This window comes from Tyto alba, unplaced genomic scaffold, assembly GCF_018691265.1.
Source record: "Tyto alba isolate M040663 unplaced genomic scaffold, T.alba_DEE_v4.0 Super-Scaffold_100000100078, whole genome shotgun sequence".
Taxonomy (NCBI): domain Eukaryota; kingdom Metazoa; phylum Chordata; class Aves; order Strigiformes; family Tytonidae; genus Tyto; species Tyto alba.
In genome coordinates this window covers 1-101,048 of record NW_024881268.1, presented here as the reverse complement: position 1 = coordinate 101,048, position 101,048 = coordinate 1, and the positions used below count along the sequence as shown (strand labels likewise).

At 44.6% G+C, this 101,048-nt stretch overlaps 3 protein-coding genes across 4 annotated transcripts; all 3 read right to left on the bottom strand.

The window, feature by feature from the left end:
* Positions 1-22,888: 22,888 nt before the first annotated feature.
* On the bottom strand, positions 22,889-27,884 carry LOC116964898. Of its 2 annotated transcripts, none has more exons than XM_033005928.1 (6): positions 27,795-27,884; positions 25,251-25,328; positions 24,798-25,094; positions 23,880-24,179; positions 23,448-23,549; positions 22,889-23,214 (listed from the first exon to the last, which is right to left on the bottom strand). In XM_033005928.1, the coding sequence occupies exons 1-6, from the start codon at positions 27,823-27,825 to the stop codon at positions 23,201-23,203; spliced, it is 822 nt and encodes a 273-aa protein (XP_032861819.1). In that variant the 5' UTR covers positions 27,826-27,884; the 3' UTR covers positions 22,889-23,200. The 2 variants fall into 2 exon arrangements, with proteins under 2 accessions (XP_032861819.1, XP_032861818.1); XM_033005927.1 differs by having other exon boundaries at positions 22,889-23,158.
* Positions 27,885-31,282: 3,398 nt separating this feature from the next.
* On the bottom strand, positions 31,283-78,318 carry LOC104357119 (maltase-glucoamylase, intestinal-like). Its single transcript, XM_033005925.2, has 47 exons — positions 78,195-78,318; positions 77,116-77,189; positions 73,552-73,672; positions 72,631-72,740; positions 71,437-71,588; positions 69,889-70,060; positions 68,223-68,322; positions 67,358-67,470; positions 66,099-66,224; positions 65,522-65,653; positions 64,967-65,086; positions 64,219-64,332; positions 63,392-63,476; positions 62,402-62,519; positions 61,686-61,857; positions 60,565-60,681; positions 60,017-60,171; positions 59,355-59,439; positions 57,872-57,928; positions 57,163-57,287; positions 56,458-56,546; positions 53,872-53,921; positions 52,962-53,132; positions 52,189-52,338; positions 50,347-50,559; positions 49,561-49,715; positions 48,396-48,564; positions 46,894-46,990; positions 46,673-46,785; positions 46,356-46,481; positions 45,576-45,704; positions 45,345-45,452; positions 45,037-45,099; positions 44,577-44,711; positions 43,509-43,593; positions 42,485-42,623; positions 39,792-39,925; positions 39,334-39,368; positions 39,115-39,231; positions 38,156-38,304; positions 36,970-37,054; positions 36,796-36,852; positions 36,123-36,247; positions 35,643-35,731; positions 34,885-34,934; positions 32,080-32,250; positions 31,283-31,345 (listed from the first exon to the last, which is right to left on the bottom strand). The coding sequence occupies exons 1-47, from the start codon at positions 78,316-78,318 to the stop codon at positions 31,283-31,285; spliced, it is 5,439 nt and encodes a 1,812-aa protein (XP_032861816.1).
* A 16,532-nt stretch (positions 78,319-94,850) lies between these two features.
* On the bottom strand, positions 94,851-100,844 carry LOC116964899 (transcription factor HES-7). The gene is made up of 4 exons (XM_042802781.1): positions 100,781-100,844; positions 98,702-98,797; positions 96,731-96,809; positions 94,851-95,527 (listed from the first exon to the last, which is right to left on the bottom strand). The coding sequence occupies exons 1-4, from the start codon at positions 100,814-100,816 to the stop codon at positions 94,851-94,853; spliced, it is 888 nt and encodes a 295-aa protein (XP_042658715.1). The 5' UTR covers positions 100,817-100,844.
* Positions 100,845-101,048: the final 204 nt, after the last annotated feature.

Genomic DNA, 101,048 nt, shown 5'->3' with positions numbered 1-101,048 from the left:
CCCCCGCACCACAACAAGCAACCCTGAGCCCTGCCTGGGATCTCTGCATCCTAACAAGAAACGCTGTGCATTCCCTAGAGGACCTCCACCCCAAACACACCCTTGCATCCTGAAGAGTGTCTGAACACCCAGCATGCCAACAAGACCACCTGCACCCCAACCAGAACCCCCTGCACATTGCCTGGACCCTGTGAACCCTGTGTGGGCACCCTGATCCCCAACAAGAACCCCTGCAGCATGTCTGTGTCCCCTGCTTCCCAAACAGACCCCCTGCACCACAAGCAGAACTCCCTGAAATGAGTCTGAACACCCTCCACCCCCTCAATATCCCCCGCACCCTGTCTACAATCCCTGCAGCCCAACCGGAACACCCTGCACCTCGCCTGCACACCTTGAACTCTGTTTTGGTGCCCTGAACCCCAATCAGACCCTCTGCATCTCACCTGGACGCCTTGCATGCCAAACAGAACCCCTGCACACTGTCTGGGCCACCTGCACCTCGCCTGGACCCTCTGAACCCTGTCTGAATCCCCAGAACACCATTGAGACGCCCTGCACCCTGTCTGGGACCCTTGCATCCCAACGACACCCCCTACATTCCAACCAGCCCCCATGCACCTTGCCTGGACTCCCTGAACCCTGTCTGAACCCCCTGCAGAGCGAACAGAGGCCCTGCAACTTGTCTGGGTCCCGTGTTTCCCAAACAGAGCTCCTGCACCTCAACCAGAACCCCCTGAAACCTCTCTGAGCCCCCTGCACCCCAACAAGATGCCCTGCACCCTGTCTGAGACCCCTGGGTCCCAACCAGAACCCCTGTACCCCAAACAGTCCCTCTATACCTTGACTAGATCCCATGCACCCTGCCTGGGGCCCCTGCACCCCAAGAAGACACCCTGCAACCTCTCTGGCATCCCTACAGCCTGTCACGTGCCCCTTCACACCGTCTAGGTCTCCTGAACCCCAAGCAGCCCTGCTACACCTTGTCTGGTCTCCCTGCACCTTGCCTGACCCCCCTGCAACCCAACCAGACCCCCTGCACTTGAGTCGTCCCCACATGCCCTGCTTCCCCTCTCTTCATCATGGCTGTGCCCCCTGCACACCAAGCAGACCCCCTGAACCCCAAACACACCCCTGTAACCTGCCTGGTCCCCCTGCACCTTGTTTGGGTCTCCTGCACCCCAACAAGACCCCCTGCACCCCAAACAGGCCCTCTGTACCTTGACTGGCCCCATGGAACATCTCTGGCCCCCCTGCACCCTGATTGGCAGCTGTGTATACTGCAAGGGCTCCCTGCACCCCAAAGAGACTCCACTTCACTTGACCAGCCCCCATATGCACCCTTCTTTCTGCCTCTGCACTCCAAGCAGACCCCCTGCACCCTCTCTGGGCCCCCCTGCACCTTGTTTGTGTCTCCTGCACCCCAGCCAGACCTGCTGCAACCTGCCTGGCCCTCCCGCATGCTGCCTGGGCCCCCTACACCCCAGCCGGATGCCCTGCACCTTAACCAGATCACCCGCAACCTGCCTGGCCCCCCTGAACCCCAACCAGACACCCAGCATCCTGTCTGGACCCCTTCCACACCAAACACAAACCCTGCACCGCAACAAGATCCCCTGCACCCCCAGCAGATGCCCTGCAACCTGCCTGCATCCTGTCTGAACCCTCTTCCCCCCAGAAAGACCCCCTACACCCTGTCTGTGCCCCCTGCACCCTGTCTGGGCTCCCTGTTCCCCAACCAGACCCCTTGCAACCTCTCTGGCTCCCTTGCACCCTGTCTTGGCCCCCTGAACCCTAACCAGACCCCCCACACACACCCCAGCAAGAACCCCCACGACCCAATCAGCCCTGCTACACCTTGACTAGTCCCCCTGTGTTGGAGAATGGCTCAGAGACAAGGGTCCTGAGCCCACCGAGCAATTGTATGATCAGAGCCTGCTCTAGCTGCTGATGCTGGGCCTCACTAGGGTTTGCCTGCAGCTGCTCGCAGCTGCTGATACATGAAGAATGTCAAGGACGCTTCGGCCCTGTGTACCGTGGTGTGTCGAAAACAGGTTAAGGAGAATTAGGAATAGTGGTCTGAGAAACCTAGTGTTATGGTAACGGTGGTCTGAGAAACACTGTGTTACGGTACTGTCGTGTACCAAAAACAAGTCAACAGGAATAAGAAATAGTAGCATGAGAAACTTAGTGTTATGAGAAGCTTGTGCTGTAAGCTAACTGCAAGTAGGTGGACCGTGCAAATACGACCTTTAGAGCTTAAGCCAATCAGCTAGTGACTAGTAGGCATAATAATTATCATTGTCTGTATAAATATATGTACCCTGGACCAATAAACACACATTGATTGATGCTCTATCACCCACACTGAACCCATCTCAGCGTGTTGTTCATCCGCAGCTCCGCACCCCTGCACCCCGTTTAAGACCCGTGCACCCCAACAAGACTTACTTCGCACTGTGTGGTCCCCCTGCACACCAATTAGACTCCCTGCACCTTCAACCCCTACTCAGTGGCCTCCACTCCCTCCCAGTGTCTCCCAGTGCACCCACAGTGCCTCCCAACCTGTTCAACATCTCCCCGTACCCTCTGGTCCCTCTCAGGGTCCCACAGTGCCCACCAGCATCTCCCAGTCCTTCTGGTGTCCTCCCAGTCCTGTCACAGACCCCCTAGTATGCCCCCCGTGCCCTCCAGTCTCTCCCAGTATCTCCCAGTGCCCCCAACTGTGTCCCAGCCCGCCCGGTGTCCTCCCAGTCCTACTCAGACCCCCTAGGATCCTTACAGTACCCTCCAGTCCTCCCAGCATCCCCCCCACAGTCCTCAGCAGTGTGTCTCCTGCTCTGTTCCGTGTCCCCTCAGACCATTCAGTGTCCCCCAGCACCCTCCAGTCCCTCTCAGCGTCCCTCCAGTATATCCCCAGAGTCCCTCAGTGTCTCCCAGTCCTGCCACAGTCTACCTGGTAACTCCCAGTGCCCTCCAGTCCCTTTCAGTGTGACCCAGTGCCCCCCCCCCCCCCCCCCGCAGCATCTCCCAGTGTGTCCCAGTCCATCCAGAGTCTGCAGAGTCCTGCCAGAGACCCCCTAGTATCGCTCCAGTCCCCACCAGTCCTCATCGTGTCTCCCAGTTTGTGTCTACGGTCTCCCATTGTGTTCTGTGTCCCCGCAGACATCCCAATGTCCCCCAGCGTCCTCCAGTCCTTCCCCATGTCCTCCCAGTGCCCTCTTGTTGGAAAATGGTGAAGGAAAAAACATTGTTTAGGGTAGTGTAAAAACTTAAGCAATTGGTCAAATGCCTGCAGCACGTTGTCCATCGTGCAGAGGTCCTCGAGCTACCCGTACGTGATAAACACCTCCTGGGAAACGCAGACGTGGAGAGGCTCTGTGAGATTTCTAATCGCAAGCCCTTGTCCTTGAAGATTAAGGCCCTCTAAAAAAAGGACAAACTAGCTGAAGCTAGGCGGGAGATAAGAAAGTGCAAACGTAAACCAAAGAAAGGCTGATTCCAAAGTGTAGACAAAGTTTAAGAAAGGCTGCTCTCCAAAGATCACCAGAGGTGGCTAGAGACCACTGACGACCCCTGCCGAAGTCCCTCAGAGACCTAAACTGCACACATAATAATTATGTGATTACGGTAATGACTTTTTTGAAACTGGACGAATATACACATAACAGAGCGATATAAGCTTTGGCTATCATAACGTACAGCAAGCACGTTAGGCAGAACGATTCCCTTGCGTCCCCGGCCAAATAAAGCAATGCCCGCTCGTTAACGCTAAACGCGATTTCAGTGAGGGAGGGAGAGAGACAGGGAGATGCTGAGAACAGATCCGAGTCGCCGGGTAGAGGGAGACCTTCCGATGCGATTTTCACAAGCGACAGGGAAGGCGGCAGCGTGGAAGGAATGAAATGCTTCAGGCGGCTGGGGAGCCAGCAAGGGAGCGGCGTGGAAAGGACGTGGAGAAGGCGACGGGGGACGGGGCGGTGTCGGCAGAACAGCAGAAAGCTGCGGGGACCCGGCCAGCCCGAAAGGCAGCCGGAGGCGGGAGCAGGCGGGCAGCTGGAGAAGCGCGGCCGGGACCGGCCCGGGGGGACGCGCGACCCGCCGCAGCTCCCGGTACCGGCCCCGGCCCGAGGCTTTCGCAGCCCCGGGGCTCGTCTCTCCGCCTCCGCCCCTTCCCACCTCCGCAGCGCCGGCTGCCCGACCCTCACCCACGCGGGGGCGGGCGGCACGCGCCTCCGAGCGCCTCCCCCGCGAGGCTTCCCGGCCACCCGGCGGCTCGGGGGCGCCGAGCTCCCGGCGCCGGTGCTGCGCCCCGTCGGGGCCGGCCGGGAGGAATCCTTCCTCGCCGCACGGACCGGCCGCTCCTGGCCGCGGGCAGACGCGGCTGAGACTCTCTCTTTTGCTCCTCAGCCAGCTCCCGCGGGCAGGAAGCCCACCCCCCCGACCCTCGACTCCAAAGTCCCTTGGCACGGCAGGGCCGGCCCCATCCTCAGCCTCACCGGCTGCCCCAGTCCATCCCCATCTCCCCAGCTGCAGCCTATTTAAAACCTTGGCCCGGTCCCATCCTCACCTCACCGGTCCCACCTGGGCTGCCCCGGCCCCAGCCCACAGCTGGAGCCCGTGGGGAGCAGGGGGCCATCTGTACCCGGCGTGTAATAAGCCCAGCTGAACAGGCTCAGGAGTAATACTGTCTTTTATTCGGGCCTAGGTGCTCGGGGGATTTTCCTCAAATCGAGCACACCTAACGGCAGATGCATGTGCTTCTTTTATACACTAGAATCACAGGTTGGTGCTTTTCCAGACACTCCTATTAGACACCGGTCAGTCAGCAACTCTAATACAATTATAATACAGATTACACACCAACGAGACACCCTGTACCCTGTCTGGCCATCCTGCACCCCAACCAGACCCTCTGCACCTTGCCTGGATCCCCTTTCATCCCAAACAGCCCCCCTGCAAACTTGCAAACTCTCTGGCATACTATGCTAGAATCTATGTCATTTTGTCGGAGGGAAGGGAAAGGGGAGGAAGTGCCTTATGTTGATTTTTCTTTTTGTGGCTAAATCATCCAGAATGGCAAAAGGATGGTGGTATGATTCCAAGCGACCCTACAGTTTTCACTTTAGAGAAGGATCAGGGAAAGGAGTCAAAGACGTGATGTTTGCCACATAGATGTCTGGGCCCCCTGCACGCCAACCAGACCCTGTGCACCTTGCTGGGCTGCGACGCACACTGACAAGGCCCTCTAGAGCACAACCACACCTCCTAGACTGCCTGGTGACCCCGCACCCCACCAGACCCCGTGCTCACTACTTGGCCCCCCTGGACCATCTCTGGGTCGCCAGACGGCCAACTACACCCCCCGAACCTCACCAAGAACCCCTGCACCTTGCCTGGACCCCGTGCATGTCAACCAGCCCCCCTGCAGCCCAACAAGATGCCCGGCACACCAAACTTACCCTCTATACACCGAGACCTCTGTAGTCCGCTTGGCCCTAGTGTGCTAACTGAGCGCCTCACACGCCAACCGTACCCCCTGACAGCAACCGGACGCCCTGCACCCTGTCGGTGCCACCTGAACCCCAGCCAGCTCCCCTACAACTCGCCCGGCCCCCTGCACGATGCCTGTGTTGCAATTACCTTAATAAAATAGCTTGAATCTCAGAATATTATTTCGATTTTAGTTTAAAATATTGCTTTGATTTAAAATGGAGTTATAGCAGCTCTGAGAATATAAAGCCCACTAAGGCCCTTAGGAGTAGGTGCTTAGTATGGTGTGTGCCTTGAACACTGTCCGAATTGTTATGGAGTCTGAATTAAAACAATGGGTACTGGTTATGGATCTTGAGTCAATACAATAGGTACCAGAAGGTGCTGGGTTTGGTAGATCAGCCAAAGAAGAAATGAGCATCAGCCAAAGATGAATGGAGCATGCACAGGGATGGAGTTCAATCAGCGGACACAGTGAGGAAGACTATTGACAACCACCAGAAGACCTCTGTCTAACATAACCACGCATGCATTAGAGACATTTGCATATGATAATGATTTCCAGGAAATAACATGAATATGCTGATCACTACCCTCCCCTCATTCTATTCCAGTCCATCAGTAAAGATGACCAATGATTTCTGTAGAATAGAAATATAGGTAAGGTGAGGTAACTGAAAGCCAATCCTTATTAAGGTCAAGCTAAACCTTGTGAATTTTGTTGATCTTATGTAACCATGACTCTGCTGAAAAAGTGTATAAATATGCTGTGCTTTGTACCTCTCAGGGAACACGTTTTTTGGTGGAGCTATCCCCATGTTCCCCAGTGCTGGAATAAAGAAGTACCTGCTTATCTGCTTTGCGGAGATAAGTTCTATTCGTGATTGCGACCACAAACACCGTGTTAGTTTGGAGGGGAGACTGCTGTACAGCAATGATCATACGTGCTAACGCTTTCTGTGAGATGTTCTTGCCATGAACCTAAAAGTTCTTGTTCTGGCTCTGATTAGTGTTTGTGTGTTCCAAGGCAAAGCAAGCACAGAGAGCTGGATTAATTAGTGTACCATGGTAGTTTGGAGGGGAGACTGCTGTACAGCAACAATTGTACGTGCTAGCGCTTTCTGTGAGAAGTTCTCACCGTGACCCTAAAAGAGCTTGTACAGTCTCTGCGTAGTGTTTGTGTATTCCCAGGCAAAGCAAGGAGAGAGCCTCTGCTTAGTGCACTGTAGTAATTTAAAGGGGAGAACGCTGCACAGCAACCAGCGTACGTGCTAGCCCTACAAGTGCAAGGTTCTCACCATGAGTCTAACCACGCTTGTACTGCCTCTGGCAAGTGTGTGTATTCCCAGGGAAAGGAAGCAACAGCACCCGCTTCGAGCAACTCAGAGAAAAGAGAAAGAGGGATATAACAGTAGACAAGGATTGCCAGGATGACATTAGATTGTGGAACAGGGCTGAATGTTTCTTTTCTTCTCCTTCCACATGTAGCAGCTGCTAAAGCACTGACAGCAATAAATCATATTGCTTGCTGGATAGCAAAGTCAGCTAATACAACCTCTGAAATTTTATCAGCATTAACCACAGGCGTAGATAGCATTTGACATGCTACGTTACAAAACCTGCTTCTATTGACTTTTTGTTACTAGCACATGGGTCTGAAGATTTGATGGCATGTGTTGTCTCAACCTAGAGGACCACTCAGAATCCCTATACAAGAAGATTCAGGATCTACAGCAACTGACCAAGAAGATCACAGAGGATACCGGGTTTTTTGGCATTGAGAACTGGCTAAATGGACTGTCAATGAGTGACCTATTTACTTGTTTACTATACATTCCCCCTGTTATCTTAAAGGATTTTTTTTTTTTTTTTTTTTTTTTACACCTCTACTACCCCAGACAGAGGTTTCCAAGGGGCTTCTGCAGGGTTCCATGGCTGCTTTGGAAGATCCTTGAAAAATTCACTCAAAAGTCCTGCCACACATTTAAATTATGCTAAGATACTGCTGTTGAAGTACACAACCATGATTCGGTGACACTCTTCTCATTAATGTAAAGTGAAAGTTACTGCATTTTGAGTACCTTAAATAGGGCTTCAACAGTCCCTTGAGTGTCCTTGTGTCTAGTGAATGTGCCATGTAGAATTGTACTTGCAGGGGAGTGCCAGACATCATGGAGCTGCTCACTGCAGAACATTCCTGTCCAGCTGCTTCGTCATTCAATCTTTTATTTCTTTTGGCACGCCGGGGCTTTTTTGCTTGGACACCTGATGTCTTGTGGGTTGTTCTATGTAGTGTTCTGGTTCCGTGGGCACGGCCAGCCCGAGTGGGAGCCGCTCTCCTTGCTGCGCCACTGCTTTGGCAGCCCTGGGGTAAGAGGGGACAAATGCTCTGACTCCCTGGCTGGAGGCTGGCAAGTTCCCAGGGTGAGGTAGGTACCCCGACGTGTCATGTGAACCCGGCCTCCTTCAGGAGTGGAAAACGAGGTGTAGTGTTTTCTGGGGATACTGTTGTGGGTTTGGGTTTTTTTTCTTTTTATTAGATCTCTGGGGTTCATGTGACCTTTAATAGCTTCAGTGGGCTTTAAACATACATTTAAAGTTAAGCATGTGCTAACTGCTACCCTGAGGTGTAGCTGGAATCCACTTGTGAGCTCCTGTTCCCACCACCCTGGAGAAAGCAAATCTGTTTTATTTGGTGATGAAGGCAACTCAGGGAGTTACACTGATGTGCAGCACGTTTTTGAACCTCAGGTCTAAAGTGGCACCGGTCCTACCACATAACTCGTGCTTCCCCAGGCTTCTGGAAAACAGAAAAGATATATGTCAAACAGACCCCACAAACACATCCAGCACTTTCTTTATCTGACCTGGAATGTCGGGACATGACCCTGCTGGGCCATCTCTGCCACTCTGCATGAGATCCAAGGTGCTGCCTTTACATTCCAGGATAAGGACTGACTTTTTTTTTTTTTTTTTTTTTTTTTTTAAAGCAACTTCAGTGACATTTGTAGACTGGCTCTGTTAAGTTGGTTCACTGCACAGTTGGTCCAGTGGAGGAAACCAGTAAACTCTGCTATTGCCTTTAGCATTTTCTCGTTATTGTTTAGCCCTTTTAAGTTATCTTCTCATGACCTGGCAAGCAGAAGCAATCACTTAATTTTCAGTCTTGCTCTAATAGTCACATAAATCAATCTTGAAAGTCTTTCTGAGATTTGGATCAGGTGATTTTATAATCTGCCTCTTGGCCACTGTTAACTTCCTACAAGTTTATTTTTTCTGTTTATTTCAAGTGTTGAAACTCTGACAGGGGCCGATGAGTTGCCCTCCCTCAGTTTGCTCCTCCCCTTTTGGGAGTGCAGTTCATGTTCTCTTCTTGGCTTTGCCTTTCTTGGCATTTGGATAGAGTTGACATGTTCTTGCTATTGGCATTGCCCAGGAAACCCCACCAAGAAATCCCAGCACGTTGGAATAAATGCCATGTCCTAGAATGGGTACGTGTCATTATCCTGTAGTCTTTCAATACCCAAGGACCTTCCTTCAAATTTACAGCACCAACTTCACAATCTGTAGAATACTCAGTACACTTCAGCCTCCAAGTCAGTTATTTTTGCAGTGCAATGAGACCAAAATTGTTGGTCCTTAACAGTGATGAGAAGAAGAATCATGACCATACCACCTCCCAAAATACTGCTACTCTGAAATTTGCCTACACTGCTACAGCTACTGCTTCACTCCAACTTCCCTTACGAAAAATTCTACCATTCTTCTAGCACTTGCTCTAGCCACATGCACAAACAATATTTCCTTATTCCTTACGTATCAAGCTTTTATACTTAACTTGGCTTTTTTATCATCTCTAGTCAGGTTCCTGATAAGCAATGCAGCACCTTGTATTTTAGACACTCCCTTCTTCACCCCACTCTCCCCCCCATTAAAAAACACACCGAATCCACCCCATGGACAGACCGTGAATCTAAACTAAAGAACAGGTTCTAGTTTAAAACCCGTCATTTAAACAGCTATCCAAAGGTGAAGTACTTCTAATGGTCTTATTTTTTCAGCATGAGGTGCCTCTGAAAAGTTTACAGTTCACGAACAATCCCCTTTTACTCACATTTTGCCCACAGTTTAACTGCATGGAGTGTGAGCCCAAAGTTCTCTTCATTTGGCTCTAGATGCAGTATTTCATCAGTAGCTCTGTAGCCTCTAAGAAAAAAGTTGCTAGTAACAGGTACAGGTCAGTTTTATGCTATCCTGGATCAATAGCTCACAGTTCATCGTTCTAGTCTATGAAAACAAGTTTGGATTACTTGCTTTGTACTACCTTAAAAATTACAGGTTACACACAACATTCAGTATCATTCCAGATAACTGGTGCCCTCAGCAGCTTTTTCATAGTTTACAGACTACAATTTCTAATAAGGCCTTTCTAGAGGATTCTGAAAGATAAGTTTCTTTAAAAAAAAACAAAAAAACAAAAAAACAAAAAAACAAAAAAACAAAAAAACAAAAAAACAAAAAAACAAAAAAACAAAAAAACAAAAAAACAAAAAAACAAAAAAACAAAAAAACAAAAAAACAAAAAAACAAAAAAACAAAAAAACAAAAAAACAAAAAAACAAAAAAACAAAAAAACAAAAAAACAAAAAAACAAAAAAACAAAAAAACAAAAAAACAAAAAAACAAAAAAACAAAAAACTAACTTAAGTGTTAAGAAGATGATTCATGAACAAGTTCTGCTTAACAGTACCCACTGCTTTCCAGGATCATTGCAACAAATCGTTTTCATCCAGACTGCAGAGCATATTCAGTGCTATTATCCAGATACATTCCGCATCAGTGCCCAGAAACCTTAAGAACCTGGTGGTCCTCCATCAACGGAAGGAACCAGCAGTTTAACAAAAAGGATACTTGCACATATGTGGACTACTTGGCAAATTTACAGGCGCATGAACACCACAGTTGCTCCAGGCATATACAAGCAAATACCCCCGATGAAATACAGGGGCAGCAGCTCAGTATGCCCAAGTGGAAAAGGGGTAAGAAACAACAACAGCAGGATCTATTGCGAGGCCGTAGGCAACTTCTTTCAGCCAGGAATAAGCATTTAGATTGTCAAATTTTAGACGTTTATCAACCACATGGTCTCACACAAGCGGTTTCTAAAACACATCACACCACCACTAACTCTACAGATAAGATTAAAATACAAGACATACAGGTTATAACATATGAAAATGCACAGCCTATGTATTTATAGAGCATATCTCCATAAAATCAGTAATACCCTCTCACAGGCTAAAAGTACTCAGATATCACCTCATTTATACTACAGAGAATATTTATTCCTTATTCCTTTAGACATACCAGCAATTTATAAAACTAAACAGACCAACCCAAAACACACCCTCCACACCCTATATCACTCTAAGAAAATAGATCTTCCTTTTTCAACATGCTATCTGGATAACACATACACACACATAAAAAGAGCCCCAATTAACAATATTGGTTATCAGGCGCCTCTATAACCCAGGCAGTACACAAAAGTGTTTTCAAGTTAATATCATACATACACCAGAGGAAAGTACTACTGAAATGCAGAAATTCACTCAACAGTTTGAATCCAATATAACTGTTAAGCAGGTATTCTTTATTTGCAGTGCTGGGCAGCACTGGTGAGCGCTCCACCACGAGTGCTCTAACAGACAGGTAAAATCACAGAGAATATATGCTGCGAGGTTATACATATTCAGTGGATTTCTGAGAAATAATCCACATATGCATACAATTTCCTAGAACTTATCTACATAGTCCGAGCACGCGTGATAAAATTAGGGTTAGGGTCTTTTCCCCCTCTGGTTGTCACTCATAGACTTCCTCACAGTGTCCAGTGATTGAACTTTGGGTTTCCTTTGCCCATACATGGTCATGGAGTGAGCTCATGCATTCTTCGGCCCTGGGATGCTCCAAGAAGGTCAGTTTTTAATTAATTTGCAGGTGCTTATCTTGACACTGGCATCTTGGGCCCCTGTTATCAGGGTTACTCAGGAAACTTAATGAACCATCTCAAGGTCTACTTAAATTTTCTCAGGGAGAAACTGCATATTTCAAGACTTCTTGTTATTAATTCTGCCAAGCAGTTGACTAAACTTTGTGAGTGAAAGGAGGAAAAGAATACAAGTAGAACATGCTGACCAACTAGGATTCTACTATGAACAGGTTCTTTGCTCTACACAAGAGAAATGGTTTAGGCCTTCTCCCACTACCTTCAAACAAACTCTCCCCAAATTCTACGCTTTCTCAAACAGAGTATGTTTTAACCACTACTACACCTAATATTGAGGAAACTGTGGATGTAGAACGCAACAGTTACATATTAGAAATAATTTACATAAATAGCTGGCAAACAACAAAAGAACCTTGTTTTCTATGAAAAAAAATGTTACTCACAGAACAGCCAACCCAATCAGTCTCCTCAGTTCTGTCGTTCAAAGAACACTCTCCAGTATCTTCAAAAGAGAATACTGGAAACTAGAATCCATAAACTTGAGCAAAGTAACAGGAGTGCTACTAAACTACTGCTCTCAGAGCACTTCATAACTGTCCCTTCTCCAGAAAAAGAAGTATTTTTTTTGATTTATTTAAGCTCTAGCCACTGTAAGAAATCACGGCCTGACCATCTCACTTCAGCCGTCCTTAACACCCTTTGTTTCTCAGGCACCCACTGCAGGTGATTGAAGTAATCAAGTTAAGTTTGATTACTCTTCACTTACATCTAACATTAGAATTGCACCTGAGAAAAAACTTCTGTGCTTGAGGACCTGTCATTTTTTTTCCTAAATGTTGCAAGTGATTTAAAGAAACGTATCACCTCTCCATTAGAAACCTTCCATCACATTGCAGGCATATGCAGCTACCATTGCCATACTAAAGCACCCTGCAGAAGCAGGTTGTGAAAAAAAAGAAAAAAAATGACTAATTTGCCAGCTAAATGCAGAAAAAAAAATAAAGACAGGTGTTTTCCTCACACAAAATAGATGGTATCAACCTGAGAGGAAAGAACAGGCAGCAATAAACAACAGTATTTTCTGATTCTAAGACCACAGTAGTTGTGAAGATCATAAGATGTTAAAGAAAACCATAGTGAACTTCTGAGAATAAAGGACATGACTAGAGGTTTTAAATAACCTCCCAGGAAACTTGCTTGAAAGCCTTTTTTTTTATTTTTAGCTTTACCAGTGCAACTTCTTGAAAAAGCACCTGCTTTGCAAACACTTTGAAATGTTAGCACAAATACAGCCATGCAAATATTCAGTACATAAATAATTTTTAACTTTCCATAGCAGGAAGTTATTGGAGTAGGGTAGCTGAGGCTATCCTACCAAAACTACCTTTTTGTCTGAACACTTAAACAGATGGCTGATGGATTAATAGGTAGTATGCCTGCTTAAACTACTTTATCTCTTAAAATACCTTCTTCGCATAGGTAAATGCTGTTTTGTGAGGCACTGCTGCTTGGCTCTGTGTTTCTTGTCCCTGTCACCCATCATCAGGAGGTTGTACTGGCTCATGTGAGCCAGTACAAACTACATATTTGTTTTCTTGTTTGGGCTACTGGCTGTTTTGTGTCTCTAACCTGCTGTCACTATGGAAAAGATTAAGTATGTCACTAAAGTATATTAAAAACCATTTAAAAAATCCTTCTCGTGTTTTAACAATAATTTTTTCCTAGTTATCTTCTGTGGCTTGTATTTTGCATAATGGGACAGATGTATTTAGATATATATTTATATGCTATTATTCCAAATTATGTTCTATAACAAACATCGACAATTTTCACACTGTGAATTTTTCCAGGTAAAGTTTCCCAGTGAACCATCCAGCCATTTGTATACAGAACCATGTTCGAGCTTTAATGGGTTTCAATTTATCCTGCTTAAAAACAAACAACTCCAGACAGAAGAGACTGACAGGCACGTGAAAGACCACTTTAATGTCCTTCCCCAACCACTGCAGATATATGAAGCATGCTATGAACTGGAGCATGCCTAACTTACACTGTGGGAAGCCTTGGAAAGGTGCTTTCCCAAATACTGTTGTGTGTGTAAATACTCCTTAGAAGTTACTTGATAAGAAAAGGATGATAAAAAATAATGTTAATCTCTGTAGCTGGTATTGGGAGCAATTGATAGTTGATCTCGGTGGAAGCTGGTGGCTGATGATACACCTACAAGCCCTGGTAGGTACGGCAAAACCAAGTAAACCACACCGGCCTATTAAGTTGCTACGAAATGTGTATACTATCGATGGTGTGAAGTTACACACATCTGTCTGCTGTTTGGAAAGCGGGTCACTGATAAAAGACAGGAGCCAGGACATGCAGGGATGCAGATCCATGACTGGAGCAAGTGGAAACCACAAATAATTCAGAATTTTTATGAGCATGTTATGATCATCACTATGCACACCCACATACGCACACACTGACTTACATTTTTTTTTTTTCCGTAAGTAATTGGAAATCAAGTAAAATCTTTTAAAAGAAAAAAAACCTCTTTCTGAAAGCTGTTATCTTTTCCATCTTGAAAATATTCTCCTCTTTTTTTTTCTTCTTCGTCATACCTTCTCCTTCCTCAGGCGTCTTAGCCACTCACTCTCACTTTCTTTCTCTCTTGGTGATTGATGGGGTTTGGGAATGAACTTCAGAGGAGTCTGAAAGAAAAAAATCTCTTCCAGACTGACTATTTTTTTATGAACTCCAACAAATCCATATTGCCAGAAGTTCAGAAGACTGGTCATAAAGTACACTGTCCTTCATCTCCATGTTCCCCTTTCAGCTGCAGTTCCAGAGAGTAATAATCAGGAGCTGTCAGTGAACTTCAGTCAGCATCGCTTTCTTGAGGATCCAGACTCGGGACTGATTTTTTGCAGCACAAGTTCACCCTGGCCAAAAGAAGTTTTTAACAAACACGCCACTTTCTTCCATTCTTCCATCACTTGGTTTCTGTGGGTTTGTTGTTTGTTTGCATGTTTTTCCTTAAAAGCACATTATTTTCCCTCTTGATTAAAATCCTCTCAAGCTGACCTGAGTCACCCACCTCTGTTTTCACAGTCAATGGTGGAATTACAGCATCTCTTCTCTCTGCATCATCCACATAAGAATTCTTTTTGTCTCCCATAGCATGTTCCTCTTAAAGACCCAACCCAGTCTGTAGCAATACTTTATCTTAAAAAATTCCTCTTTCTCTCCTCTAACCATTCTCCACCCCTTCCTCGCCTCTGTCCAATAAGCAGAGTAACTCCAGTACTAAAGATAAGCCTTTTTTTTTGAAACTCACACAGCATTTCTGCCCAAGTTGGATAAAGAATATAGGCTTTCTGTTCCCATGTTTAAGTTTTACCTTTAAACTACTGTTTCAGCACCTTTTTACTTTACTTGTTCTGAGGATCTGATTTCTCTTATGTTTCATCTTCCTCTGTCCAGTAGAAGATCAAATATTCAAGGGTAACTAATAGCTCCCAATTTTTCAAGATTTACATCGCACTCATGGAGAAAAATCTGAACTCAAAGCATCACAGAATGACATCTGTGCCACTGCTACTCTTGTTATTTGCATGTACTAGAGTGTCCCCTATAAAAAACTCATGTCTCCAATTTACACAATGGCCTCTAACCTCAGAGTTACCTTTTTCTTCCACTGACCCCTAAAATGTGCACAGGGATAGAACACGGGCCGTGGCTGACATACAAGTGAGCCAAACTGCAGCATACCCCCGCCGGCCCTGTGCTCCTTGATTAAGGCACAGAAATACCCCTTTACTTTGATATGTTGCTGATGCTCCATGATTAAGGCACCAGGTGCAGCTCTTGCCAGCAGCCCTTGCAGAGAGCGACCCTCTATCTCGGTTCAGGTCCTCGGAACGACCCGTCGGAGATCCACTGTTCGATCGTTCTTGATCCCCTAGGCGCTGCTGTATCTGATGTTTCCCCGCATTCGTTTCTGACGCTGCTGTATGCGGCGCCTCTCCGCGTCCGCTCCTGGCTCTGCCGCCGCCAGCGCCTGTCCGCGTCAGCTTCCGGCGCCTCTCGCATCAGTTCCGGCGCCTCCCCGCATCCGCTTCCGGCGCCTCTCCGTGTCCGCTTCTGGCGTCCCTTCGCGTCCGCTCCCGGGGCTGCCGCAGCCGGCTCCTCTCCGCGTGCTCTCCCGGGGCCGCCTCAGCCAGCTCCTCTCCGCATCCTCTCCTGGCGCTGCCGGGGCCGGCGCCTCTCCGTCTCAGCTCGTGGACCCCGGACGCTGCTGTATTTAGTGTTTCTCTGGGTCTGTTCTCGAATCCCCCAGTCGTTGCTGTTTCTCCGGGTCCGCCGCTCCTTCTGTGTTATTCTTCTATGCAGGTCCCTGTTCGGGCGCCATCTTGCGGAGCCGCGGAAGAACGACACACCGAGACGGGTTCAGTGTGGGTGATAGAGCATCAATCTACTTTATTGGTCCGGGTACATATATTTATACTGACAACGCTAATTATTATGCCTACTAGTCACTAGCTGATTGGCTTAAGCTCTAAAGGTCGTATTTGCACGGTCCACCTACTTGCAGTTAGCTAACAGCACAAGCTTCTCATAACACTAAGTTTCTCATGCCACTGTTTCTAATTCCTCTTGACTTGTTTTCGATACACAACAGTACCGTAACACAGTGTTTCTCAGACCACCGTTACCATAACACTAGGTTTCTCAGACCATCGTTACCATAACACTAGGTTTCTCAGACTACTATTCCCAATTCCTCTCAACCTGTTTTCGACACACCACGGTACACAGGGCCGAAGCGTCCTTGACATTCTTCATGTATCAGCAGCTGCGAGCAGCTGCAGGCAAACCCTAGTGAGGCCCAACATCAGCGGCTAGAACAGACTCTGATCCTACAATTGCTCGGTGGGCCCATGACCCTTGTCTCTGAGCCATTCTCCAACAGGAACAAGAAGGTCACTGTTCAGAGGCCCGTGTTTCACCTGGACAGGAACCTTGCAGTCCACAACCTGATGGATGACAAGGCCTACCTGCCTGGTAAGACTGCACATTCAAACCCTGTCTGGCTGCACAGTCAGGGTGAAGGCAAGTATCGCACCCCTTCCCTTGCTCTGAGACACTTCCCTGCAGCAAACTGTTGCCCCCTCTGTGGGGCAGCAGGTCCAAAACTGGGGCTTTTCTGGGCAATGAGTGCAATAAGCAGCAGATCCTGGGAAACACCTGCAGAAAGGGTCACTGGGTGAGCGCCTCTTTCCCCCTTCTGTGGTTTTTCAGGCAATAAGGAGCTGGAGCCCCTCAAGTACGCTGAGGTGGCTGCAGCCGCCTCTGTGTCCCGGCGGAAAGTGGAGATCTTCATCCAAGGCACCATGTCCCTCCTCTCTGAGTGCCTGGGGAAGGGGGAGAACGTCGCCCTTGTCCTGAAAGGCATGGGGGTGCTCCTCATCGAAGACAGGAGGGTGCAAAAGAATTTCTACTCTGATTTCCTGGAGATTACTGCGAGGACGATCCAGGAAGTGGCTGCACTCAAGGTGAACCTTTTTGGTTTCCCCACAGCTTGGGCACATCAGCAGCAGTTCCCCAGCACTGCTTGTGCGAGGCCTGCCAGAACACGCTCAGCTGCTCAGGCCAGGCGAGAGCATGGTCCTGCCACCTCTTGCTGCCCGGAACTGCAAGAGTGGGCAACTGGACACTGGGAACAATGTGGGTTAAGACCTGAATGTCCTTGGAGGGGAAAGCAGAGGATTCAAGTGCATCCGGGGGAGACATGGAGGGCACCTGCATGCCAGGGCAGTGCAGGCCATCTGAGCTGTCACCCAGGGCCATGAGGGGAACGGGGGAAAGAGCGAAAGCAAGGCTGAGCCCAGCTCTGTGGGGCTGGACTTTCTTCTTCCATTTGGGGTAAAGCCAGGTCTCTTTACTGTCCTATTTTTTTCCCATTTTAACCAATTTATATCTCTACTTATGAAATCCTCCAAGCAGGTGCTCTGTTTGGCCATCCCGTGTGCCACCCGCAGCGACAGAAGGTCAATCTCCAGTGCCAGCACTAATCCACTCATGTCCTCTCCTGCTCTCTGGCATTTTCCTCCTTGCCCAAATCCATCTTAATCACCTTAGGAACCCAACCGTCCTTATGGAAAGATTTTGCTTAGGGCCCCTTCCAGCACCTGGGGGCAGGGGACACACTGATGCCACCCTAAAAATTCAATCCCTGACTTTGAGCAAAGGTTGTTCCTGAGAACACAGTCGCGAGCGAGTGATCAACATCTGCAAAGCCAAAGGTCACTTTGCAGTGGCAGATCTTTCTGCACCAGTCTGCAAGAGATCCAAGGGTGTAATTTCAACACCTTGTTGACGTGCCAAAATGGAGAGATCTACCCAGAACAAGGAGCTCAGTGTTAGGATGAGCTGTGTCTCACCACGGAGCCTCTAGTGTCACCCTGTCCAGCTGAGCTTATGAAATCAGGTCTTTCTACCAAGGGAAATCATTAAGTCATGTGATAAATCAGATCAGGGGGGACATTGAGGAGTCTCCAGCCCAACTCTGGGCCTAGAGCAGGTCCCATCAGGCCACACGGGTTTGTGCTCAGTGGAAGCTCGAATGCCTCAACATTAGAAGGGCAAAGCACCACCTGGATAGATGTTTCTTTTCACACCCACCCACAAAGTAAGTTTGCCACCAAGACAGAAACTTGGTTTAATTCCTGGACAGCAAACAGGGAGCATAGCTGCATGACTGGCAGTCACTGACACCTCTTTTCCAGGAGGTGAAACATTGTCCCAGTGCTGAGGAGTAAACCTGAAATTAGCTCAGTTTAGGCACGAGGAAATCCCATCAGCCTCCTCCAGGACATTGGTGATGGGATTTGCTGGATGTGCAGTTTGGGGATCTCTTGGTTTCAGGACATGCCCAGGGTCTTGTGGCCACTTGGCTGTCCCTGTCCCATGACTTCCTTCTCTCAGTATGGACATTTTTTTTCCCTCCACATCTCTGGCTTTTCCTTCTTTCTCCTTGTGCAGAGAATGGGGAGTGCCAGGCTTGGGATCACCCAAACACTTCCCAGGCACAGAGACCAGCCTCAGACAAGATGGACGACACAGGCGTGGCTTCCTGGGCCTTTTGGAGGTTTTCCTCTTTCTGCGCTCCCTTTCTGTCCAAAGATTGGTGATTTGAGGGGAAAGGTCTTGCTCCAGAAGACCCGGGTGGTCCCTGGGTGCTGAGGAGAAATCGGCATGGACGTGCAGGTGCCTGAGGAGGCCCTTCCCAGAACCACCACCACACAGGGCAAGGGATGGGCTGGACGGAGCAAGTGCCTCTGCCCACGGGGTCACTGAAATGGCCACTGAGGGCCAGGCCCGGCCCTTCCCTCCTTTCTGGGCCTCGGAAGCCATGGAAGGTCCCACCAGTGCTCTGACAGGGAGGAGACAGGGCCGATGCAGAGCTGCTGCCCTCTTTCCCCCCTGGGACGAGGGGTCCTGTGCATTCCCACCAGTGCTGTGGATCCAGCATGGCTGCCACGATGTGGGACTACATATCCTAGCATGCCGTGGGGGTCCCAGGCCCATGCACTTCTTCTGCCAGCTCCTGGACACATGCAGTGTGAAAACCTGCATCCCCCCCAGCCATATTTCCTCCTCCTTGCTGCTGTTTTTGTTTAATCCAACATAGAATGATGAGCTCACCAGTTTCTATTTCTGTTTCAGACCACAACATTTCCTGCTAGTTTTCATACAGGAAGGGCTTGTGCATTTGCAGCCTTGAGTAAGTGGGGAAATTCTCAATGTCTGTTGCACAAATAACCAGAAAATTCTGGGGAAAAAAAAAAAAAAAAAAAAGTTTCTTTTTTCACGGACACAACAGGTTGCAGAGGCACTTTGACAGTGGAGCAAAAGAGGAGGTAGATGGAAGATTACTCAGCCTGAGGTAGAGACCAAGAGCATCCAGAGCCCCAGGATCACTGGGAGGTGTTGGGCACGTTTCCAAGCTACCAACACAGGGAAGGGTCTGATTTCTCCAGTGACAATTGCCCAGGTAGGGATAGGGACACCTAATAGGGTCTAATGGTTCATTTTAGAAGTAGCAGAGCCCAAGCTGACCCAGTCCACCCCTCCTTAAATCCCCAAGTGCTGTCTCAGGTCCTTTAACCCTTGCCTGGTTCCTCTCTGTGCTGCGGTTAAGGGTTTCCTGTTGAGTTGTGCTGAAGGGAAGTCACACCCTGTGGTCTGAGTAATTGCCAGAGTGAGAGGGACTGGAGGACAACCTATGGAGTAGACAGGCACAGGCCCATTCAGAGACCCTATGACAGAAGACATGAGTCCTAGGAGAGCAGGGTACATGGGACCTGAGGAAAGTAGGGTCCTTGTGAGGACCTGGGGTGCAATGGAAGGGCATGCAGGGCAACTGGAAGGGTTTGGAGGGCACTGGGAGAGGGTGGAAGAAAGTAGGGGATGTGAGAAGGGCCCACATTCTGCAAACAACCCCCTAACAGTGCTCTGGCATGCCATGGGGTTAAGGGGAAGGCTGCTCACTCCAAATTTGTAGATAGCACTGGGTAATTAGAGGACAGACTATGGCTGGCGAGCAAGAGGGGTCTGCGTGTACTTGGGTATGTGGGGTGGAGCAGGAACATCTGGACAGCTGTGCCTGGGTGCATAGGAATGAGGGGACAGAGAGCAGTGAAGGAGGTTGGGGTACCCCGTTACCCGGATCCCCTGGAGGGCAGGCCTGCATGTGGGGTTGAACAGGGGGAGATGACATGCCTGGGTCCCGAGTGGTTAGAGTGGGGGGAGCGGAGCAGAGGGAACTGGGACATCTGGGTCTCTCCTGGAGAGTGGTTGAGTGCAGCAGGGGCACCCAAATACCACAGTCCCATGGGGAGCTGTGGTTGCCCATACAATGGGGTTGCCCTTTTAGTTCCCTTCCCAGGTCACCATGGCCGTGAAGTCTCCATGGTTGATCTTGCAAGCCTGCTCCTGCCCTGTGGACAGCCCAGAGACCTGCTACCAGACGTTCTTGTGACATCATGTGACTACCTCATGGCACCAATCCATATGGGGTCCTGTTATGTGACATGGTGTCCACTGCAACCCCATAGCCTCGTGCCCCACTCCTACTTCATCCTGTAGTCCCACCCCAAAGCCCATGCCTGTGCCCCCCTCCCAGCTCCTGGCCAAATACCCATCCCATCATGCCATTCCTTCATGCCACTCCCACTCCATACCCTAAACCCACCCCAACTTCCAATGCTGACCACACAGGTCCGCTCCCACTGGCACAATACCACCAACACACTCCCTAGTGAGCCACAGCCCCCTCTCACCCTGTGGCCCCCTCCAACCCATATCTGCAGTGTCTCCTCAGAAACAGAACCCTATGCCCGAGTGCTGTTTCCACCATGTAGCTTCCCAGTTTTTGGCCCACTCTTTCTCCATAGCATAAAATCATACCTAGAGTGCCACTCCAGCCCTGCAGCCTCACTTCTACCCCAGAGCATAATGCCAACACCATAACACAAATCTTACCCCATAGACCCACTCAGACCATGTAGCCCATTTCTACACCATCGGCAAGTAATCACCCTTTAGCCTCCCTCCCACACCTACATCAAAGCCCCATTCTCACCCCATAGTCCAAAGAATGCCCCATAGAGGACTCACTGCATTATTCTACTTCTATCCTATAATCCATTGTCCACTCCATCCCCACTCCCACATTATAGCTTGACAGCCACCCTACACCCCACATCCCACTCCAACTTGCTAATCTAGCATGAAGCCTGTTTCCTTTCTTCCATCTCATTTCCCTTCTCCCATTCCACAAGTCAAGGACAATTCCATAGAACAACACAGACTGCAAACATCTATTCATCCATCCATCTACCCCTACAAATCCCATATCCCATCCTCATAGTCCTTATAGCCCATCTCCACAGCCTCCAGCAATCCCAGAGCCTACCCTGATCTCACCCCCACAGACACCGTATACCCACAGTGCACCTTATACTTCTATTGCCTCAGTATTTCATCCCTACAATTCCAGCACCCCCACAGCCTCTCAATTTTCCAAGGTCATAGAATCATAGAACCATAGTATCATGGAATGGTTTGGGTTGGAAGGGACATTTAAAGATCATCTAGGTCCAACTCCCCTGCCACAGGCGGGGAATCTTCCACTACACCAGGTTGCTCAAAACCCCATCCAACCTGACCTTGAATGTTTCCAAGGAGGGGGCAGCCACCACTTCTCTGGGCAACCTGTTCCAGTGTCTTACCACCCTCATCGTAAAAAATATCTTCCTCATGTCCAACCTAAATCTCCCCTCATATTATAGCCCCGCAACTCCCGTATCTCACACATACAGTCCTCAAGAATGCTATATCCCTTCTTCACAAACCCCTTAATGGCACTGTGCCCCCATCAGCCATCCCCACCAATACAATATCCTTACAAAGGCCCATGTGGTCCTCCCACAGACCTTGATATACCTGCACTGGGCAGCCTGCCATATAAGGTAAGGCTGAGAGAACAGGATTTGTTCAGCCTTGAGAAGAGAAGGCTTAGGGGAGAACCTACCACCATGTTCCAGTATTTAAAAGGTGGCTACAGAGAACCTGGAGATGCCTTTTTTACAAGGAGTTACATGGAAAAGACAAGGGCTAGCGGGTACAAGTTACTCCTGGGGATATTCTGACTGGACACAAGAGGAAAATTTTTCACAATGAAAACAATCAGCCACTGGAATAATCTCCCCAGGGAAGTGGTGGATTTCCCAACACTGGACACTTATAAGATCCAGCTGGACACAGTGGTGAGCCATCTTGTTTAAGCCAGGCTTTTGCCAAGAAAAGTTGAACCATCTGATCCTTCAGGTCCCTTCCAGGCTGGGATTCTACAATTCTATGATTCACGGTCCTCCATATTCCTGCAGTTCCTGTAAAATCCCTATTTTCCCCCATTTTCTCAGCGCCTCCACCTCATGCCCTTTCACTGCTGTCCCAGAGATCCCAGGCACCCGAGCTTCCCCCCACAATTCCCTGCCCACTCTGTGGTGGCTCTCTGGGTATCCACTGTACCCTCTGCGTGCCACCGCCTTAACACAGAGACAACCCCAGGTGAGGAGACAGAATAAGAGCAGTGGCTGTTAGTAGATGACTCGCCAAAGTACCTGTTCTGCTTTAGAGACTCTCTGCCTTCTTTCTTCTCATTCTTCCTCTGTCTGCCTCCATTGCTTCTCCAACTTCTTTCAGATGCAAATAAGAACCAGGTGTAATGGGAATATGGTGGGATTACGAGTGAAATGAAGCAGCAGCATGCACACACAAACACAAGCACACACTTTAGGAAAGAGCACGGAAACAGGAGTCTTTCCATTAAACTCACAAGACCAAAACACAATGCCCAGCTTTATTCAGGTGGACCGGGACAGGTTGGAAGGCCCAGGGGTCTGCACAGAGGAAAGGAGCAGCCAAAACAATGCCAATTAAACATGCACCACTTCTGCCTTGTGAGGACTCTGAGGCAGACAATGAGGAGTCAGCAGGGCCCGAAGGAACAGACTGTCTTAGCTAATAGAGCAAAACTTTTAGGGGATTCTTGTTCTCATTCCTCTCATTAGTCCATCTGGAGTCCTTCTTCCAGATCTGCAATTGAGTGGAAGAAGCAGCATCGGAAAAGGTTTTTCTTCAGTCTTGAGCCACTACAGGAGATAAATTTGGGGATCAAAGGAGAGACGAGGGTGAGGAGAAATGCTGTTCAAATTCCCTGCCCAGAACAAACTCCCAAAATATCTTTGAACAAAATGTTTGTTTCCTTTTTTTCATTTTGGAAAGGATGGTGGAATAACAGCAAAACAGGGTGATTTTCTGACAAAGAAAATGAAATATTAGGATTGTAAGAATTAATGAGGCCTAATGAAAATAAAATATTTACCTCTTCTCTTCATCAGGCGGTGGGAGAAGAAAAAGATGAAGCCATTGATGGTAAAGAACGAACCCCCAACAATGATGTCCCGAATCCAGCTGATTTTATGGCCTGGGAAGGAATCAGTGATGACTTTACTGTGATGCAACCTTCAGCCCCCACCCAAAAAAAGCCAGACAAGGTGATGAGACAGTCCTTTCATTGAGATCTTTTTCTCCAGTATGTCTCCTTGTTTTTATCCATAAGAAGATGGGCAGGTATGACAATGAGCTCACTTAGTGACAGATAGACAGACTGAGGCAGAGATGTATGGTCATAGAACAGGAAGGGATGGAGCTGAGACTCATGCATAAGTTCATAAGCAAGGACACAGGGAATTAATTAACTAATCACGTGTCAGTAGTTATTGATGCTTTAATGAAGAAGGGTTTGAAAACTCACTTTTCACATTGACATTGATCCAGCGGCTCCTTTCTGAGCGAATGGGACGTTCAGACTTAATAACAAAGTAAGCACAACTGTAAGACCCAGAAGGCTCCTCTCCTGTGAAGCTGAGTTCGTAGCTGTAGTTTCTCACATTCGATACTGGAATGGAGACTGCAAATCCAAAATCCGCATAGTACTGCACTTCTCTAACATAATCTGGAAATGTAGGGATGGAACAGAGTAGCTTGACGTAGTTCCCGGGTCTATAGACCTGCTGCTGAGGATCCAGGGATAAAGCTGGTGCCATGGGAGCAGCTGGAGAAAAGCAAGCAACACATAACCCAAGCAATCCACTATCTAATGGCATCAGGGCCTGCACACAAACCCCATTATTTTTCCCAGTGTCATGGCTCAGCCTCAACAAAGGGACTAACAAAGGAGTGAATTATTCTTCAGACTATTATTGGGGCAAAGACAGAGCCTGGAACTACAGAACAGCTTCTGGGGGTCACTCATGGCTCTCTTTTCTATGTCCTTCTTGAACCATGGGCAGAGGAAGAAAGACACACCATTATCAGAGATAAGAAATCAAAGCAGCTTAAACAGTTTCTTTCTGTTCACTGATGTGTAGAAAAATAAGTGTTTTAACACGCCCAAACTATGAAGGCATGTAACACACCCCAAACCCCAAGGAAAGGCTGGGGAGGCTCACTGCTGTAAGACCTCTTGGAGGTGACACCGCTCTTAGGCCAATTTATTCCTGCTTTCCCAGAGAAATCCAGGAGCACAAAAGGAGCTTGTGAGAAGCCAGAGCTACTTCATCTGTACATTGGCAACCAAATGATACGGTCATTGGACAAGATGATGCTCTAAAGGGAGGTGGGCAGTGTCTGGGCTGATGGTACCCAAGCCATAAAGATGTGACCGACCTACCGTGAACCTTAACCGAAACAGGAACGCTCCTGTTGGACGGAATTTCTTGGCCAGAGTCCTCCACAAAGTACATGCACGTGTAATCCCCAGCAGAGGCTTTTGTAGCTGTGATGTAGAGCCAGGCAGATGGGAAGGAGTAAGGTGCTCTTAGGTAGATTTGCTCCCCGCTTTCGTTGAAGAACCGAAATCCACCTATTTTCCTCATTGTTGCAGCCAAGCACATGATAGCGAATCGTTCCCCTTCATAATAGAAATGATAACTGGGGTCTGTGGAGAGTGTAGGAGCTGGCAGAGGGTCTGGGGATGAAAGAAAGGATTTGGAGGATGGAGGGAGGAAAAGGGAATGGGGCACCCCTTTTCCCTCCATTTTATAAAACACAACTCAACCTCGCCTCGTGGTCAGAGGCTCAGTTCAGCTGGAGAGCATCTTCTGAGAAGTCAAGCTGCACTTACCCACAGAGGACAGAGCCAACGGTAGCAACTGGAGGAAAGCTGTGAGAGAGGGGCATTGAGATGACAAGAGAGATGAGGCTGCAAAAAAGAGAGAAAAGAAGTCACTTAGGCAGCAACTGCCCTATGACGTCCTGCCCCTTCTGGCCATCAGTCAAGAGGGCAGCTCCTCCACAGCACCATGCACTCATGCAGGTCATGGTTACTTTTTGTGCCACCGTAGCATGGAAAGTCTAAACCGCTCACAGAGAAAACCTGTGAAAACATTTTCACGTGCCAATGAGGCCGCCCCTGGGAGAAAAATTTCCAAAATTCAGCATGTCCCTGAACTTATCTTTTAGCTACATGCAACGTGCGTTAGATGAGATAATTTCTTCTGTTAGAAGCGATTTGGTGATTGCCAAGCAATTGATTGAGATCAGCACTGGGAAATGATATCTTGAAACTTAAAGAAATGGGGCTGCTGGAGGCCTTACAGGGTTAGGAAGGACAAGAGATCTCATGGGTCCTGTCAGGGGAGAAGGGAGGGGTTGAGCCAGGGTGCAGGACAGGAGGAGCTCAAGGTCTACTTGCGTCAAACACCAGGCTGCAGAAAGGCATCTTTGGGGTTTCTGGCCAATGACGAGGTGGGGGTTGTTGCCTAGATTAGAGATGAGGAGGGCCTGCGGAGCTGTGGTGGGCTGGCCCTGGCCGTCAGACCAGCCCCCCACAGCCACGGGCTTCCCCCTGCCCCAAGCAGGAGAGGAATAAAGAGTAGGAAGGGTAAAAGTAAGAAAAATCACAGGTTGAGGTAAAGAAAGTGAAGTAATGGGAAGAGAAAGAGAGGAACAAACCTAACCAAGTGATGCAAAAGTAATCACTCACGACCTGCCTTATGGGTACAGGGAAGTCCAGACAGAGCCCGAGGAATGGCTGCCTGTCCCAAACCCCCTTTTCCCTCAGTTTTTATTGATGAGCATGATGTTATAGGGCTTGGAAAAATCTCTTTGGTCATTTGGGGTGAGATTTTCTGGCTGTGTCCCCTCCCAACTTCTTGTGCACCCCCAAGCTTCTCCTCCCAGGGCAGAATGGGAAACAGAAGGCCCTGACCCTGTGCAAACACTGTGATCGATAGCCAAAGCTCTGTTGTGCCATCATCACGCTTTTAGTCATAAATCCAAGATGACACCGTTATGGGCTGTTATGAAGGAAACTTCGTAACTCCAGCCATCCAGGCGCAAGACAGAAGCGAGGATCCTGGCCTGGGAGCAGTAACTCATCACACAAACCCTGCACAGGACATCGGTGCACGAGTGTCCCAAGTCATCCCAATGCAAATTCTCGTTTTCAGCAGAAAATAAGAGGATGAGTGCAGATGCATATCTCTTCTTTCAGCCCCCACTGATGTGGCTGAAAAATTAGTGCTGAACAGAGGTTGGATGGAGGCAGGCCTGAACATTTAAAGCCCTGGAGCACAGTTCTGACCTGAGATCGATCTGTCTTAGATATATCATAACTTTTTTTCACCCCCTGCCAGGGATTTACCAGTCCTGGTCTAATTCTCAAGCTAGAGACCACACCGAAAAAGGAAGCAGAACAGCTGATCAGATCTGGTTTCATAAGAATCTACAACGGAAAGAAAATGGTGGAACTGATATTTAACAGCCAGAACCATTTGTCACAAAGAAGATCATGTGTTGGGGACTTCTCCAGAACCACCACAGCCCTGAGTTTTCAGACAACAATGCTTCATCTGATAATATTGATAGCCAGCTGACAGAACAGACCTAACTGCATTAACCCACTGAAGAAATGTATTATTGGAATGGAATAGAATAGAATAGAATAGAATAGAATAGAATAGAATAGAATAGAATAGAATAGAATAGAATAGAATAGATTTCAATTGTAAGGGACCTTTAATGACAATCTATTCAAGTGTCTGAATACTTCAGGGCTGACCAAAAGTTAAAACATGTTATTAAGGCTACTGTCCAAATGTGTCTTAAACAGTGCCAGGCTTGGGGCATTGACCACCTCTCTAGGAAACCTGTACTACTGTTTGATTATCGAGAATCTAATCTGTTTGATTATTGAGAGGAGAGGAGGGGAGAGGAGGGGAGAGGAGGGGAGAGGAGGGGAGAGGAGGGGAGAGGAGGGGAGAGGAGGGGAGAGGAGGGGAGAGGAGGGGAGAGGAGGGGAGAGGAGGGGAGAGGAGGGGAGAGGAGGGGAGAGGAGGGGAGAGGAGGGGAGAGTCAGTGTTATAGAAAGAATAATAAAAGACATGAGGGAAGATTGGATTGGAAGTCAGAAAGAAGAGAGGGATAAAGAAGAGCTGATGACAGGAAGAGAGAGAACTTGAGGGGGATCTAAGGCAGAAGAAGGTCTAGAGATGAAAGAAATGAAAAGAATGGAGAAGGAAGAGGGGAAGAAACAAAAGAGGAAAAAAAGGAGAGATAAACATGGGGGAGGGAGAAGGGAAGGGAAGAGGAAAGAGGGGAAGGGAAGGCAAGGCAAGGCAAGGCAAGGCAAGGCAAGTTAGGGCAAATTGGGGGATGAGAGACTCACTGAGAAATATCATGAAGTGGTTGACAATCATGGCACCACGATCCAGAGGGTGCTCAGGGCTCTGTGCTGTCCTGTCCAGGAGAGGAGCTTGCTGCCTGGTGGCTCTATCCTGCCCTCTCCATCTGTCTGACTTGAGTTGAGTTGTCAGAGGAGCAGGGAGAGGAAGTGCTGCATAATGAAGTAGAAGCCACTAACCACAGATGGGAGCTCAGGGGAAGATACACCCTGGATATTGTGTCTCTTGGGGTCATCACTGCGTTTTCAGAGATCTTTTCCTCTCCACATGCTCTAGATCACCTTTGGGCTGTCTCTTTGCCCCATGAACCATAGTCCACCTCATACATCCCTTGAGCTGTGGAACAGAAGGTGGTCATTAAATACAGTCTCTTGCCTTAGGCATCTTCCTTCATGACAAGTGACAAAGAGGATCAGCGGTAGGAAGGTCCTTTATTCTTCTTCTCAGTTCCCAGACCACCCTTCTCTTCTTCCTTAGCTCTCATCATGTCTGTGACAAACCCAAGTGTGCCAAGACTAGAGATGTCTAATAATTCAGTGACCTCCAGCAAAATGGCTGGGAAGGGACATCTGCCAACAGGTAGCACAAAGATGGCTTCACAAGTTTGTCTTGCATTGCATCAGAACATGGATGGCATCAGCAGTTGTATAGGGGCACTTCCAGATGATTTGGAAGCTGCAGATGACTCAAGAACCCATCTTAAGATACATAAATATCCAATTAAAACTCTGGTTTGGATGTTTAATGTAAAGGAAAATAGAAACAATCCTTTCCTTCTTTCTTCTTTCCTCCTCCACTGAGACAGAGAAGAGGCCACAAGGCACCTTTTGAGCAACAACATGATGCAAGTAATTGTGAGATCAAATACCACTTCAACTAATCAGGGCCATAGGATAAGCACTTGTGTCATCTTTGTTGTTCAGTTTCTTGGTAAACCAACCTGATTTGCAACAGGTGTGTTGTTGGTAGCTGAAAAGGCTCATAGGAGTCTCTATAGATGTCCTACACCTTGGCAGTCAATGTGGTGTTAGCTCTCATCTTGCATTCAGAGAATCAGGTGTAGGGATAAGGAGGTATCTGTGATCTGAGCTGGCACCTTCTCACATAGATGGCTTGGTTTGGGGGGAGGATGCTCTGCATTTTGGGGTGTCAGGTGTGGTCCAGGTGTTGAAGGAATCCCCAGTACAAGGTCATCCTGGTGTTGGAAAATGGGTGGGGGGAAAAAAAAAAAAAGTTGTTTAGGGTAGCATAAGAACTTAACCAATCGGTCAAACACCTGCAACAATTGTCTGTCGTAGAAAGGTCCTTGAGCTAGACAAGCGTGATAAACACCTCCTGGGGAATGTGTAAATGGAGAATCTCCATGCATAAATTGAGAGACTCCTAATCAGAAACCCCTGTCCTTGAAGATTAAGACCCTCTGAAAAATAATGAACTAGCTGAAGCTAGGCAGGAGATAAGAAAGTGCAGTCATAAACCAAAAAAAGGCCAAGGATTTACCATATAAAGAAGAAAAATTCAAAAGTGCAGAAAAAGTTCAAGAAAGGTTCCTCTCCAAAAAACTGCTAGAGACAACCAACCACCCCCATGGAAGCCTCCCAGAGACCTAAACTGTGTGCATAATAACTATGTAAATATGATAATGAGTTCTACGAAATTTGATGAATATGTATGTAACAGAGTGTTATGAGCTTTGACTAATGTAACATATGGTAGACATGTTAGGTGGAATAATTCCCTCAAGTCCCCAGCCAACTAAAATAATGCCTGCTAAATGCCAGCTGACTAAAGTAATGCTAAATGGGGCCTTAAGGAGTTTTCATTCCTGATTTCGGTGACACTGGGAGCAGAAGCACTCCTTCCCGAACTAGATGTGTTCAGCTCATTGGTGTGGCGCTGCCTTTCCCCCCTCACTTTGTATCTTCTGATCCGATCTGCCTTTGCTTGCCTCTCCTCCTCCTCTAACAGACAGACAGACAGACACAGGCTGCCAGCAGCAGCAACGGGCTGGGTACAACAGTCACAGCTGTGGGCGGCAGCAGGATGGATGGAGACAAGGGTTGTTACAGGCACAAGGGAAGACTTGCAACCATCAGCCCCACCAGCTTCTCCATCAGCGTTAGTTGTGTCTCTCAGCTAAAAATAGCCATGCTCAAGGGGTGCTGAGCCTTACAGAAATCAAAGGGCAGGCACCTTGTGAATGCCAGCAGACACAACTGTAGACACCAGAGGAGATCTCCAAGAAAACTAGTTTAGGAATGTGCTCAGCATTTCTTGTCTGAACATGTTGTCTGGGTCTTCAACACCCTTTGTGAGTAACTCTGCTTGTGACCCAGTTGGAAGCAGGTTTTTGATGTTGTGTGTGGGTTTTTTTGTTTGTTTGTTTGTTTTTTGTGTTTTTTTTTTCTTTTAACTTTTTTTTCTCATTCTTTTCATATGTGAATGTAGTACTATGAAAGGCAGAATAACCACAACACCACAACACACAGCTGACAACCCTGTTCCTCAGTCACTTCTTCCACGGCTCCTCAGCAGAAGGTTCATGGCTTGGAGGGACATTGCCAAGTCTCTTTGTGGCCCACGGTGTGTCTCACCCTCCTACCATGTACCAGGGCAAAGAGCTGAGTGAAGGTCCTGGTGGGCTGCTTTGAGCTCTAGACCCTTCTCCTGCCCTCAGGCTCTCCCCTGCTGCCGAGTGCTCCTATGTCCTCCCCTCCCAGCCATGTCCTTTATCAATTTGTTTAGATCACATGCCGCACTTAGATACAAAAAGTCTTCACCATGAACCACTATCCCAGTAAGCTTACAACATTTCCTTCCATGAAATAAAAACCCAAGACCAATTTTTTTTTTTTTTTTTTTTTTTTTTTTTTTACTTAGGATTGAAACATTCATTTTAATTTTACACAACTTCAGATCAAAACTTTGGAGAACTCAAGTGCCTGTTCAAGGTCATACAGAAAACTCCCAAGGATTTTTGCAAGTGCCTTAGCATTTTATAGATTAACAACCACCGAAGCATCTTTTAATTTTAAATCAATCCACTATCACCCTTAAATAGTTCTTCACACTTATGACTCATAAATAAAGATATAAGATAAATGTGGGCAGATTTATTGCCCCATATACTTGCAGTTCATACCAATATTTTTATAAAATGCAGTGAGCAGGACATCAGCCAGAACGTTGGGATATCACTTCATCTCACATTCATATTTTCATATTGAAAGACCAAGTCATATTGAAGTACCAAAACATTCAAAAAAACAACAAACTCCACTTTAAAGTGACAGTGTGTAGTTATCCAGGATCAACGCTAAACCACAACTGCTTTCTGCACATGATAACACAAACTGACTGTACACATTTATAGTGCAAAGTATTTTAAGAAGTCAAAGAGGCAGAAGAAGGGAAAATCAATTTGTGAAGATGAGATAGTTCAGCTCTGCAGCCGGTGTTGCTTGTGGGCATTTTAGCTCCATCGTAACGTGTAGTCTTTGCCTAATTCAAGTTCAAGGTGGGTGATTTCCAGGACCTTTGAAAAACAAACAAACAAAAAGCAATGAATAATTCTGCTCTGAAGGTGTCTTGGTTTTCTGCAGCGCATAGAAGACAGGATGTTCTTATTTCAGATTACTTCTCTTTACCTTCTCAATTCATCTTTTTGGTTCATTATATTATATTGTATTATATTGATTATTATATTATTATATTATCTTATATTATATCACCTTTATTACATTATGTTATATTACTTTATTACATTATGTTACATTATATTACATTACTTTATTACATTATGTTATGTTATATTATGTTACTTTATATTATGTTATGCTATTATAGACTTTACATAATATATTTCTATTATATATTCCTTCTATATTAAATTTACAATATCATCTCAATATATTAATACAATAACGTATTAATACATTTCTGCTGAAAGGCAGAAAGAAATAAGAATCAACAGAACACCGAGTTCTGTAGAAAGGGTGATAAATTAAATTAAACATCAACTGATTTTAGCTTTTACGTCTCACTGAACAGTGCAACTACGACTTGTGGTGAGACTTCATTAATTCTGTAGGAAAAAAAAAAATTGTTACAAAACTACCCTGAGTTCTTACTTCTTAGATGTCAGTGATTTCACTGCAGTGACTAAATATATCTTAGAAATTATATTACAGTAAAGAGGTGAATCCCCAAGTGTTTAAGAGCATATAACTAGTTGCAAAGATAGGATTTCCCCATAAACTCTCGATTTACCTGTTTTTGGCTGTCATAGGACACAACATGAGGAGATTGGATTACTTCACCATTCTGCAATACTGTCACCTCCCGAACATTTGAGGTCATCCCCAAAAATTTAATTTGATTAAACTTCAAATTATTTGGATCAGCATAACCATGGTGCAAAACTTTTATCTCTAAAATGTTCTGAAGTAAGAAGAAAAAGAAAATCAGTGATTTGTACTTGTGTGGCTACTTGTCAGAATAGACTTTTTTCAGCCTACTTGAGGCTTACATTTTTTTCCTCTTCTTCAATTAAAAAGAAATAATAAAATCTATGGTAGTGTTTATTTTTCAAATGTTGGCAGCTTTGGTCTTCCCAGTTCCTCCACCTTGGCAGATCTCTTGCAGACTTCTCTGCTACCAATGAGGTGCTGAATAGTAAATAAATAAATTTGACCTGATGTGAAATTTGCAGCATAAGAAACTATTGAAACAATGAGTTTTCATAATTCAGACCTTTTTTTTCTCATTACCCTGTAATTCTCTGAAGTTTCCAAAACTACTGAATTCAGTGGAAAGATATCTGTGCATCCACTGGTTATTGCTTAAATCCTGCAGGTATTTTGATAAGTTTGATTTTTTGTTTTTTAATTGCCTTTTACAAGTGCAAAAATGTCTAAGACAGATTGCAAAACTCTTCATTCCAGACCTAACAAAATCAGAGTATGAACCGGGAAGGAGGGAGCATTTCTTGGACCAGCTGACAATTTTAGTTAGATAATGGGTTCATGATTTCTTTAGTTTGTACCCAGTTCTACCAGGTCTCCAGGCAGAGAATATTGTTTAAATTGCCCAGAGACGGTGCTTGCTGGGTCAGATCCTGGCTCCTCTTCCATGAAAATCTGCCATGATGTAATTATACACAGATAATGTAATTACATAGTTATTTTATTGCAGCCTTCATTATTGGTCAATTAAGACTGCTTTGACTAACCTTTTCCTTGCCAGCTTTCTGTAAGAGCAGGAAAATGTGCGTTTACTATGTAATCTTACAAATACAAATAGCAAAAAAACCCTCTATCCTCCCTTAGTTAACATCCGATCACTTGACAAATTCAAAACGAATAAGAAATAAGACCAGTGAAGATAAAATAATAACCCATTTTGGCCACCTGGCAAATGAATGAAACAACACACTTTTTTCTTACAATAAAAAAAGCTTTTTTTTTTTTTTAATTAATAGTCTATATAATTACCATCTAATTCCAGCTATTCAATTGCTTCAAAAGAAAAATTTAAAACTGACATGCTGAAAACATCAATAATTATAATAAGCACTACTGACTGCTGACTTTCCTACACAGTAACTGCTCCATGGTCAACTTTCTGTATTGTAGAAAAATGATAAAAATTAAGAATAAAGATAAAAAGTAGTCACAAACTGGGTCAGTGACTCCACACCAGCCTCTGTTCAAAGGACCTTTAAGCAATTAACAATTAGTAACAATGATTAAACAAAATTAAACAGCTTTAGCCCAACTAGCTTTACTATCAGGGTCCTAATGTGGATATTTGATAGCGGTAGCAAAATATTATGTCATCTATTGCAGTCTGTGCAAGAAAATCCACTGGGATGTGGGAATAAAATATTTCTGTACTATTATTAAATAAAATTTAAAATATTTTTATAATAGCATCTATTTCATCTTTATCTGCCTTTTTCAATTTATATTTTTGTGTATGCTTTATAATGTACATAATAGTAGAGTAGAACATGTATATAATTTATAAATAAATATGTATATGTTGCAGGAGGTGCTCAAAAAACTTTTTACTGCTAGGGACGCATGGTCAAAAAATTTTGGAGATCACAGCTCTACTGGGTGCTTATACACTTACAAACCATTTGAAAACACTTTTCCTGGATCTGTGACTATATTCCAGACTGGAAATATTGATTGTGTATATAGTCATTTCTTAGTAGTCTGGTGAACTAAATTTGTGTCATATATAGATACATTTGCTTAGCTGCAAGGCTATAAAATATGCATGATCTGATAAGCTAAAATATATTAATTTACATAAACTCTAATAAACGATCTGCAAAACTGATGCGGAACACACACCTGATAAAATATTGACCTTACTGGATTTCTACATTGATACACACTTTCATTTTATACAAATCCTTTTTGAAATAAATTGGCATTTTCAGAATTATAAGAAATTATAACATCATGAATATACAATAAACACAGCAGTAAACTAAAATAATCACCTTCTGAATCCAGCTTAAATTTGTTCTTAATACAATTTAATCATATTAATTGTATTATATTGCAGCCTGGACACAAAACACTCCTAAATTCCTTCATGTATAGAAGAAGAAATTATGAATGGGCACGTCTGGGATTTTTACTGTTAAGTTAAAACTTCCTCACTTATTGAAAATCAACATGCAGATAAAAAAACCTGAACCGACCTCTGTCTTGGAAGTCTCAGGCTGGGCCAGCTGCTTAATATATATATACACGTATGTGGAACAACCCCACTGAAGTAAATTAAGTTGCCCCAATTTATTGTAAAATTTGTTTATCCACCTAGCATATACTATTATTCCTATTGCTTTCTTTTTTTAAAAAAAATCAACAATTAAAAACCTGCAAGGGTTTTAACGAAATTGGGTAAGAGCTAGTCTATCACAGAGGATTACTGACATGTTGGGATATCAAAACATTTTTTTAAATGCCAAATTAAAGTACAACATACAACATAAACATTCAACATACAACAATAATCACCCTGGGTACTCAAAATGAGTTAGGTAACATGACAAACCTGATTAGCAGTAAATGACATCAGCAGATATACACCATCTTCATATGCATCTGTTAAAAAGGAAGAATAAAGTAAAATGTACTTGCTATTCACCTTTATTTTTTTGGCTTAAATAGAAGAATTGTGCTGCATATGCTATATGCATGTATACACACTGTGCAGACTTCCTGCAAGATTTTAGTATGTTAAAAAAAAATCATAATTTTGTGCACTACTTGTGATAATCTCAGAGAAGAGCTTATAGTTATTTACAAGGATAATACACTGTAGGATGTAAAGGGCAAGACTTCTAGATATGTCTTACCTGAAGATAAATTGAATTTATTAATAATCAAGGAAATTAATTAAAGCTTCCTACATCATATATTGTTATATTCCCCATAGGTTTGAGAACAAATCTTTATTACATACATTATCCTAGGTCCAGGGCACAATTTAATTTATGCAAACTGTATATTCTATAAGTTATAATACTATGTTATTAATGTACAATTATCTGACTCATTTCACACTTTATAATTTTATTGCTTTACATTTTGATCTCATTTTAGTGTAATTAATTTTAATCATTTTACTGTACATTTTTATCTGGTTTGTGCTCATGCTTCCTATGCCGTGTTGCACAATTATACAGTAAACCCCAAATAAAAATTAACTGTTCATGTTAGCAATCCACTGAGCTAAAGAAAGGTAATATTTATGTTTTGCAGACTCTGAATTAGTTAATTTATCATGTAAACAAGAAGCTTAGTACTTACCAATGCGTACTCCATCATCCCAATAAAGCTGACCTTCTGCACGTTGACTATCATTCAAAGCAACAGTAAGTGCCAATGGGTTTTTTCGGCTATGAACAAAAGAATATTTTTCTTGGCCAATCATATTTTATGTTTCTCAATTGCTATAATTTATTTTCTAGACACTGGACGCTTCTCACTTTACCTCTGTTACCAGTCTTCCCCAATCCAGAGCATTACATTTATAAAAGGCCGTAGGGAGAAAATCAATAAGAGAAGAAAACTGCCTTAAAGTTAAGGTGCTACCATACGTCCAAGCACAGTGTACATTAAACCAGAAAAATCTTGCTTTTCATAGGTTTAAAATAAGGAGTCCAGAAAAATGTTCTCACTCTATTAATACAGAATTTATTTGCTAGGTCACTAACTGAGTATCTACCCTAAAAAGCAAAAAAACTAAAACTGAATTAATTTTTAATTGCTCAGTTCTTCTCAGTGTACCTGTAAAATGTAGTATTAGCAGGGCTTTGTTGAGTGAGGATGTAACCACCTCGGATATGGAGGTTGATATGTCCCAAAGGAGATGGTAAATTTCTGAATTGTCCCCTAAAGCCAGTATCTTCATCCTATTTATGATTAAAACAAAACAAACCACAAAAGATAGTCTCTTTGTTGAATTACCCATTTAAAATTTTTATTTAGAATGAAAGTTTTAAAATACATAGGTAAATACTAGGACAGTTGCAGTGCAAATCCTTTTTAAATGGACAACTACGTATTTTTGAGATAAAATCTGAAATTCTTCATATATAAAACAATTACACAACACTTGATAAATGGAGTGACTTTGAAAGCTGGAGGCAGTAAAAATTGCTTAAAACTTTTGTGTTCCTCCACTCCATTCTTAGAAAAGTTATTGTTTTCTTGAAGGGTTAAAAAAAAGCAAACATGGAAGCACTTCATATTATATGTATTATTCCACCTTTTTACTTGTCACGTAGAACAAGATTACATTAAAACAAACTGATTAATTTAACAAAAAAATTAGCCAAGATGCACTTTTTTTTCATCACTAAAAATAGAGGTGGTGGATTCACGCTCCACCCCAGCATACTGTACTCCTGTTTAAACATATAAGAAAAAATAATATAAAACAGTTTTTAAAACTACTTACTGTGTGATAATCATACCAGCGGGCATTCGGTAGGTAAGCATTCACCACTACAGCACCCTGGAATTAAACATTTTTTATTTAGGTCTATTGAAGCCAAAAGCTCAAGTCACTCCTAATATTTTCATAAATTTCTAATATTTTCTAATTTTTTTCCCAACTTTTTTGATATTTCACCTGTTCCAATACAGGGCTGATGAGCAGCGCAGGTCCCCACAGAAATTGTCTATATATTTCCCATGTCATTTTGTCTTCCACAAACCTGCAAAGTAACAAAAGAGTGACTGTATCTTCGGTGTCAACCTTGCCCAAAATGTTTCCTTGTTGAAGCCTTTTTTCTCAGTAAAAATACCATTTCTTCAACTGTAAGCATGCTACCGGTAATAGTAGGTAATATTTATTACCTATTTATTAATAATAGATACTTATTAGAAGTGAATTCCATTTTATTTCCAAATGTATCGGTTAGTGCTTGTCAAGAATGTATTAAGTTCCTAATGTGAAAATCACTAGGGAAATACAAGCTGTTACTTAATTTTCACTTCTGCTATTTCTTCATGTTTGGTGGCCTATATCAACATAAGTATTAAAATTTTTATTTAGTACATTTAGATCACAAAACTTTAAAAAATTACTTTTGCTTGGTATTAGCAAAACCAAAATCAAGTAGTGGCCCAATTACTTTCTGATTGTGCCATTTAGTTTTTTGATAGGTACTTTGTCAGAATCAAGTCTGAGATTAGTCAAAATTAGGACAGGATTACACACTGACAACTCAGTGTTTTTTAGTGGAAGACAAGGATTTTTAAATATTAGGCGTTATTTTTAATGTTAAGGCATTAACCAGGCCTTGGTACATATTGACCCTTCTGAACAGGTACAAATAAAGTCTTATACCTCTAAAAACATGTATTTAAAAAAAAAAAAAAATCTTTTTTGTAAAAATTGCTATAATAGTTTAGCCAAAATTAGTTACCTTGGTCTGCAAATATCTTGACTTGTTTTAAAAACCCTATTTTCTCCCTCTTTTCCTATTTCTTGGAACATGTGTTCTCTGATTCTATATATATCCAGCACCAGACAGAATATATTTGCTGAATACCACTAAGGATGATGAGAATGAGCTTTAAAATGTATACATTCACTGTATTTATAGATGAAAAAAAGCTTTTCACATTGTGGGAAGCGGAGAACTTGTGCTGTCACAGGGAGCTGACACTGAACATGCATTTCCTTGATCCCTTGCCAGTTTTAAAAGAAAAAATTTCTGTAACAGAGGGAAAACCTTTTTATGAGGATTACAGAAATCCTATGGACCTCGGTGAGAATTCATGACTAATGGAGAAGGAGAGACCACGCTTACTCGTGGAGCAGAGGGCGGACCACAGTGCTGCCGTGAACGTTGGCTTCATACATTAACGTGTACAAATAGGGTAAGAGGGTATATCTTATATTTAGCACTTTCCTGGAAAACTCTTCAAATGTTGAATTCCAGGCAACAGGATCTTGCCTCTAAACAAGAAAAAAGAGCCTCTTGTTACTGAAACAGGATTATTTTGTTGGGAAGAGATGGGGCGGGAAAATCCCTCATGTTCACATCTTTTTTTTATCTTATACATCACCCATAAATTCATAAAATTTAGAAGCAGTAACTGAAAAACTTGCCTCGAAGTTCAGCTATGCTTTGCTATGTCAATCGTTCTTCTCTAATTTAGAGTACATTTATTTATTTCTCTGTTCTTTAATGAAGGAAAAATAGCTCTGCTCTGCTGGTCTAAAGCTCTAATGAGGATAAAAATACCACTTCCTTTATTGCCATTTTTCCAAATACCTTGGCTTTTTTTTTTTATAATATAGTCCTTAAACAGCACAGTCCTGCATTTAGACAGCTCTTTTCATTTCTTCGTAAAAGAAATAAAATACTTTATGGCAGGAAGTGGGCAAAGTACAGGAATTTTAGATACTCAGGAATTTCATTCCACTTTTTCTGATTTGGTGGAAAATTAAGAGTTATGAAGGATGACAACACTAAAGTCAGTTTTGCTCTTTTAAATGTGTGTAGCCATAAAAGTAAGTATTTTAGTCTCGGAAGTGTGGTATGTTGAAATAAAAATGGTCTACATGAAAGAAAATAACTATTTTATTCCTGTAGAGGTGGTATGTTTAAGTAAAATTGGAACACATGAAAAATAATTATTTTGTTCTTGTAGATGTGGTGTGTTTACCTAAAAATGGCATTTATGGGGAATAAAAAAGTGTAAAAAATGGGGAAAATGGGGGAAATTTTAAAACTCAGTCAAAACAAATGTGAAAGGTACCCACCCTGACTCCTTTCCCATTGTGATTCCTGGAATACGGATAAAAGGCTCCCAGCTCCATCCATCGAGCACACAGCTCGTACTCGGAGTCTCCAAAGAAGCCACAGATATCCGCTCCTGTCTGAAAATTAAAAAAAAAAAAAAAAAAAAATTCCAATGGCAATACTATATGTTTTTGTTAATAAAGATAACTGAAATATAAGGCAATAAATCAGGAACTTACATAAGATATTCCAAAGAGACTAAATTCCATCATACCTGCAAGAAAAAAAAAAAAAAATCAATAACAGTGCTTTTTTATTTAGCATGGTGAGGGTTGCGTAGATCATACAACTTGGAATGAGAAAAAGAAAAGAATTTCCAGAATACCCTCAGGAAAGCAGATTCTCAAGAAGCAAAGCAGCAGATTTCTGGCAAGAGAGGACGACAGAAAGGTGACAGGGGATGAATTTGAGGACAATGTGGTGCTCAGACACATGCAATCAAACACAATTCCTATAGAAGCCATGAAGACTTTCTCAACAAGCAAGAACAAGAAAAAAAAAAAAAGAACAAGAAGAAATTTGCCATAAGTTCCAATTGTTCAACCAAGTATCCCATTTTGTCTCAAAAAATGTGATTATTAAGAAGGAAACCAAGAAGAAACATGGAATAAATTGGTTATAGAATGTGTTGACGTACCGATGATGGATTTGTCAAGCTGATGCCAAGCTGCAGTGTTGTCACCCAGCCAATGTCCCGACCACTTTCCACTGCTGGTGTAAGTTGAACGGGTGACAACGATTCCTCGCTCCTTTGTGATATTCCGCAAGGCACTGGGATTGCACATGGGAGAAGAACCCGTGAAAAACGAAGGTAATCGCGAAAGGTCTTATGCACAACTCTGAAAATAAAACTGGCGGCTTATCCTTCTGTAGGAAAGCACTAGTGTGCTGTCCTTGTGAATGTGAGCATCCATAAACCCAATCAAAATGTGGTTTTTATTGAAATTCACTATGATCCACATATCTGCAGAAACTAAGAATTAACTGTCAACCAATCCATCACCAGAAAATGAATTGGAAAAGTGAGAAGTCCCTAAATTAAGGATTTCCAGTTAAGGCTAATGACTTTATAGGAAAACCGTAAATTGGGCTATAGTGTAGCCCAACTTATGCATTTTTTTAAGTGTTACATGATCTGGTCCAGGCTACGTTGTTATTACAAAAATTATTACAGTTTGCAGCAACAGTAAAAAATTATCTGGACAAAATTCACACCAAGGCAATTATAAGGGAGAAAACAAAAGTACTGGGAATAGTAGACCTGTCAGCACAGAGTTAGTTGCAAAAAGGGTATTGGAACAAATTAAGCCTTTGATCTGTAATCATTACAAATGAAATAAGATTATTTGAAAAAGCCAGCAAAGACTTGTCTATAAATGATCATATTAAAGTTGACATTTTTGTCTCTGAGCGGGAATGGGCCTCACAGAAAAGAAGAACCACTTGATGGGACATATTTTGGAATGAGCAAACCTTTTGTTTCGATTTTATTTAGCTTTTCCATAAGCAAGAGAGTTGTACAGTTTAGGCCAGGGGTTAATATACATTCAAGGATAGTGTTGAAGGAAATTTAATTTTCATTGTTTTTTTTTTTTTTTCTCCCCCATTCCTCAAATATTAAATAACGTATTTAATTTCCTTAAAGAAATCTCAGACCACCACAGCAAGATACCTGTAAAGGTAACCAAGTAAAAACAAAGTTTAAAGTCAAAAAGAAAACTAAAGAAAATTTAAAAAAAAAAAAAAAAGGTGAAAAAAACCCAAAACACTAAAACAGTTAGGCAGAATTTATGTTTCTTAATTTCTCTGATGATGATTCCAGTACTTTTTGCTAAAACATACATTGTTGATCTATGTTGTATAACTACTGTGTATGCATTAGCTGTCAAATTTCTTAAGAGAATTCCTCTTTCCTCTGCAATCTGTGAAGATTTGCAAAAATATACTAGTTAAAGCCCTTCACTGATGAAATCACTTTGCTCTCTTAGTACCTTCACTGTACTGGCCTAAAAAGCTGCTTCAGGTAAGGCACTATCTACTTTTCTACAGGATTTGCAGCTTTTGTAATGCTAGAATTCCTGCAAAAACATGCTATTCACTTAAATTCCCTTAATAATGGAAGTAGACTAATGGTATTGTAATTATTTCTTCCAAGATAGGCAGTAACTCTTCTGGTCTCTTTTATTTCTTTGCAATATATATATATATTTTTAATATGATATATATTTTTATATATTATATGTATGTACACATTTTTATATGTATATATATGTGTGTATATATATAAAATACATTATTAAATACAATATATAACTTCATATATAACAATATAAATTATTATTATTATATGTTGTTATATATGATAATAATTTTATACTTCTAATGTGATAAATAATATTATATAATATATTGTAGTGTCTCTTAAGAAAGAATAAAATATTTCTTAACAGACTTCATATCCAGAAACAGTGATAATATTCCCCCTTCATGTTCAATTGTTGTTTAATTGCAATATCCAAATTCCTTTAGATCTGGCTGATAATAAAAGTATTATTATGTCCTTTCTGACTGTCATCTGCTAAATGTAACATCTCCCTCAGTCAAAAATTCAGGAAGATTTTTTTCTTTAGTTATGCTAATATAAACATTACCAGAGGGGTTAAGGTTGTGGAGACCTATAAAGAAACACTGTTCCTTGCTTGCTCATTAAACGGGAAATGAAACATTGGTATATTATCATTAAATCAAAAGTTATCAAGATAGGCTACAATATGATTCAGTATGAAATACATCATAAAATTTGTCTTGAAAATGAGAAAACAATTTTTTAGAAGGAAAACCTAGGCACACAATTTACATTTTGGAAGTCAATTTTCCCTTTTTAGCACCATTTCATTTATTTTAATGATATTCACTGAGGAATTACTGTATTGTAGCCTATAATTTAAAACCTTCATTCATTTTCCCTCCCTTGATGTAAGGCCAAAAGAAGATCAACACTATAAATATTATCATAGAAATAGGTGGAAACAAAAATTTTTGTATAGTTGAATTACTCTAAGCACTTGAGACTATCATTGACTAACTGCTTCTGATTGATTAATCAAAGTGTTCAGAACTGGTCTCAGTTCTGCCTTGTAAGTGTTTTGGGGTGAAATGATTCACATTTAACTGAAGAACTGAAGATATTCAGTTGAAAAGAAAAATTATGAGGGAAAAAAAGAATTCTGGTAAGTAAAATGGTGAAACTTTTCATCATGAGAATATAGACACTGAATATTAATTTGCAACATATTTTTTAGAAAGAAAGAAAGAAAAAGTACAACTTACTCAAGGGTGGGCTTTGTTTGTGACCATCCATAAAGGTTGTGAACATTGTAGTGATCGACTGGGGAACCATCTGGCAGATGCTGCTGACCTTCCATGCAGAGTGTTTTGAAATTCAATCCCTCTGATCTGGATCCTAAATCTATTGGAAAGGGGATGAAAACACGTGTATTTTAACAACTTGCATGCAGTAAGAAATTTAATGTGGTTTTGGGGTTTTTTTAGCTCACATCATCTTGATTGATGGCCACTTCCTTTCAAGTATTTCTGTGGTCATTTATTTTATTTTACTGAAAACAACATTTTAGGTTTTCTGAAACTGGATTTCAGAAATTTAAGAAATGTTGAAATTCAATATCAGAAATTTAGGAAACTGAAATTCCTGATACTCCTGTGTAAGAATCTGGATCTGCAAGAGAAATAGTAACTCTATTGTAGATGCTCTTAGTGGAGAGGGTCAAAGAGTAACCAGAATATATCCTAACTCAGAAAATATTGCAAATCTTTGTAAATACTACCATATCAGCCATATTCCCAGAAAATTTGGGCGGGAAGTCTATTTCTGAATACTCATTTCCTGAGAAATTATATTTAAACGCATCTGGAGGCAACAGAAGTATTCTAATCAAGCATTAGTGAGTTATTGACAAGTAATACTACTCTACACCAGTACTCAGGTAGAGTCCTGCTAAGAAGAGCAAGTATTTCAAGACTATTCCTTAGATTAGGTTTTATAATTTTGTATGTAAATAATGAGTAATCAGAGGAGACACAATGATATTTTTGAAAGTTTTAGTCACTGATTGCATTTTTCATCTGGGAAAACTATGCAAAACCTTGAAAGCCATAGCCTTGACCACACCCAAAGCAAAGTCCCTAGATAGAAAATGGATACCAAAATCTAGGAAAAAAAAAAAACAAACAAACAAAAAAACACACCCTTAATCTTCAGAAGTGCCATACAAAGGTATGTACAAATCAGAGTGACCCAAAACATTTAAATTGTTACAGCAGTGATCAGACTTACGGGGTACATATGGTGGAAAGTTGAGCTCATGATTTCTACAGCCATCAACGGCACCATTAACGAAGCTCGCAGGTTCGTTCATGTCCTGAAAAAAGAAAGCAAAAAGCCAAATAAACAGAATTCTCTTACTATTTGAGTTTGTGCCCATAATATTTAATTCCCTTTGTCAGCAAGCTGACCAACTAAATTCAATGAACAGGAAAATTAAGATTTTCAGGACCATCAATTGAATTTCTTTTTTAATCAGTATAAAACAATGCTTTAACAGATACATTTTTCTGTTAAGAAATTCCCTTCTTAGACTGACTCTGAATATCCCATTTCCCAGGGAGTAAAGCATCAAAGTCATAGAGATTAAGTGAAGTCAGAGGCTTCAGTTTTAAGAACTTCTTATTTATCAACCATATTTCTGGAAAAGGGCAGATTTTCCTCTGTGAAAAGTGAAATCAATACAGAGAATAGAGATACAGACACGTAAATTACTAAAAGCTCTGAATTTGGTAATGATGGCTCATGTCCTTGGTGCCTGTGGTCCTCTGGTTGCAGCAGTCCAGCAGAGCTGGGGTATGGGAAAATACCAAATATTTTACTGGGTTTCTAGATGTTTTGTGGTTTTCTATAGGAATATATTAATATTTAATAGCTTCTACAGTTATTGCAAGCCCACTATATTTAAGAGACAAACTAAACCTGTCATTTATCTCATTTTACCTTGCAGAAGTAGTAAAAAGTAATAGTCTTTTATTGCCAAAAGAAAAAAAAAAAAATAGGGACTTACAGAAGAAAAACAACACTGCAAAAGATCTATTAGGTGAGTCAAAAGTAAATAACGAAGACTTGAGAAAGTAAAATTTTTCAACAGGCAAAAAAATAGAACAAATAATGATGATCTTAACAAGAAGAAGGATTTTTAAGCTTTAGTCAACCATTCATGATATTTAGTATTAAACATCTGTATCCTTCCTTCCTTGCAGAGCTCAGAAAATTGCTGGGTTTTAAGGTGTTGAGAACCAATCTGAGGATAAAAAGATGCAGAAAAATCTCCAAAATATAATTTTTTACACTTACGATCCATATGCCATCAAACTTCAAGCTTCTTGATTCATTGTGTGGATTAGTGTAGACTTCAGCAATTTCTCTCATCCACCATTCAGCTGTGGAATTGCGGAAGAAATCTGGAAAAGCTGCATATGCTCGATAGAGCTGCAAAAGTAGTAGGGGAAAAAAAAAAAACAAAAAAAAAAACAAAAAAAAAAACCATAGACACAGGACTGAAAGCAACCCACTACTAAAGTGTTGGAATCTGGTTTCATTTTTTCTTTAAAAATTCTTGGTTTTGCTTTAGTGACAGTTTCTGCAATTCACTCTGATGTTATTTAGGGGTTTTTGACGTTCTGGTAGAAAAACTGGTCACTTTCTGCATCTGACTTCTTCAATTAAATTTTATCAGCCAGTTCACTGTTGTAATCCTAACGAATTTGCTGTTCCCCCTCTATTTGTTTCAGTCACCAAAAGACATCAATATTACCTCCACTTGAGTTTCCCAATCCAGTGTGTTATTAACTTCTACATTGGGAAGATCTGGCCAGACCTAGTAGGAGGAAGGAGATGTTAAAATAATCAAATTTAACTGGATGAAAAAATAAGTATCAACAGCAATAAAGATTTGCTGCTACATAGTCCAACAGCAACACAAACTGAAGTAAGTTTCCATTTGTAGCACTCAATGTGTCAACTAAATTTGGGAATGTGCATGATACTAGAAGTCTTATCCTCAATGTCTAACTTGACATGATGCTTATTTGGATAAAATAATCAGCTTTTTAAGAACAGCACCTTTCCGTAGACGATGTCATCAGTATCGGGCCATTTTATGAAGACATCCTTCTCCAAACCTCTTGTGAAGGCAGGGTAATCAGTTTCATTAGCAGATATGGCTGCATCCTAAAATTAAAGGTGATACCATTCTACTTTTACGCTCAAAAGACAAATACAGAAATGCTGTTAAATGCATTCTGTATTCTGCAACAGCATACTGCGATTTAAAAACAGGAATCCAGCACTCACCAGGATTAGGATAAACCTCATTCCTTCTTCTTGTATTTTCTTAACTAGAGCCGGTAATCCACTGAAGTGTGGGCTGAGTGTGAAGTCCAGTTGCCGTTCCATATAATCAATATCTGCATACTGGACATCCTGCAGTTCACACAAAAAAAAAGATTAAAATAAAGGGCTTTTTTGTCATTTCCTCAATAGGATCATCCTCCAGCAAGTTCATCTATTTTCAAAATTATGCAAACTGCTGACTTGGGTTTTTAAATGTAAAATTGGAATCTGATGCAGTTTAAAGCTCAGTTTATCAGATGAACACATTTTCACAACCTACCCCGTCTGAAATTCAGCTTTCAGCACCGTGTTTATTACAAAGGTAGAAATTCATACATGCAAGCAAAAAACCACCCAAACACCCCTGGATTTGTGCACATGAATATACATATTACTACACATTGTCCAGAAACAAGAGAATTGGTTGTTCCATACTGAAATAATTTAATGTTAAATACCTGTAAAATGAAAGCCATGCTTAACTTACGTACAATTTCATCAGGTCTAAAGCTTTTTCAACTTTTCCAAAAAGAACCCATGCCAAAACATAACTTTCTCAGCACAGGACAATGTATAATATGAAGTTGTTTTATTTTGCTTCCCTCATGTTTCCTTGCAAAATGCATGGAAAAGTTGAACTAAGGCATTAATCATGGCATTTCTTTTGCTGTTTTAAATTAGGCAATACCCTGAAGCCAGAAATTCAAGTGTCATCGCAGGCTTTAATGGCTCTCAACGTACATAGGGTATCCTGGCTGCCTTCATGTCTTCCACCAACTCAGCGATTTCGGTGTCATTTCCATAACCGTAACGGCATAGCTGGAATCCCAGTGCCCAGTAGGGTGGCATGACTGGTCGTCCAACCAGCTAAAAATGAAGAACAAAGAATACTTATTGCTAGTAGGTGAAAACAGAACAAAACAAAACCAAAAACAAACAAAAAAACCCCACCAGAAATCCAAAACAACCACCAAAAAAAAAAAGCTTGAAAAAGCAAAGCAAACAAAGCCAAACAAAAACCAAAACAAAACACTGAATTTGCAATAGGAGAATCATACCGCAGTATATTCCTGAACGACGAGCTCTGGTGTTGGGCCCAAAACCATGTAAAAGTCCAAAATTCCCCCAGTTGTGCGATACGTCAGAGCAGGCGTGGGCTGGAAGGTCACATCTGGAAAATGAAGGAAGTTCAAGAAGGCACAAATGCCTGGGTAAGGCAAAATCAGAACATTGAACTAAAATGCATTGAGAAGATAAAGTGAATAATTTATTTTTTTACCCATTGCATTGCTGTTAAGCAAGAGAACTCCATGGGCATTGCCATCTTCTTCAAGACCCATGTAGAATGGCTGGAAACCATACGAATTCAACTTGTACTGCAAAAGAAATAGAGTATTTTCTATTGGAAAGACATCATAAGCATTCTGGGTTTTGCATCTACCAATAAATTATCCATTATAAATAACAAGGTTAATAAATTATCAGATATTCAATGGTCGAGCATGCAACAAAGAATCTTTCATGTTGAACATCCAACAGGAAATGTCTACCAGGAGCAGTCAGTTTCAGCTTCAAATTTTGAGGTCAATTTGTCTCCTGGTGCTCAGGGCAGGGAGGAAAGAAAATTGATTTCTAGCTTTAAAAACTGCTAATGTGAAATCACTTTCCTGGGAGAAAATTTTCTCTTCTTTTCGAATATTTCCAGGCAGCCTTTGACATCAAGACAAGATGGTGACTTTCTCTTATTTTTCATTCACTCAAAATGTTTCAAATTTTCAAATCATAGGTATAGTAAGGCACTGCTATTCCATGATTAATCCCTTGCAAATTGTCAATATCTGTGTTATGCAAAAACAAACAAATACACGGATAGGCTAAAACATAATTTTTTTTTCATTTGACTCTCTAGGTCCTTTACTCAAACCCAAAGTTGCAGGACTTTGCCTAGGTCTGACTCAGGGGGACAGATCATAGAATCATAGAACAGTTGGGGCTGGAAGGGACTTTAAAGGTCATTGAACCAACCCCCCCACAATGAGCAGGGGCAACTTCAACAAGACCAGGTTGCTCAGGACCCCATTGCACCTGACCTTGAATGTTTCCAGGGATGGGCCATCTACCACCTCTCTGGGAAACCTGTGCCAGTGTTTCACCACCCTCATCATAAAAAAGTTTCTCCTTCTATCTAGTCTAAATCTAGCTTCTTTTAGCCTAAAACCATTACCCCTTGTCCTATCTCAACTGACCCTACTAAAAAAATCTGTCCCCATCTTCCCTATAAGCCCCCTTTAAGTGTTGGGGGCCCCCCAGAGCCTTCTCTTCTCCAGGAGGAGCCACCCCAATGCTCCTGTCCTTTCCTCGCAGGGGAGGCGCCCCAGCCCTCGCATCAATTTTGTGGCCTCCTCTGGACTCACTCCAGCAGGACCCCGCACTGCAGGGGGGTCTCACCAAAGCTGAGCGGAGGGGGAGAATCCCCTCCCTCGACCTGCTGCCCACGCTCCCCTGGATGCAGCCCAGGGTACAGCTGGCTTGAGCGCACGTTGTCGGCTCACGCCCAGCTTTTCATCCACCAGTACCCCCCATGCCTTTTCTTCAGGGCTGCTCTCAACCCACTGATCCCCCAGCCTGTGTCTGAGCTTGGGATTGCCCCAACCCAGGTGCAGGACTGGCTGTCTCTATAGCCAATCAACATCACTTGACAGAAAGCAAAAAAGCAGAAATTCCAGAAAAGAAAGCAAAATGGGGATTTGTTGTTTTTTGGGGGTTTTTTTTTCCACTTACTCCAGGAGGCTGGTCCCTGGCGAACATTCCCCAGGTGTGCCAGTTCATGTCACGTCGAAACATTGTGTGTTCGGCTTCACCAAGTCCATACAAATATTGGGATGCCAAGCGGGTAGAAATCTGAATGAACATGTCACTGAAGGTGAACGTCGGGAGCTGGGAATCCCAGCTGAAAAGTAAGACAGTAGAACAAGATGACAGCAATATTTAGCGCTGGGAGTAGCTGGTTGTCACTCTTTCAAGGCCAACTCTTTTTCTGTAAAAATCTCATTATTCAAAAAAGTTGGAATAAAACTGTCATGGTTTTATTACACAACTGTTTTGTAGAGTTTAATGGGATTTTTTTTTTGTGCAGGTTATTTTGAGAGAATAGGTGTAAATCAGCTTTTTCTTATTAAAAATTTACAATCTGATAGTGTTCTTCTGTGACTGCTGCAGATGTGGAAGGCTTAATAAGGAATAATTCGCTCTATTTGGCAAAAAAAGGAACTCAACTTGCAATTAAATTTTGATTACTTTAAAGAATGGCAAAAAGAATATTTTATATCCAAGAGCGTAAGACAAAAAACAAGCAAACAGACACAAAATCCCCTTAAAAAATGCTGTGGTCACCTATGGGAAGTATTAAAAAGTGTAGAAAATTATTGTGTCTCCCAGATACTTGGGAACTGTAGAAAAATTTGTGTTTGGAAATGTCTACATGTCGTACTTGAAGACAGCGCACAGGACTTTTAGCCAACATCAAAGTATGAGGTGGCAGGGAAACACCTCAGCCAATCTGGGGAAAAAACAGGGTCTTCTTCAGGTCACCTTCTCCTTCCTTTGGGTTAATATTCTCATACTTAGTCACCGGTCAAGTGGCCACCGCTGGAGCAGAGTTTAATATTTGATAGAAGTGGCCATTTTATGGGGCAGACACAAAGGCTTTTTTCATGACATTTAGAACAGACTGGACAGTAAAATGTTTTGGCAGGAAAAAAGGAAAAGGAAAAAGGGGAAGAGAAGAAAGAAAAAGGGAGGGGAAGAAATAGTGAAATGAAACATGAAAAGAAAAATAATTAAGTTAAATGTATAAACAAAATAAGAACTAAATTAACAAAATGGAATGAAAAATTTAAATTAGCAAAATAAAATTTTGAAATTAAATTAAATAAGCATGGCTTACATCACTGTCCCTGTGCTTCTGCGTTGAACCTGGATGCCAAATGGTTTGTTCTGAACCGTTACATCATAAAGTCGATTCTCAACTGTGCTCTCTGGGGACTCAGGGAGATTTAGTGGTACCGGCACCTCATATCGTTCATTTGCATAATCATAAATCTATGTATGGAAAATTAATTCATTTCAATGTATATGGAACATGCATAAACTAACAAGTAACATTTTCAGGAACTCGGGATTAAAACAGTGAAAGCACTTTCTTGCATTCCTATTGGCTGATAGAAATTAATCTACAGAGTGTAAGACTTCAAATCAGACACAGAGAATTGTTCAATTGTTTCTTACCAATATCAGTAAGAAATTTGAATTATAATAAATGGTTGAATAAACTTGCTGAGATAAGCATTTTCTTTCAATATATATTCTTTCACAAATTCCTTCAAAATATTTGAGTGAGGAAATAACAAACCTTAAGACTTTATTTTGGGCTAGGAATTACTCCTTTAATTATTTAAATATATCGATTCAAGTTATGTAGCATAAATGTATTTTATCTTTTTTTGTTGAATTTTTAGCCAGATTTAAGTTATTCTTCTTCAGTCTTTCTATATCATAGAAGCTGGCATGAGTTGATTCAAGACTATGAGCAATAAAAGCTATTTGGTTAAAAGGAGAAATTTCTTTGGATGACAAAGCACTGTCCATATAACATAAACATGACTAGGAACATTATTCCTGGAAATAACAGTATTTTGACCAGTACAATACAAAGTGAGAAATTCTGCATTACCTTAAACTGCAGCATATGGTTGTTGTGGTATTTCACCTCCAGGCGAAGGGTACTGATGGGTAACACGGACGCCCCGTAGGCTTGGAGACTGCTCTTGCTGAGGGTGACATTGGCCGTCACACCTGATGACGTGTATTTGACATCAGCAACAGTGTAAGAGTTGTCAGAGCCATTGTAATAGCAGTACGGAACGCCTACATTGGAGGTGTCTTCCTGTGAATGGAAACAGGATGAGGGAATTACTTGACTGCTGATATTTTTTTAATTTATTTAGCAGCAAGAATTCCAAACCTCTTCTTTTTACCAAATAATTAGTTAATGTAGAATTTTGTCCAAAACTTCATGCTGTTGTTAAACAATAAAGAAGCATTGCTGAACTCGCTGATCTCTATACTGTTTTAGATATAATTAATTAGTTCAAGTCTATTCAGTCTGTCTGTATCATTACAAAGTGATGATGACTTAATATTCTCTCTGCCTATGACCTTCACCTCAACCACACAAAAAAATAATTTTAAGTCTCTGGTCTCTGGCCATTTTGAATATCTTCAAAAGGATGTGTCCAAAATTTATTAGTGATGTCAGATGAGAGCTCTCCATCAGATTTTACATTTCTTTACTCATACAAATTATCTTTAAAATACCCGTTGGGAATTGTGCTTTATCTATCGAATATCTCCTGATAACAAGGTCCAAGTAACTTTTCTCTGTAACTGAATATAAACAGTCAAATTATTCTGAAGCTAGATGTGTTGATGTTGATTAACGAATCATCTTCCCACTTCTGAATAACAGTGATTTTTCCTGCCAATTTGTAAAAATGAAACTATGCCTGCTCACCTCATCTTTATTCCTAATGGAATTTTTTTCATCTTTTGTCACCAAAGTCATTTTTGACTTGAAAAAGTGTTTTAAATATATCCGGTTCATAACCTGACCAGAATGTGCTGAAGAGCCATTTCCATATATCTTAAATTATAAAAATATGTCTAATAACATGATGAACTCAGGGAAATATATCAACTATTTCAGCCTGCTGTTGCTTCAGATGTGGCTACCAGGACTTCATGCTGAGACACCATGTCCAAGTTTTAAAATTAAGATTTTGGGGAATGATAGACTAATGTCATTTAAAGGAGAACTAAAAAGAGCATTCCCATCAGGCCACAATGCTGGCATATATTTACAGCCATGTGATATTCAGAAAAAAAAACTATCCTGTAAAATGCTTCAATATTAGGAATTATGATTTGGGTATATCTGATAGACAGGAACACAACCATTTTAGTTCACAGAAGGATGAAAATTTCCCTGAGGTTCGAGGATTTCACCTAATTCTGGATTCCAGAGGAATCAGGTTTATTTAAATATTTTTTTTAATTATTACTTACTTAAATTTATTTTTTTTCAATGAGTATAAGTGTGAGATAAAGCCAAAAGGCACACTCCACACCCCCCAAAAAAAAAGATAAAATAAAAAGCCCTGCAGGTCCCAGCTGCAGTGCCAGAGTTTCATGAAGGTAGTGATCTCAAGTCTATTCTACTTTTCATAACCCTATTATTTTTTGTTACCATCTTTCAAAAAGTACTGGCTTTTTCATCTACTTTTCACATACTTCAGAAAACCAGAGGTTGTTGAAAATGATGCTAGCTTCAATAAACCACCTATTTTTTAAGTTCTTCTCTCTCAGAGAGAAGGCCAAATGAGACCGTTTCTTTTTTTGTAAAAAAAAACAAAAACAAAACAAAAAAAAAAAAAACAAAACAAAACCAAAAACTAATATGAAATTATAGTTCTTAACATGCTTTTTCCCAATTTGGTTTTCAAAAATTTTTGCTTACACTCCAGACACAGCCGAGCTGTTCACATTTTTGTTTGGAAGCATTCAGACCAGGATGACAATCGTATTTTTCGTTGATGCTGGTTCCTAGTGTCCATCTTAATGAGAACGATTTTCCCAGTTCAAGCTGGAGTCCTTGTATGAGAGCAACCTATAAATATTAAACAATAAAGCGCTATTAAATTCTACCTCTTATGAATGTTTTTTTCAGATCCTTAAAACCAAGAAATTTCCCTACACAGCAACATGCACAAACTTAGCATCTCTCCTGAGAGACCCTTATTTTTACAAATTCATGTGTCTGAAATTCCTGCACTGAAGATCTGAAAAAGATCTGATCCCGCAAGTCCCGTGGAAGCACACCAGAGGTGAAGATAAGTGCATGGCTCTTTAGCCTTTTTAAATTAAAATATAAGTGGTCAAAAAAATAAAATATTTTTTATTATTTACCCTTCTACAATATCAACTAAGAACCTAAAGCTGCTCCTCCTCTTATAAATTGAATGCACCTGCACAAATAAATGCAAAAATAAACTTTGTGTTGCATGTAACGTCTGAGAGCAAAATGGAGATGCACCATCTTCAGTGTAATTACCATTACTAACACAGACAACATTATTATAACTGTAAATAACATAATTGTACCTTTTAGTAAAATAGATCACATATACTGTGGCATTTATCACAGAACTGAGTACTCTCCTTTTCAGCATATGAAATAGAGGTGGTACAACTCTAGAGATTTTTCATTCCAGTTTTCCTATTATTATTTACCTTATCTACAGGATTATAGGTGATATTATGAGAAGAATTTTGCACATCATTGTTCTGCAACACAGTAACAGACACCGGTTCCTGGAGTAATCCCAATATTTTGATTTCTTCAAACGTCAGGTTGTTTGGATCAGTATAGTTGTTGTTTGTGACATTCATTTGTAGAACATTCTGAGGATTAATGAAATAATTGCATTTAATTGCCAAAACTTCTCCTGATTTAAATTGAAAAGCAACATATATTTTTTTGTTAAATATATATATACCAGTTACGTACGTTATATATATTTCTGTATTATATGCATAATATATGTGTGCCTAATCATTCACTTCTCCTGACATAGAAAAGTCAAGCTCTGTTTAATTATATTTAATAATATTGCATGAGTCCAACCTCTCGAGCTGTGCCATGGCTGCCACATACACCAATATAAAACTTTCTTACTACCATCAAAAATTATGATGTGGATGCTCTGGGTTCCAACATTTTCTGGACTTGCTCTTCACCTCACTCATCGTAGACATTCAGCTACATTTTTTTCCAATATGTAAAGTTTTTTGTCAATTTTTCAAATTTCTGAGACTCACAAGCAATTCATCTCCTTTCTTAACTGCCACTGATGTTTTACAGTTTTTCTGCTCTATAAACTGTTATAAGCTCTGTAGACATTCTGTTTGTTGTTGTTCTACTGAGTGGCAGGAAAACGGGAATCTTCAGGTATTAAAAATAATTAGGGGGAAAAAAGACATCAGATTTCCATCTTGGTCAAGTGACAACACTGAAACAGAACTTTGTCAAATATGTCATTTTTAAGTAAATAATTTAGGACAACAGGGAGGAGGAAAATAGAAAATATTATTGATTAAAATTGGAAATTAAAATTAGATCCTTTAAAAAATACATACTTACGTTGGAAACTTTAAAGTCATAGGAAATATAAGATTTGCTGTTAATGGTACCTAAAATGTGGAGAAAAAAATTACAGCTGCAGTGCAGAATGAGACAGCATTTAAAAAGGAAAGCTGAAAGACTAAAAATGTGCTAATTATTATTACTCTTAGAGTTGCCTTTAGAAGTTACTTCTCTGAGCAACTGCAGGACAAACTGCAATAACCTGTGAAATTCTGATTATTTTTTGAAGAGGAGAAAAATGAGTGTTGATATTTGACATTCTGCCAGCTCAAAACTTTTGTTGAATTGATGAAGGACATTGATATTTCTACATTTTCCTGAAATCCTGATTTTTTTTTTTTTTAGTCTTTTTCAAGTTCAGAAGTTATCAATGGAGTCATGATATTATATGCTGCTGGGGGTACCAGAAATCCACCTAACCTGCCCATTTTTACACCATTCATTTTGCATATTTCTTTTTTCATATTGTTTCTGTCCTTAGAAAAGTATTTCTTGGTACTTTTGATAGCCTTTCCTAGTGGTCTGTCATAATCCACAGGTTTTTTTCAATTATTTTCTCTTAGGTGAAGGATTATACGTTGGAGAATGGCTCAGGGACAAGGGTCCTGAGCCCCCCGAGCAGCTGTACGAGCAGAGCCTGCGCGGGGGGCTGATGCTGCCCCGCTGGGGTTTGGCTGCGGCTGCTGGTACGGGGGAATGTCAGGGGCGCCTCGGCCGCGGGTACCGTGGTGTGTGAAAACAGGAATCAGAAATAGTGGCCTGAGAAACTGAGTGTGATGAGCAGCTTGTGCTGTAAGCTGACTGCGAGGAGGTGGGCCGTGCGAACACGACCTTTAGAGCTTAAGCCAATCAGCTGGTGACTAGTAGGCACCATAATTAGCGTGGTCTCTATAAATATGTGTGCCCTGGACCAAAAAAGAAAGAACGATGCTTTAGCACTCACACTGAGTCCGTCTCGGCAGCGTTCCTCCACCGCTCCGCAATTATAAACTCCAATTAAATCAATATATGTTACTGCCAAATATGTGCCATTTTAGTATATAGTTTTGGTGTATTTTAGTAATTTGGCTTGATCTGCTCTCCAACGTTAAGGAACTTCTAGTTTCTAGCTTACATTTTATTTCAGTATATCTAAATAAACCTTAAACTTTTTTCCCCTTTTTTGGAAAACTCCGTAAAGTTTCCCATTCACAGCAGTTTATGGAAATAGTAGGATACAAATTAGAGATCAGGTCCACCTGAAATGCGGTAGCGTTAACAGGAATATACCATAAAACAAAGCTCTTTGTTCTTACTGTTACAGTTGGTTGAAAATAAAGCAATAAAATCTGACAAATAAAAGTAATAATAATCATAATCATGTAATAGTATAGTAACAATATAGTAATAATAATTAAAAAGAAATCCCCCCTTTACTACAAACTTGAGTGTTCTATAAAACGTTTTCCAAAAATAATTTCAGAATAAATTTTTAAACTGCTCCTGCTTAAACAGTTTCTGTCTCTTCTAGAAAAATTGTATTGAAAGACAAAGACTTTAAAAGCACCTGAAGGATTTAAGTATCCAAAGTTATTTAATGAAAACCGGATGCCTAACTGAAGCCTCATAAGTACCTTAGAAAATTCAAGGTTCTTTATTTTTCAAAAATATCTTCACCTCAAGTTTAAAATAAAAAAACATAGTGTTTTTGTCAGCAAGGGTCTTCCATTGCCCTGGAATCACCTCTGCTTTTCTTAGACACACCTGTGTTCCAAAGCCTTTCATTACCACAATAAGAAAAATTCATTTATCCTAAAATTCAAGTTTTTTACTTGGGTTGAATTAAGTTATGACCTTAGTATTACACTAAAGTTTTTTCTCACAAGAAATGTAAAATGTAAAACACTTGGGAGTTCAGTAGTATTGATCCCAGTTTATCACAAGAGGTTGCAGAGCTTTGGCTTGATTATTGTATGTGTAAAATAAGTTTTCAGGCAGCTATTAACAAAAAGTGAGGCTGGAAACAAAGCATATGTAGCCTGTTCAACTTGCTCAAAATCATGGATACGCCGTGGGCACCAAATGTCTTAACAAATTTTGGGTTCGATACCACACCTTTTGAGTTAAGGTTCCTGCTGATTTCCCAAGGAATTTAACTAATTTCAAACCATTCAGTAACTACGAGTTTTTCATCTTCGACTGAATCTTCTTGTGAAACATGGATTATGTGTGTTCTTGTGTCCACTGAAACTCATTTGGGTGCATAACAGGAAATATATCAATTGTGACAGTATAGTTTAACAGTTGGTAAAATCTTTACATATGTAAGACTCTTCTGAAATCTGAACAGGCAAAAAAAAAATCTCAAAAAATAAGAAGATTGCATTTTTCCACTTGGTGAAGAAGTAGTAACAGCTTACTATATAATTACATTTTTTGGATGTTTTTTTAAATTAAAATATTGAATGTTAAATTATTTTTCTAAATACTTTTTTTTTTTTTTAATTTATCCTCCTTCCATGAAATCAGTTCAATGATTCAAGGTTGCAAGTATTAATATTTTGGTTGTCAACATTACTTCACTACAAGTCACTAAAGGCTCACCCACTGATTCTCCATCATCCCAGAATAACTCCCCAACAGCTTCATCATTGTCATCCAGTGCAATGATAAGTCCCATAGGATTCTTACGGCTGTGGAAAAAATAACAAAACCAACACAGTTTTAGATGCATAATAAATATCTAGTCAAACTTTAATGTTCTTATTAAGAGTATAGCGTTCAACAGGGTTTCAAAACTTTGAGAACTGTCTTGCATTAGTCCCTGGCTGTCCAAGGTTTTCGTGTTCAATGATTTACACGCAACAGAATAAAATCCATGGCAAGATTAGGAAATGTTAGACAAAAAGAACAAAAACAAAAACAACCAAACAAAAAAACACAAACAAACAAAACAAAACAAAACAAACAAAAAAAAAACCTCTGTCTGGTTAATCATTAAACATATTTTATCATCTGCCATGGCAGTGACTGACAGTTATTCCCAAATTTCAAAGTGCAAATGCTAAGTATTATTAAATAATAATAATAATACAAATAATACTACAAAACATAATAATAATAATAATGTGATTTAATACTAAAAATAATACTAATAATTAAAAGTAATAATTATAATAATTATTATGGTAGTTGTAATAATAATAACGACGCTACTTTTTCTTCCTCCAACCAGGTGGCCTTGGGTCCATTCTTGAAATCACATTTTATACCAATTTCGGGAAGAAAAAATTCAGTCGGGAAATTTACCTTGCCACTGTTGTGGAGGATGGCTGTTGGAAGGGGAAGATGTAGCCTCCTCTCAAGTGAAGCCCCATTTTTTCTGCAGGAAGGTACATATCTGTCCACTGTTTTCTCAACCAGATTTTTGCACCCTAATTAACAGAGATGAAAAAGGAGGAGTAGGTTTCGTTACTCACTGCTGCCTTAAGCCCTGAGGTTTATCTTCATTCTTCCTTTTTCCTTAATTCTTCCTCCTAGTCGAAGGTTTCAGCTCTATAATGTCTGTATCGCTGTTGATGGTCACAAAAGTCAAACCACAAGAGACCAGAATGCCTTAGAATGCTATATATAAATAAGTAACTTTTGTTATTTGATTTCAGGTTATTATTTCAGTTTATTATATCAGATTATTTATTTAATAATCAACCCAGCAAGAGCAAGTCCTGCTGGGATATCTGAAGTGAACCATGTCCTTTTGTCCTTTTCCATCAACTAAAACTGCCACCACAGCGGTGGGAAATCTATTTCCAGAAATTAGATTAGCAAGAGCTAATGACAAACCCCTTTGTGCATTATTAGTAATATTATTTTTTGTTTTTATATATATATATATATATGCTCTTTGATTAATGTTTCGTTCACTCTGGTCCTCCTAAATCCTGAACTTGACCCATAGCTATGTGACCTTCTCACTCAGACATTTAGCAACCCCCACCCAATTACCCCGCTTACTTACCGAATCATAATCGTACCAGACTGCATCAGGGATATACGCTTGGATGATGTCCACCCCCTGGAAGGTGAACACAGAAATTACTTTCATATTCAAGCCTATGTTCACCCAATGTGGTGCCTTGACCTTGGGTGACCACCAGTTGCCCACCCAGCCGCTCTATCACTCCCCCTCCTCTACTGGACAGGGGAGAGAAAATACAAAGAAATTAAGCCAAAATTTCCAAAAATCATAATACAGTTGACAATGAGAAAACTATCAATTTTTCTCCTTATTTTTTTGTCCTTTCACAGTTTTCTACCGTGATGCCCAAAAAGGAAGATAATAATCCAGGTATAATTTCAGCAAGTCCATAAAAGAGAAACTCACTGTCTGTAACCCAAAATTACAATGCTGCAAACACATCATCTCAGAGGGTATTCACAAGCATCATTAAATCATCTTAATTTTACTTTTTCCATGTTGGCTTTTTTTCAGGTATTTGCTACATTTAACCAACGTTTTGTTCTGCTAAATAGTATATGCAGTACAAGAATTTGTGAGCATTATGTACAAGATTTTGCAAAAGGAAAACAGCAATACATATTTTTTGTCATGATGAATCACAGGTAAAGTGAAATCGGGTGAGAAATAAGAAGCTGACTCTGAATGAAACGCAGAGGTAATGCAAGGATGAGGTAAAACAATTTTAAACAGAAGGATCAGATTCCCAAAGAGTGGGAAAACAGAAGTAATAGAACAGTATAAAAATAATGACACAAAAAGGTAAGATTTTCTATTTAGGTGGTGATAGAAGTATGTTGTGGGCTCTCTCACTGAGAACAGAAAATGAAGAAAAACAAACAAAAAAAAAAAACTAGGTTTATGAGGAGTCCAAAGCATGTAATTAATACACTAAAAATGTAAATTAAAGAGAAAATTGAGTTTAAGGAGAAAATTAAATTTAGAAAAAATCGAATTTAAGGATAAAATTAAATCAGAGAAAATGGTATTTAATATGCATGAAAGAAGGATATAATCAAAGTTTATATTAAGACATGAGTTTCCACTGGAGATATGTTAAAGCTAATGAAAAAGGAGATCTTTGGGAATACTCCTTCCAGTTCTTGCCAAGGCAATTCAGGTTAAAATAAGACCAGATCAATTTTATTAGGTTCATAAATGGAAGACACTTTTTTCTTTTTTTTTCCTTTTCCCCAGTTTAAAAAAAAAAATGGAGAAAGAGCACAATTTCAGGGGAAATACATACACCCTAAATAGGGGAACTCTGACTTTTAAGCTGAGTAACAACATCATCCCAATGTCGAATAAGATAGAAAATCCAAAGGCAGTTTCAACTTGAGGGAAAAAAATAATAAGGGGAATAAAGGGTCAAGAAACTGAACTTGTTGGGACTTTTATTGCAATTCCCTGTAGAAAAAAGTGTGCCGGTGACTTGAGGTGTCCCCGTGAATTCCTTAGATGGTATCAAAAGAGTGAGACCTACTGGATCAAGCACAGGGGTAATGAGGAGCCCAGGACCCCACAGGAACTGCTTATCCACACTCCACGTTGCTTCATCAGAATAAAACCTAAATAAGTAGGAAAGCAGCGACATTAATTCCACTTACTAATTAATAACATATCAACTAATATTATCATGAGCAATCGTAACGTTTCAGGGTCTCGGTTGTCTAGAATCACTATTGAAAAGCATCATATGGCGATGCCCCAAGACTATTTTTGGTGGAGGTAATCTGAGGTTGTTTCACATGTATTAATTATGCATATGCATAAGCGTGTCTGGGGGGGTCTGGTCTTAATATAATTCTATTCAAAAGTTTCAAGGAAATACAGAAAATAAAGGTGAGAACATAAAAATTTTTAAATATATATCCCGGTGGAGAATAACTGTATCAACTGCCAGTGACATTTCATAGCCATCACTGACACGAGCAGAAATTGATGTGCACACTGATGTGTGCAGAAATTACAGATGGGCTTCGATGACTCTCCTTATTACTCCAAAACGGTGTTTCATGAATGTAGATGTCTGTACATAGGATGATGGGCAGCATCCTTCACAAACTACGGACGGGTTTAGAGAATCCCCAACCGTGTTTGACCCGCATGCATTATTTTGTTCCAGTATTGTGAAGGCCAACTTACTCGTGGAGAACCGGCCGTGCCACCGTGTCTCCTTGGGTGTGAGCTTTGTAAAAGAGTGTATACAGGTAGGGCAGCAACGTATAGCGGATATTCAAGTAGTGTTTTGAGGAATTCACCAAAACTGAATCAGCTCCAAAGGCAGCTGGATCCTGGGGCTGAAAATAAATAAATAATATATTATTATTGTTGCTGTTGCACAGAAAATTCAGGATACGACTGAGGGGTGCGACCAAGAATCAGGGTGGTAGGTCAGAGAGTGGCAAGCGCCCGCTCCCCATGGTAGACACCACCAATTGGGCCCAAATTTGATGTCAGATGATGATTTCAGAAAATGAAATTATGCCAAATGCATTCTCTCATGCCTACAAGTAACCCCGACAAAGCTAAACCTTTTGGAGGGAGGATTTCCCAAAGCATCAAGTTGTGCCAATTTCAAACCAGTTAACTACTTAATGATCAATGTTAGAAATTTAATTATCAGAATTTAATTTATCAGAATAGAAATGCGAACTGCAAGACAAGTTTTGGTAACAGGATGTGCTACTCACCATGCATTTTTCAGTATTGTGATTCCTGGAAAATGGGTAAAATGCTCCCACTTGCATCCATCTTCTGCAAAGTTCTTCCGTGACGTTTTCGAAGAAACCACAAATATCTGCTCCGATCTTAAAATAAAACCAGAATGCATTGTTTGTACAGCGCATTGTGTCTCCAATGTCTAACAAAGAATCGCCAAGGACTGAGTTGCAGAGGTTTTTTTTTCAATTCATCCTTAATTGTTTTCCAGGGTAATTTTGTCATTCAACATCTTTCATGAGACAAGAGTCTTCTGAATCTCCCACCTGTACCTAAATTTGCCCACTGTGTTTTCCTCTGGTTGAACCACAGAATTTCTGACATTTCTAAGACTTTTTTGTGGCAGTAGTAGCCAGGGGTAAATACAGATTTTTCAGTAGCATCAGAATTCTGCAATTAATTTTTCAGACCACCATCTACACATATAATACTAAATCAAATATAGGTCGTACAGAAAATTAAATTGACTACAAGCTAAAACTGCTCATTGGTCTCTTTCTCCCAGAGATTTATCTTCTTGTTTGGTGCTAAAATCCATCCATTAGCAAAGTAGTCCAAAAATCACAGAAATTCAAAACCTGAAAAGGAAAGTGGTCATTTCATTTATAAGTGGGTGTTCCTGTTGCATTTAAAGAGCTTCACATCAATCGCTAATGAATGTCAAATAGTAGAGGCATCAAGGGGCTGGAAACATATAAAATAATATATCTGATAGCCATATACCCACATTTTCAATAAGCAATAGAGGAAAATGGCCTACAGCTAAGAGTACTTATTCTTGGGGGGAAAAAAAAAAAATGTTTAAACTAGACTTCTAAAAGATTTCATTTATAGGGGGATTAAAATTTATTAAAGGGGATTAATTTATTATAGGATTAATTTACTATATTGTATTTTAATGTATGTTAATTTATATTATTTATTCCTACATTTATACATATTTTCTTTATTTTTATATAATTCTTTATATATATATATGCTGGGGGTTGGGGTTCTCTTATTATTCGTATGGGTTTATACATATCAGGCTTGATCAGGGTATCACAGATACACGTTTATGTCAAAGCAGTGCCACAGATGACTGCTTTCATACATAAGGGATTCCAAAGAGGCCAAATTCCAGCATTCCAGGTATTGCCCATTTTATGTGCTCCCACGTTGCTGTGTTATCTCCCAGCCAGTGTCCAGCGTACTTTCCCGATCCCGCAAAAGTAGACCTTGAAAGAAGGAAACTTCTTTTTCCAGGAAACAAAGTTTCAATGGCTCTGGAAGTAAAAAACGGTTAGTATAAGGCAAATTAATGAACAAACAAACAAACAAATAAATAAATTGTGGAGATCAGTAGATTTGCAATAAGGAAAGTTTCTATTCGTTTTCATTTATTCATTCACAATAAGTCAGCTAAGGACACGGATTCCCTTAAGTTTAACAAGGTGTCTGTTAACTAAACTAATTTTATATAGATATATATATTTGTCTTTAAGAATCTTTCTGTAAGTTTTTGCCTGCCAATCTTCAGCATATTTGAACTCCAAATAGTAAAGCTCAGGTCTCCTTTCAGGTTCCTCTACTCGTACCAGCATCAGTGAAATCCAACACTAAAAATTCAAATTTTGATTCAGACTTCAATTGGAATTCAAAAAGAAATTTATTTTGAATGCCTAGGTTCAGCCCATTGTGGGAAAACTGGTCGTTCATATTGACCTCGAGATCAGGTTCCCTGGGGAGTGAAATCTCCCAGTTTCTGTAAGTAGAGGCCATATGCCCTACACTGCCTTTGTTTGTAAAGATATTGAGAGGATTCCTCACCGTTGTGTGGAAAGGATCATAGAGTATCCAAAAAGGTTGTGAACATCATATTGTTGCCCCCACTTCTGCACTGCATCCATACAGACCGTCTTGGAATACAACAGTCTATCAACAATACCTGCAGGAAAAATGTTTGGAAATGCATGCAGATTTATTTAATTAAATTATTTTTTGTAAAAACTAAGTTTAATCAATTTAATTTAGGGAAAAAGAACAGTATTTCTATTAGTTTCTTTCATGCACATTCATGAAATTTTGGCCCTTTTCTCAGTTTGGCATTTGCATTAACCCCAATATTCTGAAGGCAAAGCAGCAAGTGCTCACCTGTGTCATACAACATTACTAGAGATTTCCAGGTTTACTCATCTCTGATTTAACAAAGAATATTTCTGTCTTCAGCATTCCTGTATCTCACAGCAGTCAATGCAGAAATATCAGAATAATACCCTGACTACTGCTAAAATGTGTGCAAATGCAGCTTTGCTAACAGAGTGGGATTTAGTAGCCTGGTGATACTCTGATTTTTCAATTTAATAAGCTTAAATCCAGGTTCAAGATGTATTTTGCATGCAAGGAAGGACTCACCCAAAAACTACACCCTAAATTTCTGAATAATTTGATCTGACCATGTACTGGCAATGATCAAATTTCTGACTTGATAAAGAATTTTAATTCCATTTTAGCACTGCCTACACCTCTAAAACTGTTGGAATTACAAGAAAATCAACACCACTGTCATATCCAGTTAAGGCAATAGCAACGTTCAGTGATCATCTGGAAAGGAGTAAATTAAGACATTCTTTTCTGATGTGCTAAATAAACCGCATCTTTGACCTGGCTGTAGGCATATTTTACTTTCAGTCAACAATAATGCTTGAGGAACCCTCCATAAAATCTGTCGTAATCCCCTAGTATCCTCTTAGCTGATGGGACAGTAATTCACAAACTTTTTCTTTTTTTTTGCTCCACAGCTAAAGACAACAGACTTACGGGGCGTGAAAGGAGGATAGTTCAAGTCGTTCTGTTCACAGCCTTTACTTGAGCCTTGAACGAAGTTGGCTACTTCATTCATATCCTGAAAAATCGCAAATTTTAATTTCAAATGGCAGCTATAACATTTACTCGTAACAGCAATATTTCTTGGGCTTTCAGCCAAATATGCCATGACAAACCCACTTGCAGCAGCTATGACTTGAGGGCACAAGAAACACATAAGAAATAGTACTCATAAATTGATGAACTCCTCATCCAGCAACCAGGACACTGAGCTACAAAATAAACAAAGAAAAAAAAAATACCTTTCTGAACATGAAAAAAGATGATTTGGGGTGGTGATGGTGGTACTCCGCCCAAACTGGAGAAATCAAATACTATCGCAAATCCTGCATCATAAACCAAGGTTATTTGTTCCAGCCTGAGAAAAATTACTTGACTAAGTTAAAACCCCAAATCCTACAAAAGCTGTTCATCTTTTTTCTAGAGGAAAACTAATTTCTCCAAAAAGGTACTGTTTATTAAAATTAAGTGTAGTAATTATGTTCCTGGTCACAGTCAGTTTTGGGGTAAATTAAATGACATTAAATACACCTTTATTGAAAGAAACAAGCATAGAGTGCATTGGATAAATGCAATTTCTAACATAATCCCTCCAATACCAAAAAAACCAAGGATTTCACCCAAGTGCACTGAATGCTACAGAAATGATACAAATCCCACGCGGATTTCAGTTTATATCTTCCTTTCAACCAGTGCAGACTAAAACCTGATTTGCCATTAGCTTATTTTTGCAAAACGTGAAAATTTCAGTATTTACTTACAATCCAGATCCCATCATAGGGCACTTGGTTATAAAATATTTTGCATTCCTCCACCCACCAACTAGTGCAGTCAGGGTTGGTGAAGTCTGGGAAGACAGTTCTTCCTGGCCACACCTCCAATTTAAAAAAAGGGAAAAAAATAAATTAAACTGTTGATGACCTTGCAGAAATACAAAAATCCTCAGATTTCCTTCATATTTATGTAAATTGCTCTCTCAGAGAAACATTTGGGTCTAAAACCTTGGGATTATTGGTTTTGCAAGACAACATTGATACAGTGATTGGGAGAAGGTTTTTGAACTGTAAATGGCAAGAGTGAATTATCATTATTAATCAATATTAATTCTAATTAATTAATATGAGTATCATTATTAATTGATATTTAAAGTGTCTTTGTTAACTTCTGAGTTCTCAACTCCAAAGTCAGTCTTAAAGTCAAAACTATTTTTCAGTTATGCAAGTTTTACAATAAGCAGCTGCCTTTGTAAACCTATTACAAAGAAATTTTCAAAGCAGTAGAGGGAGACTTGCTCTCTGACACCTATTGAAAATAAACAGACATTAGCTGCCCATGTTTCCCCACCCTTCAAATTGTTCACTTTTCATTTAAAAAAAAAAATCAAAATGTAAAAAAAAAATATAAAAAAATCAGGAAATATTATGAAATATTGAGACTAGCAGGAAAATGGAAGATTACCCTGGCCCAAACTAAATGGGATTGGGCTCTGACTTCATAGGGGTTTATTACCTTTCCAACTAAGGGTGTTACTCCATCCGACTCATTAATCCAAACTTTCTTGCTTTGGCCCCTCTCGTAGGCCTGGTAGGGAGAACCGTCAGTGAGAGCCTCAGTGCTGATAGCAGGGTCCTAAAAAAGTGGAAAACCCACACAAATGAAAACGGTTCTCTACTGCTTATGTAGAGCCCAGCAACTACATGGAAAGATGTTTCAGGTAATAACATATATACTGGGTTTTTTCATTATTTTTACATATATGCAAATATAACCATTTTATCTCTACATATATATATAACAGTTCTCTCTACCAATTATTGGTTCTCTTCACCGGTTATGCAGGTACATATTATTGTTATGTATAAAGTATACAATATTAAATATATATATATATATAATTTCTCTACACTCATTATGGGTTCTCTACACCTCTTATGTAGAGCTCAGCAGCTGCACAGAAAGAAGTCTCATGTAACAACATATATATAAATATATATATAAAATATACAACATTTATACTGATAATGATACTATTTAAAATGGAAAAATAAATAGCTAAATGTTTACCAGTATGATAATGTATTTTTGCCCATAGTCATGCATATAATTTTGAAAACTGGGGAGGTCTTTGAAATTCACTTTGTCATAAGTAAAATCTTTCCTTGCTTCCATGTAGTCGATATCTGTGTGCTGAACATCCTGGAAGAAAACAGGATGTTAGACATGATGCTGCAGGGCCCCGACCACAGCGCATCTTCTCAACGTGTTCCTTTTTCATTAACAATTCCTAGAAAATTAGCTGGATGTGGGCATCTGAAATATTTTTTAAACTGCTATCCATTATTAAATTTTGAAAAAAATCAGCTTGTTATGCGCTTTAATTTTTCCAGAAGAACATAAAGTGAATTTGCAGACTGGGTTTGACCTCACTGGTTCACAGATTAAGCCAAGCAATGTGCATAACATAGAAATAAATATATTGAGCTGGAAACTCTAAACCAAAAAAATGTGTCCACAAAAAAGGGAGCAAATGATATTTAAAATCATTCTGCATTTTATATAGAAAACTGTGCAGCCAATGAAAAGGGCCAAAAGAGGGGGGGGGGGAAAAAAAAAAAAAAAAAAAAATCCCATTTTTACTCACATAAGGGAGTCCGATTGCTCTGTTTCGGTCCACAACAGCCTTTACCTCATCAAGAGACCCGTAATCATAGCGGCTGAGCTGAAATCCCAGAGCCCAATACGATGGCAATGCTGGCAATCCTATGAACTGGAAGATAAACCCCAAAATAACGAGTGCCATCAGTCTCCCCTCTTTGGGTCTGGTTCCCTGAATTCTCTGATTCTCTCTAAAATCAGAGACTCAACGCCATTACAAGTAAGTTTCATTGCAATTGCTCATAGCTGATATATTTTTCTATGCTTTTATTTCCCCAAAAAACCTCAACCAAATGTGAATGATGTGAAGAATGAGAATAATGATGTATCCATTGCTACCAAGAAAGTTATTATATTGGATATTATATTAAATTATATTCTATTTGATTATATTATATTAAATTATATTCTATTTTTATGTTATATAAAATTGCCACTTCATTTTGCTTTCTGGCATTGCACCCATTTATTTGCTTCCTTGCCAAAAAACCTCTTAGTTTTAATAATATTTTTTTATCATGTATTTAAACAGCAACTGTTACACTTTAATGATGATTTTAGGTAATAACACAAGATCGATATTCCTGATCTGAGGAACAGAATTACCATGCAGAGGCAAGGTAAAGAAAAGCTGCAGAATGAACCTAAAAAAATTGTGATGATTGAAGTAAGGGGAAAGTACATAAAAAAAATAAAATAAAAAACAATAGAACAGAGTAAGATTAGACTATACTAGACTAGAATCAAATAGAATAGAAAATTTAAAGATTTCAGTTACTACAGCACTAAATTTATTGCTGTTTAGAAATTTATATATCCTTTCCTTAAGAAGTTATTGAAACTTGTATTTGGCCCCCAAAAATACAAATGGGAATTAGTTGCCATAGATACCTCAATAGCAGAGATATAGCTACTTTGCTACCATAAAATTACGCTATCATCAAACCCCACAGGTTAGGGGCAAACCTTGAGTTGTAATTTGGATGAATAAAATAGTGAGGACTCATGGAAATAGAGGGGGAGGAAAGAAAACTTAAAAAAAAAAAAAAAAAAAAAAAAAAAAGGTTCAATCATAATTTCTCAAGATCAGCTACAAGATGATGGAGGTTGGAGATCATCTGCTCAAAGATGAGCCATGGCCAAAGCAGAACAAGCAGGAGCCGTTGGCCCTGGGCTGTCCTCGTGCTTTGAGAGTCGCCAAGGACGGAGGATCCGCTCCCTTTGGGCTGGCATTCACCAACTCACCCTCACGTACTCCTGCACCACTTGCTCGGGTGTGTCTCCCAAGAAGATGTAAAAATCAAGAATTCCCCCAATTGTTCTGTAAGTGACAGCTGGCGCCGGCTGCAGGGCAAACTCTGCAAGCAAAAAAAAATGCACAAAATCAATTTGGGATGTTACCTAAATCTCAGATGACTGTAATTCTAATACAAAAGATATTAAAATTGTTTAGGAGAAAATATCAAACAAAAATATTCAAGGAAGTCCAAAAAAGTTACTGGGGCTTGCAAAGCAGGTGGGAAGTTTTCAGTTTTTTGTTTTTTTTTTTTTTTTTTTTCCCTAAAAATGTCCATATTTACATTCCTTTAGAGTCCAGAAAGGGAAGAGAAATCCAATGGCACAACTTCTTCTCATTACATTTTCAGTCTCAAGATGCTGGAACATTTATTAAGCATCCAAATATGTACACACGTATCTAAGGGAAATTAAGGGCATATATTTACAAGTGCTGTTCAGTACAAATTTAGGCTCAGGTTTTAGTATCTTGTCGTGAAGCATCCCTGAACATTATCAAAAATATGCACAAGGTGTATTACAGTGATCTTGCAATACAACCTTAATGCTTCTTGTATAAGAAACACAAGTAAATTATTGGAAAAATTACTGCAGTCAAAGATTTTAAAACAACTTTCTTCAAAAGTTGACATGTGACTGTATTTCTTAAAAAATCTACATCAGCTCAGCAGGATCATTGCAGGTCATTTATAAATATCTGTATATTTTGCAATACTTAGAGCTATGGAGACGGCATTCTTACCCATGGGTTTTCAGATCATTTAAATAATATATTTATGTTTTTTTACAATATTTATGGAGAAGACATCCTTACCCATGGCATTGCTATTCATCAAGAAAACACCAAAAGAGGCTCCAGTGTTGTCTTCCAAACATAAGAAGAAAGTCTGAGCACCGTATAAATTATCCATGTTCTTAAAAGAAAACAGAAAAGATGATTAAAAAACCCCAGGAAATATATTCACCCTGTGGTATCTCAAAAATATATCACATGTGAGACTAAACTTGTCAAAAGGAAATAAACAGCAAAAACTAAAATTGCCAACATCAACCTCATTATTTTTATTTCTCTCTTTTATGGGAATGACTTTAAGTTGCTTAAAATCTGTTGAAAGCACAAACTTGGGGAAATCTACCCCAAATTTGAGCCATTTGGATAAGAACCTCCACATATCCATTATTTAAGAAACGTAGATTATAAATTGCATCTTTTGGAAAGAAAATAAAGGAGACTTTTTCTACAACAAGTTCTGTTGACAGTGAGGCAAATTCCAGTTTTTGTTTCAAAAAACAAAATAGGTGTATCAGCCCGTAGAAGATGTCTCAAAACTTTGAAAGATTTTTTTATTCTAAAATTTTAATTAACTGTAAACAGAGTTGCTCCCCAAATCTTGTTCAAGTCACTCCTATTTCAGTAGAAGCTTTCAGGACTTACTCTAAATTCAGCATGAGGATCCGTGCTGCATTAAACAATCTCTGCTCAATACTCATTCAATGTCATTATTATCTCAAATAACGAAAAAAAAAAAAAATTGAAATGCTATAGTTATAAATAAGTTGGTTTAGAGACTCAAATAAAATCAAGTTTAAAAATATACTATTATTCCTTCTTCCATGATCTACATTACTTTTCTTGCTCCCAATTGTTGATTGTTGATTAAACACCGGAAATTTAATGGCTTCTATTGAGGTTTTTTTTTGCAACATTACCTTATCAAGTACTTACACACTCTACCAAATATTTCCTTTTTCTCATCCAGCCCAAAAATCTATGAATAAGCACAGCAATAACATTTGACTATTTTCTCCAAAGTGCCCCCCAAAAAATACTGTATGTGGGAATCCAAGACAGAAAAAACAATAAGCAAAAAATTAGTATAAATACCAATGATTGGTTTTAAATCACAAATTTTGCAACTTAGTGCAGCGGTAGAGTAATATAGTGTCAAAAACTCACAGATTCAGGATAAAACATCTCATTGCAGATGAAATAATAAGCTTTCATACTTTTTGAAAAGCAGATGCTGTAGAAATCACCTCAAATAAACACAGAACATGTAGAAACAAAACATTGCTGGCTGACCTGTTTTGCTTTGTAAAGCAACAGCTGCTATGGGCAACTTTGCATTATTTCCTAAGATATGACATCACGACAGGAAAAATGATGTATCTACTGAATTTTGCACACAGCAGTGCATGAGCAGGAAGGAAAAAAAAATAAAAATTAAAAAAAAAAAAGAACAAGCCTCTCAGATATTAATGTTCATCTACAGATTTGCAGCAAAACTCAACCAATTCAATACAAATATTTACAAAAAGCTATTCCAACAGGAATTTTATTCAGTGGTGTCTCAACATTTTGCTACACTTGGACAGTCTCTAAGGAAAAAAACCTCAGTGGATATCATGAATGTGCCAACTATGGCTGGATTCCAAAATTTACCAGAAAAGAAGGAAGATGGTATAAAATACGTGCTTACTCCGGAAGGGGCCGTGTCCCTGTTGAAGATGGGCCAGGTTTTCCAGTTGACGTCGTGCTGGTATCGCTTATGCACATGCTCACCCACCCCGTAGATGTTTCTGCTTGGGAGTTTGATGGAGAGCTGTAAAAACTGCTGGGCGTACAGCAGCGGGCCAATGGCGGTATTAAACCTGGCGAAACGATGACAAGTTGCATAAAGATTTTTATGCTGAGGGTTGGATCCATCAGTATTGCTAAAACCCCCTCAAAAAACCCCAAACCATTATTTAAGAAAGCATTTGCGTCAGGTGCCACTCCTAATTTTGTCATATGTATCTCATAATTTGGCCAAAACCAGTCATGTTGTGTATTGCGGTAAAAATGCTGGGTGTTTTTAATCATAATTTATTAATTATTTGGGGCTTTTTCATTAAAACCATAAAATGCAATTTTTTTTTTCTAAATTAAATAAAAGCCTAAGGAAAATTTAGGCAATCTTCTAGAGCGCTCTTTCAAACAGGTCCCACATTTTTTTTTCCAAATTAAAAAAAAAGTCTAAGGAAAATTAAAGCAATCTCCAAAAACATGTATTCAAATATCCCAACATTTTTTCTTCCAAATTAAAATCAAACCCTAAGGAAAATGTATGCAATCTTCTAGAGTGCTGTTTCAAACAGGTCCCGTTTAATTAAATTATTCTCCCCTCCATTTGCCAACTAAACCAGCCTTGAGCACCTCTTCCATCTTTCATGTGCTTGCTAATGGTAAATCAGTCTTTAGAGAGGTTTTTAAGAAAGCGAACACTGCTAATAACAGGAAAGAAATTAAACCCTAATTAATTGAACTTGAAGAGCTGCTAGCAATCCAACTCCTGCTAGCTGTCAGCTAAGTAGTCACTTTTTAATTGATTTAATAAATATTTCCTCCTGAGACTTCCACCTTTCAGTGGGACTCAGTGCAAGGCTGTTAGCCCAGCTTTGCTTTCTTTAGGTCTGGGGTATTAAAGGGATTAAAACCCTTCAGTGTAGAAGCACTTTGAATATTTTACTTACTATTTTCTAGGACCAGCTTAGCACTGTTTGGTAGCAAAGGGTCTCCTATCACACGCCTGAAGCACAACCTGATTTTGGGGTTGAGAACTTCCGGAGAAGCAGCATAAATAAGACATGATAGATGTGGTAGAAAAAGTGATTCTAGGATGGACTTCTCATCATAACTGATGAATCAAAGGCACAATTCATCCACTCTCCCCGGGGTTAAGGAGAGAGGAGGGCACAGAGCCAACGCAGCAGTACCCCAAAGCCCCTCCCCATCTCCCAAACTTTATGTGGAAAGAGCCTTTCCATTCTGCTTATCCATCAAAAGAAGATGGCAAAACCCAAACCCTGGTGAAATAAATCACCCCATCTCCCAGATTTTATGTGGAAAGTGTCTTTTCATACCGTTTACCCACCAAAAGAAGAGAAGCAGTTCACAGGCCGAAGAGGGCACCTAAAGCAATATAGACCTTCTGGGAAGACAGATAGCAACGCGATTTTGTGGATAAAAAGCCCAAAAATTTACTCACAAAACTCTCCCATTGCTTGCTCTGGTCACCTTGATGCCGAAGGGATTTTGCTGGACATCAACTTTATATTTTAAGTTGGAGGCTGCCAGACCACTGAAAGGTCCCACGTGCTCATGGGGGACTTCGAACCTTTGTGTTTTAGGATCAGTGATCTATGCATGATTAAAGAACAAAATAAGTAATTTAGAAATTAATGCATCATTTTAACACTTTCCAGCACAACCATCCAAATTTCACTTGGTGAAAAAAACCACCCGTCTGCAAAACAGCACCAGGACAAGAAATAGTCAACATCAACAAATGCCAAAATTAAGACTGCGCAAACCCACTCAGCCTCTTTATTTGGGCAGATACAAGAGTATTTCCCATTATTGCTTGATTTGAGAGTATTTTTCCCATGGGAAAGATGCAGGAGGCAGAATTCTGCATTACTCTGTTTGTAGACATTGCCCAGACCTTCTTCAGCATCTCGTTTTCAGCCTTTCTACATGTCCTACCTTGGCTGGGTGGAGCCAAACCCAGCCTGTCTTCCAGATTTCTGGCAGGAAAACATGTGGCAAACATCCTCCAGACCCAAGAAAATTTATAAAAGAGAAAAAAGAACAAAAGAAAAAACATAAAAAAAAAAAAGAAAAAAAGAAAAAAAAAGAACAAAAGAAAGGAAAGAAAGGAAAAAAGGAAAAAATAAAAGAAAAAAAGGAAAAAAATTTAAAATAAAAATATTATAAAACCAAACCAAAATCCCACAAAATGAACAAAAAACCCCAACCAAAATTAAAAAAAAAAAAAAAAAAAAGCAAACAAAAAAAACAACCAAACAAAAAACAAAGTAAAAACCCAGAAGTCTTGGTTCTGTCCAGCCCCAAAATCCACAGCTTTTGGCATATTTATTACACATTGAACACTGAATTTTCCATAAAATGTAAAGCATTTTAGAAATCAAAGGAAGTAAATCTGATCTTTTTAAAGATATTTGTAATTTTTCATGCACGAATCCTGCTGTGTTAAACCATTGCTTCTCTGGGTACAAAAAAGCCTCTCCTGGTGAAAGTTTTACCTTGGAAGCAGAAGGATGCGTTTTGGTGGGAGTCATGAGGTGAGAAAGAGAATTAATCTGCCTTTATAGCCCCGCCAGCATCTCCCCGGGGCTCCAGCCAGGCCAACATCTTACCGATAACAAGGTGAAAAACTCACCTTGAACCGAAAGCGCTGTGGCGTCTGGTACTGCGCCGTGAGGAGGACGGAGTCGATGTCGTTCCCGAACAGCGAAGGCGAGGGGAGACGCGTCAGCGTGGCCTGAAACCCTTCGGGTGGGGAAACGAAATTGAGTCACAGAATGGTGGAACCCCAGGTTGGGTTGGGGTTGGGTTGGGGTTGGGGTTGGGGTTGGGGTTGGGTTGGGGTTGGGTTTGGGTTGGGGTTGGGTTGGGGTGGGGTTGGGGTTGGGGTTGGGTTGGGGTTGGGTCGGGGTTGGGTTGGGGTTGGGGTGGGGTTGGGTCGGGGTTGGAAGGGCCCTCAAAGCCCCCCCCAGTGCCCCCCCCTGCCCCGGGCAGGGCCCCCTTCCCCCAGCCCAGGGGGCTCCCAGCCCCGTCCAACCTGGCCTTGAACCCTTCCAGGGAGGGGGCACCCACAGCTGCTCTGGGCACCCTGGGCCAGCGCCTCACCCCCCGCACAGGGAACAATTTCTGCCTTAGAGCTCACCTAAATCTGCCCTCTGGCAGTGCAAAACCCTTACACCTCATCCTACCAATACATGCATTTAATTTAATAAAATAAAATATAGTAAAATGAACTAAAATAAAATAAAAATAAAGTAAAATAAAAACAGAATAAAGTAAAATAAAGTAGAAAAGAATAAAATAACATAAAATAAATATAAAGTAAAACCAAAATAAACTAAAGTAAATAAAATCATAAAATAGCATACAAATAAAATAAAATAGAGGAGAGAAGGAGAGGAGGAGAGGAGGAGGACTAAAATAGAAAATTAGTATAAAATAGTATAAAATAAAATAGCATAAAATAGTATAAAATAAAATAAAATAAGAGTGAATTAATTATCTTGAAATGGAAGTCTGCATGCACCTAATTCTGGGAGCTTTGGTGCCAACTCACCCTCTGGAGTCGCTCGCAGCCCGCCGTCCACTTTGTACCCACGGTCTGAGGAGAAGAAGCACCATGGCACGCTGGTGTCACTCCGGGGGCTCCAGCAGCAGCCGCGGAGGGTGCAGAGGCTCTGGCCCGAGGGAGGAGATTTCAATACAACTAAATCCCATCATAAAATGCACCCAACCAGAAATCCCCATAAAATATTTGCAAGGAGCTTGACTCCATCTCTGAATGACCTCTCAGGTCTGTTTGCTGGCAAAGAACATGGACAACTTGTTTTGGGAATACAAAGTGGAAAATTGCTCATTAGTTCTGAAAAAAAAAATGAGGGTTCTGGACCCTTGTTCTTTCTTAATGCCATGAGTGATACAAGTCTGTTTAAAAAACTATTGAATATTATTAAATTGATATTATTATCGAATTATATTGAATATGTAATTAAATAATATTATTTTGTGGCTTCAACAGCCATAAAAAGAGCGGAAAAAAAGTTGTGTGCTGAAGACTCTGTGAAAGTGCAGGTTGGTTTTGTTTTTAACATAGTGAACAATAACAATAATTTGAGCATCGAGACAAAGACATGGCCTCCTCCGTGTCTCATGGACATCTCCACTTGCTGCATCAGATGCTTCACTGACCCAGCATTAGTCACATCGACCTCGATATCAGGAATGTCCAGGTGAGTTAGCCATAGCCCAAAATGGAGAAAAATCACCTTTTTTAAAAAAAAAAAAAATAAAATAAACAAACAAACAAACAAAAAAGCAACTACATCACTTAAAACACATCTTGATGTGGCAACACCAACCTGTCCAGCCCAGTGGGCCGAGTCACCTTCACTCTGCTATTAGAAATTAAATTATTGGCCCGCTTTTTAAGAGAGTTCTGCCTCTGAAGGTAAGATTTGGGTCATATATCAATATTATTTATTTTTGTTGTTAATGAAATAAGTCATTCCCAGGGTCAAAGTGTCACAGTGATATGCAGGGAACTTTGTGGGAAGCCAACCACAAGGGACATTCTATAAAGGCAGCTCCATCTATTAAAGCAGATTAACAACTCTTTAAACCACCTTACAGACTGCTAGGACTAAATATTAAAAAATTATTGTTCAGTATCAGAGGTGACCCCAAAGCCTGGTTGGCTAATATTCCCTTTCTCCCATCTTCCGATTATTCTTTATTGTTCCTAGATCAAGGACTATTTAAATAAAATTATTAAAATAAGAATTTTTAAATAAGACCCTAAATAGTCTTCATGACTATTAATGACTTTCACGAAGCATCAAGTATATATGTATATATATGTACAGACACACACACTCACACAAACATATAGAGCATGTATTTTATAGCATGTATCTTTCATGTCCAGCAACAAGGAGCAGAGTCCACCTGAAAAATCATTTCTATATGTTTCAAAATTTAAATACATAAATTATATATAAAATACTTTATATTATTATATATATAATACTATAATAATAATATAATACTATTTTATGCTATATGTCACACCATATATAGTATACGTATTTTGTATACTTTATAAAAATACTTGTTGCATATACATCTGTCTATATCCACATAAAACATTTATTGTATATATATTTTAGAGACTATATATTCCATGTTCAGCTCTGAGAAAGGAGCAGGGTCGATCCAAACAATTATTTGTCCACCTGAAAATTTATTTCTTTATATATGCTTTATATTTTTTTAATATATATAAAATATATATTATATAATTCTTGTATTACATTGCATTGTATTATAGTATATGTAGTATAGTATATTTATTTACATCTAATTTTATGCATATACTTATATAAATATAGGTGGGTGTGTGAATATATCTATATATAAACTTTTGTAGTGTATATATTTTATAGTCAATATCTCTCGTGCCCAGCTCTCGGAAAGGTGCAGAGTCCACCTGAACAATTATTTGCACTCCTACAAACTCCGTTTCCTTTGTGTAAACAAACAGGAACGCTCGCCGCGCCCTCCGGGCCGCGACACCACGCGACAGGCCGCCCTGGGCCGCAGCCACGGGGCCAAACGCGGGGGATTTGCCGCGGCGTAAGCGAGAACTCCTGAACTCTGCCCCGGGGGCGGGGGCCGCGTGCGACCGCGCACGTATCCCCCCGTTATTGTACACCCGCCCACAGAAATCAACCAGCCCATCAGAAAATCCCCGCGCGCGCGCGCACGCGTCCCAGCCACGCGGGGCCACTGCCTGGCCAAACCTTGACCTCACCTGCAGCGAGCGGTTAATGAACACCAGCTGCTCCCCATCCTCCGCCCGGTTAATAAATAAGTATTCTTGATAATTCTAGTTCTACAATCTTGTTTGCCGGGGTTTTATATACATTTTGCATGAGTGAGGAAAGCAAGGCTTTCTATCAGCTAAACGAGCTTACATATAATTTACATTAATTATCATTTTCTTAAAGAGCATTTACCACATAATGATAAAAACGGTGGCGGCAAGTTGCCTTTATTATTCATTATTATTGAAATAAATTCAATAATTCTGAAAAATCTACTCTTCATGAAGGAAATGGGATTTTCAACTCATTTGCTTTGTGGCTCACTTCGTTCCACACCAAAGCTTATAAAAGACACGATTAAATCTTAGGGGTGATGCAAAACCTGAGGCTTAAAGACATAAATAAGTGACTAAGTAAATAAACAAACAACTGTGGTGAGATTTCCTGCAATATGTGGTGGCTGCATTGCTCCTCTGCTTTTATTCTCAAATTCAGCAATATTTAATATTTATACTAAATTCTAACTTTAAGTTATAAGTTAATATTTAAAATTAGTCACTTGGTGCAGCACAGATGGCTCCAAGTTATTCATTAAAGACTAAAATTATCCGCAAGGCTGCTCCAACACTACATGCCGTCTCCCATGGAAAAGAGAACTCTGCCATCGGTTTAACCTTTCATTATGGTTTTAGCAGACAAATTGGATTAAATAATATTTTATGAAATTATGATAGCGAGTTTTGCTGGAAAACTGAAGTAATTCACCTTGATTTCTAAATTCTACACTCTGTTATGGAGACAACATCAATGTAAGAGAGCGATGGAGGCTCAATTTACTTCAGAAAATATTGCAATATTACAGCCTAAAAATCTTACACATCACAATGAGCTAATTTTTATTTTAATACATCTTTAGAAACTTTAATATCCGACATCTCACCAAAAAAAAGGCAGTTTCAGCAAAATGGAAATATTTCCAAATTTATTGGTGTTGGTCCAATTTTGTTGCAAACTTAAATTTAAATCAACAGGATGGAATTTGTCACTGCCCCAAGTGCTTCCAGAAGGAGAAAAATCCAACTTGGTAATGGGCTTAAATTGGTGAAACTGGTTACTATCCATGGCTGCATGTGACCGAAAAAAGGTTCAGGCATTTGCCAGTTGAAAAACGGTTAAAAAAAAAAACCTGCTCTGGTACAAACAAGGTAATTTCATTTGTTATTAAATGGGAGCAATTTACCCCGTGGGTGTTAGGCTATAAAACTTTTTTTTTTTGCTTCTTTTTCATGTTTTCAGACCTTGGTGGCTACTTGGTCCGGGATGCAGTCGATCCGCTCAGCTGTTCCTACGCTTGGGCAGTTTGGGGAAAATTCTGTGGGGCAGAGGAACGCAGGGGTTAATCTCAGTAATTAAAATTAAAATTAGTAGTAGTACTAATGCTACCACTATGACTACTACCATTGTTACTACTACTTCTACTATTGTTGTTACTATTATTATGTCCTTATAATGATTTTCCCACGTCACTTCTCATTGCCTCGAGAGTCTCCAACCACGAGCGTCGATTCCAACCGCTAGCTCACTCACTCATTTTACAAAATTCTGTGCAACTGTTCCAGATAAAGAAAAACTTAATTTTTCCAGGTTTTCAACACAGGGTGTGTCTCTAAGACAAGTGGTTTCTGATATACTCAAACAGTAACAATATTACAGGTTTGCCCTGTTACTGCTTTTTCTCTGTACGTCAGGCTTTGTCTCCCTCCATCTTTTTTTTTTTTAAGTGATGCTTTAGATTTAAAAATATTGAAATCCTCCTCTTTTGACAATTAGAAAATGAAGCAAAAGGAAACTGAGGTTTAGGGGGAATAAAATTTGCCTTTAATTATGCATTGTCCCATTTATTTCTGCAGTTCAACATCAGCCCTGCTATCTGCATGTGACACCGGTTCACCTTTGGTCAATGATAAAAAAGGAGTAACATCAAGACCCATAATAAATTCTGCAAAAAGCAGAAGAAGAATGTTTATTCTTATTTTTTCGGGGGAGTAGGGAAGATTGGTGATTTTTCAGTCTTGAAGACTCTGATCGCAATGGTCATTAAAATAATCCCAAACACATCCTGAGGGCAGTGTACAATTTCTGCAGATTATAAAATTATTATTTGAATTTTTATTTATATCTGTTATATTTGTTTATAATTTTTATCTCTATATATAAATTATAAATTATACGTTGTATGTGTGTTTTATATAGTTTATTATATATTATATTTAAATATATTTTATTCTATTATGTATACACACAATTCTGTCAAACAGACCCAAAATGTTCAAGATGGGACTTTTTTCCTGGTTCAGTGGCAGAAATCAGCACTTACGGGCGCTTTTGGATACCGTCTCCCTCGTTGCTAAAACTCCAATGAGGACACAGGCCACGGCCACCACCAAACAGAAGAGGACGATTAATATAACTTCCAACTTGCTGAATTTCTTCTTTTCCATCTGTGCCCAGAAAAACACACTTGTATAAGGCAACCAAAAATAACAATTCTGGAAAACTACAAATTATTTCAATTTTAAATCATATTCTCTCCTGCACTGTAGGGGCCAAGTGCAATAGTTCTCATATTCAGAATAATTCAGGTAACACAGATGATGTGATTTGTCACTGAGGGATTTCTTTTCCTCCCTGCAAACTCCTTTTAAATATGCACAAAACAGAATTTTCATCCAACTCTAATTATGGAGTTGGGGGTTTTTTCCCATTTTACTGAAACTCTAGAACTAAAACTGAACCGATCTGCACATTTTGGTTTCACAAGTTTTATATTCTGTAAGCAAAAACTCCTGTTGTATAAAGGAGGATATTAATTTGCGCTAAAGTAAAGATATTAACAGGCTAAAATAGTCATTTGTAGAAGAGAATAAAAGCGTGTGCATAAAAAGAACAGCTTAAGCCTGTTGCGCCTCTTCACCTCTCATGCCCAAGCAGCCCAAAAAACTACACTGACAAAAATTCATTTTAAGCACTAGGCAATACAGTGGCTCTGCTCCGGTGCAGTTCTCTTTCATATTGACTGAATATTGTCCTGGACCCCTAAGAACTAACATTCCTTTGGGGGAAAAACTGAAATAATAATAATAGTTATAATTAATAAATGTCAAACCTGCATTTGTTGTATTATTATTACTGTTAATGGGTTTAATGCCCTAAGCACTCATCCCAAACAACCATAACATTCCGTTTTCCATTCTTTCATTCCCAACTACTTAGATGTTAAAAATAAGGATGTTTGATTTATAAATGCCTGTTCGACCTCCAGGCAAATAGGCAGCGGCTGGGCAAAAATTTCTAGAAAAACAGGGACCCTGTAAATTAGATTACATACCTTACAGCCCTTCTGCCTTCCTTTGGCAGCCGTTGTGCTTGGTTGTAAATCCACCTTTTATTCCATCCTGTTATCAGCCAGGCGCGTCGTTTGCTAACGAAGTACACCAATGGCAGCTGCACACCTCCAGCCTAGCTGGGATTTTTTTTTTTTTTTTTTTTTTTTAAGGATTTACAGCTTCATTTTGCTGATTCCACAGAGTCTTCCCTCACGAGAAATAGGCATTGCCCTGAATTCCCGTTTCTGCCATCACAGATTTATCACAAGTTTTCTGCAAGCCACGGCGCAATATTGAACTGCGGGAATGAAAATGCCAGGGCTTGTGTGGCCGGGTTTTGGTAGCCAGGGGCTACTGGGGGTGGCTTCTGGGAGAAGCTGCTCGAGGTTTCCCCCACGTTCTGTAGAGCCAGTGCCAAGTGGCTCCAGGATGGACCTGCGGGTGGCCAAGGCAGGGCCCACCAGCCGTAGCAGCGCCTCTGCAGCAACGTGCTTAAAAAGGGGGGAGGAAGGAGTAACTCTGCAGGCACCGACGTCGATGGAGGAGGCGGCGGAGGACGTGTTCCAGAAACTGGAGGACACTTCATGCGGTGAAGACCAGGGTGAGGCAAGCTGTGCAACCCACAGAGGTCCACAGCAGAGCAGACACCCCCCTGCAGCCCGTGAAGCTCCATGGTGGAACAGACACCCCCCTGCAGACTGTGGAGGACCCCACATTGGAGCAGACACCCCCCTGCACCCACGGAGGACCCCACATTGGAGCAGACACCCCCCTGCAGCCCGTGGAGGACCCCACATTGGAGCAGACACCCCCCTGCAGCCCGTGGAGGACCCCACATTGGAGCAGACACCCACCTGCAGCCCACGGAGGTCCATGGTGGAGCAGACACCCCCCTGCAGCCCGTGGAGGACCCCACATTGGAGCAGACACCCCCCTGCAGCCCATGGAGGCCCATGGTGGAGCAGACACCCCCCTGCAGCCCACGGAGGACCCCACATTGGAGCAGATGCCCACCTGCAGCCCACGGAGGCCCATGGTGGAGCAGACACCCCCCTGCAGCCCATGGAGGACCCCACATTGGAGCAGACACCCACCTGCAGCCCACGGAGGTCCATGGTGGAGCAGACACCCCCCTGCAGCCCATGGAGGACCCCACATTGGAGCAGATGCCCACCTGCAGCCCATGGAGGCCCATGGTGGAGCAGACACCCACCTGCAGCCCACGGAGGTCCATGGTGGAGCAGACACCCCCCTGCAGCCCGTGGAGGACCCCACATTGGAGCAGACACCCCCCTGCAGCCCATGGAGGCCCATGGTGGAGCAGACACCCACCTGCAGCCCACGGAGGCCCATGGTGGAGCAGACACCCCCCTGCAGCCCATGGAGGACCCCACATTGGAGCAGACACCCACCTGCAGCCCGTGGAGGACCCCACATTGGAGCAGATGCCCACCTGCAGCCCACGGAGGCCCATGGTGGAGCAGACACCCCCCTGCAGCCCATGGAGGACCCCACATTGGAGCAGACACCCACCTGCAGCCCATGGAGGACCCCACATAGGAGCAGACACCCACCTGCAGCCCACGGAGGCCCATGGTGGAGCAGACACCTCCCTGCAGACTGTGGAGGACCCCACATTGGAGCAGACACCCCCCTGCAGCCCGTGAAGCTCCATGGTGGAGCAGACACCCCCCTGCAGCCCACGGAGGACCCCACATTGGAGCAGACACCCACCTGCAGCCCGTGGAGGACCCCACATTGGAGCAGATGCCCACCTGCAGCCCACGGAGGTCCATGGTGGAGCAGACACCCCCCTGCAGCCCATGGAGGACCCCACATTGGAGCAGATGCCCACCTGCAGCCCACGGAGGACCCCACATTGGAGCAGACACCCACCTGCAGCCCATGGAGGCCCATGGTGGAGCAGACACCCACCTGCAGCCCACGGAGGTCCATGGTGGAGCAGACACCCCCCTGCAGCCCGTGGAGGACCCCACATTGGAGCAGACACCCCCCTGCAGCCCATGGAGGCCCATGGTGGAGCAGACACCCCCCTGCAGCCCACGGAGGACCCCACATTGGAGCAGACACCCACCTGCAGCCCACGGAGGTCCATGGTGGAGCAGACACCCCCCTGCAGCCCATGGAGGACCCCACATTGGAGCAGACACCCACCTGCAGCCCATGGAGGACCCCACATAGGAGCAGACACCCACCTGCAGCCCACGGAGGTCCATGGTGGAGCAGACACCTCCCTGCAGACTGTGGAGGACCCCACATTGGAGCAGACACCCCCCTGCAGCCCACGGAGGACCCCACATTGGAGCAGACACCCACCTGCAGCCCGTGGAGGACCCCACATTGGAGCAGATGCCCACCTGCAGCCCACGGAGGTCCATGGTGGAGCAGACACCCCCCTGCAGCCCATGGAGGACCCCACATTGGAGCAGATGCCCACCTGCAGCCCGTGGAGGACCCCACATTGGAGCAGACACCCACCTGCAGCCCACGGAGGACCCCACATTGGAGCAGACACCCACCTGCAGCCCATGGAGGACCCCACATTGGAGCAGACACCCACCTGCAGCCCATGGAGGACCCCACATTGGAGCAGACACCCACCTGCAGCCCACGGAGGTCCATGGTGGAGCAGACACCTCCCTGCAGCCCATGGAGGACCCCACATTGGAGCAGACACCCACCTGCAGCCCATGGAGGACCCCACATAGGAGCAGACACCCCCCTGCAGCCCGTGAAGCTCCATGGTGGAACAGACACCCCCCTGCAGACTGTGGAGGACCCCACATTGGAGCAGACACCCCCCTGCACCCACGGAGGACCCCACATTGGAGCAGACACCCCCCTGCAGCCCGTGGAGGACCCCACATTGGAGCAGACACCCCCCTGCAGCCCGTGGAGGACCCCACATTGGAGCAGACACCCACCTGCAGCCCACGGAGGTCCATGGTGGAGCAGACACCCCCCTGCAGACTGTGGAGGACCCCACATTGGAGCAGATGCCCACCTGCAGCCCATGGAGGCCCATGGTGGAGCAGACACCCACCTGCAGCCCACGGAGGTCCATGGTGGAGCAGACACCCCCCTGCAGCCCGTGGAGGACCCCACATTGGAGCAGACACCCCCCTGCAGCCCATGGAGGCCCATGGTGGAGCAGACACCCCCCTGCAGCCCACGGAGGACCCCACATTGGAGCAGATGCCCACCTGCAGCCCACGGAGGCCCATGGTGGAGCAGACACCCCCCTGCAGCCCATGGAGGACCCCACATTGGAGCAGACACCCACCTGCAGCCCATGGAGGACCCCACATTGGAGCAGATGCCCACCTGCAGCCCACGGAGGCCCATGGTGGAGCAGACACCCCCCTGCAGCCCATGGAGGACCCCACATTGGAGCAGACACCCACCTGCAGCCCATGGAGGACCCCACATAGGAGCAGACACCCACCTGCAGCCCACGGAGGCCCATGGTGGAGCAGACACCTCCCTGCAGACTGTGGAGGACCCCACATTGGAGCAGACACCCCCCTGCAGCCCGTGAAGCTCCATGGTGGAGCAGACACCCCCCTGCAGCCCACGGAGGACCCCACATTGGAGCAGACACCCACCTGCAGCCCGTGGAGGACCCCACATTGGAGCAGATGCCCACCTGCAGCCCACGGAGGTCCATGGTGGAGCAGACACCCCCCTGCAGCCCATGGAGGACCCCACATTGGAGCAGATGCCCACCTGCAGCCCACGGAGGACCCCACATTGGAGCAGACACCCACCTGCAGCCCATGGAGGCCCATGGTGGAGCAGACACCCACCTGCAGCCCACGGAGGCCCATGGTGGAGCAGACACCCCCCTGCAGCCCACGGAGGACCCCACATTGGAGCAGACACCCACCTGCAGCCCACGGAGGTCCATGGTGGAGCAGACACCCCCCTGCAGCCCATGGAGGACCCCACATTGGAGCAGACACCCACCTGCAGCCCATGGAGGACCCCACATAGGAGCAGACACCCACCTGCAGCCCACGGAGGTCCATGGTGGAGCAGACACCTCCCTGCAGACTGTGGAGGACCCCACATTGGAGCAGACACCCCCCTGCAGCCCACGGAGGACCCCACATTGGAGCAGACACCCACCTGCAGCCCGTGGAGGACCCCACATTGGAGCAGATGCCCACCTGCAGCCCACGGAGGTCCATGGTGGAGCAGACACCCCCCTGCAGCCCATGGAGGACCCCACATTGGAGCAGATGCCCACCTGCAGCCCGTGGAGGACCCCACATTGGAGCAGATGCCCACCTGCAGCCCACGGAGGACCCCACATTGGAGCAGACACCCACCTGCAGCCCATGGAGGCCCATGGTGGAGCAGACACCCACCTGCAGCCCACGGAGGTCCATGGTGGAGCAGACACCCCCCTGCAGCCCGTGGAGGACCCCACATTGGAGCAGACACCCCCCTGCAGCCCATGGAGGCCCATGGTGGAGCAGACACCCCCCTGCAGCCCACGGAGGACCCCACATTGGAGCAGACACCCACCTGCAGCCCACGGAGGTCCATGGTGGAGCAGACACCCCCCTGCAGCCCATGGAGGACCCCACATTGGAGCAGACACCCACCTGCAGCCCATGGAGGACCCCACATAGGAGCAGACACCCACCTGCAGCCCACGGAGGTCCATGGTGGAGCAGACACCTCCCTGCAGACTGTGGAGGACCCCACATTGGAGCAGACACCCCCCTGCAGCCCACGGAGGACCCCACATTGGAGCAGACACCCACCTGCAGCCCGTGGAGGACCCCACATTGGAGCAGATGCCCACCTGCAGCCCACGGAGGTCCATGGTGGAGCAGACACCCCCCTGCAGCCCATGGAGGACCCCACATTGGAGCAGATGCCCACCTGCAGCCCGTGGAGGACCCCACATTGGAGCAGACACCCACCTGCAGCCCACGGAGGACCCCACATTGGAGCAGACACCCACCTGCAGCCCATGGAGGACCCCACATTGGAGCAGACACCCACCTGCAGCCCATGGAGGACCCCACATTGGAGCAGACACCCACCTGCAGCCCACGGAGGTCCATGGTGGAGCAGACACCTCCCTGCAGCCCATGGAGGACCCCACATTGGAGCAGACACCCCCCTGCAGCCCATGGAGGCCCATGGTGGAGCAGACACCCACCTGCAGCCCACGGAGGTCCATGGTGGAGCAGACACCCCCCTGCAGCCCGTGGAGGACCCCACATTGGAGCAGACACCCCCCTGCAGCCCATGGAGGCCCATGGTGGAGCAGACACCCCCCTGCAGCCCACGGAGGACCCCACATTGGAGCAGACACCCACCTGCAGCCCACGGAGGTCCATGGTGGAGCAGACACCCCCCTGCAGCCCATGGAGGACCCCACATTGGAGCAGACACCCACCTGCAGCCCATGGAGGACCCCACATAGGAGCAGACACCCACCTGCAGCCCACGGAGGTCCATGGTGGAGCAGACACCTCCCTGCAGACTGTGGAGGACCCCACATTGGAGCAGACACCCCCCTGCAGCCCACGGAGGACCCCACATTGGAGCAGACACCCACCTGCAGCCCGTGGAGGACCCCACATTGGAGCAGATGCCCACCTGCAGCCCACGGAGGTCCATGGTGGAGCAGACACCCCCCTGCAGCCCATGGAGGACCCCACATTGGAGCAGATGCCCACCTGCAGCCCGTGGAGGACCCCACATTGGAGCAGACACCCACCTGCAGCCCACGGAGGACCCCACATTGGAGCAGACACCCACCTGCAGCCCATGGAGGACCCCACATTGGAGCAGACACCCACCTGCAGCCCATGGAGGACCCCACATTGGAGCAGACACCCACCTGCAGCCCACGGAGGTCCATGGTGGAGCAGACACCTCCCTGCAGCCCATGGAGGACCCCACATTGGAGCAGACACCCACCTGCAGCCCATGGAGGACCCCACATAGGAGCAGACACCCCCCTGCAGCCCGTGAAGCTCCATGGTGGAACAGACACCCCCCTGCAGACTGTGGAGGACCCCACATTGGAGCAGACACCCCCCTGCACCCACGGAGGACCCCACATTGGAGCAGACACCCCCCTGCAGCCCGTGGAGGACCCCACATTGGAGCAGACACCCCCCTGCAGCCCGTGGAGGACCCCACATTGGAGCAGACACCCACCTGCAGCCCACGGAGGTCCATGGTGGAGCAGACACCCCCCTGCAGACTGTGGAGGACCCCACATTGGAGCAGATGCCCACCTGCAGCCCATGGAGGCCCATGGTGGAGCAGACACCCACCTGCAGCCCACGGAGGTCCATGGTGGAGCAGACACCCCCCTGCAGCCCGTGGAGGACCCCACATTGGAGCAGACACCCCCCTGCAGCCCATGGAGGCCCATGGTGGAGCAGACACCCCCCTGCAGCCCACGGAGGACCCCACATTGGAGCAGATGCCCACCTGCAGCCCACGGAGGCCCATGGTGGAGCAGACACCCCCCTGCAGCCCATGGAGGACCCCACATTGGAGCAGACACCCACCTGCAGCCCATGGAGGACCCCACATTGGAGCAGATGCCCACCTGCAGCCCACGGAGGCCCATGGTGGAGCAGACACCCCCCTGCAGCCCATGGAGGACCCCACATTGGAGCAGACACCCACCTGCAGCCCATGGAGGACCCCACATAGGAGCAGACACCCACCTGCAGCCCACGGAGGCCCATGGTGGAGCAGACACCTCCCTGCAGACTGTGGAGGACCCCACATTGGAGCAGACACCCCCCTGCAGCCCGTGAAGCTCCATGGTGGAGCAGACACCCCCCTGCAGCCCACGGAGGACCCCACATTGGAGCAGACACCCACCTGCAGCCCGTGGAGGACCCCACATTGGAGCAGATGCCCACCTGCAGCCCACGGAGGTCCATGGTGGAGCAGACACCCCCCTGCAGCCCATGGAGGACCCCACATTGGAGCAGATGCCCACCTGCAGCCCACGGAGGACCCCACATTGGAGCAGACACCCACCTGCAGCCCATGGAGGCCCATGGTGGAGCAGACACCCACCTGCAGCCCACGGAGGCCCATGGTGGAGCAGACACCCCCCTGCAGCCCACGGAGGACCCCACATTGGAGCAGACACCCACCTGCAGCCCACGGAGGTCCATGGTGGAGCAGACACCCCCCTGCAGCCCATGGAGGACCCCACATTGGAGCAGACACCCACCTGCAGCCCATGGAGGACCCCACATAGGAGCAGACACCCACCTGCAGCCCACGGAGGTCCATGGTGGAGCAGACACCTCCCTGCAGACTGTGGAGGACCCCACATTGGAGCAGACACCCCCCTGCAGCCCACGGAGGACCCCACATTGGAGCAGACACCCACCTGCAGCCCGTGGAGGACCCCACATTGGAGCAGATGCCCACCTGCAGCCCACGGAGGTCCATGGTGGAGCAGACACCCCCCTGCAGCCCATGGAGGACCCCACATTGGAGCAGATGCCCACCTGCAGCCCGTGGAGGACCCCACATTGGAGCAGACACCCACCTGCAGCCCACGGAGGACCCCACATTGGAGCAGACACCCACCTGCAGCCCATGGAGGACCCCACATTGGAGCAGACACCCACCTGCAGCCCACGGAGGTCCATGGTGGAGCAGACACCTCCCTGCAGCCCACGGAGGACCCCACATTGGAGCAGACACCCACCTGCAGCCCGTGAAGCTCCATGGTGGAGCAGACACCCCCCTGCAGCCCACGGAGGACCCCACATTGGAGCAGATGCCCACCTGCAGCCCACGGAGGTCCATGGTGGAGCAGACACCCCCCTGCAGCCCACGGAGGACCCCACATTGGAGCAGATGCCCACCTGCAGCCCACGGAGGCCCATGGTGGAGCAGACACCCCCCTGCAGCCCATGGAGGACCCCACATTGGAGCAGATGCCCACCTGCAGCCCACGGAGGTCCATGGTGGAGCAGACACCCACCTGCAGCCCACGGAGGACCCCACATTGGAGCAGACACCCCCCTGCAGCCCACGGAGGTCCATGGTGGAGCAGACACCCCCCTGCAGCCCACGGAGGACCCCACATTGGAGCAGACACCCCCCTGCAGCCCACAGAGGACCCCACATTGGAGCAGATGCCCACCTGCAGCCCACGGAGGTCCATGGTGGAGCAGACACCCCCCTGCACCCACGGAGGACCCCACATTGGAGCAGACACCCCCCTGCAGCCCACGGAGGTCCATGGTGGAGCAGACACCCACCTGCAGCCCACGGAGGTCCATGGTGGAGCAGACACCCCCCTGCAGCCCACGGAGGACCCCACATTGGAGCAGACACCCCCCTGCAGCCCACAGAGGACCCCACATTGGAGCAGATGCCCACCTGCAGCCCACGGAGGTCCATGGTGGAGCAGACACCCCCCTGCACCCACGGAGGACCCCACATTGGAGCAGACACCCACCTGCAGCCCACGGAGGACCCCACATTGGAGCAGACACCCACCTGCAGCCCACGGAGGACCCCACATTGGAGCAGACACCCACCTGCAGCCCACGGAGGTCCATGGTGGAGCAGACACCCCCCTGCAGCCCACGGAGGATCCCACATTGGAGCAGACACCCACCTGCAGCCCACGGAGGCCCATGGTGGAGCAGACACCTCCCTGCAGACTGTGGAGGACCCCACATTGGAGCAGACACCCACCTGCAGCCCATGGAGGACCCCACATTGGAGCAGATGCCCACCTGCAGCCCACGGAGGCCCATGGTGGAGCAGACACCCACCTGCAGCCCGTGGAGGACCCCACATTGGAGCAGACACCCACCTGCAGCCCACGGAGGTCCATGGTGGAGCAGACACCCCCCTGCACCTATGGAGGACCCCACATTGGAGCAGACACCCCCCTGCAGCCCATGGAGGACCCCACATTGGAGCAGACACCCCCCTGCAGCCCGTGGAGGACCCCACATTGGAGCAGATGCCCACCTGCAGCCCACGGAGGTCCATGGTGGAGCAGACACCCCCCTGCAGACTGTGGAGGACCCCACATTGGAGCAGATGGATGACTAAAGGAGGCTGTGACTCCGTGCAAAGCCAACACTGGAGCAGGCTCCTGGCAGGACTCGTGGACCCCACTGCTGGAGCAGTTCATCACTGGGAAGACTGCAGCCCACGGCAGGAACCCATGCTGGAGCGGTTCACAGAGGACTACCTTCTGTGGGAGGGAGCCCACGCTGGAGCAGAGGAGGAGTGTGAGGAGTCCTTGCCCTGAGGAGGAAGCAGCAGAAGAGACATGACAAACTTACTGCAACCCCCATCCCCTGCACCCTTGCAGGGGAGAAGGGAGAGAAATTGGGAGCAAAGCTGATCCCAGTAAGAAGGGAGGGGTGGAGGGAAGTTGTTTTTAAAATGTGGCTGTATTTCTCATTATCTTACTCTGATTTGATTGGTAATAAATTAAACTAATTTCCCCAAGTGTCATGGTTTGAGCCCAGAGGACAACTGAGCATGACGCAGCCATTCATGCCCCCTTTCCCTCCTAGCACTGGGAAGGAGAAAATGAAGCAAAAGGCTCAGGGATGGAGATAAGGACAGGGAGGGATGACTCACCTATTATGGCCACAAGGAAAAGACAGACTCATTAGGGGAAGAAAAAAAAGAATATAAAGTTAATTCAGACACTAGCAACAACAACACCACTTAAAAACAGGGTAGGACAGTGAGAGGCGTTACCATGGGGGGGAAGTTCTGGAACTTCCTCCCTCTGCTCCAGCTCCTCTGCCCTCTCACAGGAGACAGTCCTCCACAAACTTTCCTCCGCCTTCAGTCCTTCCCGAGCTGCTCTGGCATAGGTTCCTCCCCACACGTTGCAATCCTCCCAGCACCAAACTACAATAGCGGGAGCTGCTTTTTGCCACAGGGTCCTGGCACCCTTCAGGCGCAATCACCTGAGGCAGCACGGGGTGCTCCACGGGCATCTGCTCCACCAGTAACCTCCCTGGGTGGCAGGCAGGGCGGCCCTGCAGTCGCGCCGTGGGGTACAAGGCGGGGTCTCTGCACTGGTGCACCTCCTCTCCTCCTCCTTTCTTCCACTGACCTCAGCATTCATCCTTCTCGTAACTCCTCCTCACAAGTCCCAACCCCCTTCTAGGTTCCCCGTCTTAAATACATTATCGCAGAGGCTCAGACACCGTTGTGCCTGGTTCCGCCTTGGCCAGAAGTGGGTCTGACGTGGAGCTGGGGGAGCTTTGAGAAGCTTCTCACAGGGACCACCACTGTAGGCCCCTCCCCTGCTACCAAAAACCCCACCACTCACTCAAACCCAGCACATAAAATCAAGTCTGGTTTGCTCGTGATGGCAATTACTGAGTCATCTCCCCGTCCTTATCTCGACCCAAGAGCTTTTTGTTGTATTTTCTCTCCCCTGTCCAGCAGAGGATGGGAGTGATAGAGCAGCTTTCGTGGGCACCTGGGTCAACTCACCACACAGAGGCTGCAAAAACAAGTAAAAATTTTATAAAAACAGGGGTATTTTCTTGTGTCTAAATTAGATTTGCAGGAATTGAGAGCCACTTATGTCCCAAATATCAGTTGGAGACAAGGGAATTCTGGCAAATCCATGAAAGTAAGAACACTGGTTCCAATTCAGCAAAGGTTCCTGTGACCTCCCAGGATCAAACTCCAACCTCAAACAAAAATCAGCCACTAAGGATGATGTGCCCACCACTAAAATCTACCTCTCTCACCAAAATGACAAAACACCTACCCTAGGCATTCAGAGGGGAAAAAGAAGAAAAAAAAAAAAAAAAAACTTAAATTTTAAAAATCACATTACAAAACTCACTCCATACTGAAAAGACTCATTCAGAAACCACCAAAAAACAGAAAAAGGAAAAGAAAAATTTTCCTGCACCTCCACCCGTAGGGCTCACCTGGAGGGCAGGGCAGGTGCTTTTGGGGTTATTTTTTCTATTTTTACGCTAAAAATAAAGAAAGTTCAGAGTCTCCTGACGCAGGAGTTGGAGACCAGGACTCCTCCTTGTACTAAGAGCGTGTTGACCTTCAAGCAGAAGCCATCACATCTTCCTACTTGCTGAATTAATAAAGTATCCCGCTGACATCCTTTAGGCGATCCCTTTTCGCCTTTTTTTTTTTTTTTTTCTTTATTTGCCACTTGAGTAAATGGGAGCCCACTGGGCTTGGCAGAAGCCCAGCCAATGGGTCCCGTAGCAGGCAGCCTTGAAGAAGGTTTGTCCCACAGTGAGCCTGGTCTCAAAAATCAGTTGTTTTCACTATGTAACAATTTACAACAAGAAATTTTGACTTTGTTTGCTAGCCGAGTCTTGAAATATTTTAAACTGAACTATTGCATTCCCCTGGAAAAGCAGAAAACGTGTTTAAAATTCATTTTCAACGTACCCATAGGAGATCCAAGATATTGTAGACATGGCATAAACTCCATCTGCTGATACCTGGACAGACCTTCATCCACCTGCATATTTAAAAATAGGCCAAAATAGCACTTTTGGGGCCAGGTGTGACACACTGCAGAGAGAAGGACCATGGTCTGAAACTGAATCTTGGTGTTATTTCTGTTTCTTTGTTAGTTACAGCCACAATAGTCACTATCATGACCATGTTCCCAGCTAAATTGACGCTGGATCAAAGGACAAAGAAATTTTACAGCTCCCCCTGTAAACACGGGACTGACTTGTCACGAAGCTGGAAAGAGCAGCCGCTGCTGGAGACCTCAGAAGCGGCGCAGATGCGTCTCAAGGTCTCACAAGGCCCCGACGTGAATGGAACATGAATGTTATTACTGTGTGTAAGAGTTAAAAATAATAATCTCCTTTGTTGCTAGCGTGTTGTGGTTTGAGCCTACTCAGCAGCTAAACGCCCCGCAGCCGCTCACCCACCCTCCCCCCACTTGGGAGTGGGGAGGGAATCGGGGGGCAAAGGGAGACTCGGGGGTTGAGATAAAAACAGTTTAATAACAGTGACAGAACAACACGCTGACAGCAGTACCAACGGGTAACGTACCACACAGCCGCTCACCTCCCGCCGACCGCCTGCTGATCCCCAACACACAGACCCCACAGCCACACCCCCGGAAGTGAGAGCCCCTCCTGCCCCGCTCCTGCCTTTATATGGTGAGCATGATGTCACATGACATGGGCTATCGGCCAATCGGGGCCCAGCCCTCCAGCTGTGCTCCCCCCGCCCCCGCACACAGGTGAGGGCACTGGGCCCTGGGCAGCCCCGGGGGTCTCAGGGGGCTGCAGCTCCTCCCGCTGCTAAAACCAACAGGAACTCGAGTCCAGCCCCACCCAGGACACAGTGAAAGTATAAACAGAAACTGAGGTGGAGCCTGGTGCTGTAGGAAGAAGTTTCATGACAGTTTGAACTACAGTCATGAATGTAGAGCAGTTGCTTATGTCTGCAAACTAGTAACTTTTATTTTTTTAGGTAGACAATATGTCTCCCAAAAGCTGAATTTTATCTATCACCAAAATTTATTATCTCCCCTTCCAGTTACAAAAAAAAATAAAATTTGTTTGGAAAAAAAAAAAAAAAAAAGTGTATTTTCTCTGTGACTGCTCACATCTCGGACAGATCAAAATACTCTTGACAGTGTGACATGACCAAGATCTATGGTCTGATTTATTTGGTTTTGGGGGTTTGGGTTTGTTTTTTTTTAAACCATAATGAAGTTGCATTAGGAACATTGGCAAACGTGAAAAGCACCATACAAGAAAACGCCCTGAGCCTGTTGTTTGTAGCTGATAATGGAGATGCTGAGTGTAGGACACACTTCTCTGCCTATAAACGGGGGGCAGCATGGGGAATAAGTGTGATGAGTCGGAGACCTGTCCCCAGTGATCTTGTGGGGATCGCGAATACGTGGCGGGACGGTTCCCGTGACTGGGGCGTTGCAGTGGAGGCACACACACTCCTTAGGAAGGACCAGAAAAGTTGCCCCTTTATGGAGCGCGTGGGACGTTTCCACGGAGATGGATGAGGAACCAACGGAGACCTCCCGGGTTAGGACGGACGCGAGAACAGGCAACGGTGACGTTGTAGTTGTTGTCTGCTACAGGCCAGGAGGAACAAGCAGCTGAGGCCCTCTACAGACAGAGGAGCACCCTCACATCCACAGGCCCTGGTGCTCATGGAGGACCTCAACCAGCCTGACCACGAGTGCCCGAAGCAGAGCAAGGGAGCTGGTGAAGGTCATATGAGGAGTGGCTGAGGGAGCTGGGGTTGTTTAACCTGGAGAAAAGGAGGCTCAGGGGAGACCTTACCGCCCTCTGCAACCACGTGAAAGGAGGTTGTAGAGAGGTGGAGGTCAGTCTCTTTTCCCAAGTAACAAGGGATAGGACAAGAGGAAACAGCCTCAAGCTGCACCAGGGGAGGTTTAGATTGGATATTAGGAAAACTTCCCTCATGGAAAGGGCTGCCAAGCATTGGAACAGGCTGCTCAGGGAAGTGGCCGAGTCACCAGCCCTGGAGGTATTCAAAGGACATGTGGACATGGTGCTTAGGGACATGGGTTAGTGGTGGAGTTGGCAGAGTTAAGTTTACAGTTGGACTCGAAGATCTTAAGGGTCTTCTCCCACCGAAATGATTCTATGACTCCAATCCAGCAGGTTCCTGGCGAACCTCGTTGACAACCGCCTCCTCCAACTGACAGAGGAGCCGTGGGGAGATGTGGTCTGCTGAACCTCACGCGGAGGCCGTACAGATCGTGGATTGGGGTGGGTTGGAAGGGACCTCTAAAGGCCATCTACTCCAACCCCGCTGCCGTGAGCGTGGAGATGGAGCCAAGCTCTTCTCAGTGGTACCCAGTGCCAGGACCAGAGGCAACAGGCCCGAACACACACAGGAGGTTCCCTCTGATCATCAGGAAACGCCTTGTGAAGGGTGAGAGCGACCGAGCGCCAGCTCAGGCTGCCCAGAGAGGTTGTGGAGCCTCCAACCCTGGAGATACTCAAAAGCCATCTGGGCATGATCGCGGGCCACCGGCTCCAGCTGGCCGCTGGACCGGATGACCTCCAGAGGTGCCATCCAACCTCAACCATTCTGTGAAATAATATTTCTTTTGAGCTCATTTTTAGCTCATGGCTACGTTACCTCCCCATAGGCGCCCCCCCCCCCCATAGGGTCGGTGCCTGAGTGGGGGCTCCCCAGTGTCACGCAGCCCCACCGATGCCAGAAGAAGCCAGGCAATACCAGGATGCAACACATTCTGTATTTGAATTATATTATTTTTTCCCCCAGAAATACAGGAAAAAAGGGAGAAGGGAACACAAATCAGGTACAGGAAAGAGGAAAAAAAAAAAAAAAAAGGTTATAACAAAAAAGAGATATTTTCCCCCCACCCCTTTTCCCACCCCCTTTTAACACCCTCCCAATTTGGGATCTGGGGCTGGCTGGGATCCCAAGGCTCCACCTGTACTGGGAAGAAAGTGTTAACAGACCCCAAAAACATCACCTTTTCACCCCCAAACCAGCCTCAAGCTCCCCATACAATGCCACCCAGAGCCATTCCCAGTCCTCCCAATTTCTGGCCAGGACTCGGATCCTCCCTCAAGGGAGGATGGAGGAAGGGTCCCCCTCCTCCTCAGTCTCCAGGACCTGGGGCTGTTTTTTGGGGCAGAAACCCTAGATTTGAAGGCAGTCAACCAACTCCGGGAAAACTGGATTAACACCACCTCTGGGGTAAAAGAGGGGTCGCTCCAGGGCTAAGTCCCTCATCCTCCCAGTATACCAGTGAAAAACCCACCTTCCTCCCAGTGTATCGGTAAACTTCCCCATCCTCCCAGCATACCAGTTAAAAACTTCCATCCTCCCAGTATAGCAGCAAAGAGCCACCACCCTCCCAGTACACTAAGGAAAAGTCCCCTTCTTCCCAGTGTACCAGTTAAAACCACCTGTTCCCCAGTATACCTGTCAAAAAACGTATTTCTAGTACGCTAGTGAAAAAGAAAACCCCTGTCCTCCCAGTGTACCAGCAAAATCACTGTATCCTCCCCCAGTAACAGAGCCTTGTCCTCCCAGTATACCAGTGAAAACATGCCTTCTTTCCAGCATACCAGTTAAAACTTTCACATCCTTCCAGTATACCAGTAATAAAGCTCAGTCCCGCCAGTATACCAGCGAAAAAACTCTGTTCTCCCAGCACGCCAGTGAAAAGGGCCTTCCTCCCACCATACCAGTGAAAAAGCAGTCTTCCTCCCAGTACGCCAGTTAAGAACCCCCGTCTTCCCAGTATACCAGTTCAAAAAAACCCAATTTCCCAGTATACAAACCACCAGCCCCTACGCTCACAATATACCAGTGAAAAACCCAGCCTCCTCTCAGCAGACCGGGGAAAACCGCCACGCTCCCAGCATACTTGTTAAAGTCTCCCTCCTCCCAGCACTCCCGTTTACTCCTGCCCTCCCGGTGCTAAGGGCCCTCCTCCCCGCAGAGCGCCCAAGAATCCTGCCTTCCTCCCAGCACACCAGTCCCCCCTTTCCTCCCAGCCCCCCCAGTCTCCCCCCACCCTCCCAGTACGGGATCACCGCCGCCCCCTCTCCCCACCGCCCGCTGCCCCGTGGCTGAGCACCCACTGCTCAGGGCCAGGGTCTCCAGACATGGCAGGGTGGACCCAGCCGCCCCTCGCCCTCCCCCGGCGCCTCCTCCTTGGGGCAGCGCTGCCGAGAGTCCTCGTGGCCGCCGGGGCTGCTGCCGGGGCCATGCTGGGACCCCAGGCTGGGACCACAACTAGGCCCGAAAGTAGGCCCGAAAGTAGGCCCGAAAGTAGGCCCCGGACCAGGCCCGTAACCGTGGTAACCGGGACACCCGGACCTGTCGCCGGGGCAACAGGGACCATCACCGGGGCAACCGGGGCTGTCGCCGGGGCAACAGGGACCATCACCGGGGCAACCGGGACCGTCGCCGGGGCAACCGGGGCCGTCGCCGGGGCGATAACCGGGGCCACAGTCAGGCCTGTGAGTAGGCCCCACACTAGGCCCTGGAGTGGGCCCGAAGCGGTGGTAACCGGGCCCGTAACCGTGGTAACCGGGGCAGCCAGGCCCCACCCGCGGCGCAGGCAGTCCATGGCGGCCGGCGGGCCCGGCGCTGTCAGCGGGGCCAGCGGTGAGCGTTGGGGGACCGACGGCCGCAGGGCCCGGGACGGGACAGGGGGGCGTCGCTGGGACGGCCTGCAGGAAGCGGGCGGCGCGGGCCAGGCACTCCCGGTAGCCACTGCGGTAGCGCCGCAGGAACAGCTCCTCCATCCCCGAGGGCTCTGTGCCGGAGAGAAACATGGTGACCCCCTCTGCCCGCCTCCCCCCCAGCCCCACAGCAGCTGCCCAGGAACCCACAACACGGCGTGTCCCCTCCCCTGGGGGTGGCTGTGCGGTGGGGTCCCAGGGTGGGGGGAAACTGAGGCACGGAGTTAAGGGAGGGGGTGCCCCAGGGTGGGGGGAAACTGAGGCACGGAGTTAAGGGGGGATGTGCCCCAGGGTGGGGGGAAACTGAGGCACGGAGTGAAGGGAGGGGGTGCCCCAGGGTGGGGGGAAACTGAGGGGGTGCCCCAGGGTGGGGGGAAACTGAGGCACAGAGTTAAGGGAGGGGGTGCCCCAGGGTGGGGGGAAACTGAGGCACAGAGTGAAGGGAGGGGGTGTCCCAGGGTGGGGGGAAACTGAGGCACAGAGTGAAGGGAGGGGGTGTCCCAGGGTGGGGGGAAACTGAGGCACAGAGTGAAGGGAGGGGGTGCCCCAGGGTGGGGGGAAACTGAGGCACAGAGTGAAGGGAGGGGGTGCCCCAGGGTGGGGGGAAACTGAGGCACGGAGGTAAGGGGGGATGTGCCCCAGGGTGGGGGGAAACCAGGGTGGGGGGAAACTGAGGCACGAAGGTAAGGGACGGGGTGCCTCAGGGTGGGGGGAAACTGAGGCACAGAGTTAAGGGAGGGGGTGCCCCAGGGTGGGGGGTAGGTGTCCCAGGGTGGGGGGAAACTGAGGCACAGAGTGAAGGGAGGGGGTGCCCCAGGGTGGGGGGAAACTGAGGCACGGAGGTAAGGGAGGGGGTGTCCCAGGGTGGGGGGAAACTGAGGCACGGAGTTAGGGGAGGGGGTGCCCCAGGGTGGGGGGAAACTGAGGCACGGAGTTAAGGGAGGGGGTGTCCCAGGGTGGGGGGAAACTGAGGCACGGAGGTAAGGGAGGGGGTGTCCCAGGGTGGGGGGAAACTGAGGCACAGAGTTAGGGGAGGGGGTGTCCCAGGGTGGGGGGAAACTGAGGCACGGAGGTAAGGGAGGGGGTGCCCCAGGGTGGGGGGAAACTGAGGCACAGAGTGAAGGGAGGGGGTGTCCCAGGGTGGGGGGAAACTGAGGCACAGAGTGAAGGGAGGGGGTGTCCCAGGGTGGGGGGAAACTGAGGCACAGAGTGAAGGGAGGGGGTGCCCCAGGGTGGGGGGGAGGTGTCCCAGGGTGGGGGGAAACTGAGGCACGGACCTGAGAGGGGCTGATCCCGCAGGAACTGCACCGTTTTCTGGAGGATCTCGGCCTTCTCCACCTTGGGGTTTCGAAGGCGCTGGGGGGGTGGGGGGGGGAGGGGAGAGAGAGAGAGAGGGGGTGGGGGGGGGGGGGGGAGGGGAGGGGGGGACACATGTCACATGAACCGCGACGGTGGGGGCAGGGCGGGGGCGGTGGGCGGCCCCATGTTGCTCTGGTAGAGCCCCCATATCGCACCCCAATAGTCCTGACAGCACCCAAAGGAGCCCCAGGAGAGCCCCCAGAGCATCCCAGTTGTGTCGTGACAGTGCCCCAATAACGCCCCAAGAGTATCCCGATATCACCCCGACAGGGTCCCCGTAACGTCCCGACAGAGCCCTGATAGTGCCACCACAGAACCCAAATGCAGTCCTGATAGTATCGTGATAGAGCCCTGATAGTATCCCAATAGTGCCCTGATAGTATCCCGATAGTGCCCTGATAGTATCCCGATAGTGCCCTGATAGTATCCCGATAGAGCCCTGATAGTATCCCGATAGAGCCCTGATAGTATCCCGATAGAGCCCAAACGCGGTCCCGATAGTACCCTGATAGTACCCTGATAGAGTCACGACAGAACCCTGATAGTATCCCGATAGTGCCCCGACAGCCCCCGGGAGTGTCGCGGTCGTGTCCTGATAACGTCCTGACAGCCCCGATAACATCCCGACAGGGCCGTGACAGCCCCGCCGGTGGCAGGAGGCACCAGGATGGAGCTGCTGCAGCCACAGCGCCGGGCAGGATAACGAGGTGACAATTGCGATGGATAATCGTGATAGAACCCCCCCTCCCAAGGGAGCCCTGAGTGTCAGCACAGTCACAACAGAGCCCCCCCAGTCACAATATTGTCACGACAGAGACCAAATAACGGTGAGCAGGTCGCAGCAGAGTCATGACAAAGTCCCAAAGGATATGATAGTCATGATAAGGCCCTGATAGTCATGATAGAGCCCAGACAGAGCTGTGAAAGTCACCACAGAGCCAGAACTGTCACGATAGCTGCACTAATCGTGATAACGCCACAGGATAGCCCTGACGGAACCTGACAGAGCGCACAACAGAGCCGTGACAGTCGCAGTCGAGCCTTTACAGCTGTGATGGAGTTGTGACAGTCGCAATAAAGCTGTGAAGAGCCGTGATAGTCACGAGAGCGCCGCAACAGAGCTGCAATAGAACTGACAGTTGTGACAGAGCCACAACAGAGGTACGACAGTCACGACAGAGCAGGGATGGAGGTGTGATAGTCACGATGGAGGCACAATAGTCATGATAGGAGTGCGATAGTCGTGACAGAGCCATGGTAGAGGCACATTAGTCAAAACAGGGCCACGATAAAGGCGCAATAGTGGTGACAGAGGTGCAATAGTCACGACAGGGCAGTGATAGAGGTGTGAGAGTCATGACGGAACCACCATAAAGATGTGGTAGAGGCGTGATAGTCGCAACAGGGCCACAACAGAGGTGTGGTAGTCACGACAGAGCCATAATAGTTGCAACAGGGCAGTGATAGAGGTGTGAGAGTCGTGATGGAGCCACAATAGAGGCATGATAGTCACAACAGGGTCATGATAGAGGTGTGATAGTCACGATAGAGCCGCGATAGTCACGACAGGGCAGTGATAGAGGTGCAATAGTCACGATGGAGCCACCATAGAGGCACGATAGAGGTGCGAGAGTCACGATAGAGCCGCGATAGTCACGACAGGGCAGTGATAGAGGTGCAATAGTCACGATGGAGCCACCATAGAGGCACGATAGAGGTGTGATAGTCACAATAGAGCCGCGATAGTCATGACAGGGCAGTGATAGAGGTGCAATAGTCACGATGGAGCCACCATAGAGGCATGATAGAGGTGCGATAGAGCCGCGATAGTCACGACAGGGCAGTGACAGGGGCACCCTAGAGGCGCGAGAGTCGCGACGGGGCCTCACCTCGTCGCGAGTGGCCGCGAGCAGCAGCAGCCGGAGCCGGTCGAGGCTGCGGTTCATGCGGTCGCGACGACGCTTCTCCATGAGCGGCTTCAGGAGCTGCCCGGGGGGAGGGGCAGAGCGAGAGTGAGCCCGGGCCAAAGGGGCCAAACGGGGCCAAACGGGGCCAAAGGGGGACAAGGGGGCCAAAGGGGGCAAAGGGGGACAAGGGGGACAGAGGGGGACAAAGGGGGACAAAGGGGGACAAAGGGGGACAAAGGGGGACAAGGGGGCCAAAGGGGGACAAGGGGGCCAAAGGGGGACAAGGGGGCCAAAGGGGGACAAAGGGGGACAAAGGGGGACAAGGGGGGACAAGGGGGACAAAGGGGGACAAGGGGGGACAAAGGGGGACAAAGGGGGACAAGGGGGACAGAGGGGGACAAAGGGGGCAAAGGGGGCAAAGGGGCCAAAGGGGCCAAAGGGGGACAGAGGGGGACAGAGGGGGACAGAGGGGGACAGAGGGGGACAAGGGGGGACAAGTCAGAGCCTGGACCGGGGCAAGGCTGACCCAAAGTGGGCCAGGCGAGCACGGGGCTAGACCCGGGTGGGCCGGGGTGAGTTGGGGTCCTGGGGCCAAACCGGTCTGGGGGCGACTCGCTCCCAGTGGTCAAGTCGGGGTCAAACCAGGCCAACCCGGGCTGGGGGCAGACGGGGTTGGGATGGGGCCGAACTGGGCCAAACTTGGTCAGGTCCAACCGAGCTGAACCAAACTGGTCCAAAACAAAGTGGGCTGGGCTGAACTGGGCCATATGGGGCTAGGCCTGGGTCAGCAGGAACTCACTGGGCCAGCTGAGCCGGGCCAGAGCGGGCCAAACGGGGCCGAACCGGGCCAATATGAGCCAACGTGGGCGAAGCCGGACCAAACTGGGTCGAACCAGGCCAATACGAGCCAACGTGGGCCAATCTGAGCTGAACCGGGCCAAACCACGCCAAGTCCTTACTGGGAACTGGCCTGAACTGGGCCAAGCACACACAAAACCAGAACGGGCCAAACCCGAACTGGTTGTAATTGTGCTGAACTGGGCCAAACTGGCCAAGACCAATCCAGGCTGAACCGGGTCAAATGCTAATCGGTCCCAGCTGGGCCAAACCCAGACTGGACCAATCTGGCTGCACAGACCCAAGCCCAAACTGGGCCAAGTGGGGACAAACAGGACCAAGCCCCAAACCAGGCTGAACTGGGCCAAACTGGGCTAAATGGGGACAAACCAGTTAAAGTCCAAACTGGACCAAGCCTGATCTAGGCCAAACCCCAACTGGGCTGAGCCAGGCCAAACTGGGCTGAATGTGGCTGAACCCAAACTGGGCCAAGCCCAAATTGGGCCAAACTGATCCAAACCAGTTAAAGTCCAAACTGGGCTGAACTGGGACAAAGGGGCATGGACTGGGACAAGCCCAAACCAGGCTGAACTGGGCCAAGCCCAGACTGGGCTGAACTGGGCCAAAGGGGTCCAAACCAGTTACAGTCCAAACTGGGTTGAACCGAGCCAAAGGGGTCAGAACTGGGCCAAGCCCAGACTGGGCTGAACTGGGCCAAAATGGGCTGAACTGGACCAAAGCCAGACCAGGCCGAACCAGACCAAATGGGTCTGAACCAGTTAAAGTCCAAACTGGGCTGAACCCAGCCACTGGGGTCTGAACCAGGCCAAGCCCAAACCGGGCTGAACCGGGCCGAACTGGGCTGAACTAGACCAAAGCCAGACCAGGATAAAGCAGACCAAATGGGTCTGAACCAGTTAATGTCCAAAATGGGCTGAACTGAGCCAAAGGGGTCCAAACCAGGCCAAGCCCAAACCGGGCTGAACCGGGCCAAGCCCAAACCAGCCTGAAGTGGGCTGAATTGGGCTGAACCAGACCGAATGGGTCTGAACCAGTTAAAGTCCAAACTGGGTTGAACCGGGCCAAGCCCAGAGCGGTCTGAACCGGGCCAAAGGGGTCGGTACCGGTTAAGGTCCAGGCTGGGCTGAACGGGGCTGAAGGGGCGGGAAGCGGGCCGGGCCGAGCCGGGCCGAGCCGGGCCGATCCGGGCCGATCCGCCGTTACCTTCCTGGCGCTGGGCGGCTCCGCGGCGCTGCTCATGGTGCCGGGGCCGCGCCGGGCGGGTCTGGGCGGGGGGCGCCCCACGGAGCCTTTATGGGACCGGGCGGCCCCGCCCCGCGGGGGGGGGGGGGGCACTGGGGGGAGGGGGCACTGGGGGCACTGGGGGGAGGGGAGCGCTGGGGGGGGGAAATGGGGGTGCCGGGGAGGGGGAGCACTGGGGGGGGGGGGGAAATGGGGGTGCCGGGAGAGGGGGAGCACTGGGGGGGGGGGG

Bases quoted from the DNA above. Each gene is read 5' to 3' on its own strand.
- LOC104357119 (XM_033005925.2), bottom strand. From the start codon at position 78,318: ATGGAAAAGAAGAAATTCAGCAAGTTGGAAGTTATATTAATCGTCCTC. The intron at 57,929-59,354 runs GTAGGTCTCACT...TTCACCTTCCAG, and splicing joins TTACCCCTGTGCTTGATCCA to GGGGTGGACATCATCCAAGC. The intron at 46,786-46,893 runs GTAAAAAAATAA...TTCATTTTCCAG, and splicing joins GCTTAACAGCAATGCAATGG to ATGTGACCTTCCAGCCCACG.
- LOC116964899 (XM_042802781.1), bottom strand. From the start codon at position 100,816: ATGAGCAGCGCCGCGGAGCCGCCCAGCGCCAGGAAG. The intron at 96,810-98,701 runs GTGAGGCCCCGT...CCACCCCCCCAG, and splicing joins TCGCGGCCACTCGCGACGAG to CGCCTTCGAAACCCCAAGGT. The intron at 95,528-96,730 runs GTCCGTGCCTCA...TCTCCGGCACAG, and splicing joins GCGGGATCAGCCCCTCTCAG to AGCCCTCGGGGATGGAGGAG.
- LOC116964898 (XM_033005927.1), bottom strand. From the start codon at position 27,825: ATGATTGTCAACCACTTCATGATATTTCTCA. The intron at 24,180-24,797 runs GTAGGTCGGTCA...GCTTTTCTCCAG, and splicing joins TGTTTCGGTTAAGGTTCACG to CTGCTCCCATGGCACCAGCT. The intron at 23,159-23,447 runs GTAAATATTTTA...ACTCAATTGCAG, and splicing joins CCGCCTGATGAAGAGAAGAG to ATCTGGAAGAAGGACTCCAG.